The sequence below is a fragment of the Parasteatoda tepidariorum genome, chromosome 1 (assembly GCF_982258835.1).
Source record: "Parasteatoda tepidariorum strain Cologne lab strain chromosome 1, Ptep-v5.0, whole genome shotgun sequence".
NCBI classification, from domain to species: domain Eukaryota; kingdom Metazoa; phylum Arthropoda; class Arachnida; order Araneae; family Theridiidae; genus Parasteatoda; species Parasteatoda tepidariorum.
Window position 1 is genome coordinate 96,098,053 of NC_141755.1, and position 144,179 is coordinate 96,242,231.

The 144,179-nt window shown below is 29.6% G+C and overlaps 2 protein-coding genes and 1 long non-coding RNA gene across 6 annotated transcripts in view; 2 read left to right on the forward strand and 1 right to left on the reverse strand.

Annotated features, from left to right (window-relative positions):
• Nucleotides 1-209, forward strand: part of LOC107441933 (uncharacterized) — an 11,461-nt gene extending 11,252 nt beyond the window's left edge. For all 3 annotated transcript variants that reach the window (XR_001583801.4, XR_011636535.2, XR_011636536.2), the window contains one exon: nt 1-209. This exon is cut by the window's left edge and continues 2,434 nt beyond it. This is a non-coding gene — a long non-coding RNA (uncharacterized LOC107441933).
• A 15,029-nt stretch (nt 210-15,238) lies between these two features.
• On the forward strand, nt 15,239-86,067 carry LOC107441929 (chloride channel protein 2). Of its 2 annotated transcripts, none has more exons than XM_016055343.4 (26): nt 15,239-15,394; nt 45,572-45,634; nt 47,057-47,207; nt 47,850-47,969; nt 49,295-49,423; nt 50,151-50,284; nt 52,626-52,703; nt 52,849-52,927; nt 55,273-55,398; nt 56,541-56,625; nt 60,397-60,498; nt 61,247-61,331; nt 62,211-62,360; nt 62,583-62,652; nt 63,818-63,928; nt 67,946-68,043; nt 70,139-70,254; nt 72,131-72,267; nt 74,830-75,017; nt 77,492-77,606; nt 80,782-80,846; nt 81,368-81,415; nt 81,587-81,619; nt 81,711-81,815; nt 82,647-82,733; nt 85,062-86,067. In XM_016055343.4, exons 1-26 carry the CDS (start codon nt 15,320-15,322, stop codon nt 85,245-85,247), a joined length of 2,736 nt encoding a protein of 911 aa, XP_015910829.3. In that variant the 5' UTR covers nt 15,239-15,319; the 3' UTR covers nt 85,248-86,067. The 2 variants fall into 2 exon arrangements, with proteins under 2 accessions (XP_015910829.3, XP_087025395.1); XM_087169269.1 differs by lacking the exon at nt 15,239-15,394 and adding an exon at nt 36,589-36,721.
• A 16,714-nt stretch (nt 86,068-102,781) lies between these two features.
• LOC107441930 (uncharacterized) lies at nt 102,782-140,702 on the reverse strand. The gene is made up of 12 exons (XM_087169274.1): nt 140,570-140,702; nt 137,902-138,007; nt 126,391-126,477; nt 122,419-122,708; nt 119,816-119,882; nt 119,678-119,695; nt 115,734-115,772; nt 114,435-114,527; nt 107,255-107,329; nt 105,705-105,740; nt 105,594-105,623; nt 102,782-102,960 (listed from the first exon to the last, which is right to left on the reverse strand). The coding sequence occupies exons 2-12, from the start codon at nt 137,987-137,989 to the stop codon at nt 102,929-102,931; spliced, it is 855 nt and encodes a 284-aa protein (XP_087025400.1). The 5' UTR covers nt 137,990-138,007; nt 140,570-140,702; the 3' UTR covers nt 102,782-102,928.
• Nucleotides 140,703-144,179: the final 3,477 nt, after the last annotated feature.

The window sequence follows — 144,179 nt, forward strand, 5'->3', positions numbered from 1 at the left end:
GAGTAAAATGATGCTAATTGTCGTAAAAATAAATCTTAATTCTGTGACTGGGTCATAACGTGTAAAAAAATGTTGAGGAATTTACATGTGTAATGTCATTTGTGTGAATTCTATTGCTGCGATTTAAATTTTAATCTTTTGCATTGTATATAACATTGTACTGTATTTTGGTATTTATGATCAATAAAAAAAAATGTGTTGCTGTAAAATTGTTATAATTTATATTCTTAATGGCTTTATAAGTATATATATATATAATAACAGCTACATCCCTGGAGGTTATAACAGTCACATCCACACTGGGTGGACAAGACTTCTGACAATTCCGGAACAGCTTATCAGGATAACAACATGATGAAAAGGACATGTGAAAACTAGTGTTCTTGTGTTATATACGAACACAGATTGAAGTAAAAAGGCACAGTCTTGTAACCTTACGCATCACTGAAAATCATTTACTGCTTCCTAATATGGAAGTGAAAGAGGAAACGATTCTAAAAATAACTCCTCCTTTGAAATATAAATCTAATTATAATTCAATGGTATATTTTCAGCCTTGAATTCCCAAAATAGAATATCTCTACGCTTCTCTCTTGCTTCTATCTCTACGCTTCTATTTTGGGAATTCAAGGCTGAAAACATACCATTGAATCATTATTAGATTTATATTTCAAAGGAGGAGTTATTTTTAGAATCTTGCTCCTCTTTCACTTCCATATTAGGAAGCATTAAATGATTTTTCCATAATGCGTAGAGTTACAAAGGTATGTACAACTGGAACCTAATTACATCATTCTCTGTAGTATTTAATGCGGGACCGATAGTTTTCGCATGTCTCTTGCTGAATAACGAGGTCCAATAAACATCTGTCGGAACCATCCGGAGATTTGTCCACACCCCCTCCCTTGTGGAGTGGGGATGTGAACTGTTATGACCACCAGCCTAACTTCAAATGAACCTTTTTATAACGTATAGTGGCTTTTGACTGCATTATTAAAGCTGAATACAACAATGATAACAGGGATATAGCCCTGTTATTATATATGTATATATATATATATATATATATATATATGGGCAGATCTCTAAAACCTTTAACCCAAAAATATTCACATCAAAATGAAGGTTAAATTCAGCAATCATATCCCTCTAGTGGTTTTTATCTATTACACAAATCGAAATTAATATGAATAACTAACCTGAGAATACTTCACGGTGTCGAAACCGCTTCACTGTCTCTTTTTTAAATGTTTTCATATTCATAATATTCATAAACCATCACTAACCAGAAAATTTACCCCTAAATCTTGCCAATATGACAACAGACCTGATTATTAATAGAGCGCTCAAAAAACCATGAACAACCAACACCTCCTAGAATAATGAAGGCCTCAGCACGGATCAAATTAGTAGTCCGATGTGACGAAGTTAACTGCGCAGTTGATGAAAAATAAGAAAGATATCATTACGTTCGGGGTACTAAGCTGCGCAGTGGTTGAAAATACGAAATATGTCATTACGTTTGGACTACTAAAGGATATTTATGGTAACCCGTGCAGAGGCCTACTCTTTTCTAGGAGGTGTTGGAACAACCCCTATTTGTCAAAGTAAAATTCCTATTTGGCGGTATTAGACTGAAAATGTGTTTTGATTGATTGTTGAATTTGACCTCTCAATGTTAAAAAATAAACATGTTTTATTCATGCATCTTGTCTGTTTATTAAATACTAGCTGAATACCCTTTTTTCTTACGAGATATAAAGAAGGGAGAAAAAAATCAATACTGAACGACTCTAAGAAATCATGCACTAAACTGAAAAACTAATCCCAACACAATGAAACCAAAATAATGCGCACCAAATCTTTTTATCCTATAACTTATCAAATTAATCAAACATTGGCGTCAATAGTAGTATGACCAGTTTTTACGAATTAGTATTATTTATCCATTGATTTTGTTTTTCGTTACATAACTTTATATTTTTAGTTTAAAAAATCATTGATTTTAAATTACTTATTTTTATAGGTCACATTTTTACCTATAAACAAAATAAACACATAGTTTCATATAATTTTAGACATACTAATTTAATGCTGTAGTGTGTTTATGGTTGAGTTTATCTGACGTAACGAATAAAAAATAATTAGATATTAACAAATATGCGAAAATCTCCCCCTTTTTTTTAATAAAGGAGAGCCATAAGCTCGAAAACATCACTGATGTAATCATTAAAATATCTGGAGAAAAAAAATAATCGTTTGCATTTCAATTTATATCAATGGCGAGTTCTAAGCCAATGAGAAAATTCCATCTTTCAACTGGTACTCAAAAACGATCTAGCTTAAATGTTTGAGCGATTTTTAGGATGGAGGGGAGGGGCGAGGCTGAAATTGTTCCTTTCATCCATTGTCCAAATTTCAGGACGCTACAAACTTCCTGGAGTTATAAGAGTTTGCCTCTTCATTTTATTATTATAAATTACTCGCTTATTCTTTTTCTTAGCTACTAATATTTCTATAAGGGTACTGAAAACCAGCGTCTCATTTTTTTCTTAATAAATAGGATATTTATTGCTGTTCTATAAAAATAATTTTATGCAAATAACTTTTGTAATAAATGAACTCGTGTCACTTACAAGAAATTGGCGCGAAATATATTAAAATATCTTGATAAAAACAAAAAACTATATTTCCTTATTTTGTAGAATTTTTTAAGATCCTTTAAATAAAATGGTAATTTTTTTTTTTATCGGGTCTTTCATAAAATTAACTTATTAAACAATTATTTCTTGTGTATGTCGTTGCAGCATTGCGAAATGAAGGTGTTAAGAGCTTAGAAATATTTTTAGAATGTTTCTCCCGAATTTGGCGATATATCTCAATGGAAAGGCGTACTTTATGTTATTAAATACTTTTTCCTCGAAATCTACCTTCTTTCGAAGGAAAATATGAATAATAAACGCATAACATCGTGATCATTATTAAAACCACGCATACGTTTTCACACTTATAAACACAGAATGAGATTCATGAAGGTCGCGCAGATTGAATGTTGATGATACCAAAGAATAAAAACATCGAGTTTGGGAGAAAAAAAAGATCATTGTATATGAAATGAAATTGGAAAGAAGCATAGGTGAAGGGGATCATTATTCAGAAATGCTTTGTTTCTCAAACAATCACTCACGATTATGCAATATTCTCTTTATACGCCTTCTGTCAGAAGTTCAAATTGGCTTCTTAAAAGTGGGTACATAAAGAACTAGTTGCATTTTGAAGACATGTTCTAAGTGCTTTTAATAACTTCTTTGTACACTGTGCAAAAAATAGAACAATGAAATTATTTTCATTGATTAAGTAAGAAGGATATGTAGGGATTACAATTATCGACTATGTCAACCTTCATCTATCAAATGGTACCTCATGATTAAATAGAGTTAACATGTCTTATATACTAGTGAATTAGTATTTAATATTTATAGTGGTAGTTACGCCACATTACTTCCCTTCTAGAATTTTATATGTGATAGAATTCGATAAATGAATTCCACTAGTTGATTTATGCTGTTTTTTTTTAATTATTATTTATTCAAAATGATATAAATTTTGCTCATTACATTTTTTTTCTTCATTTTTTTGTTTATAGCATTTCGCTCATTATATTTTTTTTCGTTTATAGCATTTCGCTAATTATTTTTTTGATGAGTGACTGAGACTTTTTTTTAACATATCTTACATACTTTTCGTATCGCTGATTTCAAAACTGCAATCAGTTTTCCTCTCTAAGCGAAAGTGTTTTTTTAAATGACATTTTTAGTCTATTTTTTGTTAAAATATACAAGTTTAAAAGTATATTATGTCGTCATAGGCCGCTAGGAGCACTTCTCCTATTATAAACTGTTCTTTCGTGTGTTTCTGAACAGATCATAAGAGAGAAGCGCTCCTATCCGCGTACGACATCGTTTCTAGGAATGGGTTCCTACGCACTTTTAATCCCGATTTTGTGCCCTAACTCCTCTGGAAGTTAATTGAAACATTTACGTGACCCCCCTTCTAAATAGTCAAACCCCGTTATAGTGAACACTGTTTATAGTGAACTCCCGGATATAGCGAACGAAACGTTCGGTCCCGTGCCTTACTATACACGTATAATGTTATTTTTTGTGGATATAGTGAACCAAAAAAGTGAGGAAGTTGGATATAATGAACTTCTTTCTGTCTTCGACTGACTTTTTTCTTCATTTTTTTGTAATAATTTTGAAATTTCTACTTCAAAATAAATACATATACAGATTTTTAAAACTATCTATAGAGGGGAATGTAGCGATAAGCATTTTTTCTTGTTTGCTTCTTTTATCTCACTTTCCCATCCCTAAACAAACCAAGCAGATGTTTCCAACCCAGGCAGATGATGCACCTGTAAGGAGTCAGTGGGATCAATATGCATTTTCCGTCAGAGGAAATGAGTAATTATTCATTATCGGTCAAAGAGTTGGACGTTAATATAAGTTGATAAGGCCCTCATTTCAACTTCTTTTTGCTTTAAGTTCAGTTAAAAAAATCCTGCAAACAAGTGTCTCAAATTTAACTATGGCGAGCAGTAAACGTAAAACGTTTTTAAAAAAGGGCATAATCAGAGAAATTGAAAATGCAGGCAATCAAGCTAATATTTGCAGGGAATATAAACTATCCAAATCTGCCTATGGAAAAATAGGCAGTTAATAATTTCTGCTCCTGAAAAAAAATTTAGATGCCAGAAAAAAATTGCGAAAAACAGATCACAAGGATGTTGAAGAAGCATTACTGAAGTGGTTCACCATTCGAAGAAGCCGCAATTTTCCAGTATCTGAGCAAATGTCGATGAATTTGCTAAGCGATTTTATGAGACTACTTTCCTGTGCTCGAATGGCAGGTTAGACAGGTTTAAAAAGCGGAATAACAGAAATTTAGAAAAAATTATTAGAGAGTCGGGAAGTGTTTCCATATCTGATGTTGAGGATTGCTCATCAGCTAAAGTTTACAATTTTTTTTTTGTACGCAAGACGAAGAGTAATGAAAAATAACACATTCTTTGCTACTACATAATATTTTTCAGTCATTTATTGTTATAAAAGGGAGGAGTTTGGGAACCATTAGTTAAATTGCCTGCATAACGGATATAGTGAACTCCAGGTTATAGTGAACCGAAATTTCGGTCCCTTGAAGGTTCGCTATAGCGGGGTTTGACTATTACTCTTTTAAACGTGTCCGTTTTGACAATAAATAGACGAAAAATGTCATTAAAAGAATCTTTAAGAGCAAAACTAGCTTCAGATTTGAAATCCCCATATCCGAATTAGGCAAATTCGAGTATTCGCATAAATACAACAAAAAATTTGTTCCACAGTGTTATTGTTCTGTTGATAGCTCAAGAATATTTGCTCTTTTCTTTTTAATTTTTTTTATGGAAGGCCTTGTCACTTTTCTTCTCAATAAAGATTCCCTTATACCAATCAAAAATTGGTCCAACAACTTTGTTTTTATAGAAAACTTATTTCTTAACTTCAGTTTTCCAACATCTTTTTGTGTTACTCTTAAATAATTTTTACAGTGACTCACATCTTTCGTGTTTATCTATTTATTGCTCAAACATATCAAAGTTGAAAAGACAAAGGAAAATAATTTAATGGAGAGAGACAAATAATCTGTATATTTACTATGTTTCGAAAACAATAACTTCTCTTCTCTTTTAATTTCTTCTTCGAAAATGCTTTTCTGTAGCCAAGTAGATATTTCGATCTAAAGGTATTTATCGGTGTCGTCTGCAACATCCAGTTCAGGCTGCGTAGCCAAATTATTCGACAAAAAAAAAGCACCTTTCAAGCACTCAAGAACTATTTTTGAGCACTTTAAAAAAATATCACAAGGAAAGTTTTTGATAATTGACGGCTTTCTCTTGTTTTAACTATGTCAAAAAACAAAAAAAAACTTTTGGCATTGTTTTTGACAATTGTCGAAAGTCATGAAATTTTGAATCATGTAAAACGAATGGCGTTTTCACACGCTACCGACTGTCAAAACGCCAAAATAGATTGGGGTTGAATTAATTGTGAAAACGTTGAATAGAACAATGAGAAATGTGTCTTTTTGCATAATTCGTAGCGAAAATCAACATAGCAAAGGAAAAATCTCCTTTTGAAAAAGGGAAAATTAAGCACTTTTTAAAAACACGCAATGAAAAAAGCACCTTTAAGGGCTTTTAAAAAACAAAAATAAGCACTTTTTAAAAATGCTTCGCACCCAGCAGTTGATGAGGGTGGTAAAATTAAGCTCAGCAGTAACGAAAATTCTCAAAATTTCACACAAAAGGAAAAAAAGAAGTTCTTCCAACTGCTAAATATTTGTAAAATCGTTAATTTTTTAAAAAAATTCTTAGCTTGTTTTTAATTGAGCAGCATTTAAGTTTTTGATTATTCTCATTTTACTTAATAATCGACTTGTACAACTCCGTAACTTTTATGTTGAACCTAATCCAAGAGACAAGGGAACTCCTGGATCAAGCAATGGAACAAACAAGTACGTCTGTGTGTGTCTGATTCTGTAGCTTAATTAACATTAAACACTAATTAATTAGCATGTTAAAACCATTAGAATTTGCTTTTAATACGTAAAAATCCCATCGTTAGAAGAAAACTATTTTGAGTGATTTCTTTCGCTCCCATTTTTATTTTTGGCTCGCTGTACACATTTTTTTTAATTACATTTTATAACTGACGTTGAACAACCGACCCAATCCTGAACTTACGACTACTAATATTCAACTCCGCAGCCTTGTAATTTTGAACCCAATCTAGAAGACGAGGGGACTCCTGGATCGAGTATTGGGAGAAATTTGCTTTCGTGTAATTTCGAACTCAACCCACAAGGAACTCCTATCTCAAGCATTGGGACAAACTAACCTTCGTGGAAGGCTTCTTGATGGAACTAACCCGCATTTTCGTTGCATGCAGAGGAAAACTATGAAAACCTCCCATGGTTAGCCTGACGGCAAGGGGACTCTAACCCATGATTCGTCTACCACTGAGATTTTATGCCAGCAAAGTGGTCGGTACAAGCCAGGAACAGAATTGGTATCACCAGCCGACGTTGGGATTCGAACCTGGGTCATCTCATAGGGGGGCAAGCGTTTTATCTCCTGAACCACCTCTGGTGATGATTCTTGAAACTTTTTATATTTGTCAAAGAAAAATTATAAGGGACTTTGGAAATTTCTAATTATTATGGAGGCATATACCCGCAATATAATGTATAAACTAGAATCAGGCGTTCTTCGTACTTGTTGGAGAACTTCATGGTCCCTATAACAAATTAGTTCCAATTTATGCAATTTTACAGACAGAAACATCTTTCACCGTGCTGTTATTTATAATTTCTTTCTTATCTGTATGATGCTAAAAAATTTAAAATAATTTAAAATTTCTTTTATATATATATATATATATATATATATATATATATATGATGGCACATTTTAAAAGATGGTTTACTGTCCCTCAATTTCACCTCGCATCTAAAATAAAAACAAACAAACCTTTCGACATCTGGCACTTTCAAATGAAATCCTAACTGCTTGGTATAATAAGTGCAATTAAAATTAATGAGAAAAACGGAAAAACGATATAAATATTCAGGAATATTACTTAAAAAGTGGCCTTTTTATTTATTTCTCTCCAATGTTAAAATTACGACACTATTTACTTCAAAATAACAAACTACATAATCTTAACCTCCAAGAAAGCTGAAGATATTTTGAAATCCTGTAAATGCTTCAAATACCATCCAACTAATTAAACCACTTTTTATTTGAATTCTCGAGAGTGTATTTGTGTTCTTTTTTACTTAAACGTTAGGTACAATGAACAAATATGCCTTTAGGATTATCGAAATCAATTCTTACTGCCTAATATTTACGCCGGCAATAAAAAATAAGAATAGGACATTTATGATTTGGTGCCTGAAGGGTATTCCAAGTACATTGCCCTTCTTCAGTTATAATTGAAGCTACATATTCGACTAAGTTGTCGCCAACTTAATTTCACGAATAACGCAATCGTCATGATAAAACATATCATTAACCTGTTTCCGTTTTTCTAAAAGAGATGATAATTTTATTTACGACGATCTAAGTATGAGTGATTCAGCAATTCTAATTTCATTTCGATATATTTTTTTTTTTATGGATTCTTGTGTATTGACTGAAACATTTTCTGAATCTCGTGTTCTGATGTGGAAATTGAAATCTTGCTTAAAAATGAAGAACGAATTTTTATTCATTTAAAAAATTTTATCGTTTGCACTGTTTTAACGAGAAAAATATAATTGGGTATACTATAGCCTACGTCACAGGTTGTGTTATTCCTACTAAATTTAACCCATGAACGGCATTTTCTGCGAGCCTAACTTCAAGCCACAAATAAACAAACGAAGTGTTTGATCGTTTAAATAGCTGCTCGCCAGATTTTATTGCATTATAAAGAAAAGTAATTGATATTCGATTTTTGATTAATAATTGATTTATGTGGATAGTGGCATAGAATTTAGCATTGCGTCATGGTAAATGTTATTCCTACTAAGTGGAAGTAGTTGTGTTTTTTTTATATTATACCCAATTAACAACCAAATGAAAATTAAATAATAAAAAAATCAGAATGAAAATAATCAAATGGAATAAAATCAAATCAAAATAACTAAATATTATCAAAATAATAAATTATAATCGCTGAGTTAAAATAACAAAATAAAAGTTTTTTGCATGTTGAATTTCGATTAGTTTAGAACACTTTCACTCGCGATTCTTCTTATTCGTTCATTTAATTTGACATCACGTACAAGCTTCGAGGAAGTAACATGAAACTATTCGTTCCTTTTTATTATTATTGCCAGCTGCTTTTTCGATACTTTCTCACAATTAATTTGGAATTAAAATGTTTGTCAATAGAAATTCAAAAACCCAATGAGTACTTTATAAAAACATATTTTCTATCGAAATCTATCATACAATTAGCTTTTAAATTTTGTACAGATAACGATTTCGTTCAGTAGAATAATCTTTTGCTTGAAAAGAGTTTCGTCTTGATGTACAGTGAGTAAAAAGAATTAATAAATAAAAGATATCACCCTGCATAACTTTCGTTCCTTATGATCGGATTTTCACTTACTAAGTGTCAATCTTAAGGGTTCCATACCTTAAATATGCTAATTATGTAGAGCTAACTATTGATTAAATTACGAAATCGGACACGAAACCGTACTTTCTCTGAATAAACATATTTTTTTACTTATTTGAATTCTTAGCCTTCAAAATAAAGAGAGTAGCCGCAATCTGGGAAACATGGTCCCCATATTTTGGTTCTGAGAGCGAACCAAAGTTCTTACCCTTTAATGTTAATTTCACTTTTTGCGTTTTAAGTCATATTTTTAAAACTAATTAAGCAATTCAGAAAGAAAAAAAATTGCACCTGCCCATAAAACACGCTGACCCAAAGATAATTTCATGCAAAAAATAATTTTTAGTAATTATTTTTTAATTTAATAGTGGATGAAAAAATGTTGAAATATGAGGTATAAATTTTTTATACCGTAGTAATCTACGTATTCTTCGATTGCAAAGTCTCACCAGTTTTTATTTAGTAGAAGCCGAGAAAAATTAAAATTAATTATTTTTAGAAAAATAATTTGGCGGCAATGAAGAAATATTTAAATGCGACGATTAATATTTAAAATGTAGATAACTTAAGAGACGATAACATTCTAGCGATTTTCAGGATTGGGGCTAAATTTGGATGGTTCTGGAGATATAAGAAAAACAGACGCGCAGCAAAGATCTTCATTTTATTTTTATTGATTAACTACGAATAAGGATATTATTAATCGGGGTTGCATTTTACGTTTTTTTTTCTTCCGCAATTTAACTGGTTATTCATCTATAAATTTAAATACAAAATAGTTGGTCGTAGAGAACTCGCTTTCTGCTTTAAATTATAATTCGCAATTTCCTTTTACTTACATAAGAGATCTATAAATGTTAAAAGAAATCGTTTGGCTATAATTTTTTGAGCACTTTACTTCTTTTAAACAAATTAAAAAAAAAAAAAAATATTTTACTCATAAATGCAATTATTTATACAGATTTTGAAATTTATTATAATTTGAAACATGAATATCATTTTTTACATTTCAACAGCAAAGTACTTAATTATAATGCAATAATTTTGTTACAGATGGGAACTGTGTCATTCAATACATCAATCGAGATCAGAATGTTTCCTTCCCATCACCTAAATCAATGTTTACAGCAGAGAAAAATACTAAGTGTTCAATACAAAATCTATTTAAAAAAAAAAAAAAAAACTAAGCGATTGTTATAAAAAACTGCGTAGAATCATTAGTTTTCAGGTCAGCAACGCCTTTTCTCAATTGTCTCAACGAAACGGAAATGAAATAACCTTATATTGAAAAAAAAAAATTGAGTCAGAAGCTTTGTTTAATCAAAATACCAAAAATAAATACTCGAATAGTAAAATATGAAGGTTTGAAAAATAAACTAGTTCCTTGCAAAACTGTAAAAATACGACAAGCACACTAAGTGAATAGTGTAATTGTGAACTCAAACAGATCAATTTTAGAATATTGTTCCTGAAACGTTTTAATTAAATAATCAGGTATGTAATTAATAGATTGAGTTTTGGCCAGTTATCATTATTATACGTTTTTATCCAAGAGTTACAAATAATACTTTTAACGAAATATATTCAGGAATTTCGCTTCCACCACTGTCGAAAACGCTTTAATGGGTAATAGCATTGTAACATTTTCGAAAAATTGGCTTTTTAAATGTTTATATTTATTACGACATTCCGTTCCTGTATATTGTAGAGAATTAAAAAAAAAAATTCTTAGTCGAAACTCATTAAAACGTGAAAAATACATACAATGTGTTAATGCGCCGACGGATCTATGTTGTTGTTTCTAATGCCACTTGCCACACGGACAAGCCTGCTTAGTGAAACCGAACAAATTTAAGGCAGAGTGTGCGTTTCTTGTTTTTCAGTGGCGCCATCTGTGGCCAAGAATTCGACTTCTGCCACGCCATACGTCACACCCGTTTATAGGGCGGACCCATTCATACATCCATTCATTCATCCACAGATCGTAATTTTGACCTGAATCAGAGAACGATCGATCTCCAATCCAGTACCCCCAGAGGTTTTGATTTGTTATGGGAACATGCAGGACTTTTGAGACTCGACAGGTTTAACGTGCATCAGTAACTTTACTACACGGGGAATCTTCGGTTGGTGGGGTTCGAATCCACGAACTCTCGGACATGGGCTGCACATTGGGCCCTACCGACCAGGCTATCCCGGCCACGGATCTATGTACAGTTCGCAAATAAAATAAATAGAACTCTAAAAACTTTTGATCCAGTGATCAGATTTTTGCGTTCTAGGATTCAATCTTAATGGTTTGAGAGATGACCCCATGTATGTTAATTAGTAAGTGCAGACGATATTTTAAGTTATGAAATAAGACAGAAAAACTTACTTTTTCTGTTAAACATACCTTTTTTCGCTGGATTATGATTCCTGTCCCCCATAATATAGGGCTAGTAATCTAGAAAATATGTCCTAATAGCTCGGGCTACTTAATGTTATGTTTACTTTTGGGCTTATTTTGACTTATCTCGAGAACTAATTCAGCCCTTTGAAAAATCTTTGCACACAATTAGTAAATTCATTTATCCAAAGATAATTCCACGTTAAAATAATTGATAATTATTATTTATGAATTTTTTTATTTTATATAATAAGAGTTGGAAAAAAAATTTGAATTATAAGGTTAAAAAATTTATTTGATCATTTCAAGGAATGTAATTTTAAATGGCAAAATACAAAATTTGAACGAAATCAGCGGTATAGTTTGTGAGATTTTCTGACATTTTAAAATTAGATTTATAAGGAACTATTTGACCTGAATTGCCAATTGTTTTTGTCAATTGCGTTAACTATTTTTTTAGTGATTTCTAGGTCATCTGAAACCTCTCCGCACAGTTAAAAAGAAGAAGAAGAAAAACGGTCGCATAATCTTTTCAAAATTGGCACATAATTTTTAGAAAATTGCAACATAACTTTAAAATAATTTTCGCATAATTTCAAGAAATTGTCGCATAATTTTAATAATACTTCAGCATAATTTTTGGTGTTGGTAATTTTACTCAGTACAGTTAAACTGAGCTGTGATGGCTCAATGTTTAAGGCACTGAGCTGTCGTTGTGAAGATCTTGGGTTCGATTCCCAGTGGCGGCTTGAAGCCTACAAAGATTCAGATCAATAGGTACCAGCTTGTCGTAAAAGTAAGGGCGGCCTGTGCCAGTGCTGGCCACTTCCCAAATTCATGTCGCTGGCCACAAAATTGCGGTGCCTTAACCTCCGTGACACTTCTGTCCCACATAGGGCTGTTGTGGGACAGACATTCTACAGTTAATGTATGGAATTCGCTCATTGCCCTTTACACACGTGGAATTTTACAATTATTTTTACTAATAGTTTAATTCCAAACTTATCTCGGATTTTGAAAATCATTATGTACAAATAAATATACCCTTTTTACTATTGTTTAAATTTTAAATATACTTCAATAAATTATTTTTCTACTAAATTGCAGTGATTTTTTTATTAAACTATGGAATTTAAAGTTACTTACAAACGAATATTAAAGTATAAACAGCAAACTTCATGATGACTCGGTAGTCATCAAATACCTTGTTGTTGTTTCTCATGCCACTTGCCAATGTCAGCAAGCTTTCTTGGTGAAGCCTAGCGAATTCAGGGCAAAGGATGCGCTTCTTGTTTTTCAGTGGCGTCATCTATTGCCAAGAATATGACTTCAGCCTCGCACACGCGTTACAGTCTCTTTGTAGTGCGGACCCATTCATACATCCATTTTTTAATCCACAAATCGTAATTTTGACCTGAATTAGAGAACGATCAATCAGTACTCCCAGGGGTATTGATTTGTTACGGGAACTTGGAGGATTTCGTGACCCGACAGATTTTACGTGTACCAGTCACCATTAACTGCACAGGAGTCTTTGACCGACGGATATCGAACTGACGACCTCTTGGATATAGGCTCAACGCAATACCAACCAGGCTATCCCGGCCAGGGGATAGAGAACTCTTTACGGTAGAACAGTTTAACGAGGACCAAAACCGCACACCCTCGGTTCCTACGCAGACTGATCCAAGTGATCACCCACCCGCACATTGACCGCAACCAGTGATGCTTGACTTCGGTGATCTGCTGGGAACCGTGTCTTAACGATCCAGGGCTAAAGAGAATAGAAGGGCTGGTTCACTCCTTTGAAGTATCTCTTGCCGCGCCGATCCTTCGACGTCACTCTAGTGACGTCACTTTGGTGCAAAGCTCGCACTTTTACTTCAAGAACGGAGCGTTTGGCCTTACTAGCTCTAACTAATATTGGATCATTTCCTTTTGCGAGATATTCTAAGACATTTGATATTTTCTATAATGACTTTCCTCAGTTTTTGCAGTGAATTTACAAGACTTTAAAACTATTATCGAAATGCCAGTTTGCGCGATTGCAACTTTCAAAAATTCTGATATAAAAGCAAAAGGAAAAAGTATAATTTTTCGCGTGTTCCCTAAAGTAAATGAACAACTATGAAAAGAATGGATTCCGAAATGACACAGTTAATATAAAACAGCAATACGTTTATTCTGTCGTAAAGAACTTTTATAAAAATTCATTATCTAAATAGAAACCGCCTCGTTACTTCATAAAGAAAGGCAGGTGAAAAGAATTAAAAAATAGATAAAGTCAAAGAAAATTAAAATGTAAGTAAAAAGTATAAATAAAATATATAGTATATAGTTGAAATTCTCCTAATTTCATAACATATTTTTTAATGTAGTTATTCTAAATATTTATGATTTTTTTTAAAAATTATGTTCTCTTCAATTTAAATATCTATAAATTATATCATCATAAATTTAAATGTCTATAAACAATTGTAAAATTTCTAATGTCATTATGAACCTAAATTATTATTTTGTTTCAGTAATTAGCGTTTAAGGTTGATGTTTCCTAATGATTAAGTATGAACAAATTGCTATTAACGACATATTTTAAAATCAGGGATTCTAAATTTAACTTAACTTATCTTTATAAAAGAATATGTAGATAAAAAAAGTGTCGATATATGCCTTCATTTTTCTTAATAGTTAAAGTTAAAACTGAACTTTTTAAAATAAAGTATTTATCGTGTCATTTTCACCAACTAGCAAAACATTTTTATAAGTTTAAAATGGTATTTTTTTAATATAATAACCAAGAAAGTTTTTTTTGAATTATGTTTATGAACGGAAATAATGTGTTAATTACGTAAAGTTTGAAGGCTAATAACCAGAAAAAGTCTAACTTATTTTTACAAAGAGAAAGATGCAAAGTTATCATATCTTTGCTTGCGATCTCCGAGATCTGTGGACACAGTGACGTCATGAGGAGGGAAATCGTAGCTTCAGCTCTAAGAGCGGAGTGAACTAGCCCTTGTATTCTCTTTAGCCCTGTTAACGATCAGTCCACTCCAGAATTTCTAGAGTGCCGCTAAGAAACTACAGTAAAAATTAACATTAAGTACAATTATTACTTATGCACCGTGGTGGCCCATGGGATTGAACGTTCGCCTCCCAATGAGGTGCGCAGGGTTCGAGCCCCAACGATGACTGGTCGATTCGAAATCCTCAGCCCCCTTGCACTGAGCATAGTGCTGACGTAAAATATCCTCAGTGGTAGACGGATCATGGGTTGGAGTTTCCTTGCCATCAGGCTGATCGTGGGAGGTTTTCGTGACTTTCCTCTCCATGTAATGCAAATGCGGGTTAGTTTCATCAAAAATACCTCCACGTAGGCAAATTTTGTGTACCCAAAATTGGGTAAACGACGGTTATAAAATAAAATAGAAAAACAGTCTCATTGTTCTCAAATTCAACTTAATTCTGTTCAACACATTATGTGAAGAGAAAGTTAAGACGAAATTTAAGTAATAATATGTTTTATTCGTTTAGGTGTTATAGAGAAACAGAGGCATAAAAGTAAAGTACCTTCTTACAACATTTTTAGTGCGTTAAATATAGAAAGAACAATCAGAAAACGTGTCGCTGCAACAGCGAGTAAGAAATGCCAACGCTAGAGGTCGTTTTAAAATAATATTGATTTAAATACATTTTTATTTTGCTAGATCACTTTGTTTGCAAATAAATGTTGATATTAAATATTTGCCATCCTCTGGAAAGTATTCCAGAGGAAGATATTAAAAATGAGAAGATTCAAACAGTAAGTTGTTTTCTAATTTCGATATTTCTTTCAGTCAAGCAACAGTATATGATATGGACTTGATTTTTTTTTTTAATATTTGGAAATACTTTTGATTACCATTAGGGCCGGATTAAGCACACGCGGGGCCCAAGCCATTTTAATTTTTGGGGCCCTTGGATAAAAAAATTTTCTCGTATGTTTTTTATTTATTCAAATACAAAGTATTTATATATCTTTTAATTTAAGAAAGCAAATTTAAAATAAAAATAAATAATAATAAATTAAATTTTACTTTATTTTGTTTAGTTAGAACTAAAAAAATTATCTTACTTTATTAATATATATTTGAAATTGATTTTTTTTTAAAAAAATCATTGTTTTTCTTAATTTTTTTAAATTTATTTTCAAAAAAAATTTTTTAAGGGGTTCCCTAATCATTGGGGGCCCTAGGCCATGGCCTAGTCTGGCCTAGTGGGTAATCCGGCTCTGATTACCATCATAATAATGTCAGGTGTAAAACGAAATAAATAATAATTGGGTGTTCTTAATATATATTTTTAGTCCTTAATATACAAACAGTCCGTTATATATATTTTTAGTCCTTAATCTATAAACAGTTCTTAATATATATTTTTAGAGAGAAAAAAAATGGAGATTAAAATTCATGCAAATCAAACGTAGAATATTATTATTTAAGTGAGAAAAAAATGCACACTTTATTCAACATAGATCAGTCATTATTGAGTTCAATTAAGACAGAGAAAAGTTTTTTAAAATTAAAACAGGGAAGACAATTTGAAACTCGCTTGATTAAAAACTTCATTCGCTTCAAAAATATACAAATTGGAAATAACAGGTGACATGTTTCAAGCGCTCAAAAACAGGTGCCTATTTCCAAAACTTGCCATATGAGAATGAGAAGAAGCAAAAGTGATTTGAAATACTATATAACGCAAGATTGCGATAGAATTTTTTTTCCATTTTTCGTTTGCAACTTTACATTTTGAATCACTTTTGTTTCGTCTCATTCAAGTCTGGTAAGTCTTGAAAATGGGAGCCTGTTTTTTAGTGCTTGAAACATGTCATCTGTTATTTTCAATTTGTATATTTTTGATCGAATGAAATTCTTGATTAGATAGCTTAGAAGTGTTTTCAGCACAAAGTGAATGCTCTACAGGCCCGCAAGATAAATAAATTTGTTTTTGATGATTATTTTAATCATTATTAATGATTTATAAATGACGTCACACTTTTTTTTCAATATTTTTAATCTCCCCCCCCCCCTTTGACACCAAGTGTCACATTTAACCATACCCTTGTCCCCCTTGTTGTAAAAATTATTATTAATGTTTTTATTAATCTTATAAAATGTTTGAGTTTAACCTTTTAAAATGTTTGTTGAGATAATGTGACGTAAAATAATTAATGTTGTAGAAATCTTCTACGAAAATAAAAAAAGTAATAACCTTCAAAAGGAAAACCTAAAATCTATTCTGTGCATGTTTATGTGTATATTTTGTGTTCTATCAAATGTTTTGTTCGTCAACGAATCAGTAATTTATTCGTTCTTAAACCATCGCGCCAAACACTTGTTACTTGTCACACTATTTTACATCAAGGTATGCTAGTAGTACAAAAATAAAACACATTGTACAGATCATATTTTAAATTTTGTTTTTTAACTTTAATCTGTCTGTATTACTGACATTTGCGAGTATAATAATAATAATGATTAAATGTGCACTTATTTTGATGAAAAAAATACACTGACTAGCTATATAAAACATATTGCCACACAAACCCCTCAAAATTTCACAAACCCCTCCCTCCTCACAAAGTAACATGATTTGTAGACATTTCTGTTTTTCTTTTGCTTTTCTAAGCTTTAATAATGATGAGTCTATATTTGGAATTGTTTTTATTTTATTCATCTGTTTTTGCTTTTAACGAATGCCCGTCTAATGACAATCGCTCGTCATGGTTTATGCACATTACTTTCCGACTTCTTATGAGCTAGGATTCATATATATACGTACAATGGGTAGAACACCTTTTATAAACAGAGAAGATTTAGAGTTTTATTTATACTTAAAATTGCTTGTATATCTCTTTCGCGATTTTCAGTGGTGGATGCAACTCATCAAAATTGACTTTTGAACAAGTTAAATAAATAATTGGGATTCCCTATGTAAGAATTGGGTTCTTGCACTTCAAGAAGAAGGAGATCACAGATACCCACACATGTGACCGATGACGTCAGCATCAGCTGATCATTTATAAGCAAAAAGACGTATTAAAGTTGAGCTAAGTTTCTCCACATAAGTTAGAATGTTAATTAACGTGAAGTTAATTAAATACAGCTCCACATCGCACATTGAATTTGTTGAAATATAATTCTTGCTCGTCAACGTCTTTTACTTAACTTAGAGTTATTATTGAAGTTATACTTCTTATGCGATTTCCAACAAGGTTGCGTTAAACGTTTAACGCTACATTTTTATTGGCCGGGAAATCACGTGGTGGGATCCAGTTTACCCTCATTCATTTCCATATTGTTTTGGTTCTCACTAGCATAAAAATAATAAAAGTCATAAAAGTATTGTTTTTCTATAAATATTTTTTTAGTTTGATTTGATACACATATAATTTAATAGGATAGTATTTTTTATTTTCAAATTTAGTGGATAACAATTGTAAAAAATGAGTGAAAACAATCCCACGGACAATGCGACGGATTTAAGGTTATGTCAAGGTACGTCTCTTGTGAATATCAATTGATTGTTAGGTTTTCACTTTTGAAATTACATTATGACGCATTCACATACATTATTAATACAAATACATTTTCCATGGCGAGACGATGAGGAACCACAAGCACTTCCACTGGTTCAAGAGGTCCACGAGGGAAAAATGCACAATAACAGTTATTACAGAGCACGGAAGCGAGCGGAGCAGGAAAAAGAGTCGTTGAATAGAACTAGCGATCCTTCTACGACTGCTGATTCTTCTACAATTAACGTCACAGGTTACGAAGTTTAACTTCTTCCGCGCGGAGGGACTCCACGCAGTATTTTTTTTGTTCATGCATTTTATTGTAACCGTGATACATTTTTGTGCGCCTGGCAACTTCGATGCATAATAAGTTTCTTTATTCTCTACATGGCTTCGCGCCTGTGTTTGTGCGAATGAATATATAGTGATAGAATTGAAATCTTCATGAAAGAATCTTTGTGAAAGAATGGAAAGAACAGCTGTGTTAGAATGAAAAGAACAGTTGCTAACGTAAACAAATGTCACGTTTCAAAAACCAATCAGGGTCAAGAAACCCACACTACGTCACTTGCAGGTATCCAATATGAGCAAAGGACTTGATTTTTGTGGGTTAGGAACGAAAATAAGGACCAAAATATCGTGGAATGAGGGAACGAGAAAGGAACGGATGACTTTTAGAACAGAGGTGCTGGTAATTAAAAAAAGTGAAACTCGTTTTTTATTTTCTTTTTTTTTCCCCAGATGTGTGATGGCGGGAAGCTGGTGACTCAGTAATTCCGATCTAATCAGTCAAAATTCTTCTACGATACTCAAAATTATATTTTCTTATTTGTAAATAAATATTTTTTAAATATAAATGTTATTAAACATTTATGGAAATGACGCTACCACAAAGCTGAAGTATAGAGTTCTTATGTTTAGTTCCAAAAAAAAAAGACGGAAAAAAAAATATAACGACTCATTCTTTTTTTTCTATTTTCAGTACCTCTGTTCTTTAAGTCATCCGTTCCCCGCTCGTCAATATTCCTTGAGATTTTGGTTTATTATTTGATTCCCTCTTCAAACCCACAGAATTCAAGTCCCTTGCTCAGTTGAATTGTACTTGGGAATCACTAGTTTCTGAAATCAGAACGGTCGAATACGAATGGGTTTTTTTCTTTTGGGAATTTGACAAAAAAACTTCTTTATTTGAACTTGAAGTTCGCCTTAATTCCATAAATGAGTAATAAAATTTTACATAAAAACATTTACATACCAAGAAGAAAATATAATTTTGAGCATCGTTGAATAATTTGAGCAGAAATATCGGAATTACAGAGTAACCAGCTTCTCACCATCACTTTTTCTCCGTAAATAATTAGATCGGAATTTTAAAAAAAAATGACTCTTGCCACTTTAATTTCCAGCACCTCTGTTCTAAAAGTCATCCATTCCCCTTTTGTTCCCTCATTCCTCGAGATTTTGACCATTATTTTAGTCTCTTTTTAACCAACAAAAACTAAGTCCTTAGTTGGAATGTTGTTGGGAATAATTACATTATTAATTTAGAATTATTTTAATCTTTTAAAAAAAAATCGAAATATAATTTTAAGAAATACTCTCATATTTTCTAATATCGTTCGTTCTTAGGCCTTTTTCGCAAATCTAGAGACGCATTGAGCATTGACGGAAGAGAGCATTTATTCAGCTCAAGCCAAAACTAAACAAGGAAGTCACAATTGCAAGGAAGAATTTAAAAATTGGAAATAGGATTTTATTAAAATGAAAATGCATTCAGTATTTATCGATGAATGCTGTAAGAACTAAAAGCTGCACAATAATCATTTTTGGAGATCCATACTCTTCCAAAACTGAGATTCAAAGGACAGAATTCAAAGAAAAAAATGGACCGAAATTCTAAATGGCGAACATTAGTATGAAAAAGCGAGAATACATTGCGAAAAGAAGGCACAAGAATTATAAAAGACTACATCAGAGTATAACTTATTTTCAGATCATTATATTTAATACTTCTAAAGTGTTTATAATTAATAAATTTTTCAACCATTTTATTCAAAATAACCGAACTTTTAAAGTAACTATTTATAGTTAGAAGACATAAAAATATACGGAAACTTCATGATTGCTCCAAGCCTACCTGAAGATTTTTTACAGTTAAATAATAGGGACAGAGCACGCCTTATCCCTAAAGTAATACGTCTAGCGTAAAATATAAAATTTAATTATAATATTTCTTTTAATAAAAAATTTTTTCCTTATATTTTTAAGGGGGAAAGGAAAAGAATCAAACAAATTTAACAGTAAAAATGAGTTCATGGAAAATTATATCATCGTCTGATCGCTAAGTGTCGACTTTTTCAAACAGGGAAAGCTTCGAAACATCATTCTATAAAAGTGTGCGAAGGTCACAAATACCAGTCAAGCTTAAAAATAGAGACATTCACCACAGACCTTCCTGGAAATGCGTCTAAGCGAAAAACATCCCCAAAACAATGGAACGAGGGTGTCCTTTTCACAATTTAAACAAAAACAGAACATCCGATAAAATAAAAATAAAAAAAAACGTGGCAAATGAAATTGCATTGGGAGAAGAGAAAAAGAACAAAATAAAACCATTGGCGAGAAGTTCTTCATTGTAATTGATTCTTAACTGTAGTTGATAGACCTCAGTTACGTAGAATTCAAAAGAAATGGAATTAAATCTGTATATAAAAAAAAAGGAACGATGTTTCGTCTACCTTTCATGTAGGTGAGATTGTGGTTTGGAAACATCAGCTGCATATACGTATTTAATCATACGGTCACGAATAGTCTGAATTTTTTTCATCTTTCTTTTCCAAGGCAATGTTTCATGTTGTCTATAAACAGACTGAAATCATTCTGGATTCAATAGTTACTATTTTGTTTCAAGTTTAGTACCTTGAGAGAGACAAAACCGTAAAGTTATATTGTTTTTTTTTTATTTCTGTTTAGAGATGTACTAATAAATACGTTTACTTTTTTTTTAAAAGAAAAACTGAATACATAAATAAGCCATTGAATTTTAATATTTTTTTTTTGTACTCATAAAAATTTTTAATGAATTTGATCACCACTGAAAATTAAAGAACTAAAGCTAATATTGTTGTTTGTTTATTATAAATATCATTATTATACTTTATGTAAAATTTCATGTTACGATATTTAGTTGTTATTTTACAAATAAAAAAACTGTAAATAATCTTAATAATAATACTTCTGAATAAGTTATACGTATTTATTTTTGAGTAAGTTATGTTCATTTTTTTCATAAGTTATATTTATTTTTGAATCAGTTATATTCCTATTTCAATACATTTTATGTGAAACTGTGTTAAGTCAACAAAAAAATAATGATTCCAAAATAATAATACAAATTTTAAAAGCAATATTTAAAATTACTTTTTCTCGTTAATTACTTTTTTACAGCAAATTACATTAATTATTTTTTTACAGCATATTGCTGAATAGTCTTTAAAGGTGTAAATATTTAACGAGTACTTTTGATAACCCAAAACTAAATGAAAATTTTGATAACAAGTTTGTAGTTACAATGGTAACCGAGCAAAGTTATTAAGTCAAAATTTTATCCAATCAGAATCGGAAATTAAATGTGTGGAAGCAAATCTGCGTTAATACAAAAAAAAATTTGCGCTCTTTTAATTGAATGATTTTTAATTTCGACGAAACAGTCTTGGTTTTTTTCAATTAAATAATTCTTAATTTTAATGTAACAATTTTCTTGTGATTTTTTTGTTTTAAATTATCGTCGAGTAACAAAAGTGATTGCAAAACAGTTAGGGGGTGAAAGGAACTAGTAGGGTTGCTCATGAATGCCAAATGCTCTGAAACCTATTTTGAAATTATTAAAATAATCCCAACCTGCAAACTTTTTTGTTTAATTAAAAAAAATTAATCATAATAATGAATTAATGTCAAAAAAGTACCAAAATCGAAAATTGTACGAATGTAGTAAAAAAAAGTATATTCTCAATTAAATTTAATAAAATATTTTCGGACCGACCGGCCTGTGTAGGGGGCAAGGAACTGCCCTTGCATCAGAAAGGTTCTGGGTTCGAATCCCGGTCAAGGCATGGATGTTCTTTCCTTCTCTGTACTATCTGTCCTCAATGTGGGAGCGATGTTGGCCCACCTAATATGGTGCCCCTGAAAGAGAGGTCAACAAAATCGTCCTGTAAATGCCCGAATTGACGGATGTTAACCCAGGTGGGCATTGAAAAAAAAAAGTATTTTCGGATAACAAATAACTAATTAATTTAATAATAATTAACTAAATGTATCAAATTTTTGGACTGTGCTGTAAACTACATTTTGAGTAAAACCTGGAAATATTATCAGCTACTTATGTTTTAAACCAAACTCGAGAAACTGCTGCTATTTTAGGTTAAATTATTAATAATTATAATAATTTCAAGAGTAAATATATTTAAAATTCTTTTATAAAATTTAAGACGAAAAGCTTCTAATGAACTGTTTCTTAAAAAAGAATAATACTCAAAATATTAAATACAAAATATTAAAAATGTAATTGATATATACTAATATGCCAATCACATGATTAATATAATGTATAATCCAATTGATTTAACATTGTTACTGTACTAATGTAACAATTAAACGATTGATTGAACAAGATTGATTGCTACTGTAAGCTTCCTAATGTATTAATTTAAACAATTTATTAAACCAGTATAACCGCAGAAAATTCTAATTAAAATGCTCTTCGCTGTTTTTAAAACTTAAATTTTTTTTTCTTTTCAAAATATACATGGATCTGTAATGTTGTTCCGAAGAATGTGTTCGAATCATTTTTATGATCGACCGTCAATCTTACTGTTGTTGTATCATAAAGTGAGAAAAATATATGTATCTAGCTGGGAATGATGATTAATAGGTCACTGTTAAATATTTTTCTTTAGTTATGTCGAAACACAAAGTAAACATCCGCAAAAATCTTTAGCTGAAGAAATACTTCTACAAAAAATCGTTTGTATCTTTTTTTTTCGTAGAATTCTATTTCTTATTCTGAAGAATTTTCGTTATTTTTTTTTATACTTTATATCCCTTTCAGTCAATTTTTTCTCAATACTTTCTGTTGAGACATTTATTCTACATCCATTTTTATGAACTGAGACATAGGGTTTCTCAGTTCCTCCATTCCATTTTTCAAATAGATTTTTGTGGTGCACCTCTAGCATTTTATTTAATTTTATTAATGCAAAGAAGAATCGTTTTAAGTTTGGTTGATTTTGGCATAATTGCGATCATTGGCGATGAAGGGATCTACTTACGAATCTTATAAACAATGGAGAGTGAGTGTTGTATTTCATTTAAATATTTATTGCAGTTAGATAACGTATATCTTTAAAGGCTGCACCGTGGTCAATTATTCTTTTAATTTATTCTTAACCCTAAATCCGATGGTATACACGTTTGTGAAGTTCATTATCTATAACAGGGGTAGTCAAGCTCCTTGATATCGAGCCATTTTTCAAAATTTGAAATTTTTCGCGAGCCGCAATTAAATACGTATTTAAAAGGTATGCAAAAAAGGTATCAAAAATTTTTTTCTCACATAAATTATATTTATTGAAAACATATTAAAAAAAGTAATAGTACAAAATATGTGTATTGAATTTAAATATTAAAAATTAAACGCATTTATTTTACTTCTCTAGATAATTCTTTAAAATTTGGTGAATAATTGGTGACAGCACTTCTCAGTAATTCTTTGAGATGCTGGTTAGTTTATACTGATCGGTGTTTGGATTTCACGAATTTTAAAGTTGAATAAAATGATTCAAATTTTTAGTGCCAGGCCAACAGGTACAAGAAAAAGAGGACGACCAAACCTAAGATTTTTAGACTGCCTTGGAAAGGACCTACAAGTTTTAAGTATAATAAACTGGAGAACCTCGGCTAAGGGAAGAATATCTTGGTATAGGCTTGTTGAGAAGGCCAAGGCCCATCCTGGGCTGTCTTGCCAATGAGAAGAAGAAGAAAATGATTCACATTAGTACGTTGTTCCGATTATTGAAATATATCGACAGGCAGCGTTTTTTAATTCAGGATATTTCAAATTAGGTACAAATTTCTAAAATTCAGTAATCGACGTCGACTTATATTTGCATTGTAGAGCTTGATCTTCTTGCATCTCTATTAATTCTAATTCTCCGGATGCTTTTTTTGTCATAATTATATTAATAATGGAAAACTCACCTTGAATTGAACAACGTTGCACTTAGTCTTTCATATTTGTTCTCAGTAATTTAAAAGACATTTTGGAAGACATACGGAAGGATAATAATTTTTTTTAAATATAATAGCACAAAAATGAAAAAGGAAATCGGGTACATTTATCAAGAGCCAAAAATAATCCTTCAAAGAGCCGCATGTGGCTCGCGAGCCGCAGATTGGCCACCCCTGATCTATAATATAAAATCATACTTCTTTGTTTTATTTTTTGATTTAGTTTAAGCCTTCTAATTGAAAACAAAATCACGTGGCAATTCTTAGGGGTCTATCAGATATGACGTAAGCACCTTTTTTTATGATTTGCTTATTTTAATTGACCTGGGAAGGTATGAGCAATGCTTACGCAAGACATTAAAATTCCCTTTTTATCAAAAATTTCTTAAAAAGCAAAAAAAAAAAAAAAAAAAAAAATTATGTTTTGAAAGTGTTTATTTTGGAAAAAAAGTTAAAAACAGGGAAAGAAAAAGTGAGAAAAAATTCTTTGAAGGGTTTCAGTAGTCAACAGTTTTAAGCACAGATTCTAAGAAAAAGTAAACAAAAAATTTTATAAGGTGAATTAAAACTTAAGTTCTGTTTTGTACACCTATCTCCTATTGAGGTCAATCAAAGTTACTAAGAGATTAAAATCAGTTAATTTTACATTATAAGAATTTATAAATACACAGTATAATGGTTTAGTGGCATTGAACTGTCATTCTGAAGAACAAGGGCTCGATCCCACAGTGGCAACTTTCCGATCGGTGGGTACCAGCTTGTCTAAGAAGTAAAAGTGACCTGTGCGCAATGCTGTTCATGTTAGCACAATCATGCCGTTGGGGACTAAATAGTGGAGCCGTAACCTTCATGTTCCGTCTGGTGAACAATAAGCTATTGCGAGAATGCTTTTTTTTACGTAAATGAAAAACACGTTCTACTCTGAATCCTATGATTTAGAAATTGGAAAAAATCCTTAACTCCTTAGATTTAGAAAAAGAAATTTTTTTTGAATGTATTCAAGATACTCTCTATGGATTTTTTTAAAAAATCTGTGTAATAAAATAATCTTTTACTCTAAATTGAACCGACATTTTTAATAGTTTGAAGTAAAAATAGAAAAACAAAATTTTGTTTGAAGAAAAAATCAAAGAAAAAAAAAAGTAAAACTTAAAAAATAAATAAATAAATAAATAAAAATGATCTAGTGTATGCATCCCAGAATTTCTGAGAAGCTTTCTGCAGCTGATAAAATTTAAAAGTTCACATTTCTCTACAACATATGTTCCCAACGTCCGCCCCAGAGGTCTCTGACGATTTTTAAGGGACCGCTAGTAAGATAATAAGTATTTGAGGTGTATCGAGTTGTTGTAATTGTAGTTCATTGCGTCGCTGCACAATGGGCTATTGGCGACGGTTTGGGAAATATCCCTGAGGATGATCCAAAGACATGCCATCGCAATTTTGATCCTCTGCAGAGGAGATGGCACATCCGCTTCGGTAGCTCGCCGACCTCCACGCGAAGTCGAGCACTTTACGGTACCAATACCGCACACCCTCGGTCCCTACGCAGACTGATCCAAGTGGTCACCCTCCCGCACACTGACCACAGCCAGTGATGCTTGACTTCGGTGATCTGGTGGGAACCGTGTCTAAACGATCAGTATCCACTGCGGGACGGCGATGTGTCCAGGATTTCTAGAGTGTCACTAAGAAACTATAGTAAAAATTAACATTGTGTACAATTATTATTTATGTACCGTGGTGGCTCAGGAGGTAGAACGTTCGCCTCCCAATAAGGCGAGCTGGGTTCGATTCCCAGCAATGGCTGTTCGAAATGAATTCCACACCCAGCTCGCACCGACCACAGCGCTGATGTAAAATATCCTGAGTGGTAGACGGATCATGGGTTAGAATCCCCGTGCAATCAAGCTTACCGTTGAAGCTTTTCATGGTTTCCCTCTCCGTGTAACACAAACGCGGATTAGTTCCGTCAAAAAAGCCCCTCCCCATGAAGGTCATAATTTCTGCCATACTTGATACAGGAATTACCTTGTCTTCTGAGTTGGGTTCAAAATTACAATTTGGTATTCGTAAACTCAACATTTTTGTGGTTTTTCACGACGGTTATAATTTTTTTTTTCATTGGAGCTACGGTGGCTCAGCGAGTAAATCGTTCGCCTTCCAATGAGGTGGCCCAGGTTCGAATCCCGGCTGCTAGTGGTTGATATGAATTTTTTTCCCCGACTGACCATAGGGCTGGTGTAAAATGTCCTCAATGGTAAACGAATTATTGGTTAACATCTATTTGTAGTCAAGCTAACCGTGGGAGGTATGCGTGGTTTTCCTCCCCATGTAACGGATTTGTGGGTTAATTCCATCAAAATATCCCTCATGAAGGTTCGTTTGCCCTGACTCTTGATCCAGGAGTTACCTTGTCTTCTAGGTTGGGTTCAAATTTACAAGGCTACGTAGCTGAACATTGATAGTTGTAAACTGAGAGTTCAAAACGGGTTGTTAAATAAAATGAAATCATTCATAATTTTTTGGTTTTGGCATGAAAGAATAATTTATATTTCTTATTAAGCAAATAATCTTTGTTATCAAATTATCAGTTATCAATTAAAATTGTTAGTTATAAAGATTTAATAAATGTTGTTAAAGATTTTGTAATTTCTTAAAAGATCTAGTAATTGTTAGATCTAAAATTTTGTTAAAAAGTGAAGAAAAAAAAACACCTTTTAACGATAAAACTGTAATTATCATTTAAGGACGACACATTGTTTTTCGTATGCATTTGAAAATTTTAATCCTTGCGTTTTCTACAAATTTCGCCTAATTAGGCAGTATATTCTTTAATAATACAGACTTTTTTTTCTCTTTTTTTCACATTTATTCTCAAAGTCACACATTTATAGTTCGAAAACGTAAGAAAATTTTTGTTTAATTAAAATTTTGTTCATTTTTCTTTTTAACTTTCAACTCGTTTTATATTTATGATTTGAATATATTTTTAAGTTAACTGATTGGTCTAATTTAAGTGTGTTTCTCTTTTGTCTAATAATTTAAAGGGATATAATCAAAATATATAGTTATAATTAAATATACTCTCGAAAATATTACTCTCGAATTTGATTTTGAACTATGTTTCGATCATTATTTGCTAGCAGTACTAAAAAACTCAGGGATTGCAGGTCGACTTTGATTACATTTAAAAGCAAAAATGACATAATTCATTTCATATTTTTGAAATTGAAAAAAATGTTTAATTACGTAATTAATTTAAACAGAAAAGTGATATGTTGAATTTATTTTTACGTAAATAATTTTATTGTGCTAATATTTTTGTTTCGCGAACAAGTTATTTTAATCAAAATTAGAACAAAAACGTTTTCAATAAAAATGCATTGGTTATTTGATATATTTTCAATGATTCAAAGGTATACATAGTTATAGAAGAATATCATAACAAAAATTTCAAAACTTTAAAAGAGGCAAAAATTTTTCGATTATTTATTTTTAATTATTGTATTATTTTTTTAAGGGGTGTTGCAAATGCTTTGACTTACAGGGCAGGTGGTGAACCAAAACAGTTTCGGAACGTAATCTCTACGCAAGTCATAAATGCAAACGATTTATGAGCAAAGTATCATTAAATCATTCGTAACTACGGTACAATGCACTAAAACAATACAAATATTTTTTTAACATTTTTAATTAGTTTCAAGGTTAAATATGGATTTTACAAAGAAACACGAATTTTAAACATGTAAAGTAAGTCATGTTTAACATTTTTTGTTAAGTGTCATGCTGACCTTTTATGTCATGATAGATGGCGTGACAAAATAATTTTCTAAATGATTAACGCATGGAAAAGGAAAGCATACAAACAATGAAAGCGTAAAAAGAAAACGATTCTTGCAATCGTAAAGAAATCGTTTCAACTTAATGTCAATCAAGTCGTTTTATTTAAAAAAGAAATTTTTTTCGAAATTTATTCATTGATCTAAGTTTATATGACAATCAATTTAAAAAGGGGAACATGGCATATAATTTTTCAAAGAATCTGTTTTATTATTTTAACGTATTTCGTCAATATTAACATTTTTGAAAATGGTTGTAAAAGTTTAAGTTGATATAAAAATCAGAAAATATGTTTATGGTTCGATCATTACGTACATTGTGTGTAGAAAAAACTTTCGCAATTTTTAATGGTGTTTTCACCAAATTTTTTTTTCTTTTTAACTCTAGCTGACGAGGTGACTTACATTTTCATCCGACATTTTAATTTTTGTTTAAATAATTTAAAAAGGCGTCAGGATAGAGAGCTCACCTCCCAATGGGTTGACCAAGGCACGAATCCCAGTGATACGGTCAATTAGTGTTCTGCTCCCGGTTTGCACTGACCAGTTTCTGACGCATAATATCCTCAGTGGTGACAAATCGTGGGTTAGAATCTCCTTGACATCTGGCCAGTGGCGTAAATAAGATTCCCGCAACCCCCGCGGAGCGGAGAGGGACGAACGAGGTGTTGTTGCTGTTGTTGTTTCTTATGCGACTTGCCACACTAGGAAGCTTGCTTGGTAAAACCGAGAAAATTTAAGGCAGAGGGTGCGTTTCTTATTTTCAGTGGCGCCATCTATGGCCAAGAATTCGTCTTCAGCCACGCACACGTCACACCCGTTTATAGTGCGGACCCATTCATACATCCATTCATTCATCCACAAATTGTAATTTTTGACCTGGATCAGAAAACGATCGATCTCCAATCCAGTACCCCCAGAGGTTATTGATTTGTTATGGGAACATGGAGGACTTAGCGACTCGACAGATTTAACGTGCATCAGTCACCATTTACTACACGGGGAGTCTTCGGCCGAACTCTCGGACATGGGCCCAGCTCCCTACCGACCAGGCTATCCTAGCGTGACGTTAGCAATCAAAATAATCGAAAATTTTCTTAATTATTTTATAAGAACTCTTTTTTTTTTTGGAAATGAAAACTGTTTTATTACGTATACTCAAAACTTCAGAACATTTACCCAAAATCAAGTGTTCTTAATCAATTCAAAAGTGGAAGCCATTTCATGCAGAAAAATATTAAAATGCTTTGGAAATTACCTTTTATTTTGCTTTAAAAATAATTCGTCGATGTGTTTCGTGTGCGAATAAATATTAATTCAAATCGTTTCTATGTTGTGGTTGCAAATAAATATTAGAGAGATTTTGCTGGAGTTTGTCTTACGTTAACCCTAACCTTATTTCCTACTCCATAGCGATTCCACAATTTTTAAGGAAATTTTCACGCATGCGCTGTGAAGCTTAAGTGGCGCTAACGATGGAGTTCGAAAAAATTGCAACGCTATGCAAAATCAAGTTAATAGTGACACTTCAGCCACCATATTTTAATTTATAAAGAATGCTTTTATTCCTTGCGTTATCCAATCTAAGAGTAACGGAATGATTGAAAAAAAAAACTGCGCATGTGCAGTTAGTGATCAGTTAGAAAAGCGGTTAGAGATATTGTTTTGTTGGAGATGTTATATTGGAAAGAGCTCCTTTGTGTTTGAAGAATGATTATTTGTAATAGTTTAGTTAAACATAAATTGTTATTTAATGTTACTGAGACCTTTGTCTGTGCTTATATGATTGAAACCTGCGCATACAGATACTAACTACTATGATCCTACACATGCTAGAGCCTTATACGGCTTTATTTTAAATTTAAATTTTAAACATTTAAGCAAAATAGTTATAAAAAGACACTTCACTTCGCAAGTAGTTATTATATTCTAAATCTCATTGTTCATTCTTTGTTCAAATGTATAATCCATTACGTTATTGCTTAATTTTGTTCAATACCTCATTTCCGATGCAACTGTCGATCTCGTTTGATTTGTTGTCCGTACAATCGATAAAAAGGAAAAAATATTTCATTTTTTTAAGAAAAGAAAGTTTTTAGTCTCGATTCAATTCAGTATAAGTTAATGCCTCCATCACCGCTTTTTCACGAAGTTTTCGCTGAGCATGCTTTTCACTGACATAACTCAAAAACTGACGAAACAATATGAAATTTTGCACATTTGAGAAACGGGGATCTTTGAGCATTCTGATATCAAACTGTTATTAATTGGGTATAATATAAAAAAAAACACAACTACTTCCACTTAGTAGAAATAACATTTACCATGACGCAATGCTAAATTCTATGCCACTATCCACATAAATGCCACTATCCACATAAATCAATTATTAATCAAAAATCGAATATCAATTACTTTTCTTTATAATGCAATAAAATCTGGCGAGCAGCTATTTAAACGATCAAACACTTCGTTTGTTTATTTGTGGCTTGAAGTTAGGCTCGCAGAAAATGCCGTTCATGGGTTAAATTTAGTAGGAATAACACAACCTGTGACGTAGGCTATAGTATACCCAATTCCATCATCAGTTTCTGAGTTATTTTACTTCAAAGTAGAATAATTCTTTTTGCAACGCTTAATTCAGCTTAGCGAAAATTAGTAGATCTTAATTAGATTAATTTTTTACTGTCACCGAAAATATTTAACGCGCCCCACTTTGTTTTAATTTCGAAATAGTTTTGAAGTAGTTTATATTGATGGTTTTTCAGATTTTCTGATGTAAAAAAGAAAGTATTTGGCGTAAAAGAGAATTTTTGTTTTGCAGCCACATTCACTATTATGGATGAGGATTAAAGAAACATGAGCTTTTTTAAAAAAATTTCTTAGTTTCTTGATAAAATGTAAACTTTTTGAATTTTTTATTCCAAAAAGTTAACAAAAGTAATATTTCCCCCCGTCTTTTGGGTAGGACCAAAACCAAACATTCTCCTTTCATTAAATAAAAAAAAAATTGAATTATTTTAATGAAAAGGTTCGATGTTAATTTTTGTGTATATCTTCGGCTGTTTCTAAGAGTGCATTCTTTTTCTAGCTTAAGTGATGTAAGTGAATCTTTTTCAAGGTATTACGTTTCAGTTTAAATCTTTGTGATTTGAATTTTTAAAACTGGCATATGTTATTTAAAATTTTCCTTCAGATTGAATTTGATAATTTAAACGTGCTTACTTCTGGGTAAAAATTAGAAGAAGAAATTTAACTTAAAAAATTTTCCAATATTAGTTTCCATTTTGGCTTTTAGATTTGAATTTTCATTTTTTATTCTAAACTTACGTAGCTTTTATTTTATTTTATTTCAATTGGCGTTTAGCTATTGAGCAAGCGGAAAAATTAATTAATAAATAAAGAATTGGAAAAGAAATAGAAATATGGCTTTTTCGAATTGAATTTCGATTCCTTCCACTAAACACAAGTATGCAATTAAACTCAACTTTAAAATGGCGTCGCTGAAATGGTGGTGTGGTGTCGCTCTCATTTGAATTGGATTTTAACAGAATGTAATGAGGTCGTCTTCAGAGATGTATCTAGTTTTAATTTGAGCAGTGATGACCATCGTGTGCGAGTATGGAGGCACCGTGGTGAACGCCTCATTCTTGCCTACGGTGTACAGCAGCAAACCACTTCTACAAGTGATGTCATGGAATTGGGGTCATCGTATACCACACTCGATCACCTTTAATATCCCCGCAGTACATCCGTGACATCCTTCGGCCATATTCGCTGTCACTCATGGCAAGGCTCCTAAAAACCATTTTCCAACAGCATTATGCTCGGCCACACACAGTAAAGATTTCACAGAAATGTCTCCATCATAATACCACCCGTCTTTATCCTGCTTTATCCCCAGATTTGTCACCGAACGAGCATATCTATGACCATTGGGGACAACAATTTGTACAGCTTCCGAGTTTTGTCGATATAGCGGTGATTTTGCAGCAGCTGTAGAACGCGATGCCACAGGACATCGTAAGAGTATTGTGTGTATCAATGCGCAACCGTATTGATTCCTCATTTCGTGCTATAGGTGGACCATGAGGGAAATAACACCTCCATTCATTTGTATTTTTCCTGCAATGAATGATATTTTTTCTTAGATTTTTTAATCACTTTCTTATATTAACGTTATGCTTACGTATGTAAAATTTCGTTTCCTTCTGACAAGTCTTTCTGGGTACGCTAATATTTATGGAAATGAGTGTTTAATAAGGTGAAAAAAAACAGGATTTTACACCTTAATATACACTACACCTTAATTTACAACCTTAATATACAACTTTAATCTACAATTTTACACTTTAATATACAATTTTATCTGTGATATTTATTCTTGTATCGAAAGATATCGATACAATTTAATTTGTGATATGCGTTACTTATAATTAAGTACTTAATATCATCTCAAGGAAAATTTTTCCAATTCGAATCTTGATCAGGAGCTAAATATATGGAACCAAATTTGCTTAAGCACAATAAAAATCCTGATAACTCTTAATTGTATTACTTTTAATTTTGATGTAATAATCTGTTTGACTTCACAAAATCAAATTTTAATAGACTTTATGTGGTTCATGAATTTTTAACACTAGTTGTTATAGCAAGAAATATATCTTTCTAAGAAATAATGCAATTGAAAGTGAGCAATTTGTTTTCAAAACTATAAAATTTGCAATTAAACAATTTTTTTCTATACCTTCGATTTTTTCTTTTTAGTCTCAGATATACCTTTTGTTTATATTTTCGATCTAAGTTTGAAGAAAAGAAATTTTGAGGATATTGTTTCTTTTAAAAATTTCGTTGCTGATCCCGCGATAGAGTATCACTAAATTCTTTGCTACAGTTTGTGGCAATGAAACAGAACAAGTGGGTGGCAAGATGCATATTATAATACAACTATTTTTGTAGAAAATATTGTGTTAACTTATATGAAGATGTAAACCTATTAAAAATTTAAAAACTAAAATAATTGATAAAATAAGAAAATTTGTCTCTGATTTTATTGAAGTTATACTTCTTATGCGACTTCCAACAAGGTTGCGTTAAACGTTTAACGCTACATTTTTATTGGCCGGTAAATCACGTGGTAGGATCCAGTTTTCCCTCATTCATTCCCATATTGTTTTGGTTCTCACTAGCATAAAAATAATAAAAGTCATAAAACTTTTGTTTTTCTATAAATATTTTTTTATTTTGTTTTGATACACATATAATTTAATAGGGTAGTATTTTTTTATTTTCAAACTTAGTGGATAACAATTGTAAAAAATGAGTGAAAACAATCCCACGGACAATGCGACGGATTTAAGGTTATGTCAAGGTACGTCTCTTGTGAATATCAATTGATTGTTAGGTTTTCTCTTTTGAAATTACATTATGACGCATTCACATACATTATTAATACAAATACGTTTTCCAGGGCGAGACGATGAGGCAACCACAAGCACTTCCACTGGTTCAAGAGGTCCACGAGGGAAAAATGCACAATGTTACCGTGATTACAGAGCACGGAAGCGAGCGGAGCAGGAAAAAGAGTCGTTGAATAGAACTAGTGGTCCTTCTACGTCTGCTGATTCTTCTACAATTAACGTCGCAGGTTGCGAAGTTTAACTTCTTCCGCGCGGAGGGACTCCATGCACTATTTTTTTTTCTTCTATAGATTACCACTCAAATGCATTTGAAATGAACAGAAAATTCAAAAATTATGAAACTTTAAATGACTCTTAAGCACATTATGAATTGATTATTAATAAATAGAAAGCGAATTTTGAAATTGTTAAAAGATTATTTGATGATTGCTTGGTAAAAAGAAATTTTATAATTTCAAGTAAAATACTACTAATATTAGGTTTAACATTGGCAATATATCCTTTGTAACAAAAGAAACAGGAAAATGTGTTTACCTCTCGAGATTTTGATTTTATGAGCTCGGTCTTGCTTGCTGAAACCGGAAATAGGAAAAAAAAGTTTTCCACAATTGTGTTATAAGTGTTATATGATATCATGATTTGAAAATTAGAATTATTTGTTAAAAAAAAATTCCTACGATTCGATTCTATTCCAAAAGTAATAGATAAAACTCGAGCTATCTTTTAAGAAGCTTCTTAAGCTGTTAGAGCTATCTATATATCTAGCTTTTTGTTTAATAAATTTATTATTTACTTTTTAAAGTTTATGCTTAAGAAATATTTTTAGATCTCAGAAAGTGTTTAAGAATTTCTACATATTTTCAAGACTGTTTAATATGACGCTATTTTGTTGTTGTTCATTTACGTCTCACTAGAGCTGCACAATAGGCTATAGGCGACGGTCTGGGAAACATCCCTGAAGGCCTGGTTTCTTAGGACAGGACGCCGTCAGCTGGAAATCAGCGCTAACCTCTGATTGGTCCATTTGTGAGTTTGATAGTATGCGTCATCGAACGCTCATCTTGAACTCGATGACGTTTACTATCAAACTCACAAATGGACCAATCAGAGGTTAGCGCTGATTTCCAGCTGACGGCGTCCTGTCCTAAGAAACCAGGCCTTGAGGATGATCCGAAGACATGCCATCACAATTTTGATCCTCTGAAGAGGGGATTATGGCACCCCCGCTTCGATAGCCCGACGACCTGCACGCGAAGTCGAGCACTTTACGATAGAACAGTTTAACGAGGACCAATACCGCACACTCTCGGTCCCTACGCAGACTGATCCAAGTGGTCACCCACCCGCACACTGACCGCAACCAGTGATGCTTGACTTCGGTGATCTGCTGGGAACCGTGTGACGCTATTTTGAAAAGACCCTGTTTTGGATGCATTAATCTATACCTGCAAATATTCCTTTGAAATATTTCAGTTCAATTTCAAGTATGATATTTCTGAAATTTGTTGATTGATAACAAAAAAGTAATTGGAAAAGAAATCTGACTAATTAAAATGGAAAGATTTTCCACTTTGTTTCACATGGTGCCTCTGACTCAAATGTAAGAAAAGTTAAGTGGCGTAAAGGTGACGTTAAGTTGACCGTTGATTAGTAAATCACGAACTTAAGCGAAACAAACTTTAATCAATATTTTATTACTTAATTTTTTTAGCCCTTTTTTTTAGAATATATTCATGTGATTTGTAACAGGCAGATGGCAGCTCCATATTTCTATAATTATAGCACTCGAACGCTTATGACAATTATTAATTATAGCACTCGACAATGATTATTATTAATTATAGCATTATTATTATGACAATTATTATTATTAATTATAGCACTCGAACGCTTGTCAAGCTTATGACATTTAACATCACAAACAGACCGGAATAGCCCGGTCGGTAGGGCGCTGGGCCCATGTCCGAGAGCTCGTGGGTTCGAACCCCGCCGGCCGAAGACTCCCCGTGTAGTAAATGGTGACTGATGCACGTTAAATCTGTCGAGTCACAAAGTTCTCCATGTTCCCATAACAAATCAATACCTCTGGGGGTACTGGATTGGAAATCGATCGTTCTCTGATCCAGTTCAATAATTACGATCTGTGGATGAATGAATGGATGTATGAATAGGTCCGCCCTATAAACGGGTGTGACGTGTGTGTGGCTGAAGATGAATTCTTGGCCATAAATGGCGCCACTGAAAAACAAGAAACGCACCCTCTGCCTTAAATTAGCTTGGTTTCACCAAGCAGGCTTGCTAGTGTGGCAAATCGCATTAGAAACAACAACAACAGCATCACAAACCGTTTCAGAAACGTAAATATCAGAGGTTATCTGATTTTTAAGGAGTGAATTAATATGTTTCTAAACACTCTTCCGTATCACTAAAGTGGCACATGCATATTTTTTACGCTTCTATTATAATTTGTTCTGAATGGTTATAATAATTGTTTTAAGTTAACAAAAAAAAAAATGCACTTATGGTCTGTTACATTTTGTTGCTATCAATTTTTTGTAACTTCTCATCTTTAGAGTACATTCAGCCATATATTTCTTTCCATCCAAAACTCATGTGATTAAAAAGATAATTTTGACTGATGAAATGCGTTGTGGGGTTCATAGCATCAAAATAAGTCTGTATTCTATAGTTATAAATCGTTCTCTTATCTTAGACGTGAAGCAAATTTTTATGACACACTTGTTTGTGAAATGTAATGAAGAACTAGAATGATTTTTTCCCTCTTACTTTGTTGTAAGATTAAATACTTTAATAAAGTTGAACGTATTAAATTAGAAATTTATATTTATTTTATGCGTCATTAATTTGCTTTAAAATGTCACATTAGTACTAAAACTTAGTATTACCATTGTTGACTGAAAATGTAAGCGATTTCAGTTGAGAATCTTTTAGAAGTTTCAATATATTTTGGAAAGTTTAGACATCCAACTTATTCAACCATGCTACGAACTTCTGTTATAGCAGTAAGAATATTTAATTTGCACTTTATTATCTTTAACTTATGAATGAAATCTGAATATTATCTTATGAATATTATCTTTAACTTATGAATTATGAATACTTATGTTAGCTCTTTTATTTATGAATATGATGTTTGGTCTAAAAATGTTATTCATAACTATTATTATAAATTTATTTCCTTAGTTTAATAAGAAATCCTTAGTTTTAATAAGAAATCAAGTCAAAACCATTACGCATTTGCTTTTTTTTGTTGCAATTTTCAAAAAAATAACAAAATGAAAAAAAATAAAAATAAGTAAAATAAATAAATGAAAATGTGATAATTGATAATTTATATAAAATTATGTTATACATTTATTTTAATTACTTACATTTTTAAAATGTGGTTATTATTTTAAAATTGCATTAAATAACAGAAACATCGAAGGAAAAAATGCTAAATGGAAAAAAAATTCAATATTACCCGCTTTAATTAACGATTTGCTCAGTGACAAAATGCTGTGAAAAAAGGGAATAAACCAACCGCTCCTTAAAAAAGAAAAGAAAAAAAAAAAGATCTAAATAAGGAGAAAAAAAAATTTAAGTTTTCAGTTGCAGTTCAAGAGTTGGCTTATTTATTTATTTTTTCAAATTCGAATTTTCGATAGGTTTGAATTAAATTAGATCGCAACTAGTCAGAATCAATTTTATTTTCACTTTTTTTGAAAAGAGATAAGTTCATTCAGCTCTTTTTAATGATTAGTAACGCACTGAGAAAATTTGTTTTTGATATTAAAACTTTGACCACTTTCCGACTAGATATTGCACTCAAATCTCTTCTGGAGCTTCAAGGTCAATGATAACGCAAGTTTCAATCTTTTCGTGAAAGTTAACACGCGGAATTTATTGTTATTCCATCACTTCAGAATTAAATTATTTTCAATTCAAAATGTCGATCATATTCCGACAAATTAGAGTGCTCAATTCTCATCTGGATCTCTGTGCCTCATCAAAATACGATTTTCAATCTATATTCGTGACCAGTATAAACAAAACTTATCACCATATTATTACCACAGGGAATTCACCACCAACAAAGGTACCGATCACTTTCTGACAAATATGTGTTCAAATTATTATCGAAGTTCTACTCTGTGTCACATAGTATAAGATTCAATCGTTTTCTGGTTGCTGGAAGCAAGCTTTATTGCCATATTTTCACCGAATAAAATTTATCAATAATCAAAAATTCTATCATTTTTCGCTAGAATTTTTAAATTTTAATTGAAGTTTTGTGTCTATTTTTAATGTAAGTAACAATTGTTTTCCAAATGATCAAGCAAAATTTATCGTCATTATATCTATTGGTAAAATACTTTAAAATGAAGAAAATGATAAACTAAACAAAATTTTTGAAAACTATGTTTTTTACAGAACACTAAAAAAGGAGAAAATAATTTAGTTTTTGTTTGACTTATAACGAAAAACATAGGGTGCATCTTTAATCTTCTATCTAAATTTCCTCCGAAAATTCTATGTATCGAAAGTAATACACCATAGGTTTTTCGCTTTATGTGAGAAAAGAGAAATTAATTTCTTCATTTTAATTTACTTGAAACTTTTTAAGTAACCTTTATATTAACCTTTTTAGTTTATAAAACTTTTATTTTATTTTATTATTAAAAATATCTCTGTAGTATCTATTTTTTTTTTGGATTGAAATTTAAAAACTTCCCTAAAAATCTGGAACATTTAACTTTATTTATTTATTGATTTATTTTTTTAACCAAGCTTTGATAATTTGTGGAGAAGTTGTGGCGTAACTACCACTACTATTATTAAACATCAATTCACTATTATGTAAGACATGCTAACTTGACTCAATCTTGAGGTTACCTTTTGATATATGAAAGTTGGCACAGTCTAATGGTCTTCCCTCACAAAGTTATAAACAAGCATTCAGGAACCATCCATAAATGATACACGCTTTGAGTGGAATTGTAACAGTTTGTGACAAGGGAGAAGAAAGGGTAACAAAACATGTGATATCCTACAAATAATAAAAAAATTATAAAATTAGCAGATTAAATATTTTTTTATAATTTGTTTTATTTTTTAATCAAAATTATCTAATCATTATTATATAATTATGCACACCACTGTTATTGAAAATCGCTAGTTAAAGTTTAAACATTAGATTTGAAATACACTTTATAATATTTGTCCCGTTTCTGCATTAGTAGCATATATTTACATAATATAGCAGGACATGAAACAAGGGGTAGGGCGAAGTGTGACACTTTGTGACGAACGGGAGGAGGCTATGTATTGAAAAAATGTGTGACATCACTTATGAACGGTCTATCACTCAATTTTTAAGATAAATAATTTTAAAAAAGAAAATAATGAAAAATATAATAATAACAACCGAAGCTGGCCTCGCCATTGGGGCACAAGCTCCGGAAGTCATTAAAATACAAAACCTTTTCTATCGCGAGAGCAGGACAAATGATTTTACTCTCTCCTCTCTGTACTCCAAAGGTTTTGCAAGAAGTCCAGGAAGAGAAAAAAAGAGAATACAAGAAACAAAATATAAGAAAACAAAATACAAAAGTAAAATACATAAACTAATTTCAAAATTTATTTTTATTTTTCCTTTTCTAATTAGTTTCGTATTTTACTTTTGTATTTCGTTTTTGTATTTTGTATTTTCTTTTTCTCTCTTCCTGGACTTACAAAACCTTTGGTGTACAGAGAGAGCAATTTTAGACACTTATCCGGCTCTCTCGTTAAAAAAGGTTTTATATTTTTATGACTTCCGGAGCTGGTACTCCCTGACGACGTCAGCTTCGGTTGTCATTATTATATTTTTCATTATTTTTCATTACTTTCATTTTTTTTCCTTTTTAAAATTTTTCTACAGGTTTCAATTTTATTGTGGAATTCTGCTGCATTGGAATTGTAATTTTTAACTTTAAAATTGTAATTTTTAACTGTTTTTTTTTACATGATTTTTGATTTCTCAATTTTTAAAACCTTATTTATTGCTCCTCAAAAATTGCATGATTGAATTAACATAGTTATTTTTTAAATATGTGGATTTCGTTAGTGTTGCATGTTTTACATCATGCGGTAAAATACAGATAAATATCTGTCAACATCAAATAGAAAAATATTTAAATTTTAAAGCTTTTGTTTAGAAAAAAAAACTTATTTCCTTAAATATAAGGCATTAAATTAAAATAATATTTCGTCGAAATTCGTATCACAGTTTAACAATAAAGTAATCTAATTGCATAACAAGATTCCTCGTATTGCCTTGTTCTTATTCATCCATTCTTTGATTTAGATTCTTTTTTAGATTTCGATATTAGTTCTCACCTTCTGCATTGACACACTTCTTTTTTCACTTGCTACATGAAGTAGAAACTTTCATCTGCGGGAAAAACCAATGTAACCAATTTCTTTCCTTACAACTTTTATGTCCTGGATATCTCATGGCTTTTGTTTAATTCATTGTTCATTTCAACAAAAGCTTGTTTTATTTGGAAGTGTGATAGCTTGTTGCCTGTTTGTTATTTTTCTGACGTAGGTGACTAGTCTTGAATATTGACCTATTAGTATGCGTGGAACTAAAATAGATCACCTTTATAATAACCTATGGTCTAATATTCGAATTTTCACCTAAATAGTTTAATTAACTAGTGTAGACGATATTTTAAACTATGAAATCAGAAGGAAAAAAAACATATTTTTCTAAATGTTTTTTTCCGTCTCTCTTAAAATATGAGACCTTTATAATAACTTATGGTCTAATATTCGAATTTTAACCTAAATAATCAAATTAACTAGTGCAGACGATATTTTAAACTATGAAATCAGGTGGAAAAAAAACATATTTTTCTAAATATTTTTTTCCGTCTCTCTTAAAATATGAGACTTTTATAATAACTTATGGTCTAATATTCGAATTTTAACCTAAATAATTTAATTAACTAGTGCAGACGATATTTTAAGTAATGAAATCAGGTGAAAAAAAAAACAACATATTTTTCTAAATATTCTCTTCCGTCGCTCTTAAAATATGGGACGTAGTTACAATCTGGGATATGAACAGATTAGTTTGAAAAAATGCTGTTCAAAGTTTGCCTTTAAATTATAATAATACTTCTGGCATATTTCGTTAAATCTCTAGGACTGTGCAAGCATCAAAACTTTTTGCTCACAGTTATAAAATTATCTTATCAATAAGCATTTTAATAATTTTTGATAATTATTTATTATTATTTTTCTAATAAATTTAATAATGTTTAAAAATTTTTTTAATAGTAACGGTATAAAAATTTTTTACATCATTTTTGAATAGGTAAAATCTTAACCTAGAACGAAATTGTTCGAATAGTTTTGGGGCTAGAAAACGTAAAAGAATTCGTACTTATAAATTTTACTTCTCGGGCACAAATCGTCCAATTCTGTATATATTTTTGTTTTTTAAAGGTGCATAATTTTAAATGATGTAAAAATTTGTATGCTTTAAAAATCAACTTTTTCGATCATTATTAAATAAATAAATAATAAAATTATTACAAATTTATTAGCATGGAAGATTTACCACATTATTTTTAAAATTTGATAAATCGGGAACTATTGGAGTGATTTCGTATAAATTATGTATTTTGCGACATAAGATTACATTCTTTTCAATAATGTAAACATTTGTATACCTTACTATTCACAGTGATTTTGACTATTATTAAATGAAATAATTAAAAAAAAAACGATAAAAAATAATAAAAAATTATTTTTGGCTTATAATTATGTTTGGGTAAACGAATTTTGGGTGCAAAAAATTTTCGATTCGCTTAAAAAATTCTCGCAATATGACGAATTACGAAAAAATAAGAAAAAGCATTACGGGTTCCAAACTTTCCATCCCTCAGATTACAGCTATTACCCGTATTTTGAGGGTCAGGAATTCGAATCCTTCCAAAAAAAAAGTTATGTTTATTAAAAGAAAGAACGTTATTACGTTTGTTTTCGTAACTTAAAACATCGGGTGCCCTCACTAATTAGCATTTTCATGAAACGCCTACTATTTATACAGGATTCCTTTAGTTAGGAGTTTATTATGGGGTGGCTGTTGTGTTGTACCCTTTTGTGCACACGTAGGTTTGCAAGAAAAATAAAAGTACATTAAATGCGGAGCCTGATTATTGCCTCGGCCCAATAGGCCCGGGCCTAGGGCCCACACTTTCTGGGGGGCCTCAAAAATTTGTAAAAAGTCCACAATATAACTTTTTATACAAAAAAAAAAAAAAAAAAAATACTGAAAGAAACAGTTTATTTCAAAAAAGGCCTTTATTTCAAATTTTCTTTATATTGTGATAAACCAAACTCGTGAAAGCATTGCACTAATCAAATTCGAAAGTACAGTTGAATTTTAATTGGTGCAATTTTCACTCAATTTATTGGTGCAATTAACGAGAATGCATATTTGCAAAGTCTCTTATAAATGATTAGTGTCAACAAGAACTAAAAGCTTATTTTAACAAATATGTAAAGCTATAGATGGAAGGCTACAATCTTTAAAATAATTCAGCTAATCAGTGACTTTTAGCAAAAATCACTGATTTCAATTGTTTGTGGTCACCAAACTATTTTTATTTTCATACAACATTGTTTTGTTGTTTTATATTTTGCTTTAATATTTAGATGCATAAACTTTATCTTAGAAAACTAATCTTCAATTGTCTGCTTTCAAAAATTTTTTAGAATGTTTCTCTTGAGTCACGCAGTTTAATAGATTCTTTTTATTGTTAGGACTACTCCTCAGAAATTTAATTTTAAAATATTTCGTTAGAGACCCGGAAAATTTTGTGGGCCTTGGGCCTGAATTTGTCTTGATCGGTCCCTGATAAATGCAATCATATGCTGAAAAGTAAATTGATTTGTCCGAAAAGTAAATCGATTAATATCTTGGTTCATTATTCCTTCAATCCTCAGCATATTTGAATGCAATTTTTTTTTAGTTCATTAATTTATGTGATTAATTTAATTACTATTATATTAATTTAATTTATAATTCAATGAAACACACGAGGAGCAATAAACTAATCATTGAAAGGGAGGTAAAAATAATTTAATAATAATAGTAAAAAAGTATATTTGAAATGTATTTATTTAATTGGGGACAAAAATTAGAACTGTAAATTCTTCATTCAAGGAGGTTTGAAGGAATATATTTGAAATGTATTTTATTTTATTAGAGACAAAAATTAGAACTGTAAATTTTTTATTTATGGAGAATTGAAAGAAAAATTATTATAATTTCGTATTTTAAGTTTGCTTATTTTATTCCACCGATAAATAACTTGTAAGTGTTATGGCAGCTTTGAAACAATAGCTGTTTACTCATGTACTTGAATTATTTGAATTCAGCGAAGGAGTCAAAGGAACTTTTAAGTTGAAACAACGGATCAAACCTCATATGTGTAATATCGAAAGGAAAATTGTTTGTCCATGATTCTATCAAGATTGCAAAACTTTCGATATTTCTAGAAATATTAAATATTCAATAAAAAAACTAACTTTTAATATTCATAACAATTTGCTTGAAAAAAAATATTTGTAATAACAAGAATGAACGATTATTACGAGCTATAATAATTTCAGTGGAATTTTCTGCTTTCTAGGAATAGAAATAAAAATAATAATAAAATAAACACTGAACAAATAAAAAAAAAAAACTAATCTGGTTTCAGAAAAATAATGAAGTTTAGGATTTTTAAAAAAATAAATTTTAATACATTAAAAAACAAAAATCTTCGCGAATTTGAAAAAGTAATTTTTGACTTGAACTATGCTAAATTATTTTTCCCTTCAATTTTTAAAGCAAAAACGATTTATTGGCTAAAATCTGATTTATACGAGTACATATCAGATTGTAATAAAAATAAATATCAGTATAGTATAATCCGATTAGAAGTCAATATGAGTGATTTAAAATTTTTTTAAAAAATATCTTTGTAGTTTCTTTCCCGAAAAAAAAATTTAATAAAATATAATCGAACCATAATTGAATTTGATTGAAGATAATCAAATAACCATCGACTCAAACTATTTAATCGAATAATGTATCAGAATTGTAATCAATTAAGATAAGTTTTAGTATTTTTTACTATTTCATTGACGCAATTGTAATGGAATATCATCGATTACAATTTTGCATTCTTTTTTTTTAAGCTACTGCATTAAAAGAGCGTAAGGGTACATATTTCTTTATGAGTCTTTTTTTTCTTTTTTTGCGGTTTCTTACTTTGTTCAGATTAATCAAAGTATAATAAACAAATATAAAAATAAATAAATCTTAAAATACAGAAAAATATTATTTTCCCATCTAGTTTACGGCTAGAAAATCAAATTATCTTGGAAAAAAAAAAAAAAAAAAGACTGAGAGAAACATTAAAATTTAATATTTAAATATAAAGCGTGGTAATTTCTCCTTATCATTTGCGAGGCTTAAATAAAAAAAAAAATAAATAAAAAATAAGATAATGTGTTTGTGTAATAAATTATTCAACCCCCCCCCCCGACAAAATTAGATACTGAAGTTGAAAATCAAATTCCATTAACCCCTCGTTAATATAAAATGACAAACGCTTATTCCAAAGTTAAACCCACTCCACATTACTGATAACTAGAGCCCGGATTTTGATGACCTAAAAAATCTCAACTAATGCCCTTAAAAAGTGCAAAAAATGCCCTTAAAAAGGGCAAAAATTGCGCAAAAAATGCCTTAAATAAAGTAAAAATATTGAATTAAAAAAATGTTTTGCTCTTTAAAATTATTATGAGTCATTTAAAAAATATAAAACAATGCAATACTTGTTCCACGCTCATTAAAGTTTGAAAAATATGTTTTATATCCTAAAATAACAAAAAAAGGAAAATATATTGACACCAAAATATTTTTATTTTGTATAGAAACTTTAATGGATATAACAACTTCCATCTCATAATATTACTAAATATCAGAATTACATTGGATTATTAAATGTTTTTCGATAATTTGAAATGTAAACGAGCGTCTCTTGTCTGAAAGTAAATTTTCATTCCTGCAGAAGCTTCTTTCAACGTCTACTGATGTTATAGGCGTGTACTTGAAAAAGACGGTCTCACTTTCTGACAATTCTTCTTCAATTTGAAAAGATTTTGCTTCACCTGTTAATATCCTATAGATTTTCTTCATTGTTTGGAAGCCAGTGTAATAATGAAAATTGATAAAAAATAATAAAAATTGGAAAAATTAACAAAAAACTTTAAAAAATGCATTAAAATGCAAAATACGCCCAAAAAAAAAAAAAAAGAAAAATGCCCAAAAAAATGCTCTAAAAGACAAAAAATGTCCAAAAATGCAAAAAAATGCAAAAGTCATCAAAATCCGGGCCTTACTGATAACAGTATTATAACTATATAGCTCTGCAGCGGCGAATCGATATTAAATTTAGGACATTTTTCAAAAGAAACATTCAACATAAAATTAAATAAGTTCAATGTATATGAAAAATGTTTTGGTTAAGCATTTAGAAATTTTTTTATTTTTGAAAATTTCTATATTTGCCAAAAGAGCGATAAAAATGAGCCAAAAAGCTCATTTGAATGAATACCTTTCGTTGTAACCCTTGTTTCTTCTTTTTCCGAAAATTTATTACAAAACTACTCGTGCTGATGATCTTACAGGTGTTTTTATTTTGCGTCGCTGCATTTAGCGAAATATTACAATTCTAAATGAAGCGAAATGTTTAAGAAATTATTGTCCAATCGAACATTTTTATTTCGATTAATTTTTTGAATTCTTTCTTTCGTTTTTACAGTCAAGAACAAAAATCACGATGGGGGATAGAGAAAGAGCGGCGCTTGGTTATGAGCATACTTTGGTAAGTTTTAAACTATTTATTTATTGTTTAAAAAACTAATTTATATTGTAAACAAGGTCCATGAGTAGTTTTTTATAAGGACTTTATTATTTGACCATTATTTACCTATTTTTTAATGAAGCGGATGTATGTGGAATGTTTGACGTGTTATATAGGGAAATGTCAAATTTTGTTTATTTGCTTGTTTCGATTTCTTTTATGTTATTTTATTTCTTTCTGAATTTTCCTTTTAAGTTTCATCTTTTCCTGCGTAATATTTACAGATTTATATATTAAATTTTATCTATTGATTAAACTATTTCTTATGTTGAAGTTAAATTTTTCAAATGTTTTAAAATTCTTGTGTGTGTATCAATCATCGCAGTGATACGGTTTACTAATTAAATAAACAAACTAACACTTAGATTTATATTTATTGAAAAGATTTCTAAAATTTGTAACCGATTTACGTAATTTCCGAACCTTCTCGCTTCATTAATTTGTTTACTGCTACTATAATAATGCTTGAATAAATTTAACTTTTTAATAAGAAATCAATATTTTTTTATTTTATTTATTAGTGAATTTCTTTTACATTTTCTTTTCTTTCTTTATGTTTCAAAAAATATGTTTGTAAAGGATGAATTACATTATGATTAAATGGAATAATAAGTTTTGTATTTTTGTTTTTATTTTATTGTTTTATTCAAAGATATTTTTGCATTGAATAAAATTTATTTCTTCATGCTTAATAAAGCAATAATACATTATACAACATGAACATTTATATTCTGCAAATTAATTTAAAACCTCTAGAAATTTATTTTGTGGACTGTATTTTGAAATTAATGAATTTGTCAAAAATGGTTTAAAAATTTGTCTAATGTAGGCAAAATGCAACATTGAAATCACTTTTATGGGATTCTTATTATAATAATGAATATGTGATAAATTTATTATATTAAATCTTCATATTGCAATTAAATAAATAGGCATACTTTATTGATATGCTAACAGATGTTTGTAAAAAAATTGGTTATGATATTTTAAATGATGTACTAATATTGTTGTTTAAAAATTGGAAAAAAATAGTATATCGTAATTTTTAAAGTTTAATTAATTTATTTTTTATATTTCCTCTAAATCTAAAATTTGCATTTACATTTTCTTTTCTTTAATAATAATAAATATGTGATAAATTTATTAGATTAAATCTTTGTATTGTAATTAAATAAATAGGCATACTTTATTGATATGCTAACAGAGGTTTGTAAAAAAATTGACTATGATATTTTAAATAATGTACTAATATTGTTGTTTAAAAATTGGAGAAAATAGTATATCATAATTTTTAAAGTTTAATTAATTTATTTTTTATATTTCCTCTAAATCCAAAATTTGCATTTACATTTTCTTGTTATAAACACACTTGATTTCCAACAGATGTTTGGTCAGTATCGGGAAGATTTAGGAGAATATGCGAGATTAGAAGCTTCAAGACTTAAATCTTTAGAAAAGCTGCGTAAAAAAGAAGAAAAGCGTCGCCAGAAAGAACTCAAACCCTATAGAAATGCAATTCATAGAAAACTTGTTGGTATGTCACATCAATTCAAAATCGAATTGATATCAATCTAATCTTTTAAGTAGTAAATATATAAATATTTTTTTTTTGTTGTATCAGTTACATTGAGTTACATAGGTTATTAAATTGAAGGTAATATTGTTTTTACCTTTTTAAATTATTAAAATCTTAGTATTGTAATTTCTTTTGAAGTTTGCTGATTGTGTTAACTTTTTTCTCTTGTGATAGCATGCTTGTTTTATTAATTTTGATGTCTCCAATTAAGTAAAGCAAGTATTTTTTAAATAAAAAAATAAATACTTTGTATTCCCTTATTACAACTATCTTTACTACAGTTAGAATTCATTTTCGACAAAAATACTGTATTGTAGGATTTTCAAATGAACATGTAAGATATTCCAAAAGAGTATACCTAGGGAGAGAAAAATAATTATATCAGCTAGTTAGAACATGATTTTAGACAAGAATAATGTTTAATCTATTAAACTATTAAAAAAAATAATAAAAAAATTTAATGCTTAATAAAATGATGTTTAAAGATTACCTGTGCTTATGTTATTAGTCATAGGCATAAATAGAACAAGTTTTGACATCTTCTCTGCATTTGTATTTATTTCTTAAATGAGAAGTTTATTATTTTCTTTTTATTTTTAGGTTTTTGGCAGAACACTTTTGCAAGATTAGGGGAAGACTGGTTTTTCTTAGCATTCTTAGGGGTCATTTCTTCTCTTCTTAGTTTCTCCATGGATTACTGTATATCAATGTGTCAAAAATGTTAGTATGATGTTATTTGTTTTATTTTATTAGAATTTTGTTTTGTGATATGTTAACAATTAAAAAAATTGCTTTATTCAATAAATCGTAAATTTTTAATTAATAAAGATTACAAAAATAAAATAATTTTGTAAATAATTTAATTGATTGAAAGCTAATGAACAATTTAAATCAAAAGGTATTGCCAGAAAATCCTATTTCTGAGCATCTAAGTTAGAGGAGCACAACCTTTTTGAGTGAAGGGCCACTTGCACAGCAGATAGACTAACAAAGGGCCTCACATATATTTAATCATGTTAGCGTCAAATCTGATCATTTTTATATAAACATTAGTTTTCTACGCACTAAATATTTTTATCAGTAGACTTAATAACATAGCTGCACAAAATTAAATACTTTGCTTTCAGAATTAAAGTGCAAAAAATGTACAAATTTTTTGAGTAATATAAATTTCAATTAAATATTTTAATTAAGAAAAATTCATAATGTTTAAGCAAAAACCAAATAAAAAGAAATTTTTTTATTCTGTTAGAAGCTCCCGCAGGCTGCGCATCAACAGTCGACGGGTTGCTGGTTGTGCACCCCTAATCTAAGTGTTATTCTCTTTTTGCTTATCCATAGATAACTCCTTATCAATACATAATATTAAGTTGCAAACTATACTGGAATTAATTTACTAATTTCTCCTTTTTTAATGAAAAATTCTGTTTCTTTTTTATTTTAGAAAATTTTTTAAAATTATGAAAGTTTGAAGAAAAGAAATTTCATAATAAAATAAACTTTGTACTCAAGTTTATTGCTTGCTGGAGTATTTAAAAAAAATATGATTTTTAAATGAAGAAGTAAGCCTCATTCATAATAATCACTTTTTAGAATTGTTTTTTTTAAAATTCAAAACACACTATTTTTTAATTGAAGAATGCTATAGCCATCTAAATTAAGTTCAATATCTATTGTTATTCAACATTATGAATTTAAAAATAAAATAAACATACTAAAATTTCTTTTTGTTATAATTTAATTAATTGTCAAAGTTTAAAGAAAAGAAATTTCAAATAAAATAAACTTTGTACTCAAGTTTATTGCTTGCTAGAGTGTTTAAAAAAAATATGTTTTTTAAACGAAGAGGTAAGCCTCATTCATAATAATAACTTTAGAAGTGTTTTTTTATTTTTATTCAAAGGACTCTATTTTTAAATTGAAAAATGTTATAGCCATCTAAATTAAGTTCAATATTCATTGTTATTCAAAATTATGAATTTAAAATAAAGATACTAAAATTTCTTTTTGTTATAATTAAATTCATATTTGATTTTTTTTTCTAGCTCGGATATGGTTGTATAGGGATTTAACTGCTCATCCTTTTCTACAGTACTTAGCCTGGGTTGCTTTACCTATGTGCCTTATTTTATTTTCTGCTGGTTTTGTTCATATTATGGCTCCCCAAGCCATAGGTAATTTTTTTTCTGAAATATCAACTGCTACTATGCTTGATTTGTTTAAATATACATTTTATATGAAGTTAAATACAACATAATTTTTTATAAAGTATAAATAAATGTTAAAAGTTTAATGTTTATGTTGTATTAGAATCATGACATGCAAATTTTTAAAAAAAAATTGTAATTGAATGTGAAATTTTGTCAGAAAATTGTCGATTTTATCTGTTGTAACTTTTTAGTAATATTTGCGTCTGCATTTTTAAACTATAAGTTAAGTTGTAAGTATTTAGGCAGTTTCTTGTCAACGTATTTCTGATTTTATATTGTTGATTTTTATTTTCAAATTTAAGCATATTTTAAAACAAAAAACAATGTGACTGTTTTTACATTTTAGTTTAATAATTGTAGCGATAACTTAAACGACTAACTTAAGCTATTTTGCCTTGTTAAAACTGTTTTATTTAAGAAAAATATTTAACAAACACCCTTGTGGTTAGTATTAATTTAAGATTTTCATCCTCTTGTTGTTGTTTTAGTTATTTTTTATATGTATAAAAAGAAATATTAAATAATAGTTCTATAACTTTCCACTATAAGTTTTTAAATTTCATTTTTTTAAACTCATACTGGTATTTTTTGCTTTTTATTTTAATTTTTTTTTTTACAGGAGGAAAAATAAAATATTTTGCTGATTTAAAAAATATTGTTCTATTTAATTTTCCATATTATTTCTTTTCAGGATCTGGCATTCCTGAAATGAAAACTATCTTGAGAGGAGTGGTTCTCAAAGAATATTTGTCTTTACGCACATTAATTTCCAAAGTTATTGGTCTAACATGCACATTAGGTAGTGGAATGCCTCTAGGTAAAGAGGTAATAATTCAGTTTCTAACATGCACAATTCGAATTCTAACAAAATTGGCACGGATTTATTATTCAAAATAAATTTATGTCAATAAATTAAATTCAGAACATTAAATTCAGAACATTAAATTCATATACCATAATAATATACCATAATGATCACTTTTTTATTCGGAATAAAACTTTTTATAATATTATTTCATGAATAAAATTTTTTATGTTATTTTTAATATTTAATTAATTGGAGTCAGGTTAAGTGGATGTTAAATCTTTTTTTTCTCATCTACGATCCAATCTTTTCTATGGATATGATTTAAAATTGTTTACCATGTAATCATTATTATATTGAATTTAACATAACTTACTAATGTCTTTTGTATCTTGTTTCTTGTTAAGTTATTTAAAAATTAAAAATAAATGTTGGGCATTAGTTTTTTCATTTATTAACTGCTCAAATATTTTTTTTCGTTACTGTTAAAACCCTGGTATAACTGTTAAGAAGTTGAAAGTAATTTAGGAACAAAACTTTGAGAAGTTCCTTTTGTTTCAAGTAACATGAGAGAAACAAGTTTAAATTGCAGAGAAGCATTTGGTTTTACTCCAGGTGTCATTGAAAAGGTTGAAATTGTATTTTACAGATATATTAAACAATGCCAATATCTTATAGATTAAATAAAGCAATTCTAAGGAATTATTAATTTGAATATCTGAATTTCAATGTTAACAAATGTGATTCCATATAAAAATACTGAGTGTTGTACATCATTTTAAAGCTTTAACTATTTATTTTATTAGTGTTTGGAATTAAAGATCTTAACTTATTAACTAAAATGCATAGTTATTTAACTTAATTTAAAAATTTTGTTAATAATTTGGTTTACTGTACAAAATACTTTTTTTAAATATTGCTAATTTAAAAAAAAACATTGTCTGTGTGCTTTGTTAAGCAAATTATAGAGTTTCACACACTGTAAGATTTCACAAAAAATATCTTCATGGTGTTTTGTTCTGAAGCAGTTTTAAATTCAGTTAATAAATATCAGTCAGTTATTTCAAAATATAAACTTTTTGCTCATAGCCCAATTTTTTTTTTCTGTAAACTTTTCATAAATTCATATTCTCTGTTTATGTTAAGAGTATTTTATTCCTGAAAGAATGATATTAAATTTTACCGCATAATTTGCAAAAGGATATTGAAATTTATTAACGTCATTTAGTTACAGGGCTATCGGTCAGTTACCGATTTGTTGTAATTACGGTCATTCTTCATTTAACCCCAACTATAGCTTGTAATTATATGGAATTTAATATTTTGTTTAAAAATTTTAAAAGATGTTTATTTTGTGTAGTATGTTACAAAATATTGTATTTCAAATCATATGCTTTGTTAAAAACTGTAATTTTTATCTTTATAGTAGCAAAATTTTCTTGCATTGTAACTGCACTAGAAAATTATTTGCCAAAATTGCCTGATATATTTTAAGAGAAGAAGTGTTTTTCAAAGTTGTGTCATTTTTATCTTGAATATAAAAACTTGCGAATTTTAATTAGTAGAAGTTTAAGGTTTGTTTCTATTTAAACAATAATAATTTTGAAAATGTTTGCTTTCTTTCCCTCAGAAAAGTATTACTCATTTTGACCATTGCATTAACAACAGTTATGCAATGCTATATTAACAAGAGCTATGCAATGGTGCCATGCTATATTAATGCGATGGTAAAAATGAGCATATTGCATAGCTGCCAACTTGCTTGATACATCTGTTTTATTAAATGAAATGTATATGTATTTTAAAGATGAGCGTACGATAATTGACACTTGTGCTTTTATTATTATGGAATTTTTTTATAATTTTAATAATTTAAAATTTTATAATTCTAATAATTTATAATAATTAATTTAATAATAATTCTTAATAATTTATAATAATAATTCTTAATAATAATTTTATAATTTTAATAATTTTTTTATAATTTTAATAATTTTAATAACATAAAATTTGTAATAATTTCAAAATAAAATTTATTAAAAAAAGTATAGTTAAAAGTCATAGTTTGGTATCTTATTTATTTGTATTTAGGTGGAATGTGTAGTGTTAATTTTTATATGTATAAAGAAAAGTGAGTTTTTTGTTGTGAGTAAGTTGTGCAAAAAACAATGTAATAACCACATACGAATATACTTAAAAAGGTAATTATTTTCATGCTACAAGCAAAAATTGTTAGATAAACTTATAATTCTTATCGTATGTCTTTAAGTTTTATTTTTCTGTTCATATTTGGTCATTATTCCCCATGCTCAATTTTTATTTGATTCCTTAAATTTTAATAAATTATTTTTTCTCCGTCAGGGTCCTTTTGTACATATATCCAGCATTTTAGCTACTATGCTTAGCAAATTAGTGAGTTCTTTCAAAGGAATTCATGAGGTAAAGTATTAATTATTGCTATTTGTAAGTAAATGTTGCATAATTTTTTTCTGAATGCAAACAGAATATACTCCTAATGTTTTTCTTTCAGGAGTAATTTGTAGCTTTTATATGATGAAGTCTCCTTGTCTGTTTCATTTCTTAGAATGAATCTCGAGCCAATGAGATGCTGGCTGCTGCTTGTGCTGTCGGAGTTGCCTGTAGTTTTGCTGCTCCAATCGGAGGTAATTTTTTCCATTTTATGTTTCTATGGACATGATTACAAATTGTTTAATCTACTTATTCATACTTATTACTTTATTTTTCCAAATATTTATTGTGTTTTTTTATTTAACATCATGATTGTTGAAAGAAATTGCTTTTATCTCATTAATCTCAAGTCATTAAAAGTAATATTTTTTAAATTTTTTATTTCCAATGGCGCATTAAAAGACATCAGCAAGTTTTTATTTGCTTTTAATTACATTAGGTAGCATTTTAGTAACACTTAGCTCAATAAAGAAATATAAATTTGTATTTTAGAACTGAGAGAAAGAAAAATGATTTATTTTCCAAAAGTATATGTCATTGGGACAAGATCAGTTTTGCTACTGATATTCAGAGCTCTGAAAATAATAACAAATGGAAATCAAAAAATTTTTAGGCAAGAAAAAAAAAGAGATAATTTTAAATATGCGTCATTTTTATGAGATAATACAGAGTTTAATATACCTCGCATTTTAGTAACCTGGTATTTTAGCAGATAATACAAGGATCTATCCAGGGTAAATTTACTACCTATTAGCTGTACCTTCTCAAATTCAACTTTAGGAAAAACGGTAGTCTGACAAAATACTTTTAAAAATGCAAGTTCTCATGCAAACCCGTTCTCATTGCAATCTGTCGAACAGAGGAGCTTTTCTGCCAGCTGTCTTATACGAAAAGACAGCACATGTTTGTTTAGATAGTGCAATGTAGTAAGCCTAACTGGCTTACTACATATCAAATACACCATATCAAAGTGAGCTTTTATTTCCGCTGAGTTTTTATAATGTAACAATGAGGCTCTCCCTCTCTAAACTTTAAAGGAAGTCGAAATTCGAACATTATCTTTAACATTATTGTAAATTTATTCTAACAGACCTGTATTTTTTTTAAAATTTTTTTTTCTCTGTGAAACTTTTTTCTGGATGACCTAGTTGAAAATGTTCTCATAATGAAAATAACTTTTAGTGCTAGTACTGTTAAATGCTTGTTTTTATTAAATTCAAGTTGAAATTTAACTATGAGACAATGATTTTTATGAATTTTTAAATTTGGATGCAAGTTTAAGCCCAAAATTTTACAATTGCAAAGTTATTTTTAAATATATGGTAAAAAATATATAGAAATTTATCAGTAGTAAGTGATTTTTATTTGTTGTAACAATTTTTGAAAATATTTTATTACTTTACCAGAGTGTTTCCCAAAGTGTGGTACACGTACCCCCAGGGGACAGGAACAGTTTAGCGAGGGGTACGCGTTCTTATGAGAAATATCTTGCAACAAACAAAAATTTAAAAATTTTTTTTATTTGGAAACAAAGCTAGCCATGAAAAGTTACGATTGCGTATTTTTCTGTTGGCTATTTTTTGCAGAGTTGGCAGTTAATAATTGGTGGTGTTAACAGCCAGTTGTGATTTTTAACTTTTGTGCAATTTTTTTATAGTAAAGGTTTGTGATAAATTCTACTTATTTTGATTATTTTTATAAAATATAATTTTTATCCCTAACATAGAATATGGATCACTGGTTAGTATCTACAATACTTGGTGTACCAAAAAAGAATAATAAACAAATTTTAAAAAAAATACTTTCATTTTTTTTATTAGCGGTTCACAGCGTTATGAAAAATTAAAAAAGGGTGCACAAAAGTCATAAGTTTGGGAAACAGTGCTTTACCATATTTTTGTGTTGATTTTTTAATATAATTTTTAATTTTCACAAATTACGCCTGAATTTTCACAAAATAGGTACCTCTCAAAAACACCTTGACAGATCCTTGTCTAGTAATTTGCTAGAGGTTAATTCACTTTTGTTTCATAGTTAACATTTTTCTAATGATATCTTATAACCTTAGATACAATAGAAGGAACCTTAGATACAATTAGGAGCAATCTTTGAAATATATTATTGGTATACTCACACTGATTCATGTTGTCAAGGGAATCATCATGGGACTTCAATTATTGATTAATACAATACATTTTATATGAGACTTAAACTTGTTGCCTTATAATATCTCATGACTAATATAAAGCCTAATAATTAACATTTCATTCTTAATATTTAACATTTAGTGCCAGATTTATCTGACAAAGTGAAAAAGATTTATATTTTCTAAAAATTACTTTTCACACAATTGGTAGTTACAAATGATAATCTACAATCCGTGTAATCTGCACACCCAAAAGTATGCTGTGGAATTAATTTTATTTTCTCATTACAAACATCATGCTTCTAAATTGCAAACATCATGCTTCTTAAATGTTCTAAGAATGTTAAAAAATAAAATTTTGTTTAAATAATTCATATAAACAAATATTTGCAGGTGTGTTATTTAGCATTGAAGTAACATCCGTTTATTTTGCGGTGAGGAATTACTGGCGCGGTTTCTTTGCCGCTTGTTGTGGTGCTATGGTTTGGAGGCTATTGGGAGTATGGTTTAAAAATGAAGGTAAAATGTTCTTTATTATATGTTTTATAATAAACGTTTTTTTAGATTGATGTCAATTCTAGAATTTAATTTTTTAAATTTTTTTTTTATTTTTTATTTTAGGATTTAGCTACCATATTTTTTGATTTACTATGGCTTGAAACTAATTCTGGTGTTCTAATTAAGTTAGCTATAAGATAATATCTACTTATAAAAAAAAGTGATTATTTAAATTCAAATGTAATAATTTAAGAAGTGATAATTTAAATGTGTGATTTGAATCTTGCAAATTGTAATATTATCGTATTAAATATCTCAATTTTTGAAAAAAAAGTGGATATCCACAATAATAACTGCTGAAAAATCATTAAAAAGTCACTTGAATATAGGATAAAAAAAAAAGGCTTAGGTCAAAAATCATAACTCAAATTTTAAATTTGCATATCCTAACATTGCTTTAAAAATATTGAGATTGTTGAAACCATGTAAAATTATATTGCTCTAAAGCCAAAAAAGTGATTGTAAACTATATCAATTGAAATGCCAACACATCAAAAAATGAGGACACAAATATGCGATTCAAAGTTTACAAACTTTAATTTTGCAAAGAAAAAAATATATATACTATAAAACTATATACTATGATTTTATTAAATTCAGGCGCATAAGCTAAATGCACTTTAACAGACGTAGGTGGTGCACTCCTACAATATTTTATTAATTGCATTGAAACGTCTATACTTCTCTTAAAGTATTTAAATGTTGGCTTATAAATCATATTTTTGCTTTATGCTTTCTGTTATTTTAATCCTTTTATTTTACAAACTTTTAAAAATTTGAAAGAGGAAACTATGAATTCTGTTAAGAACATTTCATGATTATTAGACATTAGATTATTCGACAAAAAATTCCATATTTTGTCAAAACATTTAATATTGAAAGGTTTGCTTATTACTTTATTGTAATATTTTATTTTTAAAATTTTCACCAGGGATTACTGAATATGATCTATTTTATTCATTACATATTTTGTTTTTTTTCTTCTGCAAAATAGATTTATCAATGATAGAATTATTTTTATTTTAAGATTTCAATGTTTCAAAGTAAATATTTTGTTCATATTCTTATTTATGAGAGCTAATTTCTAGTTTTTATCTTTATAGAAACTTTAACTGCAATTTTTCGGACCAACTTTCACATAGACTTTCCCTTTGATCCACAGGAGTTGATTGTGTTTGCAGGAATTGGGTATTAATATTTATCTTCATTCTCCAAAAATGTCATTAAAATTCAATATTAAATTTGTACAGTAATGCAAAAATATTTATCTATATTATTAATTGAACTGAGTGATGATAAATCTAAGGAATTTGAGTAAATAAGTTTTAAAATAATTATATCATTTAATTTTATCACTTTGCTAAGTATTTATATTTTTGGTCTGTTACGGAAGTTATAAAGCAAAAAATGTTTGGGGTAAATTGATTTGGCTCTAACTTATGTAAAGGAGGTTTTTTAATGATTTTTGTACATATTATTTGCAATCATGAGGAATTTTTAATGTTCTATAATAAATATAACTTTATTTAAAAAGCTATGATATATTTTTTTATTCTGGCTTGTGTTCTCAAAATAAAATTTTAGTTGCCACTATTTGGGACAAAATGTAATCACATTAATCTAGCTTTGTGTAGTGTATCTACCACAACAAACATATTCCAATTCATTAGTAAATAAGACATGTTAACTCGATTCTATAGAGGGGTACCTTGTCATAGATGAAGGTTGACATTGGCGATAACTACTATTCCCACATTGGTGAACTTCGGATGTGATGTGAACACGCCTACCTTGACAGGAATGCCCACTACGATTTGAACACGCCTACCTTGAGAGAAACGCCCACTACGATTTGAACACATGCCTACTTCGATGAATGGTCCACATTGAAAAGTTAGACTTGCTACTTGTGACTGCGACATTGTCCTCCTCACGCTGTTGCTGCTCAGTCTCCATCACACACAACGTATACACTCGTCTGCTAAAGGCAACGCAAGAGCGACCACGCTCATGAACTTAATATCGCTCTCACTATCAGCGCTCAAAAAGTACGGTGATCTTAATACAGCTCTCCCGGCTTCTCACAAAACAGCAATGAATCAATTAGTGATATCCTTTCTTCGAATTCTATCGCAGATATAATTCTGGTGGGGGAGTACTGTTGTGTATCTTCCACTACAAAAATACAATTCCAATTCACTAGTATATAAGACATGTTAACTCGAGTCTATGTTGGGGTACCTTTACATAGATGAAGGTTGACATTGTCGATATCTACTCTCCCCACACTTTGTTTGTCCGAAAACAGTTAAAAAGTATTCACAGATTTTGTAAACTTAACAGCTGCGGGGTAGGTGTACCAGTATTTATTGCTATAATTGATAATAATTTAGTAACTTTTTTTTTAAAAAAATCGGGCCTTGTAGTTTTTCTATATTTAAAAAAAGAAAAAAAAAGCCATGAAGTGTCATATATTTGTCCAATATTTTAAAAGAAGTGTCAGGGTTCCCACGGTCCTTGAGAGTCCTTGAAAGTCCTTGAATTTTTTTTTGCTAAATTTAGGTCCTTGAAAGTACTTGAAAAACGTCTTAGGTCCTTGAAAAACTTGATAGGTCCTTGAATTTGTCCAATACTGCCGGCGGCCCTTTTTATAAAACACTCGCGGATCTTTCTCGTTCTTTCTGTTTTGTTCCCGAGCTCACTCACGTGGTTTTTAACGCCACCGTTTCTAACCGGGCCTAGCGTCTTGGTGTCTGCCAAGCGCACGGAGCACAGCAGACAATCAATGCGTTCGGGGCGAGACTCCACTTCATCTTCTGTCGCATATGCTTAGTCTTCTTTTTTCTTATCGAAACTGGAATACTCTCGAATTTCGTAACAATATGTACCTTGTAGTTTTCAATAAATTTGCCGTTTTACCATCCGCACTTGTCCTTACGTTTGCGTCATTTAAAAACTTTATTGTAAAGCGTATTCGCAAAGGCACGGCTTCGTATTTGTGTTATGTAGTTTAGACTAGTTATGCCTGGGAAGTGCTATTTTAATCCCCAATGGATGGATAATCAAGCTTATAAAGAATGGATTTTATCGATGCCCGGAAAGAAGTTCAGAGCCAAGTGCCGATTATGCATGAAGGAGATCGATATCGCGAAAATGGAAGAATCTGCTCTGAAATTACACATGAAAGAAAGGTAAAACAAAAAAGCAGTCTCATGCCTTGAGTTCTCTTTTTCCAAAGATGCCCGAAAAGAAGTTCAGAGCCAAGTGCCGATTATGCATGAAGGAGATCGATATCGCGAAAATGGAAGAATCTGCTCTGAAATCACACATGAAAGAAAGGTAAAACAAAAAAGCAGTCTCATGCCTTGAGTTCTCTTTTTCCAAAGACATCAACGTCTAATTCATCTGGTGTAAATACTCCTTCAACATCGTGTGCCCCATGTGAAACAGAAACTTTAGTGGCCGAGGTAACATTGTCTTCTTATCTGGTCAAAAGGAATGTGCTTGATGCTGAAATTCTCTGGAGTCTGAAGTGCATCACTAGTAATTATTCATGTAACTCCTGTGAAGGGATTAGTAAATTGTTCTCCAAAATGTTTGCTGATAGCTGTATAGCGAGACAATTTTTTTGTAGTGCCACAAAGTGAGCCTATTTGGGCTCCTTTGGATTGGCACTATACTTCAAAGGGATTCTTATAAATGAGCTGAAGAATGTTGATTGCTACATTGTACTATTTGATGAGATGTTAAATCAGTCTCTACAATCTAAGCAGATGGACATTATGGTAAGGAATTGATAATAAAGTTTGCACTAAGTATCTTACCTCCCAATTTATTGGTCATGGAACTGCAGAAAATATTTTGTCCTCTTTTTACAAATGCATGGATGATGGTTAAAAGCTCTCTAAAATACTTCAATTATCCATGGATGGACCCTATGTCAATTGGAAATTCTATTAGAAGCTTCCGTGTGAATTAAAAGAGAAATATTCCCACCAGGTCATATTCATTGGCAGTTGTGGATTACACATAACGAATAATACTTTTAAACATGGTGAAAATGGGATATGTTCCTTCTAATTTTTATTTTCAGAAAGAATTGTTGCTGCATAACATTTAGAGAAGGTTGTGTAAATTATGGATGAATAATTTCAGAAACGATGTTTAATAGAGGAGAGGAGGGGGTTATGGAATAGTCATGGAATATGGAATACCTAAGATTTAACTCTGTCTTTCATGCAGCCTTCACATGGAAATACACAGGATTAAAGGATTTCACCATTAACACCTCATTACCATTAGTTATAGATTGTGCTGAAAATGATTTTGTGAATTAATATGTAAAACCAGTAGGGTTGTTTTTAAAAAAATATAAATTTTAGTCCATAATTCATATACTCTCTTCTCTCTATATAGGCAAAGCATTTAGGTATTATATTTGAAATTAATTATTGCCACAACAAGCATTGTTGCTTCTAGTAAAATAGAAGAGAATAATTTTTAAAATTGGTCTTAGATTAAGGTCCTTGAAAAGTCCTGGAAAGTCCTTGAATTTCAATCTCATCATAGAGTGGGAACCCTGAGTGTCTTACCCTACATTTTTTCTAAACTTACGGTTTCGATTTTTTGAACTTTCTAGAAATGCTGGGCAATTAAAGAAATTTATGAGTTCCACTAAACAAGAATTAAAGAAAAGAGCAAAATGTAGTGCTTTTAGAAATGCTGTGGAAAGCCTCGCTGCTTTTTTTCTCATAGAAAAGGAAAGGATTCAACCAAATTTTGTCCTTATAGTTGCTTTTTTTTATTTTGGTTTCAGCCTATGTCAATTTTTAAAAAGGCATCTTCATAAAAAGTTTTTACGGAGAAATCTTAATTTATTCAAAAGTGTCACCTAGATCTTTAAATTTTTTAATTGTGTATCATACTGCTACTTGTTGAATGTGACTTTTCCCCTTTCAGTGCAGTCTGTGGCCTGGGAGGAGCATTCTTTGTGTGGTTTCACCGACAGATTGTTTATTTTAATAGGAAGCATAAAAGGATGAATGCATTTCTCCAGCAAAAGTAACATTTAATTTTTGAAATTTTCATAAAATTGAGATTGTTTGCATTTCATGTATGCATACTGCAGTATGTATATATTTTTTACAACAATTTAACTTAAATCTAAATGATTGGCATGAAAATTTTATAGATTAAAATTATTGAAGTTTCCTTTAAATGGATTCCACTAAATTAAGTTGAAATAACAATTTTAAAAATTAAAAATGATTTAAGCCAATAATTGTTTAGAAAGAATATAAAGTTATTTTGTATTATTTTTTTTTTTGTGTAATAATTAAGTTGAACTCCTTCAGCAATGCACTCCTAAAATTCAGTTTGGATTGGAACTTGTTTGCTTTTCAGCAATATATACTCACTTTTATCTTGCTATTTTGAGTACAAACACTGAGTTGGAAATCTTGCACAATATGAGTCATTAACTCAATATGAGGGTTAAATAGTTATTATAGTAAAATATGTACTCAATATGCTTTTTTTCTATTTCAAGTATAAGTTTTTCCTTTGACATGGACATAGTCTTAGACAGTTTTTTCTTAAGTGTAGGATTTTTCTTTAAGCATTTGTATATCATTATGCATTTATATTGTTATTGTCTTACAGTTTTTAAATTTTGTCTTATTATTTTGTTATATTTCTGCCTTCTGATCTTTAGATTTAAGGATTATATCTATTTAATTTTCTTTCTTTTTTCAAAAATAATGGCAGTTAATAAAGTGTTCACTCTGAAATATTACTTTTTCTTATTTAGTCGTTTTATATATCCAGCATTAATAACTCTCATCATTTCGACTATGACATTTCCATTGGGTCTTGGACAATTTATGGCTGCAGAAGTAAGTTTTGATATTTAATAAATTTCAGGTTTCTCTTTTTAAAATTGAAATTTTAGGAAAAATTACTTATTTATTTAGTAATTTTAATATTATAATTTGAAATTCTGGTGTTATAATTTTTTTTATTTTGTTTTCTTTAATAAATTTTAGAATTATGTATAAAATGTTAGTCTTTGAAAGCTAAAATTTTTATAATTTTATAAATTTTTTATTAGCATTCAAAATGTTAAAACATTTTTCTCCAAAATTAAGTTTAATGATTATCTATTAATATAAATTTATAAAATTAAATAAAATATTTGAAATAAATAATTGAAAATTTAAATTTTTAGAGTTGGTTTGTTTTAGAGTAATCTTCAGGGTTTAGAGAAAGGAATATTTTAAACAAATTTTCAAGCTAAAATTGTAATGATTATAAAATGACAAAGTAAATTTTTCATATGATAAACTGCTAAACTTATAACTGTATCAAATTTTTTAAAAATATAAATCTTAGCACTTTTTTAGATATTTGCTTTATAAATGATATTTAAAGTGTTTATTCTAATATTTAAAAAGACCTTTAACTTTTTTAAAATTTTGTTTTATCCAATACGTAGGACCATCAATATTTCTTTTTTATTTTAATTAACTTTTTATGTAAGTCAGAATTTTCACTCATATCTTGTTTGTGTGTTCTATGTTGTTCTATCATGTTTCATTTTGACGAAAATTTTTCTATGACTATGGCTGTTCTTTGAATAGCAGAGATAAGGTGCTACTCCAAATTGTTGTAATTTTTGTTGTTCATATAGAATGAAAAAAACTGCTGCTATGCTTTTCTGAGGAAATGAAAAACTTTTGGAGTCAATATTTTAATTTTATTTTTTTAACTTTCAGTTGACTACCCATGAGTCCATGAATGAATTATTTAGTAATGTCACCTGGTCCAATCATCATTTAGAAGTAGATGAAGCTATCATTGTTAGTCACTGGACTACAAAATATACTAATATATATGCTAATTTAGTTGTATTTATTATTATAACAGTGAGTTCTATTTATATTTTATTCAATTTATTTATCTCTTAAAAATCTTATAATAGTACTTTAAGAAATTATTGTTAAATTTGCTGTTGTAAATAGCTGCTAGATTTTAATAGATATTTTAAAATTGCTTCAAAGAAGAAAATAATATTTTTATTCTATAATTATTTAAAAAAAATGTTATTATAAATAATTGTTTTCTTATGTTAATGTTTTTAATTTTAGTTCCTAACTAGTACTTTGGCTGCAACATTACCTGTGCCATCTGGTCTTTTTATTCCTGTATTTAAAATGGGTATGCTTTTTTTTATGTCTTTTCTTAGCAAATTCATTATTAAGATTTAAATATAATGATTTTTTTTTAATAATTCGCTTTGAACAAATTGGCATGGAACTTGCTGCCTTTATTTCATTAGAAATAATGCTTGAGAAATCTTTTCTCCTTTAATAATTTAAAAAAAAATGTTGTGCTTAAACTCAATCAGGCACATTATAGACTGAAGTGGAGCTAATATAAATAGAGGTGATAGTTTATTGTAGAATTAAATAGTGTTGTATTCATTGCAGGGTATCCGCGTACCTGGAAAGTCATGAATTTTGGTATTGAACAAAATTTGTCATGATATGTCATGATTTCAACTATTTTTTAAAAAAGAAAATCATGGAAAGTCATGAATTTAGGTCACCGGTAAAAATCTAATTTTCAGAATTAACCCTCCCCCCCCCCAATTTCATGGTGTTCTGAATATCTGAATTTCTAACAAAATCCCCACTCACAATCATATTTTATTAAAATATAAAATGTTTTATCATGTACTATAAAAATTAAGGTGTTCTTTCAAAAAATGAAAGAAAAAACATCATTTCTAGAGCAAATTATCTTTTGAACTTCTGTGATTTCAGAATTTTTATTTATATATATTTTTTATATTATCAATTTAAAATTCTAACTGAAGCAAACCAGTCTTTGGCAATTTTTTTAAAATTCTGAAATGAGAACGGAAAAATCAGGAGTATTTCTTTCCTTTTCGATGAGCAAGAAAATTTTCTTTGGAATATAATTCTGCAGAAAAAAGGAAAAAAAATTATTTGCTTTTGTGATTTTTTTCAACTATTTTATTGCTTCAACTCTTTCTTCACTCTGTTTTTTAAATTTAAAATCTATAAATGTGAAGATGCAGTGTTTAACAGTTTTGGTAATACTTCTCATTTCAATTAATGTTATAATGCTATTTATAATTTATTGTTTCGTTTTTGTCAGAGAAAATAGTAACTTCGTTAAGTCCTGAAAAATTCTTGGAATTAATCATGAAAAGTCATGAATTTGAAAGTCTAAAATGTAGCAGATACCCTGTAATTAACATCTTTAATCCGGAGGATATCTACTATGTGTTTGAAACAAACATTGAAATTTTAATGTCCCTTAAATGATTTTATAAGTGTTTTAACATGTTTTTAAGGGGCTGCTTTTGGGAGACTTGTGGGAGAATGTATGGCATCATGGTTTCCTGAGGGCATTACTCTTGGTGGGAGTGTCAACAGAATAATTCCTGGTGGATATGCTGTTGTTGGTAAGGAATATTTTTTTTGATAACTATTTTGCAGAGAATTATATTATATTGTGTAATTTACGAGTATCGTTTCTGCCTTTAAAATTTTCTAGTTGTTAAAAAAACCTTTTTATTGTATGCATGAAGGTCTTAGTACAAAATAATAGTAATTGCAAAATATTTCCTGATCAATTTAGAAATTTATTAACTTTTAAATATTTAATAAAAATTTTACTGAATTCTTCCTGTTGCACACTACTTTCTCTCTGAATAATATTAGAGAAAAATTGATTTTTGTTTCATAGTAACTGCATTTGAAATTTATTACTACGCTGCTTTTAAAATTAATTACGTCCATTTGAATTATATAATTTTTACAAGGTTCTTACATCAAGCCAGTGGTAGTTAGCCTTTTCTCTCACCCACACGTGTGCTTCTTTATTTGTTGTGCAGTTTTTTTTAACCACTGTTCAATCAAGCCGTAACCAAATTTAGTACAGTTGTAAAGTTCATGTAGTTAAAGTTTATGGAGAAGATGTTTGTTAAAAATAAATGCATATATCTATCTATCAGGGTGCATAACATTTTTAAAAAGTGCTTAAAAGCTGCTTATTTTTTATTTAAGTTTCTTAAAAGCCCTTAAAGGTGCTTTTTTTTATTCGGGGTTTGTAAAGAGTGTTTAATTTTTTTTAATCAAAAAAGAGATTTTATTTCTTTGTTGTGTCGATTGTCATTCTAAATTACAAAAAAGATGCAAGATTTTCACAATTTTCTCTGCAATATTTATCAGAAACTTGTTATTTTATCATGATTATGTAAAGTTTTTGAAAATGTTTTGATTTTTTTTGTTTTTATGTTTATAAATTAAAAACTTCAAACAAAAAAAATTTTTTTTTTATTACTGCATGGATCATAATTATGATTTTTTTTTTGTTGGAAAGTGATTAAAAATATTTTTTGAGTGCTTAAAAAGTACTTAATAGGGGCTTATTGTTTGTTGAAAAATCTGGCTGTTATCTGTTTATTTTAACTTTTACGATATGCGTGTCAATTGATGTTGCATTTTTTCATCTTTGTAGACAAGAGACATGTAACCTTTAAAAAAACACCTATTCATCTGCCATAAAAGTATAACCTACTAGTAGACCAGTATTGCTAGAAGTTTAAACAGACTTTTAGTAATTAAAAAGCAAAAGATTTTGAATGAACTCAGGTTGTAGTAAATAAGTGTATTTTATATAACATCAGTCATGTGATCATGGGATGGCTTATGATCTGGAGTAACTGTAGTATCAGTTCTTAATCCAGAAACTGCCTGTACTGATCTAGTATATGAGAAGTAAAGTAGCTTAAAGTATTAACCAGATTAACTACCGCTGCATTAATCACTGTTCATCTCTTAAACTTTCCTTTAAATACTTATAAGTAAACTTGTAGATAGGCTCAAAATTGCCACAAGCAATTTTTTTTTAGTTGATGCTTTTCAAGCCAATCAAAATCATATACTGAAATTCTTCATATACCAAAATTTTCGAAAAATTTATTGTGATTTCCAAATCTGTAGGAAATATGTTATTAAGAATAATACAAAAAAAAAAAACTATTAATTTCCATCATAGTTCTTCAAATTTGTTGAGAGTGTTACAGTGATAGGCTGTTTTTTTTTTTCCTCATCAAAATACTGAAAAGTCACTAGCATAAGTAAAAAATGTTTTAATCAAGATTCTGTAAAATTTATTTTATGCCAAAAATTTACAATGGGAGTAAATCTTATTAGTTACATGTACTCTCACCTCATAGATACCTTTCTTATTTGCTAGTTCTAAAATAGAAATTTATGCCCGTTTCAAAACTAAAGTATGTTAGTATGACCAGCTAGGTTATGGGCAAATGATTCCAAGTACTCAAAATTATGCCTTACCAGAAGGGAGGTAAGAGGACTGAAGTGTCCTGGAAATTGCATAAAATGGTAAAAAAAATCATAAAAATTGAGCAGTTTTTCCAAAGTTCTAAAGCTTAGATAAAGATGATCTCCTTCTACAACTAAATAACACCTTGTTCTTGGTCCCTTTTAAGCCAAAGAGCCACACTGACTTGTAAAAAAGACAGTGTTGTTCGTTGGCTGAAAAGTTTGGAGAGACCTGATATAGAATAATATTGTACACATATTTTAGAACATAATTCTGTTTTGCTTTTAGGTACTTTTTTTGTAAATTTTTATTATAATTTTACAGCTGAGCAAATAAAACTGTTAGGACTGTGTTTTTACATAAATTAAATACCATTTTTACATTTGTTTAATGAACTGTCAGAATGGAGGAATTAAATTGATGTGAGTGAGTTTTTTGTGAATTGTATGTTCAATGAATTAAATTTTTATTCATCAGTACTGTTTTACCTAATAATTTTTTTAAAATTTTTTTACTTTTTTAAAGATTTATTTAAAGTTTTTCCATAAGTTTTCCAAGCATACCTTTTGTTAAGGAATGACTATTTTTATTATTTTATGTTTTTTGTTAGTATTTTTAGACTTGTATTTGTTGCTAGAAAAGTATAAAAAATTCTGTATATTTCCCAGTAAAGTATAGAATAATACATTTTAAACAAATAGTTGCATACACTTCTTAAGCATTGTATGTTATATTCAGAAGTTATACAGCTATGGCCAAAAGACCACCAAAGTATGAAATGCAAACATTTTATCTAAGATTTAAGAATGTCTGACATTTGGCCACTCTATGTATACTTTGCAATTTTGTTTTTAAATAGAATACACACAGGAAAAAACATGAAATATTTATCATTTCATATTTTGTTATTAAATTTTAGCCATTCTATAAATTGCCTAAAATTTATCTTTGCTGACTATATAGGGTAAACTAACCAGTGAAGGAACACTTAAGCTTCGCTTGCCTTTTAAAAAATCATATTAATTTCAAAATTCGTAATTTTAGTTAAATGACAGTGTCAACATATTTGTTACTAATTGCAAATTAAGTAAAAAAATTGTAGAGAACTTACATAATATTGTTTTAATGTTTTGAAGGTTCAAATAATAAGTAGTAAGAAAACCAAGTGAAGGAACAGCTCTTACCAGTGAATGAACACCCAGTAAAGGAACACTTAATTTTGGTTACTTTTTAATGCTCTTTATGAATTTATAAGCCATACAAATATTTAAAAACAAGCCTATTCTTGAAATTATAACATATAAATGCTTGGAAAATGTTAACTTTTTTTTTGTAATCATGAATTGAAAATTAAAGTGTCAACATATTAACACATACTGTTCATTCACTGGGAAATCAATGCCCAGTAAAGGAATATGCCTGTTCCCTCACTGGTTAGAAGTTGTTTTTCGTATTTTTGACATACTTTTGATGCGGAACATCACTAAAGGTACACGAAAATTAAAGTTTATCTTTTATTTTCATTAACTTAGAAAAAAACCTAGTAAAGGAACGCTTGTTCCTTTACTGGTTTTTCATCGTTTGGTGATCCAGTGAATAAACACCTCCTTATCTCAGAACTTTATTATGCTATGATGCGTAAAAAAAAATAAAACGTAACTTCAATAACTATATGTTGTATTCTCTTTTTCACAGTGAGAAAAATAAAACTATTACATGCAATTAATTCCACTTCAAACATATAAATACAAACACTCACCTTATAATTTTTTCAAAGAAACAAGGTGTAGCAGAGATAATAACAAATTCAAAATTTTTTCCAGAGAAGTCTATTTGACCAGGTAATCCAAAACATTGCTAGATTGTTTTACAGTAAGCTATTGTTACCAATCAATCTAAAGAAAAACTTCCAAATTCTTATTTTTAATCAATATATATGAAATGTTCCTTCACTGGGTAGTGTTCCTTCACTGGTTGGTTTACCCTATACAACTTTTTGGGCAAATTTCTACTGCAGGCATGTTACTCTTCCTTTCATGAGTTTTAGTTTTTGCTTTCCATGCAGTTAAGATGCTAGTAAATTTGGAAGTATTTTGTACCAAAAAAAATGTTTTCTGTAATTCTTTAGGTGCTGCTGCCCTTTCCGGGAGTGTCACCCACACCATTTCCACGTCAGTCATTGTGTTTGAGTTGACTGGTCAGATGTCGCATATTTTACCTGTGATAGTGAGTCACTAATAATATTTAACGTCATATTTCATTTTCATTCATTTTTTTAACTGCTTAATTCTCATCAGTTTTTAATATTTACTATCCTGCATATTAATATTTTTACTGTTTTGGTTATTGCATAATAAAATTTTTATGCTTTATGTCATGTAATACTTTTTTTATGTAATTTTGTATAATTTTTTATGCTCTTCAGAAGCATATTATTTTTAGATAGATGTTGTGAAGTGTAACAAACAAATTTAAAATAATTTTGAAGTTCAAACAATACAAAATGAATTTAATAACACAAATATTTTTGTTTCTAAACTTAATATCCTTTTGTCAACACTGTAGTGTTGCTGCAAGTTGCTTGTTACAGCCTGTTCTTTTATTCAAATTTTACTACTGTTTTTGGATTTATATTACCTGGTTGCACTGCCCTGCTATATCAAAATCAAATTATGTTGTTTCTTTTTTATGAGTCTCAGCCTGCTCTTTCTGCCTTGGCTGTCTGTTTGAGATGGCCTCTTTATTGAAAAAATGAGCAGTACTTGTCAGCCAATTTTTAGTTAAGAGATTTAGCCATTGAGAAAGCAGAGGAGAGTTTTGGTGGAAGTTTTGAAGCAGGAGAAAATAAGAGAGACAGAGATAGATAGACAAAGAGACTGGAAGAGACAGATAGATAGACAGAGACGAAAAGAGGAGAAAGTGGGCCTGCAAATGAGAGATAAGATTTAGGATTTTTATTTCTATTTAAGTGCAGCAAAATATTTATCAACATAAAATTATATAAAATAAATTATCTTCTTTTGATTCTTATTTCTCGACAAACTTTGCACTTTATTTCTGCTCAATGTGGATTTGTCAGGGCTGATTGTACTCCGGAAAAAATCCGGATTTCCGGATTTTTCGCAAACAGTGATCCGGAAGTTTCCGGAGATCGAAGATTCAGACGTTTCAAAAAATCATTGATCGCAGAAGTTTCCGGAAATCAAATTTTCAAAGGTGGAACTTAAAAGCACAGTTTATTATTATTATTTTTTTTTGTAAGGGAGAGCCAGAGATACTTTATAAGCTTATATTTATGATTAATATTCATTTTTTATCAGTAAGTAGTTATTATAATCATAAACTCAAGAAAGAAAGACATATTGTAAATTTCAATTACTTCTCCAGGTCATCATAGGTATGTGTAAAATTTTAAATATATTTTAAGTAAACTAAGAAATATTGAGAAAAGGGAAAAAAACCTTGTTTAAATTTTTATTTTTTCAATTTAAAATGTTTTTTTTTTTTAAATTTATTTTTTATTTTTATACGCAGGGAATTTTCCGGAATTTTGACTTAGGCTCACAATCACCCCTGATTTGTTGATGGTGATATAGAATAGGATATAGTTATATATTTTAAAATGTAATTGTAGCCAATTTTAAAATATTAAACAACTATATCCTATAATTCATGTAGCAGAACATTAATATCAAGTTAAGCAAAAAAAAAATATAAATAATAAATTAGATAATTTTAGAGTGATCACTAAAGGTTACAATTATAAATATTTTGCTGTACTTTTCCATCTCCCTCGCCCAGTCTCTCTGTCCATCTCTCTTTCCCTATCTCTCTATTTGCCCCTGCTTTAAAACTTCCATTAAAAATTCTTCTCTGCCCTCTCATTGGCTAAATCTTTTACTAACTGAAAATTGGCAGACAAGTACTGCTTATTTTTTCAATAAGGAGGCCATCTCAAATAGACAGACAAGGCAGAAAGAGGCAGGCTGAGACATTAAAAAGAAGAACTACATAATTTGGTTTTGAAATAGCAGTGCAGCCAGGAAAAATAAATCCAAAAATAATAGTAAAATTCGAATAAGAGAACAGGCTGTAACAAAAAAAGTTTTAGCAATAACTTCAACACTTTTATTTATTTATTTATTATTTAAAATTTGTATAGTCACCATAGGGGGATAAAGAAATGGTCCGGAAAACTTATTATAAATTTAAAAATTTGACATTTTAACTTTTACCAAAAAAAGTTTATGACACACAAATATTTTAATACTCTGCTAAAGTTCATAAATGTCTGTTTATTCCAAATGTTTAATTATTTCAGCTTGCTGTTTTGATTGCCAATGGTATATCTCAAGCTTTACAACCGTCCATATACGACAGTATTATACAAATTAAAAAATTGCCTTATTTACCACCTATAGTTTCTACATCATCTGAGTGAGTTGCTTAATTTTTTTCTCAATTATTTTTCTATGTTACCCATTTTAGATTGTTTGTTTATTTTATAATATGGTTGAATAACTGAGCACATATATATTGTATAACCTTGGTAATACAATACAAGTTTTACTTTTCAAAAATTGCAGTGTTATAGAATTATTCTGCTTGTCAAGCATTTCAGAGTATTTTATAGAATATTTTAATATTGTGTTATGTTTTATAAGATATTCAAAAACACTGAATAAGAAATTCCATTACTTTTTTAAGGGCTTGAAAATTTAATTGTTGGTAAGTAACAAATAAATATGGTAAAAATGCATATCAACTAACTAGCTTAAACTAAGCAGAAATCCACATCAGATTTAGGAACTAAAAGAATAACATTTTCAGAATTAGTTTTATTATTAAATTACTTAAATGTTATATTTTTTCTGATGCACTATTTAAACAAAAGCATTGACAATTAGTTAGTTTGCTATACACAAAATTTTTTTTTTCATGCATTTTCCTCTTACGAGAAGCGTTAGGAAAGTAAATACTGTTTTTTTATTCAAAACAAAATTTATTTTTGCACAAACGAGAATTTTGGAAACTATTTTTCTACTTAGTTATCTACATTGTTCAAATATTTAAATATATACCCTCTTCTGTCAATATATACTCTCAACTGTTCAAATGTATATCCTCTTTAAAGAAGGATGCCACCAAAGGAGACAGCCACTGTTGAACCTTGTTTTTTTTTTTCCTCATCATTGATTTGTCAAAATCTCATACGAAACAGTTTTTAAAATTCACGCAAACTCATCACAAAGCATTTGAGCCACTTATGAGTAAACATATTGTGAGCCATTTATGTTTGCAAATAAACTATCACTGACAACAGAATGCTGCCAACTTCTTGTTTTGCCATGAACTTTTTTGTCTTGTGTGTCCTTCATTGAATTTTGCAATTGATATTCTCACCATACCATCATTCATTACATTTTCACTATGAATCTAGAAGTTAATTTCAACTGCATCGCCTTTCTTTGTAAACAAAAACTGTAGTACAAAGCACTTTCACAGTCAGCAATAGTCTTAAACATTTTAAATATCTGCTAACACATGTCAGGGTGCGTAACGTTTTTACAAAACGTTCTTAAAGGTGCTTATTTTCTATTTTCGTGTTTTAAAAAGCCCATAAAGGTGCTTTTTTCATTGGGTGTTTTTAAAAAGTGCTTAATTTTCCCTTTTCCAAAATGAGATTTTTCCTTTACCATGTTGATTTTCACCAGAAATTATACAAAAAGACACTTTTCACATTGTTCTATTCAACGTTTTCACAATTAACTCAACCCCAATCTATTTTGGCGTACCCATGATCCCTAGCGTATGAAAATGTCATTCATTTTACGTGATTCGAAATTTCATGATTTTCGACAATTCGTCAAAAACTATACCAAAAGTTTTTTTGTATTATTTTTTTTACATGACGGTTAAAACGGGATGAAACCGTCAATTGTCAAAAACTTGCCAACTCTGCCTAATTATGATCTTTTTATAAAGTGCTTAAAAATATTTTTGAGTGCTTAAAAGATGCTTATTTTTTGTTGAAAAATTGGGCTACGCACCCTGACATGCAAACATAACATAATTTAGCTGTAATAGCATCAGTTAAGAGACAACCAACCAGAGATGTGTGTGCACATGTGCAGAACTGCTAAATTACTGCTGCAGTAACAGAACAAAAAAATTACTTTCTGTGCATGCCTGGTATTATTTTTTTCATTTCTTATATATTTTCACCTTATCTCCTTTTTTGCAATCTTATGTCGTTATTATATTAAAATGTATTAAAACTTTCTGCATATACTGAAACTTAATTTAATTCCAGAGCTCACAATGTGTATGTTTCGGATATAATGGTTCGAGATGTTGTCAGTGTGTGGAGAGGCTGCTCATACAAAGACCTGCGAAGCATATTAAAATTGAAGAAGAGACTTCAGTTTTTCCCACTAGTCGAATCTTTAGGTTTGTTTAACAACTTATATGTTTCTATATTTACCTATCTAAGGCTGTTTTTCTACTTAAGGCACTTTCGAAGGGTAGTGAAGAGCCACAGGTCAATTGCCTCAAGCTCAAAGTAAACAGGGGTCTGTCTCGAGTTTCTTGAGAGGTCCCTATTTTGTGAAAATTAAGTAATAATTTGTGAAAATAAAAAATTATATTAGGAAATCAAGACAAAAATATGATAAAGTGAGAAAATATTTTCAAAAATTGTCACTACAAATAAAGATTTCTAGATATTTTTCCCCACATATTCAAAAACAATTTTGCTATTGTAAAATTTTGGGCCAAAAATTGTATCCAAATTTCAAAATCCGTAAAAATCATTGTCCATAGTTAAATTTCAACTTGAATTTAATAAAAAAAATGTATTTAACAGTACTAGTGCTAAAAGTTATTTTAATTAGCAATTTTAATAATGCAAAAAAAGTTTCACAGAGAAAAAAAAATGGATCATAAAAAAATAAAGGTCTGTTAGAATATATCTACAATAGAGTTTAAGATATTGTTCGAATTTCGACTTCCTGTAAAGTTTATAGAAGGAGGGCTTCATTGCTTCATTTAAAAAACTCGGCGAAAAAAACTTGCTTTGATCTGATCGGTTAGGCTTACCATGTTGCACTATCTGATCAAACAAAAGGATAGCTGGCAGAAAAGACAGCTGACAAGAGACATGTTAAAAGACAGCTGGCAGAAAAGCTCCTCTTTTCCATAGATTGCAACGAGAACGGGGTTTGCATGAGAACTTGCTTTTTTATTTGTGAAACTACCGTTTTTCCTAAAGTTGAATTTGTGAAAGTACTGCTAAACGGTAGTAAATTTACCCTGGACAGACCCCTGGTTAAGCTTTTATTTTAATATATAAATGTTACAGTAGCCATCTATAGTGGGTAGTTGGTTTTATTGTTTCATGATTCTTTATTTTTAATCCATGACATTACTATTTTAAGTGCAAATGTTTATGCGACACAGTGATTCAATCAAGGTAAACTACAGGAATTTTCTAGCTTCTCTTGATTGATTTTAAAGTTTTTATAATTTTTATCTTCTAAAATTCGAAAATATTTTGAAAAAGTTTAAGGAAATAGATAACTGAACTATTTTTTTTAGAGTAATCAGCTTCTCTCTCTCTCTTTTTTTTTTGTTTAAAAAACAGAATTTTATTTATTTTTTTTGAAATATTTCTGTTTTCAATGTAATGAAAAAAATTTTTGTTAACATTTTGTAAACTAATATTGTTATTTAAGAATATGTTACAATAACTTAAATCATTCGAAATTATAAATTTTAGAATGAAAGGTAAGAAAAAAAATTTATGTCCATTTAATCAATTATGAATGAGAAAATATTGCAGTCAATAAATTTGTTAGTTGTTTTATATAATTATTATTGTATATTTTTTCACTGTACTGATTTTATAACACACAGGGTATCTGCGCACCTTGAAAGTCATGAATTTCGGTATTGAACAAAATTTATCATGATTTTTACTATTTTTTAAAAAAATTATGATAAGTCATGGATTTAGGTTGACGAAAAATCTAATTTTTAAAATGAAATCCCCCCCTCCCCAGTTTCATGGTGTTCCGAATGTCTGAATTAGTAATAAAATTCCCACTCACAGTCATATTTTATTAAAATAATAAAATTTTTTTATCATGTTCTTTAATAAGTATTGTATTCTTTCAAAAAATGAAAAGAAAAAACATCATTTCTAATGCGAATTATCTTTTAAACTTCTGTGATTTAAAAATTTTTGTTATTTTTTTATTTTATCAATTTAAAATTCTAGCTGAAGCAAGCCAGTTATTGGCGAATTTTTTTTGTTCTGAAATGAGAACAGAAAGATCAGGAGTATTTCTTTCCTTTCCGGCAAACAAGAAAAGTATTTTTAGAATATAATTCTGCAGAAAAAAATATTTTCTTTCGTATTTTTATCAACTATTTTAGTGCTTCATCTCTTTCTTTACTCTGTTTTTTAAATTTAAAATCTATAAATATGAAGATGCAGAGTATAACAGTTATGGTTATACCTATAATTTCAATTAATGTTATTATAATGCTTTTTTAATTTCATTGTTGTTTTTTTTGTAGGAGAAAATAGTAACCGTTAAGTCAACAAAAATTTTTTGGAATTAGTCATGGAAAGTCATGAATTTGAAAATCTGAAATGTAGCAGATAATCTGAACACGCCTTAAACAGGGAATTTTTTACATTTTATACAATTGATTCTTCCAAATTTCATTGTATCATAAAATCTACATAATTTTCATTCCTTGTATCATTTTATTTAGCCCTAAAAAAGAAAGCCTACTCTGGGCACAAACAAAAATTGTGTTACATGAAAATCAAATTAGAAAATCACTAAATGATAACTAGGTATTTTCTAATGCTGTATTTATAATTTTTTATTACATATTAATGCTTATAACTTATTCTCTTGTTATTATAAACAGGTATGAATTATCTCTGCTCTTTAATTTTCTGTGTTATCCTTTTTAGTTATTGGAATGTTTGTTTTTTAGAGTCAATGATATTACTGGGATCAATACAGAGGATTGAGCTTTTACGTCTTCTGGAGTTGCAGTTAGGGCGAGAAAGAAGACTTCAAGAGGCACAAAAAAGGGCACAATTAAACGAGTCTCCTAAGACACCTAGAGCTGAAAAGAAACTTTCCCGTTTTGAAGTCATTCCAGTTCCAGGCAGTACAAGAGTGAGTGATTTGTTTTTATTTTATGTATAAAAAGAAAACGTAAAAAATCTAATTCTTTGCTTTTCAACCATTTTTTAGCATTTTGTGCTACTATAAACTCTTTGTACTATAAACTCTGTACTATGTACTATAAACTCTTTGAATGTCACAGTATCTAATGTAATAAGGTACCAGTTTCTATTTTTTTCTTATGGAACTTGTGAGGAATATTCTATTGGTGGCACCCTGACTTTGCAAATAAAGTTCTTTAATAATTGTGACATATTAACTAAAAAAAACTACTAATTATTTTGAAAATATTTATTATATAAAATAAATTTTTTGGGGCATTTAATTATTAATAACCTGTAAATTAGGCTTCATGTCAGACAGTTGAATTTGTAAATCTGGAGTAACATATAATCTAGTTCTGTATTTGTTTTTGAAATATGCATAAATAAATTAAACTGAAATATATTTTTTTATGCCTTGAAAATGAAATATAACTGTAATAAACATTGGGATTGATTATCAGTGAAACATTTCTTTATAGTTGAATTTAGATATTTTATTTTGAATTGAAAAGTTGTATTCTATGGGAAACTTAATGAAGTTTTTTGAAAATGGATATCCTTTTCGGAATTTACTCAATGCAGTTTAACCCCAATTATCCGATGCCCAATTTTGTGATACTCTGATTATTTGACATCCTTTCTGAAGAGTGTTAAAAAGCTTTTGACGCTTTTTTTTATCATTATTATAGATGGTGTAACCCATTTACTCTTGAGACAACAAATCCAAAATTTTGTTTACATTATATTGTTATTTAAGATCAAAAAATAAAAGTGTTATTAGACTCCATTATACTTGCATTTTGTTTGGAGTAATTTCACTCATAGTGTGTAATATTTAAACATTTTAAAAATCGAATTGAAAACTCCCAATTATTCAATAATTTTGATTTTCTGACCTGATCTTTTTTTACCTAAATGATTTAAATCCCTGATTCAATGATTGAAAAAAAAAATTAAAGTCATGATTAAAATAGTTGACTTTAATACTTTATGTATTAGATATCCTGATAATTGTACAATAGTCAAATTAAATTCAAGTATCCAGTACCAAATGCTCATTCAATAGCTGTTACTGAATGGTAAATATGAGCTGATAAAATTATATTATGTAAGAATACATTGAAATGTTACACAATTTGTATGAAAATATGGTTGGGGTTGCAAAGAAAACTATTATGTCTAAGTATTTCATGCATCCTGGATAGAATATTGAGAGGCATTATGATGCAAAATATCATGATCACTTTTTTAAGTTGTTCTAAAATTTTGTAAAAATTAGACAAAAGAAAACAAACATGTATTTTACGATCTATATACAAAATACTTTATCTTTTAGAGAGAATAATTATGAATTGCTATGATAGATGATATTTTTAAGTAAAAACTAAAATTTTTTCATGATAGATTTGATCTTTCAAAATGATTTAACCTGTATGTGGTTCTTGTTTACCATATTTTTTCTGAAGAAGATTCTGCCTCATATTTTTTTTGTCCTAGTGAAATTCTGTCCCATGATATTTTTTTATGTCCAGATTCTACACTACGTATGTTTTCTGGACATGATTATGTATTCATGTAACATTTTGTTTGTAATAGATTCTACTCTATTATTATTTCAACCAATAATATTCAATCATTGATTATCATTATTACAGATTTTTTTTTATAATAATGTTTTTACCAAATTTCTTTTCTGCATTGACAAAACGTTTAAAACTCTTAATTGTAAGGAGTATATTAATGCGAAAACATGCACTGCAAACAAATTTTGTCTTGCCTGTCAATTTTGCAATTTTTTACATAGATTATGCTTTATTCATTTCCCTCCTAGAACTTATTTAAGGTATGAATTATTTTTATAAATTTGTGCTTCTAATTTTCCTTTCTGAGAAGATTTTAAATGAGGAGTTTGATCATTATTAATTTTTATTTTGAATATTGTTTCAGAATTCACCACGACCCGGTCAAGAGTCAATAGGTAATGTTTGACAGTGCAACAAATGTTGATTGGCATTCATTTGATGCGGCTGAGATCAAAATTAAAAATCAACAAACTGTACAAACCCTTGAAAAATGAAAAAGTGGTGATAAAGCCATCATCTGATCAATTTTTGGGGAGAAATAAAGACAAAATAGCACAATGGAGGTTATTTAACATGTATCTACTCCATGGCGTGATTTTTTTTAAATTTAAAAAAATGGAATCATTCTACCTCTAAGCATAAATTAAGCACCACTTTTTTATGTTTTCGAAAACTGTACAAATCTTAGCAATAATACTTTTATACACTAGGATGAAAAATTTATTTAAAGATTTAATCTTTATTTCGGTGTTTACCTTCAGCTTTATCATTTGTCTGCCTTGGTGAAATAGCTTTTAAGAGATTTGTGACTTATATTTGTTTATTTATTTTCCTACAGCCTTCTCCCAAGTGTTCTCCCCCTCCCTCCCCAGTAGCAACCCCAAAGTCACCCAAAAAGTCTTTTCTAAGATATTCACCTGTTAATTCCCCGTATAACACAATCTCTTCACTCGGTAAGTTTCCTTTTCTTCTACAGTAGTTATACTTTTTACTCATAGAAAATTTCTTTATCCTTTTTATTCAAAATGCATGTGGAAATTCAGGGTGTTAAGTAATGACTGCCCTTAAAGACTCTTGTGAAAAATGAAGTAAAAAGACTATGTATGCTAGGGGTTACAAAAGAACAAAGAAGTTTTTAAACATAGACAAATAACACTGTACAACGGATTTGAAAGTTTTTCCTGCCCCTTAGTTTCTGTCACTTAATTTTTTTTGTTAGCACAGAAGCTATTAGATTATGTATTAACAAAAAATGTTCTTGATTCATATATCAAAACTAAAATGATCCACCATTTTGGTAGGAAAAAAGTCACCTAGTTTACTGTGAATTCTATGATATCTTGCTTTTAATTGCATCTATGCATTATTTTTCTAATGCATATATCCTCGAAAATTTGGTTAGGTAGATAAGGCTTTTGTGGCCAAAATCACCACGATTACCTAGTTGGTGCTTGCCTCACTGTCAATGGAAGCACCTTTCCTTCGCTTTTAAGTTGTTACTATGTGCTGTTAAAAGACATAAAAATCCTAAATGGGGGATTTTTTGGGAAAATGGTGCATTGTAAAAAAAATATATATATATATTTACCGATTCATTATTTACAACCAGAAATTTTCAGGACACATATCTGAAGAGTATTTTTTATGTACAGTTGTACTGTTGATATGGGTATTAAAATAATATTAAGACAGTATATTTGAGGATAAGCCTTGAAGATGGTTCTTAAAAAAAATTAAATGCATTCCAGGTCCACTATGTAAAATATAATAGTTTTCAAATGTTTTTTTTTTTTACTTTTCCCGCCCTCAATAGTGATTTGCCAGTGTTTGAAAGCATTTTAGTTCTTTCTCATTTAAGTATGAATTTGTGAATCCTTAAATGCATAGTGTTTTACTTCGTATGTTGAAGAATTCAAAAAATATTATGCATAGTCATTCCAAAATACCTTGCCTTGTATTAACAAAAACATTTTTATATTTACCTATATCTTATTTTGTTATAAGGAATTTTATAATTTTTATTTTATTTGTTTATTTAATATTATGAATTTATGTGAACAGTAAAAATTGTATAAAGTTTGGAAAGATTTTTTTAATTACATTTTCAAAATACTATGAAACTTCTTGGGAACAAAGTCTTTCTGTTATGCAACAGAACAGTTATTAACCAAATCATTGTTGCACTCTATTTCTAAAAAATGAATTTAAAGTATTTCTTCTTTCAAAGAAGCACCTTCATAATTACAGGTATCAAAAAACCTCTTATTTGTGGGTAACAATAATCTCTGGATGTGGCGCTTTTGCTGTAATTGTTAAAATAGATTTCCTCTGAAACTTGTCAATGCTGGATTATTAAAACAATTTACACAAAAATATATACATATTACTATTTAGTATTCATACTAAAATTACTAAAAACATAATTTGTGTTGTTAACTGGGGAATATTGCATCTTCATGATTTCTACTACTTACATATTTTTTGAAATTCAAATGGTCTTAAAATATGAAATTGTTTTGAATTGTTTTTGTTTTCTAACATTTATATTGGTATCCTTTATGTTTTCCCAATTTACAATGATAAAATCTGTTTGCTTGAAATTCTGCTAGGCAGTCCTGCTGTATAATGTCAATAGATGGACTTCAGTTTTTGTATTTATATCTGAAAGATATGAAATGTTCAAAATTTTCGTTCCGTAATTTTAATGTTCAATTTTTAAGAGAGCATGCTCGATTTGAGCAATGGCTTTTTATATTGGGTGTTCTTTCTAATATGTAGTTTTGTTTACTTCACCAAAGGGAAAAAACTAGAAAATTTTATAACTGTTAACCTTTTACAGAATGATTCTTAATCTGCTCTAAAGGACATTTTTATATTAAGTTGATAGAGTAAAAAGTTGGTTGTTTTAAAAAAGTGGTTGGTGACTCAGTAATTTCTCTATAGCAGTAGTCTCTCATAGAAGTTTCACTGTATTTAATTATAAAAATATTTATATAATTCTTAGATCTTATATTCTGATCAATTGGATAACATATTAGATCTTATGTTATCCAATTTGTTTTGCATAATCTTATTATATTTATTCATATTTCAGAAAACTTTTGAATTAATAATCACTATTGCCTCATAGTTGTAAGCATTATAAAGCTCAATTTGCCTTTAAGTTACGGACAATATTTATATTTTTGAAATTAATGAATAGCATAATTATTTAAATGTAAACTAATAAATACGATAAATTTTTTAAAAAAATAATATAGTATTCCACAATAAATGTTTTCTGCAAAAAAGTGCAAGTCTAAGAATTTTGGCACAAAACATTGTTATTGCCTGGTTTAGAATATCAGCATCTTCATTTTAATAAGTGTTATATATTATTCATTGCATGTTTATTTTGTAACTGATAATCATTTATAAATATTTGTTTCAGAAAGGAATATTTAACGATATGCATTCAGATAAATAAAATGGTTTATTATTTGAGTCAGAAAAGAATGGTTAAAGAATGTAAGGGAAAACAAACACTAATTTAATGTATAGGCATTCGCAAAACATTTGTTTATCCTTTAGTATGTGTAAAATGTCCTTTTGTTTTATAAAATTTAAAATAAGCTAAAATGTTCTCTTCTCCATTGAAACACAGGACGGTTTTTATGATGCCCATTGTCTTATTTGTTTGAAATATTCTGAATTTGTTAATACACTGCTATATCGATATTTTTATCCTCTCCTTCTATTAACAGCATTATTTTAAAATTACACCTACGAAATATTTTTCTTTTGAATCTCACATTTTATTTTTTGACTGTTTGAATTACTATTTTAAAAGCATTATTATTGCTTGTAGGAGAAAAAAAGAAGTTTCATTTTTGTTTATGTAAAGGCTTCATTAATAATGCTACTTAGGATTAAATGTTTAGTACTGAACTTGCTTTTAGTACAACTGATAAATTTATATTTTTATTAATAAGTTAAATTATGATCTTAGCATTTACTTTATACATTATGTAGTTTCTTATCTTAGTTTTTTTTTTATTATTGATTTGAAATCGAACTAAAACTTTTTTTGTATTTATAATTTATTTATTTTTGAATCTGCAAATTATAATTATTTCACTTGCATTTTAGATACTAGACTGAAACAAGCATTTGAAAATGTCTTCAAGAAAGCAGTTTCAGACCCATTTGAAAAAGTAAAACTTTTCTAAAATATTAAAAAAAAAATTTTTTTCATTGTGTATAGAAGTTTTTGTTCCTGTTAACTTGCTTCCTATAATATATATTTAAAATTTGGGTTTCATATTTTCAGGCAATACAAGTTGTAAGTTTTATTTTGTAATTTACTTAAATCTGGGTTAAGGTATTAATGCAATATTTTTTTCCTGCTTAAAAAACTTTTTCTAAATTTTAAAATAGCAATTTATTTTTATTGGATTTTAAAATTCTGTAAAACATCTTCTTGTTTGGTTCATTTTAAAATATAGCTTAAATAAAATAGCATTACCTAGTTTAGAATTTTTTGAATAAATTCAGGAGATGCAGAGGTATTCTTTGTTATTTTTAATTATTATTTTTAAAAGGGGAATGTTTTAGTTATTTAAAGCGCCTATTTAAGATAGTGTTTTCAAAATTGTTTTTAAATCACTTTTGTTATGCTTTTGATTCATTTTTATTTGGGAACTGCAAGATTTTTTAATATTTCTTTTAATTTTAGTTTGAATCCAGTCTTCCTAACACTCCTTTGTCTAAAAGATCACAAAAGGTGATTTTTTTTTATTAATTTGAGTTGTCATTACATAGCTGTATGTTCTTGCTCATGTTCTTAAGTGTTTGAAATCTTACTTTGTTTTATCATTAATTCTATCATATATTTATTATATACATCTAATAGTTAGTTTCAAATTCTAATTGCGATTGCTTAAAATTATTACAGCCCCAGATAATACTGGATATGTCCCCTGAAGAGGTAAGTCTCATTAAATGAAATTTATTTCCAATTTATTTAATTTTGTTTCTTAAAAGTACCGTCATTTTTACAAAATATTTTTTTAATTCAGCTTCTTGCATGGGAAGAAGATCAGCTAAATGCGTTGGTAGACTTTGGTAAATGCCATGTAGATCCTGCTCCGTTTCAACTTGTAGAAAGGACAACATTAATTAAAGTATATTTCTTTTTATTTTATAAAATGCATGATATCAAAAACAATAGATTTTTAGTTTTTAATTGTAAATCTGCTCATGTTCTAGAAGATTTATAGATTTGCAATTGCTATGTCCGAAATCTTCACAACTAATCTTCAAAAGTTTTTTTTTAAAATAATTTGGGATATTTTATTTTTCTGCAAATATTTTACTGAACTGGGAATTTTTTCCCCTCTAAACTATAGGAATGTTTGTATGGGACCAAGTTTAGAAATCAGTGTTGAGTAATTTGACTTTGAGGACTATTGTTTTTTTAAGTGTCAAAAAAGCCACTTTTTTATTTTATTAATTGGTACATTTTAATTTGTTTGTTCAATTTACAATTTAGCTCATTTGAAAATTATAAAGCTTGATTTATTTAATTTTTAATCAGGATACATTATATTTTTGTTTAAAAAATAGTAATTATCTTTTTTACCCACCTGTGTATCTGCATGTAAAAAATTATACTTTTTTTTATTCTCCCAAATGATAGTGCACACATATAGAAAACCTCCCTCAATTTTCCACCTACAGATAGTCTTGTGCTTAGAAAAGGTCTCATATTTTATGCACCATAATACCCACTTAGCTGGAATTTAGTTTCTGATTTGAGAGTTTAATTAGCCTGAACCACAGTTGTATAATAAAAGTTAGAAGTATTAGAAGTATTAAAAAGAAAAATGTCAAAACTACCAGTGGGCTGGTTTGTGAAACCAGTTTAATATTTATTGCTCTGATATGAAATTTTTTTTTTGGTCTTATGTTTTTTTATATTTATTTCTAAATATGTATTACTGTTCTCTTTTTAGGTTCATTCTTTATTTTCAATGTTAGGTCTTAATTATGCATATGTGACTGCTATTGGGAGATTAGTAGGAGTAGTTGCCTTAAAAGAGGTAGGGTTTATATGCTGTAAAATTAATTCCATTTTACTTTTCAAGCCAAATTTAAATATTTTTGTTCTCTATCAACTTAACTTTTGATTTTGATTATCTGATTTAGTTTTTTTTTTTTTTTTTTTTTGACTTTTCCTTAACCATTCATTTTATGAATTTATTAGTTTATCATGGAAAATTTTTTGCTTGAAATTTTGAATTAATCTTTCACAGGGTGCGTAGTGTTTTTAAATAGTGCTTGTTTTCGAATTTCGTTTTTTAAAAGCCCTTAAAGTTGCTTTTTTCATTGGGTGTTTTTAAAAAGTGCTTAACTTTCCCTTTTCCAAAATTATATTTTTCCTTTACCATGGTGATTTTTGCCACAAATTAAGCAAAAAGACACTTTTCACATTGTTCTATTCAGAGTTTTCACAATTAATTCAACTCCAATCTATTTCGGCTTACTGTCTGTCCGTAGCGTATGAAAACGCCATTCGTTTTACATGATTCAAAAATTCATGATTTTTGACAAATGCCAAAAACTATGACAAAAGTTTTTTTGACATGATGGTTGAAACCAGTAAAACCATTAATTGTCAAAAACTTACCAATCCTGGCTAATTATGATTTTTTTAAAGTGTTTAAAAATATTTTTGAGTGCTTGAAAAGTGCTTATTTTTTGTTGAAAAATTTGGGTACTCACCCTGTTTCATGCTTAATAAGATGATCTGCAGGGCCCGACTTAGAATAACTGGGGTCCGGGGCAAAACTATTTTGGGCCCCCCCCCTCTGCTTCAGAAATGAAGAACCGAACATTGTGGAGGTATTTAAAATTTTCATCTAATAATAGGTAACAAGAAAATTGATTAAAACCTAAAATAGCTATAAATTTTACCCCACTCCCTCCAATGGTCAGACAAAATATTGTTCTGTCCATTTTATTGATTTTCTGACAATTCTATGTCTGTCATGCTGAATTCAGTTTTCTGATTGTTAAGTTTGTAGCCACGAAAAATTAAGTGTTAACTATCTAGCAGCGAAAAATTCATATCCTTGCTGACATTAGGGCAGAATTCGGCTTAATTTTCAAAATTACGATGCCTCAATTAAGCCAATCAGAAGCCTGTATTTTTGCAAACATATCGCATTTTGCGATAAGTAAAAATGCAGGTTTTTGATTGGCAACATTTTTCCACATTAATTTCGAAAATTTAGCTGAATTCTGCCCTAAAAATCCATGGATTTGCGAAATGTAGATTGTGTTCATACTATAGATTAATGAAGATGCCAACATAAAACTGACAGACTGTAGTGATACTTTGTTTTAAAAAAATTTCAGTTAGAGAGAAACGTAAAATAAACTTTCTATTTCTTTTTTGGGAATTTTCATAAACTTTTTGTCTGAATTGATATATTTGTAAAAAAATTACAAATATGCATCCATGTCTGATATATCTTTCTATTAGATGAAAATAAATAAAAATATTTTTATTCATGCATATAAAAAATCCTTAACTGTGTTACAAATGTCTGATTTTTCTTGACTAGAAGACAAGGAGTTGTCTTCATACTGCAATCAATTCAGGCCTGCCAACTTTTGTTCTTTCTTTGCAATAATGATTTTCCCAAGTTCACACTATTTTACCAAGATCACAAGATAAGATCTACACCAGGAAAACACTATATTATGTGCATTGAAAATTCAGTTGTTATCAAATATATTTGAATATTTTGCTGGAGTTTAAACACAGAATCTAGCCATTCATACATTTATGTGAACATCATTTAAAATCGAATTCTAATATAAACTCCAATTATAAATAAAATTTTAATCAAAGAATGAAATAGAAATGCATATGTTATCACTTTAAATATAAGCATGAAATCTAAGAATTGGCAGATAAAAATATAAATTAAAAAAAAAACAGAATGTTCTATAGTTTAATAGATAGATATTTATCTTCTCTAACTCGGTGGCTGAGTGGTAGCGCTTCGCGCTCCCGTGCCACAGGTCCTGTGTTCGATCCCCGGGCCGGGCAAGGTTGACTCAGCCTTTCATCCCTTCAGTGGGTCGATAAATGAGTAAGTACCAAGCATGCTTGGGAACTAACTGGGCCTTCTATGTGCTGTCACGCCGCTGAGTTTAGTTTAGTTTAGTTTTCAACTTTTTGCAAAATCATCTGAGAGCCACAGAGCTTTACTAAGCAAAATGCTAGTTCATGCTATGATTTTATAGTTAACGTTTTCTATTATTTTATTCTTCAAAAATATTATATTGCTTTATTATATTTCTTTTCACAAAGCAATTATGATTTGGAGAGAAGTGTATAATAATTTAATATTTTTCAGCTGCGGAAAGCCATTGAAAACATCAGCAGTGGCCTTTTTGTGCAGAGCTCTCACCAGTTCAGCCATCATGATAGGTCTGAACCTCCATCAGAAACACACTCAGAATGCGAGGACAATACGGACATTGGCAAAGTATCGGTCAAGAGACAGAGGTTTCAAGAGGACCGTCATGCCTCCAATGTATGAGAAGAGTTACTCATTCTTTCTTCCAAGACTGTGGTGATACTTATACTTTATCAGTATTCTATGCATTTATGTTTGCTATTTATTTTCTGTTCTCCAAAACGCTTGTTGCTTTTGTGCAGCTAAGACGAGAACTAGAAATTTTCATTTGTTTCCTACATTTATGAATGCCTTAATGCTTTTTTTGTGCTATGCATCTTGTCACTAAATAGAGTTTTTATTTTGAGAATGGCTGGAACTCGATTGCCCAAGTAATTGGACCTAGATCTATTTCGGATTATGAGAGTACTCAGATTATAGAGGTAATATTGTTTTTAACCTATTTTCATCAATTTATTCTGAAAATCAAGTTTTTATTTTTTTATAATAATGGCACATATTTAATTTTTATTTGACAATTTGATAAACAACTTTTTGTCAAATAAGTAAAAAGCTATTTTATTTTAAAATTCACTTGCATAATTTTAATAGACAGTCAAGCAAAATAACTCTAGTTATGAAATGTGGCAGTTATATGTAAAAAAAAAAAGTATTGCAATTTTCAGATTTCTTAAACAAAACCGAAACAATTAAGTTAACAAACTAATAAAACGTTTAGTTGTTATTCTAATAAAATAATCAATTTTATGTAATCATGCAATGCAAAGATATTTTTTTAAAAATTTTATTTTGAAGGCCTTGTGTATAGAAGTTTCAAGTAGCTCTTCTCTTTTTATTCATTAAACCAATTATTCATTGAAAAGAAAGGAAGCTTCATAAAGGACTTTGATTATCAGAAGTATTTAGATAAAGGAGGTTCTATTGTATAAATTCCCTAATCCTAGCCTAATGTAGAAAAGAGAAATTGATAGAATTCATTATCTTAAATTCCACTAAATGAATTTGTTATTTAGATTTATGTTACATGATTTTTATCCCTTTTAGAGTTTTTCTCAGTGTTATTCTTTATTGAGATCTAATCTACTTCTTAATTCTTTTCTCAATCGATTTTAAAGAAAATTGTTTCTTTTAAATTCGAGAAGTAAAAGATAATTGTATGTATCTTTTAGTTAATATTTTAACTTCATTTATTCAAAATAATACTTTATTAGTGTAAATTAAATTTTATTTAAATTATTTTAATCTGAAAGAGATACGTTTTTAGAGACTTCTATATACAAATTGACTGTGCAATGTATCCTATTGCATTTTTTGCTATTAATGTTGCATTTTATTTACATTAGAAATGTACATTCCATATTTGTATATAAAAAAGAATTATATATTATATGTTTTTTTTAAAGCTAATTCTACTAATGCTACCGTCCATTATAATTTTGTGGAACTAGATTAATTTTAGAGTGTCCATTTTGTTTATTAAAAATGTCGTAAGACAAAGTGTCGTTTGTAACAACTTGCCTACCAAATATTTAGTTCCATACTTTGTTTAGAATAATTTACACATAAGCAGATTTCATACTAACTTTCCGATGAATTAGAATGTACAATTCTGTTTTCTTCTAAAAATATACTTTTTTCTCGAACTACTAATTTAAAACATCTTTACATTAATTATCTTAATAGTATTAATTAAAGTTGTTTAAAATAATTAATATCAGCAAAAAAAATTTTTCTTAAAAAAATATCAATTGCGTTTTAGAAATTTTTAATTTTATAAAAATGAAATCAATCATAATATTCGCTTGTAATTGCAACTCCTAATTATAGTATTTCTAACTTTCGTATTCATCACAAATATGTAACAGTATTTTGTTTTATATTAGTCATTTATTGAATATAAATAATGCCTATATGCATAGGTTTCCTACACTTTCCATTTAATTTCTTTAAACCAAAGATATTAGTTTTCGAGCATACCAGAATTTTCATAAATATTCTGAGTAATAATTATCAGATTTCTTATTTACTACTGCTTCTTATAAAATGCAGCCAACTTAAAGCAACATTTGAATTTAAATTTATTTGTACATTTTATACTTTTGCTTTATTGAATCTCAGTATTGTATTCCTTATTTTATATTCTATTTACCATCTCCAATTGTAGGGTATGTTCTCTAAATATCACCTTCGTCATAGATTTTTAGAATTCTTTGTCAGTATTAAACATCTAATAATTTTGAAAAGTAATTTGTAAATGAGTATTTAAGAAACAAGGAGTCAAGTGGAGAAATGGTCTGGGTGACATTTCTGTAAAAAAAAAAAAATATTATTTCTTGGGGGAAAGATTTTAGTTTAGTTTTATTATACAACTTTAATTTGTTTTGAAGAGTCTCTGTGGATGAATGTATTATCACAGTTTGAGTTGAAAATTTTGTATGGATTTGGCAAAAATGTATCATTGTTCACATTAGAAAGCCTTAATCCTCTCTTTAAGCAATATTTGAAAGCACCAAGAGTGCTAATGCCAAGCTTTAAACAGTTTAACTGAGTGTTATAGATTTCACAAATTGAAGAGTTTAGACCAGAACTAAAAGAAACTTTTTCTTTCTCATATTCTGATTCTTTTTTAAAAAATAGAATTAATAGAATGATTAAAACTTTGAATGAAAATTTGAATTCCTTGGGAGAAAAGGGAAAATATATTTAAGCGTAACTTTCCTTTCATCTAATTTCACATTAATATGTCTCTATAAATCTGTGTTGTCTATTAAGTCAGCAAGTAATGTGACAATATAAATCATTAATAATTTAAAAAATTATTTTTAATTAGCATTTTTTTAATTTAATAATTTAATTGGAGGATAATTATTTCAGTCAAAACTTTCAATTATCGAAGAGACCAAAAAAATAAAAATAAAATTTAAATATAAACATTGGATAGAAACAATATTGAAAGTGCTAAGACTGATGATATTACAACTGTAGTTAATCACTGACAAGACAATTTTTACGGTATATTTCAAAGAGTAGTCAGACAAAAAATTTGTATTTGTTAAAAAAAAAATTATATTTTTATTCAAAATTCTAAAAATTATGACAAACATTTGAATTCAATAAAATTATAGTGTGAAATATGGATAATTTATAAATTTTCTACAAATTTTTTATTTTTAAATAAAGAAAGCTTAACTTTGTACTGTGTGTAAATAAGAGTCAAACAATGTGAAAAAGCTTGAATAACATCACATACCAGACATATTAGTGTTTCCTTTCCATATAATGAATCACCTTCAAGTATTGAAAAGCAGAGAACAGTTTCTGCATTTTGACACTAAGATGATACTTCATTACTGTGAAAAAAAAATGGTTGTTTTATGCGATGCTTTAATTTTGCTTTAATTTTGCTTTAATTTCATATTCAGTTTCTTTTTTACCTACTACATACATCAGAAATGCACTTAATACCTTCTATTCAAGGAGAGACATTTTGTAAATAAAGACAAATACTTTTTCTAACAAATAAATTAAAGTTCTGGCCCTTCAAAAAAGTTAGGGTCAATTTCTTTTTGTGTGCTATATCCTGACAAATGTACAAGAAATACAAATTAATAAACCTAAAAGTTAATTTACTGAAATATCACTTAGAACCTTCTACCGCTTGACTCTCTAAATAATTTTAAAATTCAGAATTATAAAAATTTGCTTTCTGTTGACAATTGATGAATTTACTATGACTTTTGTAGCCAGTGAGTATATAGATTTAAAACACTCACCACTCTTGGAGATACTTTTTCATATTGGGCGGCAAGTCTTTGTATGGTAAAAAAAGCAAAATGAAGGACATATTGTCAGATATTGATGTTTTCTGTTTTTTATCCTCAATTATTTGCAACAATACTCATGATTTTATTTTGGTGTAAGAATTCTAAAAACACATGCTAAGTATTGTTTAGAGAACACTTTTTAAATATAGAAATGTTTGTATTTATTTGAAATGCCTTTTTTCCGAAATACAGGGTATTGATGTTAAATTTTTAAAATATACATTTTTGTTATATATTTCGGTTTTTAATGATAAATAATTGTTAAAGTTGATTTCAAGTTAAATCCAGACGTTAATGTTAATTATCCAGCATGTTAAAAAAAAAAAAGAAAAATTGTGATACTTCAGTATGCAGATCTGTGATTTATGTATGAGTGTAAATATATTTTAGAAATAAATACATTTTATACACCTTTAAAGTGTTTATTATTTGAAAATTGAATTATTAAATAAACGAGCATAAGTCGTAAAATGTATTTTGAGTAAAGTTGTCAAGTGTATTAACTGTTCTTTTAAAACTACATCAAGAATGACTGCTAATAACTCTTCCTATTTTTTAGACATGGTGCTTATCGTTTTTAAAAAGTGCTTAAAGGTGTTTTTTTTTCAATTTTCGTCTTTTAAAAGCCCTTAAAGGGCTTTTTTCATTGGGCGTTTTTAAAAAGTGCTTCATTTTCCCTTTTCGAAAATGAGATTTTTTTCTTTATCATGTCAATTTTCGCCACTTATTATGCAAAAGCCTGCTTTTCACATTGTTCTATTCAACCTTTTCCCAATTCATTTAACCACAATCTATTTTTACATACCGTCAGTTCATAGTGTATGAAAGCGCCAATCATTTTATATGCTTGATGAAATACTTGGGAGTTCGCATGTGTGTCTCCTGAGCTGGACTCGGAGAGATTTGATTATTGCACTCCCGTGTGCAACTCTGCTGCATTTTTCAAGATATTCTCTATTTCAGGCTTCATTTACCACCCTCTGATATCGAAACGAGAAATCTCTTGAGCATTTGAATGGCTAAAATAATCAAGAAAAGAGTTCTTGTCAGAAACTAGTTATTTTATCATGATTATGTAAAGTCTTCGAAATTAGTTTGCATTTTGTTAATGTATATAGTGCTTAAAATTTTATTTTTGAGTGCTTAAAAAGTACTTAGAAGGTGCTTATTTTTTGTTGAAAGATTTGACTACACACCCTGTTAGAGATTTAGGAACCCAAAATTAATGTTAAAATAGCTCAATATAACAAACTGTGTGTCGTTCAAATCTACAAACGTAAATCTACAAACAAAAATGTAATCGATTACATTTTTTGATTACAGTAATCAATTACTTGTAATCCTGATTACAACTTTGATTACAGCTGTAATCTTAATTACAATAGTCGATTACAGTAATCAATTACTTGTAATCGTGTTTAAAACTTTCAAATTTTTTTATTACAGCTGTAATCATGATTACAATATTGATTACAGTAATCAATTACTTATAATCTTGATTACCGCAGTAATCAAAATTTTGATTGCAACTTTAATCCTGATTCCAATTTATTGCCATTACAAGTAATCACAACAAAAACAATTACAGGTAATCATGATTACAAGTAATCAAAATATATGATTACATGTAGTCATGATTATTTGTAATCTTGTGTAGTAAGAACTGTGATTAAACTTGCTATAGATTATAGGTACTGTCTCCACTTTATCAAATTTCAAAATAGTGAAGGCGAAACTACCGGAACTGAAAAGAAAAAAAAACATTTATAAGTCCTGATTTCTAACAAATACTTGACCTTGAACAGCGATAGCTCAGGGGATAGAGCGTTCGCCTTCCAATGCGACGAACCGGGTTCGAATCCCAGTCGATACGAATTCCGCATCCGGCTTGCACCGACCACAGTGCTGACGTGAAATATCCTCAGTGGTAGACGGATCATGGGTAAGAGTCCCCTTGCTGTCAAGGAAGACCGTCGGAGGTTCTCGTGGTCTTCCTCTCCATGCAACACAAATCCGGGTTATTTCCTTCGAAGAAGTCCTCCACGAAGACGAATGTCTCTCAATACTTGATCCAGGAGTTCCCTTGTCTTCTGGATTGGGTTCAAAATTACAAAGCTACAGAGTTGAACATTAGTAGTCGCAAACCCATAAAAGTGGGTTGGCTGTTCAACGACGGTTATAAAATAAAATAAAATACTTGATCTTGATTCAAAAGTTGAAAATCAAAAGTTTTTGTTGCATTAAAAAGAAATACTTGAACTTGCTTAATTCGGTTGTGGGGATCCAAAAACCACAGTTTTTTTAATTACATTTTTAGTCTATTTTCGGTATACAATGTGCAAGTTTAAAAACGCCATATATAAAAAGGGGTCTGGTAAGTGTTGCGAAAAACTACTAAAAGAGTTAGGGCACATTATTATAATTAAAATTGCATAAGGAATTCCGTCATACGGGGCTAGAGACGCTTTCCTATCAAGACCTGTTCAGAAGCACGGGGAGAAATAGTTCAAAATAGAAAAGTGCCCCTAGGGGTGTATGGTGATATTTTCCAGCATTTTCTTTTTCCATTTTAAACTTAGTGATGTGCCCTAGAAATTTGTTGCAACATATATGCGACCCTTGTTAAACATACCGATTTAAAATTGTATATTTTGACAAAAAAATCAACTAAAAACGTTATTTTTAAAAGAAATTGTTGTTCGAAGAGAGAAACCTATTGCAAATTTGAAATAAACGAAGCGAAAATATTTAAGATAAAAAATCTCATGCAAAGAAAAAAAAAATCGAAGAAAAAATTGTTTTCTAGAGTAATTTAAAAGTTAAAAAATTTCAGTTTACCAACTATGTCTATATATAATTAAAAATTCAAGGTATTTCGCTTCATTATACGCATTTAACTCATTACTTTGAGAATTTGTGAAAATTTTTCGGAAAAAATGGCTAAATAACAATTTACTTAATTGTTATTTTACTATATTCAAACAAAACAGTTAAATAACCACAAGTAAGATGGCATTCAAACTATTAACAGTAAGGAAAACAGCTTATTGTCTGCTTTCACCTAATATGGTTAAACAACCAGACTTTTATTGCACCAATTAGGCCCAACTAATGAAGCTACTTAGTTTCTTGCTGTTGGGTACATATTATGGCCCAGAGGGCTAATTTGTCAATATCATGACCCACAGAACGTGGTTTGAGTCCCAGCGTTGACACCACAATATTTCTCCTATTATCTTCAACGCATGAAGAGTCTGGTTTCCTGAGCTCCCTAATTTATGACCCCGGACTATTAGAATACGAAACTCTTATTATCTAGATGACAGCACTACAAAAAATACAAAAAAGTTTAATATTAGTCTTATAAAATAGTCGAAACAACCAGATAAATTACTTAAACCACATTTCATGATTTATTTGATAAAGCACTACTCAACCACAACCTAACTCCAGTGACCTAATGAAAAGCCTAGCTTCAATGTCCAATTAAAATTCTTTTTTACTGCTTAGAAAATGTTTTGCGTAAGTGGTTAAAATACCATGTAGCTTTGTATTCATGTTTTTTTTATAACCATGTATGCTAGTTACGGTTTCAAAACCATAGAGGTAAAAAGTTCTTTACCGTAAACTTTACGGTTAATTGGTACTTAAATTACTTAACCACATTCCACGGTTTATTTGATAAAGCATTATTCAACCACAATCTAACTCCAGTGACCTAACCAAAAGCCTAGCTTCAATGTCCAATTAAAATTCTTTTTTACAGTTTAGAAAATGTTTTGAGTAAGTGGTTAAAATATCATATACGAGGGTTGCTATTTATATTTCTGACCTAATAATGAAAAAACAAATATGTAGGATCGAAATTGGTTTTATTGTTTTTCAAAATATTCTCCATGATGATCAATACACTTTTGCATGCGTTTGAACCAATTTTCAAAGCACTTTTTTTCCAGTCCGTTTGAGGTAACTCCATAACATGCGTTTTGAATGCATCAACCGCTTCTTCGGGGGTCGAAAATCGTTGTCCACGTAATTTATTTTTGATGTGTGGGAATAAGAAGAAGTCATTGGGTGCCAAATCAGGGCTGTACGGCGGATGACCCATCAGTTCTATCTTTCGCTCCGTCAGAAATGCCTTTGTTTGAGTCGATGTGTGAGAGCTCGCATTGTCATGATGAAGAATGATTCGCCTGTTCTTCTGCTTTTTTCGAATTTCTCCGATGACTTCTGGCAAACAAATGGTCGTGTACCATTCCGAATTGACCGTCCTGCGTTGCTCTAATGCCACTGTTGCCACATGACCGTGAATGACGAAGAAACAGGCAATCATTTGTTTCGATGTGCTTCTTCTTCGAACAACTTTTGTTGGTTTTGCCTCGTCTTGGAAGACCCATGCAGTTGATTGCTGTTTTGTTTCCGGCTCATATGCATAGATCCATGATTCGTCACCTGTGTAGATGTTATACACGGCCTTTGATGTACCTTGAACGTATTTTTCCAACATTTCCTTGCACCAATCGACACGAGCCTTTTTTTGAGCGTTTGTCAGATTATGCGGGATCCAACGCGAACAAATTTTTCATACGCTCAAATGTTCATGCAATATTTTATTGATGCTAGTCATACTAATGTCCAAAGACGCCTCTATTTCACGGTACGTCACATGACGATCTTGCTTTATCAGTTCAAGCACAGCATCGATCTTTTCTGGCACAACAACGGATTTTGGATGACCTGTACGGGATTCGTCCTGGATCGAACATCGACCACGATTAAATTCGTTATACCAATTTTTTACAGTGCTGTAGGATGGCGCTTTATCGCTGAATAAAGAATTAAGTTCATCGAAGCAATCTTGTCTTGATAATCTACGTCGAAAGTTATGAAAAATAATGGCACGAAAATGTTCACGATTCAATTCCATTTTTTGAAAGAGAAGAACTTTTCAATTCACTGTCAACAACACAAATGAAGCTATAATGGTAAATCGTCTGCTGAATTTATGTTTAAAAATATCAAACTTTCGATTAAAATCGTCTGCGGTCGCCTAGCAACACTCACTGTTGCCAAGGCCAGAAATATAAATAGCAACCCTCGTAGCTTTGTATTCATGTTTTTTTAACCATGTATGCTAGTTACGGTTTCAAAACTGTAAAGGTAAAAGGTTCTTCACCGTAAACTTGACGGTTAATTGGTTAGACAGGCTGCTGCCGATTATTTTACCGTAATTTTAGAATGAAAATTCTAACAGCTTAAATGGCATCACAAAATTTAAATTTAGCGCTTTTTGTGGTATAAAATATTTTCAACAAAAAGGATAAGACATCTAGACAGATGTCTTAGGTTAGGCCAGTGGTTCCCAATCGGTGTTCCGCTGATTCCGCGGGAGAGTTAAATGGGTATCGCGAGTTAGTACTTTTTATTACCAGTGATGAGTTTTAAAGCTGATTGTATTTAGATAAAACTTAAAATTATCAATTCATTTAATCATTCGGTTGCCTTTATGAAATTACTTTAATTAAGATGACAATAAAATTGGAATGTCATTTTTTAAAAGAATATATGATATTTCAATAACAATATATTGAATAAATTATTTAAAGAATATTGCGTTTATAAAATATTGCGTTAGTAGTCCTATCACGCTTTTCAAATCAAACTAAAATAACTAAATTCTTCAAAATAAAGTAAGTAAATTCTTTAATAAAAAAATATATTTCTTGAAAAGAACTGCTATAAATGTGAAAACGGTTATTAAGTTTTCATATCTAAGTACACCATAATTCGGCTCATTTTAGTCATATTCACCTTATGTATATGCAAATTCGTTACCAGACTAGATGAAGCAAAATGGCAGCTAATTTAACTTTCGGATATAAAACCTAGTTTAAGATTGTTAATGATAAAACAAGGAAAAATCCTTCTTCCTCTAATTAAATATTTTAAAAATAGTTATCTTCAGATTATAACTTTTACAATTGCCTTAATAAACTTTATTTTTAAAATCGGGTTACCACCGAAACTAGTTATCCATTGGACTAGTGATCAACTTATTTTAATGTAATTTTCCATATTAAAATGTTATTAATCCATTCTGATACCATATTAAACTGATATTTTTTATATTGAATATTACTTTCCCATATGTACCTTATAACTGATATAAACCTGTAAGTATAATATTAATGCTAGTGGTTAAATCATCGAGAAATTTCTACTGTGTTATGGGAATCCTGTTAGTTGAAAGTCCACGGTCTATTCATGTGTTATCCACATTAGTCCATGAAATCATTTTTTCATTTAAGCTCATTATCGTTTATTAAAGAAAAGTGTTAATTAACCAAACAAAAATAATGTGTTGTCGTGATTACAAATATGATGATGAAGTTTCTGTATTTCATATAAGCAGAGCTGCCAACTTTCTACACTTTTTGGAAAAATTTCCTCGAGTAAGTTTAATGTTTTAATGTATCACTCTATGTTGTGTAAAATCAATTTAAAGTAATTTTCCACACATAAAAAAATTCAAAAGTTTATATCAAAGGCCACTTTGTACTAGCTTTCCCGTGGCTTTTAAAATGCTAGCAAAACCACCAAAAATTCTGAATACTTTAATGTTTGTTCACCATTCTAAAAGATATTTTGCAAAAAGCTTTGTAGTTGGCATCCCTGTTGCTGTTACCCCTTTTAAGGCTCATGGTTTTTGAGGTACACCTTACGGTATTGACAATTGAAAAACAACTAAACACAGATGAAAAAGGCATTGTTTGAATTAAGTGTTTAGCAACAATCTGAATGTAATAATTTTTTTTCCCCTAAAGTTTAGCACAAGAAGAATCCATTGTTACCAAATACAACAATATATTCTCTTGTTACAAAATACTTTTTTTCCAATTTGGTTGCCTTTTCGCAGAATCTTTCACTTCCAGTTTCCTGATTTATTACTTTGAAAACTAGCGTAAAATAATCTTAAATATGAAAAACATTTTAAAATACATCTGGACAAAAGTGTAAGTAACATTTTATTTATTTTGAAGGTCATTATTTTTAATTTTTGAACTATCTAACTTTTTACCCAATGACACAGTTGAGGATGCATATGTTAAAGTAAAAGTAATATATCAGGCTTTTATTAATAATAACCGGGGTTAATAATAATTAGTAAATGTGATAAATTCTGCAAAATCGTCACATTATCGCGTTATTATTAATAATAGTCAATAAAGTTTGGTGAGTTTGAATAATTGTGTTTAATTTTATTGAAACTTCAACTCTTAACTAATTTTTTTTATGTCTATGTGTTGTAAGAATAAATCTGTCTTTGTTGAGACTGCTATACTTAAAAAAGCAAAATCTTCCATGAAATGAGGGTTTTTTGCTTTTGTTTTAATTTAAAATAATAACTTTAAAGTTCAAATTGTTTTTCTTTTAAATAGTAGGGGATTAAGCCCCCTGTTCGCTACCTCTCATCACTTACGATGCTTTCTTTGTATTCATTGTTTTTTTTTTCACTGGAAGAAATTCCAGATAAAATCACAATAAAATATACTGACTTCTTGAGTGTAATTTCCGTAGAACACATTTTAATATAAAATTCATTTTTAACGAACATTTTATATCGTAGATTTTACAGTAATATCAATTGAAATTCTAAGACTTTGGTAACGGCTCCCACATTCATGGTAAGTTCATGTTTCACGTCTTTGTTATCTCGCATCATTGCACGAAAATAGTATATTCTCATAGATTAAAATTTAACTTTTATAAAACACAAGGAAAACTTTACGTAATTCTATGAAACTACGAGCCTGCAAGCTACAAAGGATTTCTTCTTATGGCAAAGAATTATCTTGTTCTTGCTTCTTTATCTTTACGGGTTAAGAATGTTTGATGAAAAGTCAATACAAAAGCATATATATTCACAAAGAAAGTCTCAAAGTAACAAAATGCAATTATACCGTTGGTACTATCTGATTGTTTTCACTTAAATACCTCTACCTGAGAGCGATAGTAAAAAGTTAAGCATCGGAATGTAAGCTAAACAAACGACATGTAACAGAATTTGTCGAGTCTAAAAAGTTTAAAATGGATGATAAGTGTTACCTTCAGTCTTGCTTATTTTGCAATAGCGAAAATGCTTAAAAACTGCATTTGTATCGCTATCACCCATCTTAACAAAATTTTCAGCTTTTAAACGCGATTAAAATATAGGTGTAAAAAGAATGGTGATAAATACATGCATTAAAAAGAATAATTAAATCCAAAAATCAAATAAAAAGCAATACAAGCCAAATAACGCTTGAATGAAGAGTTATGTACAGCAATAATAGTTATAATTACATTTCCTTTCAGATTCAAAAAGGACTCAAAAAAGCCTCACATCCACATTCTATTTGAAAATGAAAAGTACAGTAAAAAATTTTCTGAAAAAGTACCTGAATCAGTTGTTAACAGTCATATGATCAATAGCCTTGATCTAACACCATCACACGAAACAGTAATGGAAAATGTTAAGGATGTAAGCACAACATCAAGTGACAACCTTAATAGTTCCAGCGATATTCCATCAGACGAACTAGACATAGATTGGGAGGAGATTAGAGAGCGATTTTTTAAGTTAATTCCCAGCAAGAGAGCTTTATATGAGAAAGATGAGGATTCAAAAGAAGAAAATTCCTACAGTACCACTATAAATAAACTTGAGTTAACATCTCTTCAAGAAATTGAATCAGTTTCTAATAGTCACAATACCCATAGCCTTGAACTAACACCATCACACGAAATAGTAATGGAAAATGTTAAGGATGTAAACAAAATATCAAGTGACAACCTTAATAGTTCCAGTGATATTCCATCAGACGAACTAGACATAGATTGGAAAGATATTAGAGAGCGATTTTTCAAGTTAATTCCCAGCAAGAGAACTTCAGATGAGGAAGATGAAGATTCAAAAGAAGAAAATACCTACAGTCACACTATTAATAAACTTGAGTTAACATCCCCTCAAGAAACAGAATCAGTTTCTAATAGTCACAATACCCATAACCATGAACTAACAACATCACAAGAAATAGCAATGGAAAGTGTTAAGGATGTAAACAAAACATCAAGTGACAACCTTAATAGTTCCGGCGATATTCCAGTAGACGAACTAGACATAGATTGGAACGAGATTAGAGAGCGATTTTTCAAGTTAATTCCGAGCAAGAGAGCTTTATATGAGGAAGATGAAGATTCAAAAGAAGAAAATACCTACAATCAGATTATTAATAAACTTGAGCTGACATCTCTTCAAGAAATAGAATTCGAATCAACAAACGAATCAACAACTGACATTCTTAATAGTTCAACAGTTCAAACGGAAACATCCTACATAATACCCAATAGTTCCATTTATAACGATGCAATATATAGAGACTTTGGATCAACCGAAAATCTTACCTTCTATTTCGAGATCGTTGCGAAAGCTAGACAGGTTGACGCGGAATTAGAAAAAAAGAAAAGAGAAAATCCATCAAGCATACCCGTAAAGCCTGTCCTAGTTGAAGATACCAACAACATAGAAAAAATAAATGAAACCAAGTGTAAGAACAAAACGTCTTTAAGACAAAAGTTTGTTACCTTAAAAAAGTATTTTCAGTTCAAGAAGAAGCAAAATTAATGATTGAAAGCCAAACTACAGTTCCATACTTTTTTCTTCTTCTTTAACTTTGTGTGTTTAAAATTAAAAAAACTGTGTGTACAGAACAAAGGTTTGAGCCCATCACTGAGATGAATCCCGGTTTGCTAAAAATGTATTGTTATTGGAATGACAAAAAAGAATAAAGATATTTGTGGGGAACGCAGATGTTTAAGAAAAATAATTAGAAAGAAAATATGGAAAGATCATAAAGAAGGGAAAAGTCGTGAAGAAGAGAAAGGAAATAAAGATAAGGGTGAAAATAAAGAAAAGAGAGAAAAGAATGGATAAAAAAATTTGGAGAGAAATGAACTGAACGGAGAAAGATCAGAGTTCAAGAAAATAGGAGAAGAAAACAGAGAAGATGAGTAAGAAATGGATGATTAGAAGGAAATTGAAATAGAAAGAGACTAGGTTTCGTATAAAAAAGGAAGAGAATTAGAGGAAAAACGAGGAAGGAAAAAGGAAAGAACGAGGAGAAACAAGAGGGAGATTTTAAATGAGAGACTGATAAGTCAAGATCTATGAATTAAGGTATAGAATTGAGAGAAGATCAAAATCCTGATGTTACAACCATCCAGTAATTGCCAGGTTTTTTTCGATTGAAATTTGAGGAAATTTACGTCACCATTAAAAAAAACTTAGAGCCAAAATAAAATATTTTTTATAGGTAATTATTACCTAGCTTAATGCTTCAGGTAGTCCTATACCTGACTTTTGGAGTCTATTCATATAGCAGAATTTCTATAGATTTAGGTATATTTTTACCTATGCTGAAAAGGTATATTAATTATACCTTGTAATAAGAGATTTTTAAGTTAGAAAAATTTGGAGAACAAAACATCAGGTTTGGTAAAAGCAACATCTGGTTTGGAGGAAAAATTGTCTGGTTTGGTGAAAGTAACATCTCGCTTGGAGTGAAGAACGTCAGGTATGGTGGTACATAACATCGGGTTTTAAGAAAGAAACATCACGTTTTGAAAAAGAATCATCAAGTTTCGAGAACGAACCATCAAGTGCCGAGAAAGAATCATCAAGTTTTGAGAACGAAAAATCATGTTTTGAAAAAGAACCACCAAGTTTCAAGGAAGAAACCACCACGTGTTGAGAAGGAAACCATCAAGTTTTGAAAAGGAAACGTAGTTTGAGTAAGAAACCACCATCAAGTTTTGAGAAGGAAACCATCAAGTTTAGAAAAAGAAACCTAGTTTTGTGAAAGAAACCATCACGTTTTGAGAGAAAACCATCAAGTTTTAAAAAAAGAAACCTAGTTTTGAGAATGAAACGATCACGTTTTGAGAAAGAACCATCAAGTTTTGAGAAAGAACCATCAAGCTTTGAGAAAGAATCATCACATTTTGAGAGAGGACCATCACATTTTGAGAAAGAACCATCATGTTTTGAGAAAGAAACCATCACAATTGAGAAAGAAACCATCACGCTTGAGAAAGAAACCATTATGTTTTGAGAAAGAAACCATCACGTTTTGAGAAAGAAACCATCAAGTTTGGAAGAAGAAACCTAGTTTTGAGAAAGAAACCATCAAGTTTTGAGAAGTGACATGAGTTTTAGAGAAAGTAACAACAAGTTCAGAGGGAGAAACACCAGGTTTGGAGAGAAAAACAAACATCCACAGCAGTATTGATTGATGACATGAAAGACACCGAAAGTTTTAAGTTTTGGTCGCTAAAGCGAAGCAAAAGACATCGAGGGATATATGAAGAAGAAAATTTGTTCAGTGCACTCAATGAAAAAAAGAAAAAACAGCCATAAGATGAAAAAACTGCAAAAAAAAAGTTAAAAAAATAATGGTCCTTTGTTTCGAAAACTGCCGTACGTCTCTAGAAAAAAAAGCAAATAAGAATTAAAATGAAAAAAAAAACTTTAAAAAAATAAGAACTTCTACAGAAAAAGAAAAACACATTGATTTTCGGCTCAGATCAGATATTCCTTTATGATTATTTACGTAGGATAAGATTTCACTTAAATTCTGTTACTTAACTTTTCGGCAAGAATAAAAAATTCAAAATTCTCTTGCGTATAATTTTCATTAAATATTGTTTCAGTTATTGAATTACGCATTATATTAATATTTTTTAAAAGGGTTAAAATAATTCATTAATGTTTGGTTGAAGTTCGCTTCATGTTGAGTTTAAATGCAGATATACTCAAACTACATCACATCTGTGGCTCAACAGTCAAAAGAAGTTACTGTTTTTCTCTATGTTCTATTAACTTCATTTTATTTCTGTTTCTATATTTTTACTTAACAATAATTTAACCGATCAAGGTCATTGAGTAAAAATGTAGTTTTTGAAATTTATTTAGTAGTAGTTAAATATCGACATTAAACAATGAAAAATTAAATGGTAGCAATATATATATATAACACAACCTTATATTCATTCGAAGGTATTTAATATCATGTTTATGATTGTTAAAATTAGCTACTATGCTCGAAATTTCATTAAGAAATCGTAACCAATATTTTTTCCAATCTTTCATTTTGTGGACTGCTACCATCACACAACAACCTCTTCTCATCTTAAATCTGTTGATTTTATCCTTTATATTTTCATTTTTTTTCGTAATCAATTCCTAAAAGACAAAAATTAAATAAAATAATAGCTTTCAAAAATTGCCATAGCCGTAACTAACAAATAAATAAAAAAAATATGTTGTTGCACTATATAAAATTGTAAACTATAATGGCTATGAGTTGTCCTCTGTAAATTCTATCAACATTAAAAAATAGTCCTTTATACTCAGAAGTTAAAAATACACAATACATTATGACCACCCTCCATCTGTAACAATGGGCTAGCCCAGGTTTTCATGGTTTCTCGCCCAGGAACAATGCTTTCATGGGGCACATTAGAACCCATAATCCTCATAGAACAATCCCTGACGTCTGTAAGCTACTTGAACATAGTTGCAGACCAGGTTCACCCATTCATGGCAACAGTTTTCCTGCTGGGGATGGTGTTTACCAACAGGATAATGCACCATGTTATAAGGGTCGAATCGTCATGGATTGGTTCGAGGAACATTCCATTGACTTTCAAGTCATGTCTTGGCCCTCAAATTCACCTGACCTTAATCCAATAGAGCATTTGTGGTCCCACTTGGAAAACCAAATTCGTGCTGCCACGCTACCCCCTCGCAATGTGAGGGAATTGCAGGGCCAGTTGGTGAGCGCTTGGTACCAGATACCTCAGACTACCTATCAGCACCTTGTGGATTCAATGCCAAGGCGGGTGCTAACAGTTTTGAGGGCTAAAGGTGGTCCTACATGTTATTAGCAGGGTGGTCATAATGCAATGGCTCTTCGGTGTATATTAGGTGTTATCTTTACAAAACACCTTACAATTTTTTTAGAAATTCAGAAATAGTAGTGCATAAAATGTCATGGGTGTTTCCCAAATAGTTTATTTTACTCGAAATGCATACTTGAGGTATATATTTTCTTTGGTAATAGTAGTTAAAGGAACAATGTGTTTACTATGATCATTAGAATTGCAACAGCTCTATAAAGATTCAAAATAAAAGTTTGAAATTATTTGAAATCAAGTTAGTTGTTCTTTCACTTTTTGGAAAAGTTTCAAAGAAATATTTGAGAAACATTAATAGGGTTTTGTTCTGTCTAGGCTTGTATAAACATTTAAATAAAAATTAAGGTGCTAGACAGTTTTAAAAATAAAATTAGTTGATCGGATAGTAAGATTGAAAAAGTTTTATCTTAAACAGCACTCAAAATAAAGATACGTATTGATTTAAAGTTTATGATTTTATCCAATTCATACTGAAATAACGCATTTTGAAAGAATAATAATTTTTTCACCAAATTTTACTTTGAATCCTCCTTTTTTTAGAAGACGCTATACTATGAAAAAAAAACTTTTCATTACTAATTCTCTTTCATTTCAATTAGTATATTAAAATTTGAAAGTATCGAATAAACTTTATTACTCTAAGTTTACCTGAAATCCTTTTTTTCTATACTTTTTAAATTACTGATATCCGTAAAAAAAGAATTTGTCATGGAATTTTCCTCTCACGGTATAGCGTCCTCCTCATAAACAAACAACTCTAAATATTATTAATTGTTTATTTCTGAATCAAAATTCACACACCAAAAAGAAATCACCAAATAAAACTATAACATTTTATTTCGTGTAATTTCTTGTATACGCCAGCAATAATTTAACTTAAGGAATAAATAATTCTTTTCAGATGTGAATCTTCACTGGTGCCTTTTAAATTCGGTTGAATTGGCCTCCAACACATTTCGTTTAGAATTAGCTGTATTTGCAAAGATTTGGCTCCACCACTAAAATAAATAAATAAATGAAATAAATTGTGTCATATCATATATTTGTTATAACGAATTATACTTATTGTTTACTTTTAGCTACAAAGTAAAGTAAATAAAAACTTAAATATTAACCCTTTTACTACTACAAAAATACACAATTAAAATTTCATTCTATTTTCCATTTTATTCTTAGTATTCCATTACCAATATATTCTTAGTATTCCATTACCAATAAGGTCATAATTATTGATATAAGACGTAAAAAAGTATTTTGCTACTACTACTTCAAGCAAATTATGGGTTCATTCAGCATGTAATTAATAGTTTGATGCCAAAAGGAGTTCAGATTGCGCAGAGAAAATGTCAAAGCAATTTAGTTTTCAACAGTTTGTAGGACATTTTTCATTATTAATTATATAATGTCTGGAAGTTTTATGTTAAAACAAATAAACAATAACAGAAAATTATAAAACAATTCATTATTTTTAACAGACTATACGATATTTTTCATTATTAATTATTTAACTAAAGTAATTTTCAATGTGTTTAAGCAATTAAACAATCACAGAAAATAATAAAATTATTCATTAAGTTTAAGAGACTATACGATACTTTTAATTATTAGTTATTTAATTACAGTAAGTTTCATTATGTAGAAGCAAATAAACAATAACAGAAAATATAAAAACAATTTATTATTAACAAAAAGAAATTTCATTATTAATGATTTAATCAAAGGGAATCTTCATATAATTATACGATAACAGAAAATGCTAAAACAATTTATTATTCTAACCAGACCATAAGATATTTTTTATTATTAACAATTAATTAACAGGAAGTCTCATTATTTTAACTTTTTAATTTTTGTAAGATGTTTTTAACATATATTTTTCATAAATTCAAAAATTACGTACATTAGAGGCTTTAATATAATTAATTTAGAGAGCAGTTACTAACGTTGTTTTATTCTTTCAAATTCGACTGTGTATGAACTGCGAAGCTAATTTTGAGACTTGCTGAGAATAAATCGCCAAACTTCACAAATGGAACAAATGACAAATTTTATATTTCTATTTCCTTCTTTATTATTGAATTTATCTTTTAAATTTCAGATTATTTTTAATATACATGGTAACAGTTATCCATTACCAGTTAGTTAAATTTCTTTCGTAAACGGTTAGAACGGTAAACGATTAAACGGTTAATTTTGTCCATATCTCTAATACTGATGATAAAAATGGTGGTATTATGTAAAAAATCCACTATTTTTGTTTAAAAAAATTAAATAAATTTATGATGGAATTTTCTTATGTTTGAAAAGTTGAGTATTTTTTCTCACTGCATTGTTTGGAATTACAATATATGGAAAAATTGAAAACTGATCATAGCTTTTAATGATTTTTTTTATGTAGGAGATAAAATATCTCTTAATTGGAGATTTATTTTGAAAAAGAAAGATTTGTTCATTTTAGATGCTTAAAACATTTAAAACATTAAAAAAAATGGTATGTGACTTAGTAGAACAAATTTAGAGCTTTATCACACATATAATGAACCTGATATTATTAACTTAATTAAATGACAAAGAATAAAATGTTCGGGCCACGTTATCAGAATGGACGAAGATCGTACCACAAATTGAGTTTTCAATTCCAAACTAGCTGGCACACAAAAAAGAGGCAGGAAATTTGAGATGGATAGATAGCCTAGAAAAAGATCTTTTGGTCTTAAAAACTAAAAACTGGAAAACACTAGCAGGAAAAAGGTTAGTCTGGAAAAAACTTCCTGAGAAGGCCAAGGCCCACCCTGGGCTGTCGAGCCATTGATGATGATGATGATTGTTTGGAATTACAATATTTGAAAAAACTTTAGTGACAGACTTTATGATTTTTTTCATAAAGGGGATCTTTTTATATAGGTATAGGTTTTATAGTTTTTTTTTATAGGTATAGGTGATAAAACATCTCCTAATTGGAGATTTATTTTGAAAAAGAAAGAAGACATTAGATGTTTAAAGTATTTAATCTATCGTTCACAGAGAGAAAAAGTATGGTCAAAACTATCAGATTATGGTAAAATTTACCGTGTTTTTGACTCTATGGGAACACCAAAAAGCTGGGTAATTTTTACCGAAGAGCTTTCTTAATGATTTATTAAAAATAACTATGAAATATGGTGTTATAATACGTGATAAAATTTAGTGAAATTTGGAAATCCTCATACCTTAGAGCATGGCGTAAAAGCCATTTATTCAATTAAATTTACTTTTCACTTTCGTATTTTTCACTAGATGTGCGTCAATAAGAACTTGGAAAAGTAGAATTTCCGGTAAACCGTTGTCATATAAACTGAAAAATTACAAAATGAATGGTTTAAATGCAGTATATTTTGGTTTTATAACCGGAATTATGGTTTCTTTTATCAGAAGGTTTCATTACTATAAAGTACAGTAAATCTAGCAAAATGTTTTTCTCCATGTTTTATACTAGTTAATTTTTTTCAACTGTAAAAGAGAACAAAGAAAAATTCTACTTTGAGTAGGATAGTTAAGCTTCATCCTTAGCATAAAATAAAACATTTAACGAACTCAAACTATAACTGTAGAAACACAATAATGAAATAAAATATTAAAATACATTGTTTACCTCTAGTATAACCCTTAGTTAAATCTTCACCTAGAAAGAAAAGAAAAAGGTTTTCACATCTGATATTTCAGTATTTGTTTTTCGTAAAAGAATTTTCAACTTTGCACTCACTTCCTATAAAATCAACTTCTAAAGCTTGAAACCTTTCTAAAATAAAAATATACATTTCCTTTTATTTCGAACAAGTTTATAGGTTGTTTTTTAACATTTTTTATTCAACATTTTATAAATTATCAAAGTTAAGCTCTATTTAAAGATTTTTCGTAAAGAACACGTCATTAAAACATTTTATATTACGCATTAATTTCACAAACTAAGTATCAACCTTAATGGTTACCTCAAGGTTACCAATGGTTACCAAGAGGTTACTCCAGATATATTGTTTAGTAAGTGATAACTATCAATTAAGTTACAAAATTATTCAACACAAAAACATCTTTTTTTTTTAGAATAAACATACACATTTACGGCAGATTAGAAATTCTTAGCCTACAAAAATATGTGGGAGGGGGAGGGGGCAACTGTTATCTGAAAAACACGATTACATTAGTCTAGGCAAGAAAGCAGTCTGAAGTTTGGAGCACTTAATGTAAATTTCAATTTTTACTTATTTTGCTGTATCTCGAAAACTGTTATAGTAAATTAAAAAAAATTGCACTCAATTATGAAATTCGTTTTTAAAAAATAATTCCACGCATAAATTAATTTTTAGCATTTATTCATTATTTTACTTAGTAATAGTCAAAACATTATTTGATTTGTATGGTTTTCAAATTTTTACATTACTTTAAACTATTTTTAGATGTTGAAACCTAAAATTTGAAAAATATATGTTGAATAATTCTTGAGTAACAAAAATTCTAAATTCTACTTTTTGTAAATTTATTTCTAAATTTTTAAGTGTAGGAATAATTTGACCGATTTTTTTTCAAATTTTGTATTTTGTTACCTAAAATTACATATTTTGATATAATGTAAAAGTTTTCTGCCTCACGATACAAATTTTTTTCCACCATTTTTAAACAAAATAATAATAATAAAAAAAATATTTATTAAACATTATAATTTAAATGAAAGTATTTTTTGATAAGCAAATTTTATAAGCTTTTATGAATTTTTTTCGATTCCCTTAAAAATTTAATGAACTTTGACGAAAGTAACAAGAAGAAAAATTAATAATTAGTGGACCAAACTTTGAGCTGCTGTCCGGCTACTAAACTCTAAACTAAACTCAGTGGCGCGACAGCCCATAGGGCCAAGGCCAACTGTGCCCATCTCAGTTTTCTTGACCTTGGGCTCTGGTGTGCAGGAGCAGATGTTCCAATCAGGTGGTCAGCCGAACGCGGAACCCCAGTGTTTAGTTCCCAAGCATGCTTGGTACTCATTTATTGACCCACTGAAGGGATGAAAGGCTGAGTCAAACTTGCCCGGCCCCAGGATCGAACCAGGGACCTGTGGCACGACAGCGCAAACGACACCGCAAACTTCCTATATATATATATATATATATATATATATATATATATATATATATATATATATATATATATATATATATATATATATATATATATATATATATTGAAGTACGGAACTTGAGGGAATATCTAGGTATTTTAGAGAATGCAAAAAAAAAGACCAGTAAGGACTTCAGTACTTACCTTCTTCTATAGATTTTGGGGGCGAGTCGCCTAATCCATTCTCATCTTCGTAATCAACAGAACTACTAGAGTCATCTAGAATAATAAAGCATAGTAAGAGGTAAAGCAGATAATTTTTTTTTAGGTATGCATAAAATTGTTTTTTAGAAGAACAAGTACGATGACATTTTGATTACGATGTTAAGAAATATTATAAGTGTGGAAAATTAATTTATTCTTTTAAGCCCTTAAAGTAAAAATAAAAAATGTTCAAACGCCTTTCTGATATTCCTATGTCTTTCAAAACTATTTTTTTTCGAATAAAATGAATAGACACTTTACACGTTTTTGATTTTTTAGCATATTATTCATCGAATTTTATATAAGTTATGATTATAAATTGCGATGTACTTATATAATTCAAAACTATGCTCGTCATAAATGAAAAATCAAACGATAAACAAGAAGAGTGATATGATGCAGAGTGAGGTTAAGCATTTTAAATTGAATTTCAAGCAATCCTAATAAAAAAATAAACTTATTAAAAATTAAATTTGGAACCTTAATTGAAACTTCAATTTAACAATCTTGTTAATCAGATTAAGCTTGTCCATCTGAAAAAAAAAACAAAATTGGATTTTCAAACGATTTTATTTTAATGGAATAGAAATCATAAATGCAGTGAAAAATAACATTTGAAGTTGTGCAAAATTAATCAATTTTTTTCATTATTTTTTCCCTAGATAGATTCAACTTTTTAACTTAGTTGCTTTACAACTTTTGTTCATTGTTGGTAACAATTCGGTGAAGATGTTTTACAAACAACATTCATTTTTAAAATTTTAGCAGTTTGTGTGAATAAATTGTTATTAATATTATTTAGATTAGAGAAAAATACCATATTTTTTGCTTTTCTCTTATAAACTTGACAGTATTTTTTTAAAAAAGAAGACTTAATTTATTGTTTTGTGTTATTTATATTTATTTGAAGAAGTGCATTTTTGATGTATTTTTGAATTTGCTCCTTGATTCCTGAATTTTTACAAAAATATAACTGAATTATTAAGATTGATACTTGAGTAGTTAAAACTCAACTACATCATAAGAGGACAGATGATTTGAAAAAAATTTAATGAAGTTAGCAGTATGATTTCTTTACTAGCGTTCAGCTTAGTCTATCAAATTTGTAATGTATGTCTTTATATGGATATGAAATCAAGTAATTTTTTTATTTCACTTTTAAACCAAAAGTGGTAGATAATAAAAGAAGTTATTCACTCATTTCAAATATGAACGCATTTCAACTTTTCAACTGTAAATAATTTTTTTATCCTCATATAGTATAAAAGTAGTGCATTACTAAAAGTTTTTTGAAGTTATAAAATTTTAAAATTTGAAGTATACAAGACAGAGAGATGGAACATTGTGTGTTATAAACTTTTCGGTTCCTTCACGAGAATTGTTTTTTATTCTTAAGTACAATTTTATTGATTGAAAAAAAAATAGAATTGGAAATTCCACATAAAGTGTGAACTTTATGGAAAACTTATGCCCCATAATAGAATAAAAATGAACAAAAAAGTATGCATACAATAATATCTTCAAAATAGGAGTTTTCAAATTAAATGTGCATAATTGGTGATTTTGATTTTCTTTTTCTTATCAGATTAGAAGCACGAATTTGTTTGACTTCATCAGCCGCTGCAGAATGTCACGTCGCACAGTGGGCCAGCATCCAAGGTTTCGTGGCCAAAATTAGTATTTCGATAAAATTTGTTTCAAAATTTGGGTTGAAAATTTAATTTTTGACTTTTGGCCAAAGATCATGGTCTTCTGGCCCACAGTGCGTCGTTTAAATAGACCGTCTTGCGTCATGGCAACACAATTGAGTGGATGGTTTGGAATGGTCACGCACATATTGCATTTTGTACAAACTTCGACATTCTTTTAACAAAATGAGAAATAATTATTGATTTTTATTTCAATTCAACATTGATTTCACAAACTATATGAAGAGTTTCAATTTGGAATGTTTCGATTTTAAGGAGTTTTGTTGACAATAATAGTGTTAAATACAGTTTTAAGTTAAATGCAATTAAGTTAAATACAGTTTTGTTCAAATTTATATTATGGTACAAAATGCAATAAATTGGAATAAAAAGACGAAAATTATTTCTGAGATACTTTAAGGTTCCCTTAATTTAACTGGAAAACTGTCTTAAAGTTAAAAAGATTGCGGGAAAATTTATTAGTTAAGTTCGCTGTTCATCAATTTTTTTTCCAGCGAAATGTTTGTCAAAAATAACTTTGATGTTGAAAGTTTGCAGATCCGTTGCGAATTTACATCAAAGGCAGAGATTTCTAAATTGGGAATACGACTGAAAGTTCAAAATTTGTTTAGTGCATAAAATAAAGATAGAAAAAGGTTTGAAAATGTCAAAGGATAAAAAAAAATTTAAATTCTTACAAATTTTTTTCTTCAGAGAATATAGTTTATTTAGAATAGTTTATTTAGAAGTTAGAAAATAGTTTATTTAGAATATTCTGAAAAATTACTTTTGAGTTTCTGAAAGAAAAAAAGTTTGAAGTGTACTTTAATGTAATCAAATAGTTTTTTTAGGCTCATGAAACTGCCGACCTTTTTGAACTTTAGATTATTATAGGTTATAGAAAATAATACTGACTCTTTCTGATTTTTTTTAAATAAAACATTAAAACCAATATTTATATCGTTATTTCATTCTGGACTTAAAAAGCAGAATGCAACTTTCCTTTTACGAAAACGTTCTTTAATTCTTACTTTCTTTCAGAGAAAGTTAATATTTTTTTTCAACTATAGAAGGAGATTAATTAGAACAATTATCTTCAGTATTCACTCAAATCTCGAATAAAATTTATTCATCAAAAAAATTAGTTAGTTTTAATTTCGTTAACATGTCAAAAAATGCCGAAAATTAAAAAAAAAATTGAGGAGCAATTAAGTACATTCCTAAACATGTTAATACATTCACAAGAAATATACACTGATATATTGAATGAAAAATTCGCGTAAAAATATTCAACAGTCAAAATAAAAAAAATAGTAATTCATTTGATAGCAATGATTCTTCAATGAATAGCAAGGAAAGCTCTTTTAAATACAAACAACCTACTCTACATCTGTTGCAGTGTGCAAAAAATAATTACATAAATGGATCACCCTGAATAACTTTTGATTTCATGATTCGATCTTCACGTTTTAAACTTAATCTTAATGGTTCGTGGGTGCAACAAAAAATATGTTAATTAATACACATAATACTTTAAATTACGAAATCAGAAGCAAAAATATGATTCTCTGAAGAAACACAAATTTTTTCGACAGATGCAGATTTCTAACCGCAAATATAAAGGGGGTGGTTGGGTTGTAATCGGGGAAATACGGTCCCCATAGTTTAAAAAGAGTGCTCCAAGTTTGGACCCTTAATGTCAACTTTACTTTTTGCTTATTTCGCTATATTTCGCACTTTTCTAAGCGAGTGAAAAATTATTTCGCTCATAATTATAATATTCGTTTATTCAGAGATATTTCCATGCAAAAATGTGATTTTTTGAAAAACATTCATTATTTTTTATTACATTATTTATTAATAGTCGAAAATGTTTTGAATTGTTTAATATACAATTGTTTACATGGCATTAATGCAATGTTACTTGGCAAAATGCAAAATTTGAGCAAAAACAGTAGAATAGTTCTTGAGAAATTGAATTTTAAAAATACTTTTTTAAAATTGGATTTCTTAGGAACTATTCTACCTTGTAAAGTGCAAAAAACATGAATATCCGATCATTAGATCAAAAGCTATTCACGGTGAACCGTTTTTTTTTTTGCGAACTGTAGAAAGTATAATTCGTCAAAATGACAATTTTTTCAAGTCATTAAAAATTCAAGTGAAATTTTATCTACATAATGCTTTCCTCATATTAACATTTTGTTCACGAATCAATTAGGTCAGATGATAATTTGTTAACGGGATGTTACGTAAAAACAAATTATTTCTTTCGCGAGATATTTAATTTCAAAGATATTTTGTCCGGAAAAAACTTAGCAAAGACATTTTGTCTACAAACCATATGTGAGTTATGGCTATTAAACAACATGAATTACTAAATGCTATCCATGAACTTTAATTCACACGCGTTTTATGCATTGGCTTACTTCTTTAAATTTTTTAAAGTGAAGTATGTAATCCATAAATTTTTTTCCCAAAAATTTTTCTTACAGTTCATCAGAATTTATTTTGTTAATGAGATGTTTCGTAAACGTTATTTTTCCCGAAATGTTTTGTCTAAATAATATTTGATCTGAAATGAATTTGTCTCATGAAAATTATATGTAGCATGTGATTAAACTACATGTATTACTAAAGGGGTATTCAAAAACTATAACTTTGTCAGTTTAAAAAATGGGTTTATTTTTTACATTTGGCTTTCAAATTATTGTAAATTAATGAAACAGATAAAAAACTAAATTTTTGTGTCGCAACAGAATTTGATTTAAGAAAAATTGAATTTAAATTTGAATTTGTTTTGATTTTACTTACGCATAAATATTTCAGTGTATGCTGCAATGGCAAAGGAAGGAAAGTAATATTTAAGAAATCAAACACTTGAGTACAACCTAACGCACCGTTCCAATAGTTGCCTGATAGAGAAAGCTCTATATTTGGAGATAAGAAATGAATTATATGATATGAATTTGAAATCTTACTTAGTGTCAAAAAGCAGAATTTCGAAATCTTAGTATACAAGAAAATGCATTATTAATTGGTAAGATAATTAAAAGTTAGACAAAATTTTCTAAGACTTATTAAGCAAATTTAAAAGGTTTTTCAGAACAAATCGAAATAAGTATTTTTTATTTCACAAAACAAAATATACATTTTGTTTCACACAAAATGCTTTGAAAACCAAATTCTATTTGATTGTTATTTAATTCATTATTAAGGGTGTTGTGTAATGACCACTCTTAATTTATATTTTTAGAGGTTTCATGAAAACTAGTAAATTAATAGGAATTTAATTTGAAAGTTTACTTAGTTCAAGTAAGCAGAATATCGAAAACTTAGCTCTAAAGGAATTGTCTAAATAATTAGTAATGAAAATTAAAAGTGAAACAAAAGTTTTTAAATTTTATTCAACAAACGTAAAAGGTCTTGCTGAATTAGTCGAAATGATTATTTTTTGTTTCGAAAATTTTAGTTTTCGTCACATAAAATGCTTCATAATACCGAATTCTATTTTATTGCTATTAAATTTATTATTATGGGGGTTGTATAATGACCACTCTGAATGCATATTTTTTTAGAGCTCTTGTAAAAATAAAGTAACAAGTAAGGCACTTTTGAATTTTCTAATTAATTTATAAGAGAAAAGGAATAAAAATGTTTTCAAACTCTGACCAGTCACTTTTAAGATCAATAAGAGCAAAGCAAGTAATAAATTAATCATAAAACTGATTATCTGAGTATAAAGTTTCAAAGCAAATGAGTTTCAATACCACGAATGAAACAAAGTTGAAGGAATGAAATTTTTATTAATTTAGAAAAAATATTATGAACAACAGTAAGAAAAACTAATTAAACTAGTTATAAAGTTTATTAAAACTAGTTATTATAAAAATATTCATGTACGACTTATGACTTATGAATGCTGTAACCTCTTATATGAATGTTGCTTAATTTAACTCTTTGTTACAATGATTTTAAGTACATTAAGGGAGGTCATTAAAGGATATCTTGTATAATATTGGATAATTATTGATTGATTTGCTTTTTCTTGCTGCTCCATAAGGATTATCCAACCTGGAAATATAGAAAATATCATTTCCAGATGTATAGAATGCGCCAAGGAAAAATTGGTACTATTTAATAATGTTAATTTAAATGTCACTGAAAGTGACTAAATAGAATTAGAATAATATAGAATAGTATTATTAGAATATTATTAGAATAGAGTATAGAATAGTATTGTTAGGATAATATGGAATATTGAAAAATATAGAATAGTATAGTAGTAATAGTAACCTTTAAAAAAAAATTTTCTAAGTTTTTTCATGATACTAAAATGTTTTTTCTAAGTTTTCAAAAATGTTTTTTCTAAGTTTCTTCATGATACTAAAAATTGTTTTTTCAGTAGTATTAAAAAAAATAACGAGTGCTACTTAGACACGCTTTAGCATTAATACAATGAAAAATATTTTAATTTAAAACAATTAAAAACAGTAGTAAATAGGTGATCTAACAACACTTTTCTTCCCAAATATTTTTATTATTAGCTTCTGGATAAAGGAATAATCTTACTTTTAGCTAATTAACCTACTTTTCAGAGAATGGAACATTCCAAACCTAGGCTATGTAATAAAGAATCTTTTTCTTCATATTTGGAAAATACATTTTATTTGGTAATAATTAAGTTACATGCTCTGTGTACGTAGCTGTAAATGCAGTCTGAATGTAATTTGCGCTTCTTAAAAATAATAAACAGAACAAGACCTCATTAAACTGTGACAAAAATGAGACCGGTTTATTATTTTATATAACATACATAGACAATTTGAGTTTATATATTATTTGTGCTTCTTAAAAATAATAAACAGAACAAGACCTCATTAAACTGTGACAAAAATGAGACCGGATTATTATTTTATATAACATACATAGAAAATTTGAGTTTATATATTATTTGTGCTTCTTAAAAATAATAAACAGAACAAGACCTCATTAAACTGTGACAAAAATGAGACCGGATTATTATTTTATATAACATACATAGAAAATTTGAGTTTATATATTATTTGTGCTTCTTAAAAATAATAAACAGAACAAGACCTCATTAAACTGTGACAAAAATGAGACCGGTTTATTATTTTATATAACATACATAGAAAATTTGAGTTTATATATTATCGAAAGATATTAAAGTTAATTCATTAAATTAAAAATTATTTTGTTTGAAATTAAGGAGGGAAGCAAATATATCAGAAGTAAAAATACAGAAAGCATTGTACATAAAAAAAACCAAAGTTGGCTATTAAAATATATCTAAATAAAATTATAACAGCAAAAAGATAAAAAAATAAAACAGATGAGCGAAATAAAACATAATTATAACATTTAAATAATTTAAATGAAACATTAAAGAAATTCAAGTGCTGTAGTACCTGATGATACGTTAATAAATGTGTCGTCGGTAGCATTAATTGCTACAGTAACTAGATTAGGTAGGATTTCAGTGGATTCTGATTTGGTTGCAACTAAAATATAAAAAATAAACTGAAAAAAGCAAAGTAAAAAAATACTATACGAATAAATAAAACACAAACATAAGTCAATATAAAAAATCATATTAATAAATTTAAGTATTTTTCTTTCTCTAAATTAGGTATGTGATTTTAAATGATAAAAAATATCACTTTTTAAAATTTTTTACAGTATAGTTACTTTATCTTTATCTTAACTATCATTGTTTTCATCTATTTTTAGAACCACAACTAAACAGCAACAAGTGGTATAAATGGTTAATGGCACAAAAAAAAACATCAAGTTAATTTTCACTAAAAGCATAAATTTAATTATCTTTCTCTACTTACATTCAATTTGGATTTGTTTTAAAACCTGAAATGTTGGATGTTTTCAAAATTTTAAGAGATATGTTCAAATATTTAAATTATAACTGAATATTTAAATTTTGTTATGATATACGCAAAAACTTAAAAAATATTGTTTTTTAATTGTTAACTTAGAATAAGTTTCTTTTCTTTAATATTAGGATTAGATTTAAAAGCATTGTCTTAGGATAAACCCAAAGTTTTGAGAAACTATATCGTATCAAATGCTTACTGGGCAATTCTAAGCCAATTTCACCCTTTTCGGTATTTTAATAAACCAATATAGTAAATGTCCCTTAATTAATTGCAGTAATTAAACTAAAAATGTTAAAATTTGTTTTCCTAGATGCTGATCTTTTTCAGATAATAATTCTCTCCCTTTTGTTTAAGTTGTGACCAGTTAAATTTGATGAAAAAAATATTTCATATTCCTATAAACTAAAAAACATTATTTTATAAGTAATATGCTTAAATATAAAGTTATTGAAAAAACAAAAGATTAGCAGAAGATAGGTAGACCTACCTCATAATGACCTGCCTATTTTAAATAGTTTAAAAAACAAATTGAGATTTATAATTGTCATGGAATGGATTTATGGATTATGTCATGAATTTATAACTGTCAATAAAATCGCCTGATTTTATTATAGAATGTACTTTAAAAAGGTTTACCACTAAGATTTTCAATTTATTTTTGAGAAAATGCATAAATATGTCTTGAAAAAAAGATAGAAGGTAAAAAATAGATCAAAAGATTAGTGTCAGATATAGCGTAGAAGAACCCAGTGTAGTGAAAGAAAGTAAGGAGCAGTATTTGCCGCACATCTAAGTGTTTTAGAATAAAAAACTTACGTTCGTCTTCTCTCTCAATGCCGGCTGCCACTGGTGTGCCTAGGAAAGAAATTATTTAAAAACCTTTCAACACAACCCCTGTCTTTTTTACAAAAACAGGCTCCAAAAATGGGACATCCAGACCCTTAACCTGTGTTTGAAATCTTTGAGGAAGTTTATAGAAACTAATTGCATTGTGAGAAATTTTCGAAAGGGTTGAACTCTCCAAATTTACTGCAACCTTTTTATGGTGATATAAACTTGAACCATGCAACAGTATGTCTTAATTTTGATTACACGATAATTTAAATTTGAATGAAAACAAGATTCAATATAACATTTTATGGTACTTCTCGCTTAGCCAGGTGCAAGGAAACTCTAAAGTTTTTGTTAATTTTTTTGTCTACTTTTTAATTTAATTTAATTTTTGAGAACACTCATTTTGCACAGCGTTTAGAAAATAAATAGGATGAAACAAAATAGCCAAAGAATTAAAAAACGAATTGAAATGCAGTTTGTTCGAATACGGAATGGTTGTTGTTTCTTTTAATGAGTATTTAACAAAAATGACCCGTAATAGCTTTGTTGAAAATGGTTTGTTTAATTAAGGTTTAACTTATCTAAACAAATTTCATTTCATATGATTTTGCTCGTAATGTCGGTTTCTTTGCTTAATAGTAATTGCTATACTATGAGCATAAATAATTCATAATAATTTTTTTTGTTAATTTGAGATTTGAGCAATAATGTGCGACTGCTTCATCAGAAATTAGAGTCAAATTTGATTTAAGAAATGAAATTACTTCAAAAAAATTTAATATTGAAGCTTATAAAAACAAACGATAGGTGACTATACAGAACAATTTTAAGTTCTCAAAGTCAGTGATTTGCATTTACTCCTATATTTCGAGCATTGCATTCTGCCGTGATCATGCGATTAACCCAAAACCGGGTATTGCAATTCTGGAAACTTCCTTCGTAATTTGAGTTCAGCGCAACTTACATTGCTTAATTTAAAATTCTTCATCAAAATCTTATACAGTAATATTAAATATAGCGAAATAAAAGGAAAAATTCTACATGAAAGCGTTTAGTTTCAACTCCTAATTTTTTGAAATTTTGGAACGTAAAGCAAGTAGCTAAATGAAAAACTTAAAAAACAAACAAACAAAATAGGTAAGTTTTTAAAAAATGGAATATTATATAATGTAACAAGCTGTATTTGCTAAAATACTCCTTTAGTTCCACTTACTTAAATTGTTAATAATTAAAGAAGCACTTTGTTACAAGCTATTTCTTAGTGAGACTTGAAACTCAAAAGGACATAATTACCAACAAAAGGTTGATAGTAAATAAATTTAAAGGAAAGTAATAATTGAAAAGTAATTTATTCAAAATTTATGTAAAAAAAAAAAAAAAAAAAACTCCTGTAAACTTAAAATTAACCGCCCACAAATATGGGCTGACGAGGTCGCTAGAATGAAACAATTAGGCGCAAATTAGCCCTTTTGGCTCTTGCGGCAAAAACTTACTAACTGCAAAGCTGATATAAAATTGGGAAAATATTACGTTTGAAGCCTTACTTTAAAATTGTGTTACATTAAATTACCTACAATGTGAATACCCACGATTTTGCTTCCTGTTATGAGGCAAACTGTTGCAAGATTTTCGGCCTGTATTAAGATTTTGGAAAATATGTCGCAATAGTATTTACAAAAAATAATACGTCATCCACGGCTTTTTAAGCAATTCTTGTTTACAATACAGTGTGATACAAAGTTTGTGAAATGCACTAAAACTTTTATTTATACTTAGTTCTGGTATTTATCTTCTATCAATAATTCAAAGTTTTTCATTAGAAATAATTAAACTGAAGCTACAATTGACTTGTTTTGTATAACAAATTATATGTTACAAAATTGAATATCTTTCATTTATTTTTTATTTTTTTGCTTTTGTTTTCCGAAGAAAAAATCTATCTTATCATTTTAGAAACGTATTTACCTTATATTTTTTTATTTTTTTTATTACCATTTCTCCATTGTTTATAATTATTACTTTACGATAATTCCGTTTATTAAATGAGAAAAATTGCATGCAATATCAAAACTATTTTTATATTTTTCTCATATTATTTTGTGAAATTTTTGCATTTACTGTGTTTAATCAAACATTATATAGTATGTCATTGTTTGCAAATGAATTTCGGCCAGAAACAACAGAGTTTCAAAAGTGTTTTATAAAGATTCGTTTATTAATGAAATTACTATTGAAAATTCATTATGATTAAAAAGATTTAGTTACCGTTAATATATACCAACGAATATTTTTATGAATTCCAAATCAATATTTAGTTTTTGTTTCAAATATTTGTGCCCAGGTAATATTCAAAATATTTCATGATTTTGTTTTCAATTTTGAATTTATTTCATTGGAGTGGAGGAGGATATATTTTAAATAAACACGCGATCATATAAAACTGTTTACTTAAGATGTTTACTTTCCCTTTTTTTAAAATTTGAAAGTTTTAGAGCGTCATAAAAGTGCCGCTATCAAACCAAACTTTTCCCATAAAAATATTGATATTGAGAATAAACCAAAATGCAACACGCGCTAAGCTTATTTTATGTGATAATCCATAAAAGTTCCGGATCTTTATTTCAGACATTTAGAAAAAAAAGTTTCCTTCAGAATTTTAAATATGATGAAAATTGAGAATTATTTTATGCATAAATAAACATACTCTTTCGTGTTCTGTAAAATCTTTAGATGCTAGGTTAGAGATAAATAATCCATGTTAAAAATATGCATAGTGCACAAAGTAATGATAAAAAAAAAAGATAATAACTTTTGATATAATGGTCAGATTGTAACTTAATACGAACTGAATGGTTCGAAGACTAGAGTTTTAATATGCTTTAATTTTCGCAAACGGTATTTAAAGTAATCTGGCACAAAAAACGGACTTTCACTGAATAAACATACTTTTTTTTCAGCTGCTTTAAATTCTAGACTATCAAATTTTGAGGGGTAGCCGCAAAATTGAATATGATCTCAATACTTTGGTCAAGCTTCGCCTATACACTTTTAATAAAGTTAATGGAATTGTGCAACCAAATTAGCATATGATATTAAAGTATTAAAGTGGCACTTCTATGAAATTCCATTTTCGCTAAAACCAAACACTATTTTTCACCAGTTATATGTTTAGTTATTTTTAAATATGAATTGTGCCACACTATTTAAGACATTAATATCAACGTGTTTTTTAAAAATAATTTTTTGTTCTAATTCTCATTAAATATGAGCTAGTTACAATATGAAACGATTTGATGCCAATTTGGCAGAATTTACGCCAACTTTCCTGATCGACAGGATTTTACACTCGCAGAATTAAAGCAAAACACGAATTTGAAATAAATTATTAGAAATTGAATTTTCACCTTTTTCTTAAGCAATCTTTATGATTAAAAAATCTGAAATACGCTTTTGCAGTTACGTTAAAATTGCAAAATCATAAAAACGGTCGCTCTTACTGTGCTATTATTTGTTTAACAAAATTAAACCAGAATTAAATTTTCTAAATGGGTAATTAAAAATTAAACTGTATTCTTTCCTAATTTTATTTAAAAAATATATATGTTATTTAAAATAAGAAAACTGATAAAGATTTTGGATCAATATAAACGAAGAAGCAAATCAGTGAGAGACAGGAAAAATTAAATTTAGGAAAAGTTGATATAATGAAAAATACCGCGGTTCCCCCGTGCTCTTACTCGTTGCCCTCATTAACTCACCTGCAGGGGTTGCGGAGCAAAACGAGCAGGGGAAATACCCTTTACCATAATCATTTTAATATTTAAATGGTACGTCATACTGTTGCTGATGAATGTAAGATAATAACGGAAGAAAATTTAATTTCGTACGAAGGTCTATGAAGGTTAGGTGAAAGAAATATTACTTACTTGTAGCAAGAGTATTTCCTGTAATTGAAAAAATATTTATTAAAAATATTTTTTTTATTAAAAATATTTTTGTTACAGATACTATAATCATACTAGATGGTTAGTGAAACTAAAAAAAAACACATGTTGCTAACTTACCTTTTAAAACTATATCTTTAACTGCTACATATGCTTCTTTAAATGGAATGTGTGCTTTTATAAGTATCTAAAAATAATAAAATAATAAGTATTGAAAAATTATAAGTAATTATAAGTATAAGTTATAATAAGTATCGAAGTATAATAAAAGTTTTCAGATTTCATTCGTTTCTTAAATGGAAAAAATCTATTCAAAATTATTTAATCTTTAAAAGTTTGCATTTCTATGTAGAGGTTGCTTTTTTCTAATATGATAGAAAGTAAACTTTTTTGTTAATTACTATGCTAAACCTTTTCCAAAACTTTTTGCTGCTTTTAAATTATTGATTTGAAAATAGCTGTTTAAATCGAAGGTTAAAAAATTGTTAATAAGATGAACACCATGAGGGAAAAAAGTGTTTTAAAAACAGTTTGACAAAATTTTATATATTTAAAATTTTTGATGGATTGTGAAAAATAGAGAAAATAATGTCTTAATCGGGAACAAATCAATTTAACCAAAATACTTTCTGGCGATTAAGATACCAGTTAAAATAAAGCTTTAAAATTGATACTTTACTGTAAAATTATTTTAATTACAATGAGACAAAAAAAAGGTGATTGCAAGTGTACTAAATGTATAAGAAAGTATTATGAAACACTTGAAATTGCAGATGAAAAGGATCAAAAACTAAATATAATTGAAATACTTCGACCAACTGATGTAATTTAATGTTTAAATCCAAGAAAAACATCCTCATATGGATATTGGAAAAAGCGTAGTATTTGTAACCATTTATCGCTCATCATCGACCCGTAACTTATAACTTTAAAATAGAAAAATTCTCCGTATTAACATCAACTTGTTAATTCAGATTTTAATATTGTCTCTTATCGACAAAATTAGTTGATATTCAAAATATTTCCTTTAAGAAATCAAAACTGAACTTACGGCTTTATTATAAGTTGCGGAAGAAATTTAAACGCAATTCCAATGCAAAGAAATAATTAAAAAAAATCTAAAACGTTGAGAAAAAGTCGTATATATGATAGAAAATGCATTGTTGGTGAGTAAATATTACATTACGAGAATATGATGGATTTTATTTTATACCAAACAGGAGCATTAATTTCTAAAACCACTTGATAACTAGTGCAACCCTTTAAAGACCAAATGATAAAACTCTGCAACCCATTAATGACCAGACACCAGCATTGAGAAGCAAATTATTTTTACTTCATTTTCTGAAAATTAGTTTAAATTTCGTGGAACATGTGAGAAACTGTGTCCAAAAGGTACAAACGGACTTTAGAGAAGCAAAATTTGTATGTGCATTTCATTTTCGTCAAGTGCATATCTAAAACGCGTTATAGCGTTTCGAACTGCAGTGCGTTGGGTCTTTCAATCTACTGCAGCAACGTGACATCAGTATTCTTTCGCCGTTGTTGAGATTTTGACTACTTCACTTAAAAGATCCGATGTGATGCAGGAGATATAGCATTCGCCTCCCTATGAGGTGGAACAGGGATCGAATCCCAACACTAATCGATACGAATACTGCATCCGGCTCACACTGACCACAGTGCTGACGTAAAATATCCTCAGTGGTAGACGGATCTTGGGTTTGAGTAACCTTGTAATCAGGTTAACCGTAGGACGTTTCGGTGTTTTTACCTTTCCATCTAAAGCAAATGCGGGTTAGTTCCATCAAAAAGTTCTCCACGAAGGCAAATTTCTCCCAATACCTGATCTAGGAGTTCTCTTGTCTTCTGGATCGTGTTCAAAATTACAAGGCTATGAAGTTGAACATTGATAGTCGTAAATCGCCGTAACTCTTCTTTTAGAAATTGTATCTGTTTTCATGGGCTTTGGACAAATTCTGGTACTTTTCATCATCACAATATGTTTGTTACCTTTTTGCAATGTTTTTTCTTTCTTTTTTTTTTTTTTTTTAAATTGATGCTTCGCCTATAATGTTTGAACACTCAAACTCCTAAATTCTATTTTCTGAGTAACTACTATACTATACTGAGTAACTACTTGTTAATTCTAAGATTTCACTAAATTCTTTGAGGCCTTCTGGTGTTGCCATGGATCGCAACCAAGCCTACTTTTTTGAATCCTCTTTTTCTCTTGCTGAGAGGTAAAATTCCTGGAATTTGATACCTTAAGTACTGTTGTGTCAGCTGTGATTATATTCTGAGTTACAAACATACTATATTTAACCATGTGAAACTGTTTCTTTTTATTAAATTTGCACCCCTACTGAAGACGCGACATCAATATCTCTTCTGATTGATTCTGTTTATTTTCTTTGTAATGTTTGTTTGTACTTAGTTCATTTCTAAGTAACGCTGTTTTGAATATGTTTGCTTATGTGATTGAACTGTTGCGTGCACTTCGAACTTCTCCGGAGTGTCCCCGGATGCCCCCTTGCGGGGGTGGGGCGGGGTTAAGCTAGTTAATGGTAGTCGTGAACTCAAAATTGAGTTGGCTATTCAATGATGGGTATAAAATAAGATTTTACTTAAGAAGTTTGCTTTCAGAGCTGTCCCAAAAACAGGGACGAAACTGAATTTGCAGTTATCAAAGCTAATAAATGATCCCAAAAACAGGAGTTTACCCTGTGTTTAGAAGAAACAGCAGGCAAAAGAACTTCTCTCTCAGTCCAGGATTTCGGAAATTCATGAGCATAGTTCCCAGTCTGAGAAAATATCTGATGCTGTCCACCCCCACCGTCCGCTGTTCTCAGATAGATTCTTAAATAGACTTCCGATGTACCATAGATCTTGTAATTGAATGACATCCACTCTTCCTGCTCTCTTGGCTTAAGCCACGTGGTTGTAATCACACCCACACCGCAGTTCGGATACTCGCATTCTTTTAATTCAACAACATTGCTTCCATCCTCATCTGAAGAACAAAGAAAAAAAGGCAATTAATTTGCGTAAGGTGATATTATACAATTTAAAATTTATAAACATATCGCTCATTTGGTGAAACAATGACGTAACTGCAAAATCAAGTTACGTCATTGTTTCACCAAATGAGCGACATAAAAAATATTATTTTTCCTTTGAAAAACAGCGACCAATGGCAAAAGAAGGACAAATTCGAATTAATTTTTTATTTATTTATTTATTTTATTTATTATTATTGTTTTTACCTTTCCTTTAGATATTTTAGCGGGAATAGAATGTTCTATGTATCGCTCATTTGGTGAAACAATGACGTAACTTGATTTTGCAGTTACGTCATTGTTTCACCAAATGAGCAATATGTGAGTCTATGCTATAAAGATGTATAGAAGTTGCTTGCTTGCTTTCGTATGCCTGTCCAGGCAGAGGGATGCGATTGTTCTTGTTTTTTGAGTAGCGCTATCTATAACCAAGAATTCGACTTCTGCTACACCCATTACGTCACGCCCGTTTATAGGGCGGATCCATTCATACATCCATTCATTCATCCACAGATCGTAATTTTGAGCTAAATCAGAGAATGATCAATCTCCAATTCAGTACCCCCAGAGGTATTGATTTGTTATGGGAACATGGAGGATTTTGCAACTCGACAGATTTAACATGTATCAGCCACCATTTTATTACACGGGGGAGTCTTCGGCCGGCAGGGTTCGAACCCACGAACTCTCGGACATGGGCCCAGTGCTCTTAGAAATGAATGAAGTATAATATCACGAAGCGCCTTGTTTGATCTGATTTCTTCAATATTGAGAATATTATGCAAATATGTTATTTGCGTAACATCGTGCGTAATTATATATATAGTTAAATTTCGTAACTTTTAGTTTAAAAAAATTTTAAATCCCCCTAAGAAATCGTAATTAATCTCTTTAATTAAAATTTAAAGTGCTATAAATCTCCTTATTTTAACAATAAGTAATATTAAAATTTTATTTTGGAAATATTAACTATTATGTATATTTCTGCTTAATTATAGCTTGGCCATATTAGTAGAAGTATTATCAATGGCCATTGTTAATACTTCTACTTCTTATAGAATTGTTAGCCATATGCAGTTTTTATTGATGCTATAATGAGGAAAAAAACTTTCTTGCAGTTAAGCAATTTTTTCGTATTGCAAATTCTGCACTCACAATTACTTTTGCAAATATGTTTTGCAAACTAAATATTCAGCAAAATATATAATTTGAAGAGCAAAGTTCACTTTAAGTCTTTCTTTATAGTTTGTAATTTATTTCTGAGCTGCTATTTATTGATATATTTCTTTATTTTACTATTCTCGAATAATAAGTTTTTAAATAGTGAAGTTTATAATTTTTTTTATCAAATGTATACATCAACGAGAATATTTTCATATTGAAAAAGTATTTTTTAATGATATTAAACATTTGAAAAATACTTAAAAATTATGTCTAAAAGAAAAAAATGATTTTTTAAAAAAATTATTTTATTATAAATTTTGTCATCTTCTATGTGATTTAAAATTTTAACCCATAATTATATATATATATATATATATATATATATATATATATATATATATATATATATATATATATATATATATATATATATATATATATATATATATATATATATATATATATATATATATATATATATATATATATATATATATATGCTCATATACACTCACGTTTGTAAAAATTGCAACCCCATATAGGAATTATGTAAATTGAATAAAGCTTTCATGAAATATAAAGTTAGGTAAGTAAATGGTTAGAATTACAAAGCGAATGCTTAAGAGTGGAACCAGAACCGGCTCCTTATCTGCCGTTTGTCCCATGTATCTGAAGAAATGTCAACATGTTTAAATCAGTTTATCGTCCTCTGGCTGCGATAAGCGTTTAATTAGAGGTCAATATGTCTCGTTAAAAGCGGAGGGCGAAATATCAACAGTTAAGGTAGTTCCTAGGCAACACCGTCGGTTTGCGAAACGGTGGATTTTTGAAGAAATCACAGCCCGCGCGTTATGTAATGACACGATAAAGATGCATGCTTAGAAGAAATGGACACAGGAGAAACAGACAAAGCAAAAACCTGGCAGCTTGGCCCACGATGGAAAAACAGTCCGAGATGACAGACACCTCATCTGCATGGTTATGCCGTCTTCCTATGTGTTAGCACAACCTTGGAGCACGGTTAGTGTTTCATTGTCTGATTCCATGGTTTGTCGCTGTTTGTTATAGCATCAATTATGTGCAAAGGTTTCTCTAAGCAGGATTCTTCTGTCGCTGAATAATAGACGCCTTCGACTTCAATGGGCTAAGCAAAGCAGAGCCTCTCCTCTCACAGTGTATTATTCAGTGCGATACCAAACAAACGTTGCCGGGATAGATGTTGGGCTCATTTGCAAGTGGTCGTGAGTTAGATTATCAAACGACCGAAGATTCCAAAAATGGTTACTGCTGCACGCTAAATCTGTCGGGGGTCACAAAGTCCTCCAAAATCTCATAACAAATCAATACTACCTCTGGAAGTACTAAATTGGAGATTGTTCTCTGGTTTAGGTCAAAATTACGATCCGTGGATGGATGGTGTGGGAATGTGTCCTTCCTGTAAAATGGGCTGTGACGAATGTATCTGTCAGAAGTCGAATTCTTGGCCATGGATAGAGCCCCTGAAAAACAAGATAAAGCGCACTCTTTTGCCTTAAAATAGGCTTGTTAGTACTGACAAGTGGCATAAGACAACAAAATACCGAACAAAGAGTTGGCACTATAGCGTGGGAAGCTGTTGGACATAACTGTTGATCCCATTTAGAGCAAATTGCAGGAAATCTCAACAATGAACAATGATCGAACATTAAAAAAATTGTGAAAAAAGAGGTCCTCCGCAATCTTCGATGCATTTCGGGAGTTGTATTTCAGTTAGATAAGGCCAGTGCACAAGTTTCTGAGATTGCACAGGCCTTCTTCAGTGCACAACAGGTTTCGTTTCTTCCAGGGTATTTCCTGATTGTGTCGTCCTTCATCGAGCATGCCCGGGATTTCATAGTTTGGCAACTCTCTCGCAGAGCTGGTTGGATGCGTGGTGAAACTGCACTTAATTGCCGTGGTCAGATAAAATGCCATTCCCAGGATTGCACTCAAAATCTGATTAATTCAATGTCGCAATGTGTACAGTCCCTATCTCAGCGTGGTAAACACACGAAATATTGATTTCAGACATTATTTGAACCCTCTATCAGTAAAATGAGTAAGAAATTCCATTGATTTCTGACAATTTCTTCATAGTGTTTCAGTTTTTACAAGCATTAGTGTACATATAATCTATAATTATATTCCAATATCTTACATATTTTCTATAATTCTATTTCTTTCCAAGAGGATAGAATTATAAAGAAATATAAGATTAAATTCATATCACAAAATCTTTGATGAGAACCGAACTAAACCGAACTAACTTTCGGTTTCTATGGCAATAAAATACAGCCAAAACGCTCGCATGATGTTATCAAACATAAAAATATACAAATATTTGCAACAAATCTGTCATCGATGCATTAACATATCAAGATATAATATTCTTCTGGGGTTTGTTTTAACAAGAGATAGACAACTATTCAATTTGCACGCAATTTTGCGTTTTACCTGTTTTGAACACCCATTTCAGAGCAGATTTGTCATCGTGCAGCCATTCACACGCAAGTTCAAATCCATTCAAACACTGTCCATTCGCTGAAATCACAAAAATGATATTTTTTATTAGTTATATATATTGAAATGATCTTAGAGTGTAAATTATTTCCCGCTGTTTGATGTTTTGAAACACCTGTCAACTTGACATGCATGTTCGCATTAGTTTTCGATTGTGTTTTTCTTTTTTTCGTTTATGTACTATTTTGTGACCACCTATGTTTAAATCATTTCGATTTCATTCTTTGGAAAAGAATTCTAAATGCATATGATACCGCTAAAGTGTAGAAGTCAGTTATTCTACAGATTATCTAGCTAATGTACAGATTAACTAGAGTGATCCGTTAGAGTGCCAAAAATCAGTTATTCTGCAGATTATCTAGCTAATGTACAGATTAACTAGAGTGATCCGTTAGAGTGCCAAAAATCAGTTATTCGACTGATTATCTAGCTAATATACAGGTTAGCTAGGGTGATCCATTAGAGTGCCGAAAATCAGTTATTCTACAGATTATCTAGTTAATGTACAGATTAACTAGGGCGATTCGTTAGAGTACCAAAAATCAGTTATTCTGCAGATTTTTTAGTTAATGTACAGATTAACTAGGGCGATCCGTTAGAGTACCAAAAATCAGTTATTCTGCAGATTTTTTAGTTAATGTGCAGATTAACTAGGGTGATCCATTAGAGCCCCAAAAATCAGTTATTTTACTGATTATCTAGCTAATATACAAATCAACTAGGGTGATCCGTTAGAGTACCAAAAATTGCTCAGTTTCTTAAATTATTTAAGTAGTCTGGAAATTACCTAGGTAATCTGCACAGTACCAATTAGATACTCGTTTAGAAGAAAATATGATCTTTACTGGAAAATCAGCAACGTTTCGGAATCCTAAAATTGACATATGTATTTATTTATTACTTGCTAACTAAAACTATTAAGTAACTGCATTCTAACAATCATCAATCACTTTAACCCTTTAACGCAGATGGGATACTAGTGTCCCTTCTATATATTTAATTATATTTTGGAACTTTTTAATTTTAAGAATACAGTCAAACAGTTACTAAAAAAATCTATAAGATTACCGAAATTATATTTGTACTAAAATATAAAATCCAAAATAAATAGCATGAAATTTTTCTTTTCATTCATATTCAAAAAATTATCAATATTTGGTTTAGTGAATTAAAGAAATTTCAATGATGAATACTTGTTTCTCTTAGATATAAATAACTGCAAATAAGTATAAATTTGAAAAATTATTTTTGAAAGTGAGCCGCGTTTTGAATATTTTACCTTTTACGTAGAAAAAGATGCCAGTATTTCATGATGTATTAAAAACTGGAAATAGTTAAATCGCTAAATACAATATTTATCACTTATTTTGACCCAAATTAATACAAAAAAAAAGAAAAAAAAATATGTTTAATAAAAATTCTATGACAAAGGGTTAAAAACAATGATACAAATAATCAAATGGTTCAAAATATTATTGTAATTAAGGAAATTAACGTACGGTGGTTTATCTATTTTCCAAATCTAAAATATCAAGATAATAAACGCAATAAAAAATTAAAAATTACATAGAGAAGCAAACTTTTGACCTAAGAACCTAACCTAAGAAAATTGTGGAAAACTCTTGATTCCGCACTTTAACGGATTACCCTACTAAATCTGCAGATTAGCTTTGTAATTATATAAATGTCTTTAGAGCTGTTAGAAATTTCTCAAAAAAAGTGGTTAAATAACAATTTATTTAATTTTTATTTTACCATATTCAAACAGAACATTCAAATAAACATAAATAAGATGATATTCAGACTGATAACTGAGAAAAACATTTTGTTATAAGCTTTCACCTAATACGGTTAAACAACTAGAATTCATTCGCACCAACTAGATCCATTAAATGAAGCCACTTAGTTCCTTGCGGCCGGATACATATTACAGCCGGGAGGGCTAATCTGTCAATTTCCTGCCCGACAGAACGGGGGTTCGGATACCAGAGTTCCTCCATTTCCTTCAATGGATAAAGAGTTTTTAGTATTCTGCACGCCCCAATTTGCGACCCTGGGCTCTTAGGCAGCGCCATAAAGCTGCTAAACTATCTCACATGTCCAGTTAAATTTCCTTTTTACGGTTTTGAAACCATGATAGTTGTAAATGGTTTAAAAACCATATAATTTAGTATTTACAGTTATTTAATCATGGTTTCAATACCGTAAAAGTAACAAAAGTTCTTCAGCGTAAACTGTATGGTTAATTAGAGGGACAGACTGTTCCCCGTTATTTTGTCATGATTTAACAATGAAAATTCCATCAGTGTAGTAGTAACATAAATAATGAGGGTGATAATAGCAGAACATCCTATTTTCTAGTATTTATAACCAATAATTTTAATACTGCTATACTTTAAAGTACCGCTATTAGGGAAAAAGTTTCTTCTTTTTTCCTTAGCACCCGATCGAGAAAAAAAGTATTTTTTTCTTTTTTGAAGAAAATTTGTTAAAAGGGTTATCAATCGAGACTACATAAGAGCACCAATTTCCCATCATTTTGTTGAGTAGCCGTGGGAATTATAATTCATAGTTTGTTCACGAATTTAGGCTTCATAATGATCACGCACCTCGGAAGTTTCGAGCAATTCACATGGGGAACTGCAGAGGCGACTTCAAATGAATTCTGAGAGATTAAATATACCTAACTCCACGTGTATCACTTAGCGAGGATTATTTAGGGTTCTTTCCCGGGTAATTTGACGCTAATGTTAGAAAATAAACACGTATCACTAATTTTTAGGTCGATGACCTTTTAACTGTGGTATAATTTTCATTCAGACTTTTATTTCCTTTTGAAATTGTAAAGTTATGGATTGTGACGAGTTTAAGATTTATTTATTTCCAAATGAAATGCATTTTTTGGTTCGTTTTTATTAGCTCGCTTTTGTTTGTTTAAGACAATCAAATTTTCTCGCAATCAAAATTTCGACCGCTTTCCAATTAGCTGGAGCATTATTTTTAAAATCATTATTGGAGATATGTGCTTGATGACAATACTGGTTAAAACCAGTATTAGAAACAGCGGTTGATACCAGCGGTGAAGAAATGTTTGAAGCCAGTATCGTTGAAGCCATTATCGCTTTTTGACCGTTAAAAATTGAGCATAACTATTTTATCGCCTAATTACAAAAGTTATACGTTTTGTGTTACAAGTCTAAGAAAAATGAAAGAATGTTTTTAAATTTTTTATTTTATATTATCTTGTCTGAGTATTGTATCTGTTACTCATTAGTTTGTTGATGCCCGAACATGCACGAAATTTTGATTTATTGAATTCTTCTCTTGATGAATAGTAGGGGAGAGTGGGGTCAATTGTAACAGGGTACGATTGTAACAGAGCAAAAATTTCGAGTGTCGGGTTCTAGATTTGGTTCCTAGGTGGCGCACAAGGTGTATTTAATAAATCTACATGTACAGTCCGCAAAAAAAAAAACGAATCACCCTGAATAACTTTCGTTCTAATGATCGGATTTTCTCGAAGTAAGTGTCAATCTTAATGGTTCCGGGGGGTGACCTCAAATATGCTAATTAATTAGTGCTAACTATTAATTAAGTTACGAAATCAGACACAAAAACGTACTTTCTCTGAATAAACATGTATTTTTTTTTACATATTTGGATTACTAACCTTCAAAATATAGGGGGTAGCCGCAATCTGGGAAATATGGTTCCCATAGTTTGGTCAGGAGAGCGATCCAAAGTTCGTACCCCTTAATGTTAATTTCACTTTATACGTTTTTAGTCATATTTTTAAAACTATTAAAGCAATTCAAAGAAAATTGCACCCACTCATAAAACTCGATTACCCAAAGATAATTTCATGAAAAAAATAATTTTTAATACTTATTAATTATTTTTTATTATTTAATTAAATTGAGGATGAAAAATTTTTGAATTATAAGGTATGAATTTTTTTATACCATATTAATCTGCATGTTTTTCAATTGAAAAATCTAAAGTTTCAACCGTTTTTATTTATTAGAAGCTGAGAAAAATTAAAACTAATTATTTTTATAAAAATAATTTGGCGACAGTAAAGAAATAATTAAAAGGGGCGATTAATATTAAAATGTGATAAACTTGCGAGGAACTTGACTTCGCCCGCGTAGCGTAAAATTTCATTCATATTTTTTTCGCTAATAATCATTTGCTAATCTTTTTATTTTTATTTCTTTCAAACTAGTATAAAATGGGATAGTTCTTTTTTAGTCGTTTAATATTTTATTTTTCGATTTAGTAAAGAAATTTAAATAAAAAACACTTTATTCAACGAATGTCTAGTTTTATAAAAGCGTGCTTCTGATAGAATATCATTATACACCAGATTGTGCTAATTTAATGTGATTATTTTTTATTTTCTGATTTTGTTTTTCAATAACTGATACAATTTAAATAATATACATACGTATGCCTAGATTTGGAGTAATATATTTATAAATTTTTTGAATATACATTTCATAAATATTAATAAAAATACGTAGTCAGCATTTTTTAGCATCTCTCACAACATCGCAAATTTCTCAACAGCTTATAGGGTAAACTAACCAATGAAGGAACACTTAAGCTTAGCTTGCCTTTAAAAAAAAATCATAAAAATTTCTAAATTTGTTATTAAATGCAATTGTTTTAAGCTTTTGGTTGCTTAAATAATAAGTAGTAAGATAACCAAGTGAAGGAACAGTTCTTAGCAGTGAATAAACACTAAATTTTCAAGTGAATGAATACTTAATTTTCAGAATGTTTGATGCTCGTTAGGAATCCATAGGCCACAGAAATGTCTAAAAACAAGATTTTTCTTGGAATTGCAACATATAACCACAGTTAATGTGGAAAATGTTACTTTTTTTCAGTCATGGAATGGAAAGTAAAATATGTTTGAATACATAATTTAAATTTTTTTTTAATTGTTTTCCTCACAGTTTAATAGTCAATTCTAAATTATGAATGTTTATTATTGTGTAATCCGATGAAGCTTTTATTATTATTATAATTAGATCACTTTTTTGTAAGATATCTCTTTTCCCCATATTTTTTGAACTTCTTTTTTATCTTAAGTATTTTTTTTTCTCTTCCTCATACTTTCTGCTTTAACTTTTTTTCAGTTCTTTCAATCTCTTTAAATTTTCGTTCTTTTTCTGAAGTTAATGCAAAAAAGTAATTTATTTCTTTTTCTTTTGATTTAACTTTTCTCTTTTTTCCAAATTTTTGGCCACTGTAAATGTATCTTAGAAATTTCTTTTGATTTTCCAATACCATTTCTAGAATTTCTCACTGGATAATAAATTAGAAAAAGGAGTTTCGAAGTTTGTGTAAAATCCATCTCTCATTGACTTATATCTAGTGGATCATCAGCAGTACTTACCATTTACTTGTGGAACCGATCGTTTTTGCAACTAACAGTGCCTCAAGAGGAATTATCTCAAAATCAGTTTTCAAGATACTTTCATTATCAATGTTAGTTGTCTCAGCTTCAGTGCCAAAATTTGATTAACCAAATGTTCTTTAAGAAATAAATTCTTCAATATTGAGAAAAGCACAGGCTATCGGATATTTGGGGGGTTAAACTTTTCTGTCAGTGTTCCTTTAAAAATTTGCCACATAACTTGTGAGATTTCCATCTCAAGCTTCTGAAGAAATAGTGCATCGTTACTCTCGAAGCATGTGTTTTGTTGATAAGCTGTCTCGCTCATTAACTCTTGGTGTCTGCTTTGCATGCATTCGTTAAACTCAACGTTTCCTACATCAAATGGAAAAATATCACATTTCATGAAAGCATTTTAACTTCATCAGTTAATGCCTCAAAATCTTATTTGAAAATGGATGTAAAAATTTTCTCGACATATTGTTTTACAATTCTTTTGTTTTCAAGATCTAACGGGAGATTTCAATGAATTAGGTAGAAAACTGAACCAGAAAATTTGTTTTGATAAACAAAACTTGCTCAGTTTCAAATTGATGTGAGATTTATACCTATCCAGAACAAGCGAAATAGGGACTTTGATAGCATTTTTAATTAGCCATGGGTAGAAACATTTACAATATATTTGTAAAATGTTGCTGCGATCATCGTTTCATTTCATGAATCGCTTTTTCCAATGAAATATATAGCAGGGACTGATTCAGTAATATCTCAAATAATTCTTCAGTAAGGAAAAACTACCAAGGGAGGTGCTTTTTCTTTTCTGGGTACTTTAGAATGTAAATCCTTACAATTTTTAGGGCCAAAAATTTTTCCCGTTTAAGGGCAGTATTCAACTCTTACTTCGTCCGCATTGAAAATGCAATCACTTTCTAAAAGGATGCCAGGGCTACTTCCCTCCTAAAGATTCTTCTAAAGTTCTTAAAATCAGTATTTCGAATATTATTCTCGAAGGGAAGTTTTGCTTTTTGAAATTATCTTCGCATTGCACTGAGTCATCGGTGGATGTCGCCCTAAAAATCCTTTACCTGGATGATTGTCTTTAAATGGATTTTTCCTACCAGTTCCCGTTTGGACATTAAAGACCGCAATAAGATAAAAATTTGGCTAATTATTGGCACAAAAGCCTGCAAAGAAATTTTCCATTCAAGCTTTTATTATTATATTTAGTCAGTAAACATAATTTATTAAGGTGTCTAAGGTATGATGTAATAACTATTCACTACATTTATAAAGATAATAAATAATCTAAAGATAAATTTCAATTTTAAACGGAATTTTTTGATGTCCTTAAATTAAAATGTTAAGGCTTGTAGCAATAAAAAAAATATAAAAAAAATACTGCATTGATTTTTTTTACAAAGTAGTAAATTATTATTTTTTCAATCTAAGAACCTGTGTCTATAACTTATTTGAAACTTATTTTAATATAGAGTGAAATAATTTAATTTGTTGTGTAACTAAATGGATCATCCCAAGAAACAGAATCGAAAATATAATAACGTCATTGCTTTAAAAAAATAATGGATGATAATAAAAATAGGCATGTTTCGAGCGTCCAATAATAAAAGTCACAAGTTATTCAAGCCTGACCAGTCTTCAGAATGGGCGCTTATATTTGAACGTACGAAACAGGTTGACTTTTGCTTCCCTCTTCATATGTTTTGAAGCCAGTTGAGTTTTTATCGTCAATTATACTGTTTTACATTTGGGTCTTGATCATTATTTTGATAAGGATTTTACACTCGTTAAAGTAAACATATGCATTTTCATATTTTATCAGGATTCATGTGGTCTTTAAAAACGTAAGAGCATCAATATTGTAAAAGTTATATTTAACTTAGAAGTTAAAATTTTGAGACCAGATATTTTGAGTTAATGAAATTAAATATTTTATCTTTTAAGTTTTTGTGCCCCCATTTCAGTATCTTAAAGATCTTACGAGCTCTGTTTAAAAAGAAAGTATCAGATATATATAAGAAAACAAATTAATCATAGTAGCAGTATTTGGTGGTAAATGTAGCGTATCGTAATTGAAAAATATGCTGTGCGACATTTTATGGTGAATTTGCGAACGTAAGTTTCGGAATGTATCGAAACATTTGGATGCTATTTGCTAATCATTTTTATCCAAAGAAAACCATGTAAACTAAATATCTAGCAGAATGAAGCGATTTTTTAAACAATGAATCCTACAATGTGCAACATATTATTTCAATATCTTATTCTTAAACATAACATATTTCAATGTTTTTAAAATGGCACTAAACATTCAGCAATTCCTTGAGTTATAGAAAAAAGAAATATCGTAAATTATAGAAAATCTTGTAAATGTGCATTAGAATTACTATACAATTTTTAATTTTATTTCTCATGTACTTTTTTCTTCTTCAAACTTTCTTGCTTAGAAGACTCAATTAAAGCTGTAAAAATGTTTATCCCTAAAATTTTGTATTTAGCTATAATAAGTTATGTTAATTTAATTTTAGTATGAAATCCTCGAATAAATATAGCAAAAACAGCATAATCTATATAATATCAGATAAAAAGTTCATGTATTTAAATTCTAAAAACTTAGAAAATCATAAATAATTTATAAATCGATACAAATTTTCTTTTCAAAGGGGATTAAAATATTTTTTATTTTTTTGCTTTTTGGACAGAAATCAGCTTAAAAATTGTCTATTGCCTAGAAACTTCGAGATATTTACTATTAATAAATAATTATACCTCTCCCATCAATCACAAACATTATTTCAATTTTTTTTACAATCAGAGCGTGGTTGCCTAGCAACCTAGTAAAATTACGCATTCCTCTTTTGAATTAGTCAATGGGTTATCTTAAAATATTCATTTGCGCAGGCGACTTTTTTTGGCGGTATTCTGGACTATCGCCAAATATATAAGCCTTTATTGCAACCCAATTTACCACCCAATTTTTCTAAAATTTTGTCTACCCCCCCTAATTCAAGTGCCTAGATTCCAAATATGTAAAAAAAATATATGTTTATTCAGAGAAAGTACGTTTTTGTGTCTGATTTCGTAACTTAATTAATAGTTAGCACTAATTAATTAGCATATTTGAGGTCACCCCCAGGAACCATTAAGATTGACACTTAGTTCGTGAAAATCCGATCATTAGAACGAAAGTTATTCAGGGTGATTCGTTATTTTTTTTGCGGACTGTACACACCTGATGGAAACCATTTTTATGTACTTTTGAAAGAGTTACATCACAAAAGATATTTTCACGCCACGCAAGTACTTTTTTTGGTATTAGAACATTATATTGTAACAAAGTAGTTTTGTTTAAACAAATGAAAATTAGTAACCGAATATGTAAGTGGACACTTTAATTAACATTTCAATAAAAAAAAAGATTAGTTTTGCGAATTAACTAGCATTGTTTTTACAAATGAAGCTGAAATGTCGTCTTGGGGACAATTGTAACAATAAGTAAAGGGACGATTGTAACAGCTGAAAATAAATAATCTTATGTTTACAAACCATTACTTAACTCTTTAAGAATCACCAATAGTTTCCTATATCATTTATATTATGTTGCATGTGCATTATTTTATTTGTCACCTTTCACAGCATAAATTAAAATTTTTAACCCCTTAAAGTTAAAAGTTTAACCCTTTAGGTTTCTGCTCATTATTATTTTTACTCCTAAAATATCACAACTATTTTGATCAATAAAAAAATATATCACAACTATAATAATATGTATAATTAACTATGTTTCAGTTGAATTTATGAACTGTTACAATTGACCCCGTAAGTGGGGACAATTGTAACAACTGCACGACTGTCGAAAATTGTTAATAACTAATAAAATAATATTTAAAATCAGTTATTTATTTTTTTTTCTAGTAGAGGATAGTCTACTTTACTCGTCTGTCAATTAATACTAATAATATATTGGATTTTTTGTTAGTTAAAAATAGTTAAGTAAAAAATGTTACAATTGACCCCACTCTCCCCTACTGTTTAGTACTTTTTAATTTATACGCTTTGTGTCTAAAAGGTTGGAATTTTACCCTCAAATTTTTTGACACTTTTTGAAGAACTGGAGCATTCCCTTCAAATCTCTGTTGGAGCTTTTTGCCTAACAGCCATGTTGGTTCTAATAGTTTCCTGACAGCTACTAGGCAAAATATCTCCTTTTTAACGCGAAACAGGAGTAGTATCAATCAAAATTTCCATTCCGACTTTAATAGGTAAAGAAATAAAAGGTTAAAATAATAACAAAATAAAATGAAAAATTTAAAACTACGTTTTTAAAATAGATTCTAAAGGAGACAAACGTTTCAATTTTGTTAGACATAAAGAGCATAACTTCTTCGTCACAGAAGTCTGAAAAAAGGATTCGTTCCATGTTTTTTGTATTGTGTCTGAATGAAAAATAAAATTGTTGTCTCCCGTTGAGTTTACATGGAAAAAGTTGTTTTTAATTTTTTTAAATTTTCTTATTAAGAAAAATACTCTAACAATAAGCATCGAATCATCATTGACGAAAAATTCCAAACAGTCATAAATCACCTATTAGTGTTATTGTCTACAATGTTAACAACCAAACCAATCTAACAATAATCTTATAAAATAATTCATTTTAACAATCTTTAATATTAAAAACATCAAATTAAAAAATTCATTTATTAGTTGCTCTTTAGCAGTAAAGGAAAAATGCTGTCAAATGACTGCTAAAAACTTTCAGTTATTGTTTTCTACTATTGCTAAATCGGATGTGTAAACGAATGATCCTGAACCTGTATAATGAACCTGCTGAAGATTGACATAGTAGCAGACGATTATTTCCAAAGACATAATAGCAGACGATTATTTTCACAGAACATAATTTAAATTGCAGTTGAAGTCATATTTAACCAGGTTGGCAAAAAGCATGAAATTAAAAGAGGACATATTGTGTTGGTGATTCACGTTTTCTCCTTGTTTTTTTTTTTTTTTAAAGGAATCAGTAGAACATTCCTTTTAAACGCAGAGCTATAAGCGATAAGCAGAGAGCTCGCCGCACTTTACTATGCTCAATACTCAACTCAACATTCCTTTTCTTCTTTTTAGTTGAACTTTCTTGTGTTTTTTCTCACAAGGTGAGACTTTTTTGTTAAATTAAACATTAAAATTTTATTCGATTTTGTTTCGCAATGTTTTTTCTGTGCTACATTTATGTTTTTTTATTTAGTAGTTAAGAATAAAAGGTTCTTTTGGTAACGACGACATAATGAACCTTTTGAATAATTTACCCTAAACCTTTGAAAATACCATTTAAATGTCGAGTGCGTCAATCAATATACTAATTAGTCTAGCAGACACTAATCTTAATTTATTATTTTCGTGTCAGAAATATAAAGCTGAAGCGAAAATTTCGTACCACCGTTTCTTAACTTTTCAATTGCTAATATACGATAGCTCTAAGCACAGTATAGAAAATAGATTCAGAACCTTTCTTTAAAAAATTCTATTTATTATTACTTTTATGCTTTCTATAAAATAATGCGCGGAAAGAACTTTTTGGAATACCCTTCTTCTACAGGTTGAAACTTGTAGACATCGCAGAATTTAAAAATATGAAGTTCTTCTGAAAAAGAAAACTCGAATTTAGACAATCTTCTACAGATAGCGCTCTTTTATTCTTGCCAAAACATCGAAATTGCTATGATATATTTCGAGTAAAAGTTCCAGTTTCAAATAACGTTATAGCTAATGCTTCGAGATAGACAAAAAGTGGTTAATATTTTATGTCCCAGCCGAAGTGCAGAAAAAAAAATCAGATTTTTTTGCACTTGGCGCTTTAGAAATTTCTTTTTTTGTGGATAAGGTTTATATTCAAACTTCAATTTATTCATCTCGGCTTCAGTTTTAACTTCCAATATTTTTTAAAGTTTTAATTTGAAATAACAAACTATTTTGGAAAACATAAAAAAAGAAATCTTTGTTCGAAAACTGAAAAATTAACTCACCTGCTTGGGTATTGATTGAAAGGCAGAAAAAGAATAGAAATTGAGTAATATGAAATATAGTAAGAGACTGGGACGATAAATTCTTCATCAATTTGATTATCACTGCCTGAAATAAAAAGTAAACTGTAATGTTCTTTTATAAACGGTTACTTCGAAATTACAGGTGTGAAGCAACGGAAAGACAAACTCATTTTAAATTTTAAGTATTCAAAATCAATCAATCAATCTTGAATAAACACATTATTTTCTTAAATTAGTTTCGAAAAAAGTTATAAGTGTGTAAGCAAATAATGAATGCACTCGTTCTTCAAATACCTTATCAATCATAAATAGTTAAAATTAGAAAAAATGTTGAAAAACCAGTTTTTTTTTATATAAGCAGCTATGCCAATGCTAGAATTATAATTGCACATGTTGTCCATTGTTAAATTTGGCAATCTGCATCAAAAGCTATGATCAGACTTTCATGAACGAAACATGGTAATGGCATAATAAAAAAATGGGAATTTTATGTAGCAAAAACAAATCATAAAACTACTACAAGATGGCAGGAAATAGCTTAGTAGAGACTATAACAAAAGTCAACAAAATGTAACAATCTCCTGCTTGCAATCTTTTTTAACGGTAGGCACTGAACTCTCGGTCTTCGCCTTGGAAGTGTTGCTCATTTAACGTTACATGGTGGACACCTGAGAACATAAGTCCCGGAGGTGAGCAGTATTACTCACACCATACTGCCACAAATGTCCGTCCATAGGGTAAGCCTCATTCTAACATCACGCAATATTATATTATATTATATTATATTATATTATATTATATTATGTTACATCCGGCGTTGAACAGCCGATCCAGTTTTGGGTTTACGACTACTAATATTCAACTCTGCAGCCCTGTAATTTTGAACCAATCCAGAAGACAAGGAAACTAATGGATCAGTATCCCCAGAGGTATTGATTTGTTATGGGAACATGGAGAGGACTTTGTGACTCGACAGATTTAACGTGCATCAGTCACTATTTACTACACGAGAGTCTTCGGACGGCGGGGTTCGAACCCACGAACTCTTGGACGTGGGTCCAGTGCCCTACCGACCAGGCTATCCCGGCCCCACATCACGCAATAGAGAACAACACAGAGAAAGAAGCATGAATGCCCTGAACGTTATTCGAACCCTCAGCCAATGGTTTCTTAGTCAGACACGCTGGGCCGGCCCTATTTTTGAAAAAGGATATCTATCATTATCTGAGCGGTGGTGGTTCAGGGGATAGAGCTTTCGTCTTCCAATGAGGTGAACCGGGTTCGAATCTCAGCGATAGCTGGTTGAGATGAATTCCGCCCCCGCTCGCATCGACCGCAGTGCTGACGTAAAATATATCCTCAGTAGTAGATGGATCATGGGTTAAAGTCCCCTTCTCGTCTGGCTAACCGTGGGAGGTTTTCGTGGTTTTCCACACCATGTAACGCAAATGCGGGGTTAGTTCCATCAAAAGTCTTCCACGAAGGCAAATTCCATTTTGGCCATCGAAGCAATTGATGCAGGAGTTTCTTTGTCTTCTGGATGAGGTTCAAAATTACAAGACTACAGAGTTGAACATTAGTAGTAGTAAACCAAAAATTTGGTCAGCTGTTCAACGACGGATATAAAATAAATCTATCATTATCCAATACATTCTGAAAGGGTGAGATAGTATGTCCAACCATTGATTTATAGTGTATACCGGCTTGGAATGTTATTTACATTATTGATTTGTTAATTTGGCTGTGTTACTTTTAAGTTCAGATAGGCAGGCAAATAGACAGATCCTAGACATAGCGGAAATTATTTGACTTTGAATTTTTATTATTTGACTTTCAATTTTTATTAAAAATAATCTATAAAATTCATTGAAAAATTAAGAACTATCGAAAATTTCTTATACCAAAAAAAAAAAAAAAAAAAAACTGCAAAACATAACTCAGCAATATTACTAGTGAAAACATAAAAAGACATAAGATTGAAAAGGAAATAAAGCAGAAAAATGAATAGAATTCTTAAAAAATTGAAAAATTTAATGACATCGTTTTTCATGTTTTAAGTATGAAAAACAGCAATTTAGCATATGATGGTAAAAATATTATTCATTTCCGACTTTTAACACATTCTTAACATTATTACAGGAGAGTTTTGATGTCAACGATCAGTATAAGTAAATAGAATTTTGGACAATCATTTAGAATTCAAAATTATACAAAAATCTTTTTTTTGAAAAAATCTCATTAATAGTTTTTAATCATTGAGAATGAAAATTGTACTCATTTACGAGGAAAAAAAAAGAAGCTTTTATTTCTGTATTCAGATGCAAAGTTTAATAAGAATAATTTAAATGATTAAATTCTGTCTTGAGATATGAAATTTGATAAAAATAATTTAAACTATAAACTTTTGTTTTAGTACGTAAAAATTTATGAGAATAATTAAAAATATAAAATAACGCTTTCAAATGCGAAAATTTATAACTATGATTTGTAATATAAAGTTCTTTTACTTTGTATATAACTGATGAACACTATTAAATTAAATTTAAATAAAATGGTGATAAAATTTAGTTCATATTGTTTAAAAAATTTAAATTAAATTAGTTCTAAATATTCAACAATAAATTTAAAATCCAGGAAATGATTTCACCTGTTGAAGAAGATAATGATCGCCTGCCTCTCTCTCCAAGTTCGAACACTTTTCTCTGGGTTCTTGATCAAGGGCGCTCAGTTCATTAATCCCACTACATATATACGGGTGGAGCAGATGTTCGAACGACTCAGAAATAAAGGGGTGGGGGTTCGAAAAGGAGGAATAAAACAATCACGTGATTAGTGACTCAAGTCCATACTTAATATTTCTTCCAGGGATTCATAATAGCTGAAGATAAAAGGTTTGTGTTCGAGTTGGTAACCCAGGGTAACAGGTTCGCGTGTTCGACACCTTTGTCAAAGAAGATTCATCAGAAAGATGAGTTATTTTGTTGAATTTGTACACGAATACCGATGGTTGAATACGTGTTGGAATGGGAAGTCTAAGCACAAACCCAATTTACATATTGCGAGTGTGAAATGTATAGTCTGCTAGTTGTATTTTATGGTATTTACTCTGGTTAATGACAACAATTTGTTTTGATGTCACGCTCTGATTTTAGAAAGGGTGTTTAAGGGGGCATATACTGTTCTCAGTCTTAAAACAGGACGATTGTGTGAAATTATTTCGGGAAAAAATTATTAAAACAACGCTTCTCTAGCAATCTTGGATATTAGCTTAAATTTCATTAATTCCAGGGTGGAACAGACGACCCATTTTTTGAGTTTATGACTACTTGGTAGTCTTATAAATTTGAACCCTGCCAAACAGACAAATGGAATTTCTGGAACCAGCAGTGGGAACGAGTAGCCTTCCTGGAGGACTTGTCGATTGAACTTTTCCGCATCCTCGTTACATGGAGAGGAAAACCACGAAATCCCCCTTATTAGTAAGATTTGTAGGAGCTTCAGGGTTGAACAGACGACCCATTTTTGAGTTTATGACTACTTGGTAGCCTCATAATTTTGAACCCAGCCAAACAGACAAATGGAATTCCTAGAACAAGAAGTGGGACAAAGTAGCCTTTGTGGAGGACTTGTCGATTGAACTTTCCTGCATCCTCGTTTTATGGAGAGGAAAACCACGAAATCCCTCTTATTAGTAAGATTGATAGGAAATTCAGAGTTGAACAGACGACCCATTTTTAAGTTTATGACTACTTGGTAGCCTTACAATTTTGAACCCAGCCAAACAGACAAATGAAATTCCTAGAAGAAGAAGTGGGACAAAGTAGCCTTCGTGGAGGACTTGTCGATTGAACTTTCCTGCATCCTCGTTTTATGGAGAGGAAAACCACAAAATCCCTCTTATTAGTAAGATTGATAGGAACTTCAGAGTTGAACAGACGACCCATTTTTAAGTTTATGACTACTTGGTAGCCTTACAATTTTGAACCCAGCCAAACAGACAAATGGAATTCCTAGAAGAAGAAGTGGGACAAAGTAGCCTTCGTGGAGGACTTGTCGATTGAACTTTCCTGCATCCTCGTTTTATGGAGAGGAAAACCACAAAATCCCTCTTATTAGTAAGATTGATAGGAACTTCAGAGTTGAACAGACGACCCATTTTTAAGTTTATGACTACTTGGTAGCCTTACAATTTTGAACCCAGCCAAACAGACAAATGGAATTCCTAGAAGAAGAAGTGGGACAAAGTAGCCTTCGTGGAGGACTTGTCGATTGAACTTTCCTGCATCCTCGTTTTATGGAGAGGAAAACCACAAAATCCCTCTTATTAGTAAGATTGATAGGAACTTCAGAGTTGAACAGACGACCCATTTTTAAGTTTATGACTACTTGGTAGCCTTACAATTTTGAACCCAGCCAAACAGACAAATGAAATTCCTAGAAGAAGAAGTGGGACAAAGTAGCCTTCGTGGAGGACTTGTCGATTGAACTTTCCTGCATCCTCGTTTTATGGAGAGGAAAACCACAAAATCCCTCTTATTAGTAAGATTGATAGGAAATTCAGAGTTGAACAGACGACCCATTTTTAAGTTTATGACTACTTGGTAGCCTTACAATTTTGAACCCAGCCAAACAGACAAATGAAATTCCTAGAAGAAGAAGTGGGACAAAGTAGCCTTCGTGGAGGACTTGTCGATTGAACTTTCCTGCATCCTCGTTTTATGGAGAGGAAAACCACAAAATCCCTCTTATTAGTAAGATTGATAGGAACTTCAGAGTTGAACAGACGACCCATTTTTAAGTTTATGACTACTTGGTAGCCTTACAATTTTGAACCCAGCCAAACAGACAAATGGAATTCCTAGAAGAAGAAGTGGGACAAAGTAGCCTTCGTGGAGGACTTGTCGATTGAACTTTCCTGCATCCTCGTTTTATGGAGAGGAAAACCACAAAATCCCTCTTATTAGTAAGATTGATAGGAACTTCAGAGTTGAACAGACGACCCATTTTTAAGTTTATGACTACTTGGTAGCCTTACAATTTTGAACCCAGCCAAACAGACAAATGGAATTCCTAGAAGAAGAAGTGGGACAAAGTAGCCTTCGTGGAGGACTTGTCGATTGAACTTTCCTGCATCCTCGTTTTATGGAGAGGAAAACCACAAAATCCCTCTTATTAGTAAGATTGATAGGAACTTCAGAGTTGAACAGACGACCCATTTTTAAGTTTATGACTACTTGGTAGCCTTACAATTTTGAACCCAGCCAAACAGACAAATGAAATTCCTAGAAGAAGAAGTGGGACAAAGTAGCCTTCGTGGAGGACTTGTCGATTGAACTTTCCTGCATCCTCGTTTTATGGAGAGGAAAACCACAAAATCCCTCTTATTAGTAAGATTGATAGGAAATTCAGAGTTGAACAGACGACCCATTTTTAAGTTTATGACTACTTGGTAGCCTTACAATTTTGAACCCAGCCAAACAGACAAATGAAATTCCTAGAAGAAGAAGTGGGACAAAGTAGCCTTCGTGGAGGACTTGTCGATTGAACTTTCCTGCATCCTCGTTTTATGGAGAGGAAAACCACAAAATCCCTCTTATTAGTAAGATTGATAGGAACTTCAGAGTTGAACAGACGACCCATTTTTAAGTTTATGACTACTTGGTAGCCTTACAATTTTGAACCCAGCCAAACAGACAAATGGAATTCCTAGAAGAAGAAGTGGGACAAAGTAGCCTTCGTGGAGGACTTGTCGATTGAACTTTCCTGCATCCTCGTTTTATGGAGAGGAAAACCACAAAATCCCTCTTATTAGTAAGATTGATAGGAACTTCAGAGTTGAACAGACGACCCATTTTTAAGTTTATGACTACTTGGTAGCCTTACAATTTTGAACCCAGCCAAACAGACAAATGGAATTCCTAGAAGAAGAAGTGGGACAAAGTAGCCTTCGTGGAGGACTTGTCGATTGAACTTTCCTGCATCCTCGTTTTATGGAGAGGAAAACCACAAAATCCCTCTTATTAGTAAGATTGATAGGAACTTCAGAGTTGAACAGACGACCCATTTTTAAGTTTATGACTACTTGGTAGCCTTACAATTTTGAACCCAGCCAAACGGAATTCCTAGAAGAAGAAGTGGGACAAAGTAGCCTTCGTGGAGGACTTGTCGATTGAACTTACCCGCTTCCTTGTTATATGGAGAGGAAAACCACTAAATCCCCCTCATTAGTAAGATTGGTAGGAGTTTCTAACTCATAA

Coding starts and splice junctions, on each gene's coding strand:
- LOC107441929 (XM_016055343.4), top strand. CDS start 15,320: ATGTTGATATTAAATATTTGCCATCCTCTGGAAAGTATTCCAGAGGAA. Junction 52,928..55,272: donor TTTTGCTGCTCCAATCGGAG/GTAATTTTTTCC, acceptor AAATATTTGCAG/GTGTGTTATTTAGCATTGAA. Junction 80,847..81,367: donor TTTCAGACCCATTTGAAAAA/GTAAAACTTTTC, acceptor TTTTAATTTTAG/TTTGAATCCAGTCTTCCTAA.
- LOC107441930 (XM_087169274.1), bottom strand. CDS start 137,989: ATGAAGAATTTATCGTCCCAGTCTCTTACTATATTTCATATTACTCAA. Junction 122,709..126,390: donor GAAATGGGTGTTCAAAACAG/GTAAAACGCAAA, acceptor TTTGTTCTTCAG/ATGAGGATGGAAGCAATGTT. Junction 105,741..107,254: donor CCCAAAATCTATAGAAGAAG/GTAAGTACTGAA, acceptor TTTTTATTTTAG/AAAGGTTTCAAGCTTTAGAA.